Source organism: Podarcis raffonei, chromosome 6, assembly GCF_027172205.1.
Source record: "Podarcis raffonei isolate rPodRaf1 chromosome 6, rPodRaf1.pri, whole genome shotgun sequence".
Lineage (NCBI taxonomy): Eukaryota > Metazoa > Chordata > Lepidosauria > Squamata > Lacertidae > Podarcis > Podarcis raffonei.
The window spans coordinates 98813154-98954752 of NC_070607.1; the positions used below are offsets into that span (position 1 = coordinate 98813154).

The following is a 141599-nucleotide window of genomic DNA, read 5'->3' on the forward strand; positions in this document are numbered from 1 at the left end:
GACTAGTTGACCCCTGGAGGTCACTTTCAACCCTACAGATCTCTGATTCTATGGGAATGCATGCAGGAGATATGGCTTCCTCAGGACCTCTGATCACAGCTTCTCGCCATTCCAAGTGAAATGCCAGAAATGAAGAGTTTGCTTTAAAAGTAATCTGTTCCATAATTCTGCTGAAATTGCTATGAGATTTGGGGAGGGGGTGTCAGTCTGGATGATGCACAGAGTTCCCTGCAGTTCTTGTGATCCTGTATCTGTGGGGGTAGAATGTTTGAAAGCAAACTTTCCAAACCAGTCTAGGGAATGATTAGTTAAGCACCACCATCCGCATAACCAAATAAATTACTCTGTGCATTATAAAAAATTGGCGGTCCTTTCCTCCACCCCTTCACCTACCTGCACGGTAGGAGAACAATTGCCAAAGTTTTTTGGGTGTGAGCTGAGCTGGAAGTAGGCTGGAAGCTGGAGACATAGAGACCTGCTTGCTCTGTGCTGGAGCCAAAGCTGAGACTAATGGGGAAGGAAGATGCTTCCTTAGAGCCAGTGTGGTGTAGTGGTTAAGAGCGGTAGTCTCATAATCTGGGGAACCGGGTTCGCATCTCCGCTCCTCCACATGCAGCTGCTGGGTGACCTTGGGCCAGTCACACTTCTTTGAAGTCTCTCAGCCCCACTCACCTCACAGAGTGTTTGTTGTGGGGGAGGAAGGGAAAGGAGATTGTTAGCCGCTTTGAGACTCCTGAAGGGGAGTGAAAGGCGGGATATCAAATCCAAACTCTTCTTCTTCATCATCATCATCTTTTGGGCTGTTGATGTTGAGAACCAGTGGCAGAGCTTCATGCTCCAGCACCGGGGGCGGAGAGCAGGCGGGGCAGGGCTGGCATACATCCCAAGAGCGGGGTGCACTACCCAAAGGGATGGAGCACATGTCCTGGGGGCAGGGTATGCCACTGCAGGGGTGGGGCGCTCCTTCTAGGGGTGGGGCATGCCACCTTCAGGGGCGGGGTGCACTGCCTGCAGGAGCGGGGTGCCCAGCATGTGCAGGGGGCAGCCGCGATGAAACCCCACTGGAATCGCGCTGCCGGGGGCAGGGCGCTCGCCCCACCCGCCTCTTCCTCCACCAGTGCTGAGAACCCGCTCCCCTCCTATGCTCAGGTTGTGTATGTTTGTTGTTGTCGTTTAGTCATTTAGTCGTGTCCGCCTCTTCGTGACCCCCTGGACCAGAGCACGCCAGGCACTCCTGTCTTCCACTGCCTCCCGCAGTTTGGTCAGACTCATGCTGGTAGCTTCAAGAACACTGTCCAACCATCTCGGCCTCTGCCGTCCCCTTCTTCTTGTGCCCTCAATCTTTCCAGGTTGTGTATATGTGTAAATAAAACCATCTATCCCAAAGACATCATAGTCTCCACTGACCTTCTTTCCAAGGAAACAAAACCCATATAAGCACCTTGAATCTCTGGAGTCTCTCACTGCCCAGAGACTGGAGTCAATTGTAATAATATTTTCATGCTCTCAGCTCCACCTTTGCATTTTTGCCGTTTTATTTTTCTTCACTCAGGGGACAAAGAGCTGCCCATTGAGAATCACCAGCGATGCTGCCCTCCACCTGGTACGCAAGCCCCCTTCTGCCAGGCCAGGTCAGGGCTGTGGAGTTTCCCCATGTCCTGGGGTTTACTCCTGCCAGAAGCCAGCAGAACCAGGAAGCTCCAGTTTTGACTGGAAAAAGTTGCCAACAATGGCCCCAAACAGGTATGAACCAATCTCCGGAGGCAATGTCTTCATTTCCTGCCAAAACCCATTTTTTTGTGAAAAGGTCACCCAAACTGTCATCTCATCGTTGCATCACCTACTAATTTTTGGCTCTGGTTCCAAAGCCACCCTCTTCTTCAAGGAGGGCATATATATCCCTCAGGGGCTGGGTCTTGGCACTCACACCTCTCTTCCAGCTGCACCATGAAGTCTGCCCTCATGGTCCTTGTGGGGCTCCTCACCCTTTGTGCTGAGCTGACACTGGCAGGTTCTAAGACACCAGACTGCGCGTCAGAAGGTAAGCAGCACTGCCAGGAAAGGGCCCTCAAACTGCAGGTTAATCAAAGGCAGAGGCTCCCTTGGAAGGTGGTGGACTCTCCTTCACACGAGGTTTGTCAGAGATTCTTTAGCTGGGATTACTGTGTCACAGCGGGTTGGACTAGATGACCCTTGGGGGTTCAAATTCTGGAATGCTGTGATCTTGGTGTGCTGCTAAAAGACAGCTGCATCCCCCACCTGCCCAGCCCAGCCCTTTGTGTTATATTATTATATAACCACACATACAGTCCCATGTCCAGTCCTGGATACCACAGTTTAAGAAGGATATTAACGAGCTGGAAGGTGTGCAGAGGAGGGCAACAGAGGTGATCAAGGGTCTGGGAGCCAAGCCTTGTGAGGAACAGTTGAGGGAGTTGGGTATATTTTGCCTGGAGAAGAGAAGACTAAGAGGTGACATGACAGCCCTCTTCAAATGCCTGAAAGCTGTCACATGGAAGATGGAGCAAGCTTGTTTTCTGCTGCTCCGGAGAGTAGGACCCAAGCCAATGGATTACAATTACAAGAAAGAAGGTTATGACTCAACATCAGGAAGAACTTTCTGATGATAAGAGCTGTTTGACAGTAGAACAGGCTCCTTCGTGAGGTGGTGGACTCTCATTCCTTGGAGGGCTTTAGGCAGAGGTTGGATGGTCATCTGCAGGGAATCTTGAGCTGAGGCTTGGACTTGATGCCCTGGGAGATCCCTTCCAACTCTACAAATCTATAAGGGAGCCTGGAGCCCAGAGTGGGCTGACTTAAAAGACCCCCACTCCACTGCTGGGAAGTCATGTGGTGGTTCTGTTCCAGGGAAGCCAGGATACTGCCCCCCACCGGATGGTGCTGGAACGTGTGTGGAGGAATGTTCTGGAGATGATTCATGTCCTGAAGACCAGAAGTGCTGCAGCAACAACTGTGGCCACACTTGCCAAACTCCACTAAACGGTAAGAAGTCCTTTCCCTTCAGAAGCAGACTGGGGTCTTGGGGTTCACCAGTCTCGCATTCAGTAGAATGTCCCCTATATTAGAGGGAGGTGGGGTGTATGGGAAAGAGCTGGGAGCCCTAGCCTGTGAGCTCTTTACCGAGGAGCTGAGCAAGAACGGAGGGGTCAGAATCCAGCCATTCAGCAGCTGTTAAGATTCTTAGCTTCATCAATTCCCCGGGACTTCAATCTGCTTCTGGCACAAAGGCTTTCAAGTGCTCCTGAGAAGTACCCAAAGGGACAAGTGTAGCCCTCGTCTCTGAGAAAACCCCCCACTAATGATCTTTTTTAATCACCATGTTATTTACCAGTAATATTTCTATTCCACTTCTATTCCAGCAACAATGGTGAGCTCAAACAAGCTCACAGTAGTTAACAACGGCAATTAACAAATGCTACACTCATTACAATCGTATCAGAAGGTCAATTGTATCTAAAGAAAGCACAAAACAAATGCATACGTCAAACAATTGTTCAAGTGAGACAGCCCTTCAAATATCTGAAGGGCCAAGGTTTGATAGAAATATTGTTTAAATAATATGGTAAGATAAGATATACATAGTGCAATATAAATGAAGAAATGTGAAGATATGTAATAACTACGGAAAATTATCAGACATGTTGATGGAAGTCTAAAAGAAAAAAGACGTGTGATGAATTCTTAATGTTTAATTGTGTTATAAATTTGTTTTTATTGGAAAATTAATAAAAATTATATACAAAAAAAAAAATATCTGAAGGGCCGTCACATGGACAATTCGGCCCTTGTTTTCTGCTGCTCCCGAGGGGAGGACCCAAACCAATGGATTCAAATGACAAGAAAAGAGATCCTGACTAAACATTAAGAATCACTCTCTGACAGTGAGAGTTAGTTGTTCAACAGTGGAAGGGACTCCCTTGGAAAGACGTCGTTGGAGGTCTTTAAGCAGAGGCTGGATGTCCAGCTGTCAGGGATTCTTGAGCTGGAATTCCTTCATTGCAGGGGGGTTGGATTGGATGACCCTCAGGCAGTGCTTTTTTCCTTTAAAAAATGTTTAGGGGTAATCTCATTTTCCTAGGTAAAGGGACCCCTGACCATTAGGTCCAGTCGTGACCGAGGGAGCCGGTGTACAGCTTCTGGGTCATGTGGCCAGCATGACTAAGCTGCTTCTGGCGAACCAGAGCAGCACACGGAAACGCCGTTTACCTTCCCGCCAGAGCGGTACCTATTCATCTACTTGCACTTTGACGTGCTTTCGAACTGCTAGGTTGGCAGGAGCAGGAACTGAGCAACGGGGATTTGAACCACCGACCTTCTGATTGGCAAGTCCTAGGCTCTGTGATTTAACCCACAGCACCACCCGCGTCCCTCTCATTTTCCTACTCATATTGAAATACTGACCCTCAATGAAGCCAATCTTAAGATTCACAAAATGTTTAGGGGTATGCACACCCCCACGTCCCCCCAGAGAAAGCACTGCCCTCAGGTCATCTATGATTCTGAGTTATTCAAAGCCAGCCCTGTGCCAGCTGCCTGGCTCTCTCTGTGCTGGGGAAGGAGGGAGAACACTGCCTTTCAAGAGTGCCAGAGTCTGTGGGGTTAGGGTACTGACCCCAACACCAACATCAGAATAAAGGAACAGAGGCGTGACTTCCCAGACCCTCTCAAAGCCAACGCAGTGGGGAAAGCTGAAGGAGGGCACTGCAGACCACCATCTGCTTCCCAAATAACGCTATGAGGAGCGTGGGGAGGATGAAGTCAAACCCCCCCAGAAGCCCAGTGTGGATCAGAAGGGTCCTTGGTCTTGGCTCATTGTGGGAGGGAGAGATGATGAAGGCATTCCCTGCCATGAAATCCAGAGGAACTTCGCATCCTCTTCCAGGATCCCATCATGTGGGATGTGAAACACAAGAGCAGTCAAGTACAACATTCCTAGAGTGAACATGTTTACACATGGAGAAGAATGTTTGCCCAGCCCGCAGGTAAACTTCCTGTTTCCTTCTGGGCCGGGACAGACTTCCTCTGCACGTAACTAGAGGGGGCGTGGCCTCACCTGTGCAAGTAATGACAAAAGCACAGGGCAGGACAGCAGGACAGCCATCTTTCTCTCTGTGACTACTTTCGTCGAAGAAGCAACATCTGCTTAGCCAAAGATGCTCTCTTGGCCTCCAGCCGAGAGAGGAGAAAGGGACTGTCTCCTTATGAGATAGTTTCCAGGTATATGTTACTTTTCTAAACTAAGTCTGCCTTCTGGGATCCTATTGTGAACAGAATGATGTGTGAGTAAACCTTTTTATACTTTTATAGAAGACTGTGTCGTGTCTTATCTTTTATGAGGGAATAAGGGAATAACAGTTATTATAGAGGCTTTAGCGAGCCTGAGCAAACAAATCCGCGGCAAGTTTAAAAAGGGGAATGTTACTCTGCTAAATTGTGAACTTGTTAACACAAGTTGGAAAGGCTGTAATCAAACAATATATCCTCTCCTGCATTCCTGAACATTCCCACACATCACACCCACCCACCCCCAATTTGAAAATCTGCTGTTATAGCCTTTATTCCCAAGGTGGGCGACTCTCCTAAATCCCAACCTGGGGAAAGCGCCCACACTCCAGACCCAGACCATTGGACGCCTCCACCTGGGGAAAGTCCGTTCTGCAGTATGCTTGTTGTGTTGCCCATCACCTAGCCTGGATCCAGGGGAAATCGTGCAAATGCAAGTTCCACGGTTTAACCGTCTCTCTTTTGTGTGTGTTTTCCCCACAGTAAAACCCGGCGAGTGCCCCAAGTTCAAAATCCCTCCTGGGCTGCCATGCAAAACAGATTGCTGCGAGGACAACCACTGCAAAGGGACCGACAAATGCTGCCCAATGGGATGCAGCAAGGTTTGCGCCCCGGCAGGTAAGGGCAGGTGGGTGCAGCGGTTCAAGCACACGACTAGAGTCTGGCCCTCTCCTTTTTAAAATATATTATTTTTTATTGGATTTCCAAATCATTACAAATCAGTCCAAATTACTTTGATTTAATACAATTTCTTTTTAAAAATCAGGTTTTCCGCTCCTGTTGCAAACATATGTCCATCTCTTCCTCCTGTTGATACATCATCTCTTCTTTAATATCCATTTCATCCTTTACTAGTTGTTGTCCATTCTTACAGCAAGCCATTATTTCCTCCTCTTGGGCAGCACCTCTTATAAATATAAAATCCATTTCACGTCTGTAGTCCTTCATAATCTTCTTGTTGTCTCAGACCTGGTGTGCTGGGAGAGTTGATTATCATCTTCCTTTGTTCAGTCTTTGCAAGGTTTGCAAGATCACATTCCAACTTCCGCTGTTCATCACTCGCATACAGGCTGCAGCTACAAATAAGTCCCAGAGAACATAAACAAACTCCACCATTAAAACTCCGCTCCCGGATTCTTCCTCGGCACACGGTTGCAGTCTGTAACTGAGTCTGGCCCTCTCCTGACCATTGCTATTGTCAGTACGACTTTCAACCGATGTCAGTGACTGGGCTCAATAACTAGTTCTGCCCCGACAGGGCTAGGCGACTGGAGCACTTTCAGAGACCTTCCAGTCCTGGAAAGCAGGTCCCAGTACACTGGACCCACAACTGTGCATTGTCAGCACCAGACTCAGCAGAGTATAAATAACGCGGAAGCTAGCTGTGAAGCATAACTCCTTTTATTTCTAATAGCTACTACAAACTAAAGAACTACTGGCTTGCATGAGTGTTACAGCTCCCACTCAGCCATCTAGTCACTATATAAGACTCTCTCCACACACAGAGTCAGGCAGTCAGGCAGGAGTGGTAGAGTAGAAGAGGAGTTTCCGCCCCCTCCTTTCTCAAAACATCAGATCAGGAGATTCTTGCAATGGGAGGGGTGAAAATATCAACAGCTATGTCCCTCTCTTCTCCCCACAAGATGCAAGCACACCTAATTTCAGGAGGCAGTGACGGCTACCAACTTGGATGGTTTTAAAAGAGGATTAGAAAAATTAATAGAGGAGAAGTCTGTTGGTGCCTGGCGTGCTCTGGTCCACGGGGTCACGAAGAGTCGGAGATGACTAAACGACTAAACAGCAACAGCCAGAATGACTATGCACTGCCTCCGTCGTCAAAGGCACCAGTGTTTCTGAATACCACTTGCAGAATAACATGGTAGAGGAGAGCTGGCTCTTGAGCTTGGATCCTGCTAGCTGATTTCCCATACTGAGAACAGGGTGCTGGCCTGATCCAGCAGGCTCTTCTGATGTCCCTGTGTTCTGCTAGAGCCCTTGGTGCAGTGGATAAATGAGCAGGAAAAGCAACCATCTTTTTTCTTTCTTAACAGTGCCCGTTGGTGAGGAAACCAGCCTTGTTTCCAAATATTCCTCTTGTAGTCACAAAAGAGGGGGTGGGTCCATCAGGCAGAGAAGCTCCTGGCCTGAACAGATGTAACCGGCTTCCTCCAAGGTTACCCTAGATCTTGCCCAATTGCCCACAGCTTTGCATAAACCATTCCTTCATTCTACTGAAAACTGGCCCTGCCTGAGTCCATTCCTCCGATCTTTCTCTAGTTCCTGACTGTCCCTTCATTTACATTTAATTCTTTTACAAGCGTGCCTTTCATTTGTTCCCTTGTCCAAAGGCCGGGGCTTGAACAGGCATTGCTCAGTGGTGGCAAGGATGGCGTACTGGCATGCAGAAGGTCTCAGGTTGAATGCCTAGCACCCCCAGCAAACAAGACTCTGCAAATGGAGCAGCTCACCCAGGGCTTCCCTCTAACTGTTCCCTTCTGCTCTTGCCAGGTTTTGATGAGGCCTAAAGGGCAGCAGGGCCCAGAGGAGTCCGGCTGAAGGACACAGCTTCACTGCTCGCCAAAGGTGGGCTCCCAGCTCATGAGCCCAGGCGGTTCTCCAATCAACCACCTGGAATTCCTGCTTCTTCAATGCTTCTGGAACAGATGTGCCTTGAGAACAGCTGCTTCAAGTCTCACACAACTGTCTTACAGGGGAAGACTCTTGCTTTCTCTAGTAAACATGCATGGAACAAGCAACCAGAACTCTCCCCACAACTCCTATTTACACTTGCGAAGTAGAATTAGAAATAATTGTACCATGTAAGGTTTCGACTTACTGAGCCTGCTTGGAAGGAATGTGGTCGGTAACTGGAGGTGAAATCTAATCCTGCCAATAAAATTCTAGCAGACCTTCGTCTGAACGCGTATCTAGTACGCATGCTTCCCACTGTAGTAACTTTAGAGCAATCACGGGGTTAAGTGCCTTATAAGGAAATGGGGTAAGAGGAACTGAGTACTTTGATTGGATAGGAAATTTAAACTTAATGGAAGGTGTGGAATTTTTGTCAAATGTATAAAACTGTTTGGAACGCTGTAACCGGTGGCCAGTTGATTTGGGACAATGAAATCCCTGCTGGTCCTTTCTGTACAGAAATAAAAGACAACAGGACTCCTTCTCCACTCACTGACTCATGTGATTTTGGGTATATCCATGAGACAGGGCAAGGTTTGATTGCAGCTATTGCATCAATACCACCCACAAGAAATAGAACTATTTCCCAGGCCTGGCCTCCCTTGGAAACAAGGAGAAATGTTCCGGTTGGAGCCCAAATGAAGCTTTGACCCCATTCAGCTGAATCTTCTGAGTCCTAACCTTCCTTTTCTATTTTAAAGTGTCGGGGCAGCTCCACATTTACAAATGGAAAATGCCCTTTTATTACCCCACCTGCAAATATGCCGACCTCAGTGGCAGGTTGCATTGAAGGGGGTTGGACTAGATGAACCTTGGGGTCCCTTCCAACGCTACAATTCCATGATCCTATGACTATGCATTTATCATTTCGAGCATAAGTAGGTGGGCAGGTCACGTGGGAGGAGAGGCCAGGAATGAGCCCAAAGAGGCTTGTGGCATCTTCACAGCTGATGAAATGCAGCCTCTTTCTTCAGTTTCAACCTGAGTTACCCAGAGTTGCAGGCACATACATTACACATTGCAGAGAGATTGTGAAAAATGAAGTGAGAGGGAAATGATTAACAAATCTGAATTTCTTTCAGGTGCATCGTGGAATTGGGTTGTATTTAGCTATGTGTCTTGCATCACAGAGGGTTGTCTTAGACGATTTGCTGCAGTTGGTCCAGCATGAGGCTCTTAATTTCAGGGTCATGGGTTCAAGCCCCTTGTTGGGCAAAAGGATTCCTGCATTGCAGGGGGTTGGACTAGATGACCCTCGGGGTCCCTTCCAACTCTATAATGCCATGGATTCTAAGCTAGTCCTCTGAAAACCTTCAGAACTTCAGATAAGGGCAGAGAAAGGAATGGGCAGGAGACAGCCCAAACAGCCCTCCTCTTCTGCCTCCTTTCCCTGCCCCTGGGAAGCCACCTTTGAGACACAGGCAATATCTTTCTAAAAGGCAAAGTATCCCCAGTGCTTCTGTGGTGGAGGCCCACAGGGCTGTAATGAATGTGATAATGTGAACCCCTATAAATCCTTGTGTGTGCTTCTAATAGAGAAGTTATGGTAACCTGTTGCTTTATGAAACTGATGATTTTGCAAGTGGCTGCCCCCATTAGGGAAGAAGTACAGACGCGGGTGGCGCTGTGGGTTAAACCACAGAGCCTAGGACTTGCCGATGATGGGGTAAGCTCCCGTTGCTCGGTCCCTGCTCCTGCCAACCTAGCAGTTCGAAAGCACGTCAAAGTGCAAGTAGATAAATAGGTACCGCTCCAGCGGGAAGGTAAACGGCATTTCCGTGCGCTGCTCTGGTTCGCCAGAAGCTGCTTAGTCATGCTGGCCACATGACCGGAAGCTGGACACCGGCTCCCTCGACCAATACAGCGAGATGAGCGCCACAACCCCAGAGTCAGCCATGACTGGACCTAATGGTCAGGGGTCCCTTTACCTTTACCTTTACAGCTACATAATATGTGAATCACAAAGATACAGCTCATAAACTAGAACATAAGCTGATACATGGTGCAAATAGCTACATGTAACACAGGTTCCGAAGAAGCACACTAACACCATGTAACGGATCACAGTGAGAATCAAAGCTTAGTTAGCAATGCTTATTGCGCATGTGTATTAAACACGAAATGAGGTAATGATGTACATGATTGGTGTAAAATGAAATCCTTTGTTTGAAATGTTATACATACCACCGCCTGGCCTCTTGGGCGGGGTTGCAGTTTTGCGAAATAATTCGACTGCAACCTGTTGCCCAGCAATAAACAGCAATGGACTCCTAACTCCTCCTTTCTGAGTTTTATTGGCGTAAACTCAGAAGATAAGCCGTTTTTGGCTTGCAACACTTCGGCTTCTGTTCTCGTCATCTTCAAGGCACCTCCATCCAAACTGCAGCTCCCCAATTCCACCCTCCTGCCCCGCCAGGTGACAACAATCATTCGCTTTCTCTCCCTCTTCCTCCACATAGAAACTACAACTCCCATAATTCCTTGTTTTCACACACGACCGAACAGAAACCAGCCGCGGAGTGGATGCCTCCTCGTGGTCAGAATGCGCAACTGTCCGCGGACCGATCGAGTGCCTTTGCGCCTCTTGCGCACCGAATATAGGGACTGGCAGGAGTGCCAGCTTGGCACGCAACCGTGAGTGCCCGGGCCGTGGGTGCCGTGCAGAGTGCATGGCCCCGGCACCGAAATGTGTGGGTTCCTGGCCCCTTCAGGGGGAATTTTGTGGGTGCTCGGGCACCCCAGGAGTTGCCACCTACGGAAGGAAATTGGGGAGTAGAAGTTTGCAGAAGGCGAAGCTGCCACTGACGCATCCCCGCCCCGGGCAGCTTGCAGTCGGTGACACCTTTGGGGCTTCCCTCGCGGGCAAGCACATACACATGACTCGCCCCGGGTTAGCATCCCGACACTCCAACTCTCACGAGTTTGCGACATTTTGGGTTAGCCTCCCGAAGTGGGTTTCTCCGCGGTGCGCTTGGCTGCGAAGTTGGGGAAGGGAGGATCGGGGCCCAGCGGGGTGAGCACCTGCTTTGCAGGCGGCAGTTAGCAGGATCCGTCCCCTCCATCATCTCCAAGAACCGTGGGATGAGGGGTGGGGTGGAGAGTCATCGATCCGCCTCTGCCTGCTTTATTCCACCTCTCCCGGCAAAGGTGCGGAGGGCTGCAGGACCGGGCGTAGGACCCGCCCTGTGGCCGCCAGCCGAGAGCCCAGTCCCGGCCGAGCGCCAAGAAGACTGCATTGCAGGGGGTTGCGCTAGATGACCTTTGGGTGATTTCAAGCTCTACAGTTTAGGGATTCTATAGGATTCTCAAGGGGCACCTGGGAAGCAAAGGGAACCAAGACGCAGCTCCAGCCCCGCGGAGCTCCACTTGCGCCTATCAGCCCCCGCCTGCCGGTTGCAGAGAAACTTGTTGTTTAGTTGTTTAGTCGTGTCCGCCTCTTCGTGACCCCCTGGACCAGAGCACGCCAGGCACTCCTGTCTTCCACTGCCTCTCGCAGTTTGGTCAAACTCATGCTGGTAGCTTCGAGAACACTGTCCCACCATCTTGTCCTCTGTCCCCTTCTCCTTGTGCCCTCCATCTTTCCCAACATCAGGGTCTTTTCCAGGGAGCCTTCTCTTCTCATGAGGTGGCCCAAGTCTTGGAGCCTCAGCTTCAGGATCTGTCCTTCCAGTGAGCACTCAGGGCTGATTTCCTTAAGAATGGAGATGTTTGATCTTCTTGCAGTCCATGGGACTCTCAAGAGTCTCCTCCAGCACCATAATTCAACAGCATCCATTCTTTGGCGATCAGCCTTCTTTATGGTCCAGCTCTCACTTCCATACATCACTACGGGGAAAACCATGGCTTTAACTATACGGATCTTTGCTGGCAAGGTGACGTCTCTACTTCTCAAGATGCTGTCTAGGCCTGTCATTGCCCTTCTCCCAAGAAGCAGGCGTCTTTTAATTTCGTGACTGCTGTCACCATCTGCAGTGATCATGGAGCCCAAGAAAGTAAAATCTCTCACTGCCTCCATTTCTTCCCCTTCTATTTGCCAGGAGGTGATGGGACCAGTGGCCATGATCTTCGTTTTTTTGATGTTGCAGAGAAACTACAATTCCTCAAAGGGCCGTACAATTTGCAGTCACCGATGTACCCAGGAATTGGCACCAGATCGGCCTCTAGCTCCCTCATAAAGAATTACAGCTCACCTGAAGAAGAGCATAGGATCAGGCCAAATATGGCCCATTGCATGTTCTACCGACTGAGTTATCCCAGCAGTCCAGTCCAGCATCCTCTTCTCACAGTGGCCAAATGCCCCAAGCATCCCAGGAATCTAGGTAGACTGCCTCTGTGCCTGGAGGTTCCACAAGAGCGTCAGAAGAGCCCTGCTTGTCCAGCACCCTGATCTCACAGGGGGAAACCAGAAGTCCATGGGGAACCCGCAAGCAAGACCTGGGCACAAGAGCAACTCTTCTCCCCTGTGGTTTCCAGAAACTGGCATTCAACAGCATTGCTGCCTCCAGCTGTGGAGGCTTAGCCATCCTAAACAGGAACCACGGAGAACCCTCTCCTCCCATGAAATTGCCCAATCTTTTTTTTAAAAGACACCCAGATTGGTGGCCCTCAATGCCTCTTGCAGGAGCAAGTTCCAGAGTTTAACTTAGCCCCATACGCTCCAACGTAGCTCCTAATAATGTGTTTAAGGCATTAGCATAGAAACACTTGTGTGCTTCCTCTTTCTCTCCAGCTTCACTTGCGTTTTGAACTGTAATGCTTTGGCCTTTCTGAATTCCTCTCTTGTGCCCTTGCACTAACAATGCCTGCTTTTCTGCCACCCCCATTTAAATTTTATTTGATTTTTATCATCTACATCCCGGGGGGGAGATTTCTTCTAAACCAGAGCCTCCTCAGCTCCTGTTGGCTTTTGCTCCACCAACAATTAAACCTGCCCTGTAACCTTTTATATTTTAAGCGCCAACAGCCTGGTTCCATCCTGGTTCAGGTGGAGCTCTGCTTGCCCCAGAATCAGGGCCAGATTTAGAAGAAGAGAGGCTACTCCACTTGTGAGGCCCCTCCCAATCCCCCCAGCCTCACGACTAGAAAACAGAAGAGTGTTATAAACAAAACTGAATGAAGCCAAGGATGTTGATGGGTATTTAAAATTCTGCAATTCACAATTTCTCCTCTAAAGGACATCAGAAAACTTCATCAAAATTCGTTTGTCTAAGTTTGTCCCTTTCAATGTACAGAATGCTCAGTGCAGTCAACATCTCTTGAGACATCATGGCCCTTAATTCATTTTTAATTCTTTTGGCTCTTGGAAAAACTCCTCTCTCCCGAGCCGCAAAACTGCTTCCACATTAGGAAAGGCCATCTGAATTTTTCCTTGTATATAATTTGATAAAGCTCTGTATGAGACGAAGAGTGTTCTGCTGTAAGCCTATTGCTTTGTCTCACGTACAGGTGAAAGTGCAAAGTTAAATAAGTTTCAGGTCCATATCTTCTGGGTATGCTTCCATCAACAGTTCAACACCTTGCTGAATTTCTTGCTTAGGTGCTATCAGAAAAGCAAGAATGGAAAAACAATTGTGCAACATCACTGTACACAGTACTTTTTAAATTGGGTTCAGGTGCATCTAATATAGGAATAAAGGATTTTATCCTAAAATTATCTCTTGAAGAAAGTGCATCTAAGGCATCAGGTGCACTTCTGTCATTTCTTTGTCACTCCCTCATTCTTTTTCTCCTTGTTTTGTAGTTAACATTTGGCAAGGTGGCTTTTGCTTGTTTCTCAAGCTCATCAAAATCTTCTCTTTAAAAAATCCAGAAGTGGACTGTACAAACTTGCACAAGAACTCAGTAACAGGTCTGATTTCTTCAGGGCTTTGCTGACCTTGTGAAAATGACCTAGCACACAGATTTATATCTCTTAAGATTCTGCAGATTTTGGCTGTAAACTAGAGTCCCACAAAAAAAATTCAAGTTGGGCCCTAGAGTTTCAAAGTGGGCCCCACTGGCTGGCCCTGAGTCTCATAGTTGCTGGGCCATGGTTGCCCTGCCATCGCATGAAGTCTTGGGTTTGCAAGAGAGAGAGGAGACTTTGGGAGAGGGGCAGGTGGGCTGGGGAAGCCCCTTAGATTTTTTTTTTTAAAGATATTTATTAAAGTTTTAACAAACAGAACAGAAAATAATCATAACAAAAAGGAAAACATACAAAAAAGAACTACAAAAAATACAACAATAAAACACTCAAACACAAAAATACAACAATTAAACACTCAAAGTTTTTAATATGTAACGCTGTACTGTTTTTAACACTGATTGGGAGCCGCCCAGAGTGGCTGGGGAAACTCAGCCAGATGGGCGGGGTATAAATAATAAATTATTATTATTATTATTATTACTAACAACACAAAAGAAAAATAATTAAAAACCAACTCGATTTTCTCATTTTCCCAAAATTCTCATTAGCTTGTTTCTTTGACCTCCTCACGCCTCCCTTTTTTGTATTCCCAGTCATATCATTAGTTCAGCAAATCCTTACCCCTTTTTCTTCATAACATTTAGCTCAATTTTCATCAAATTTACATCTTTATACCTTAACCAATTATCATACCATTTTTACATACTCTTACTGATCTTATTACTAAGTCCACTTAGGTCCAGTCCAACATCATTTTAACATTCATTAATTTTACAGTATTTCTGTAAGTAGTCTTTAGATTTCTTCCAGTCTTCTTCCACCAACTCTTCTCCATGGTCACGAATTCTGCCAGTCATTTCCGCCAATTCCATATAGTCCATCACTTTCATCTGCCACTCTTCCAGGGTGGGTAGATCTTGCGTCTTCCAATACTTTGCAATAAGTATTCTTGCTGCTGTTGTAGTATACATAAAGAAAGTTCTATCCTTCTTTAACACCTGTTGGCCGACTATGCCCAGAAGAAAGGCCTCTGGTTTCTTCAAGAAGGTATATTTAAATACCTTTTTCATTTCATTATATATCATCTCCCAGAAAGCCTTTATCCTTGGGCACGTCCACCAAAGGTGAAAGAATGTACCTTCTGACTCTTTACATTTCCAACATTTATTATCGGGCAAATGGTAGATTTTTGCTAGCTTGACTGGTGTCATGTACCATCTGTATATCATTTTCATAATATTCTCTCTTAAGGCATTACATGCCGTAAATTTCATGCCAGTGGTCCACAACCGTTCCCAGTCAGCAAACATAATGTTATGTCCAACATCCTGTGCCCATTTAATCATAGCAGATTTTACCGTTTCATCTTGGGTATTCCATTTCAACAGCAAGTTATACATTCTCGAGAGTATCTTTGTTTTTGGCTCTAACAATTCTGTTTCCAATTTTGATTTCTCCACCTGGAAGCCGGGTTTTTGGTCCAAATTATAAGCTTCCCTTATTTGATAGTAATGAAGCCAGTCTCGCACTTTATCTTTTAATTTGTCAAAACTCTGCAATTTCAATTTATCTCCATCCTGTTCCAAAATTTCCCAATATTTTGGCCATTTGGCCTCCATATTGAGCTTTTTCTGAGCCTTTGCTTCCATTGGTGACAACCACCTTGGGGTTTTATTCTCAAGTAAGTCTTTATATCTTGTCCAGACATTAAATAATGCTTTCCTGACAATATGATTTCTAAATGCTTTATGGGCTTTAACCTTGTCATACCACAAATATGCATGCCACCCAAAAACATTGTTAAAACCTTCCAAATCCAAAATGTCTGTGTTCTCAAGAAGCAGCCATTCTTTCAACCAGCAAAATGCTGCCGATTCATAATAAAGTTTAAAGTCTGGCAGGGCAAATCCACCTCTTTCCTTTGTATCGGTTAATATCTTAAATTTTATTCTGGGCTTCTTGCCCTGCCAGACAAATCTAGAAATATCTTTCTGCCACTTCTTGAAACAGTCCATTTTGTCTAAAATCTGTAAAGATTGAAACAAAAACAAAATTCTTGGCAATACATTCATCTTTATAGCTGCAATTCGGCCTAACAAGGAAAGCTTCAAATTTGACCATATTTCTAGATCTTTTTTCACTTCTGACCAACATTTCTCATAATTATCTTTAAATAAGTTCAAGTTTTTAGCAGTCATATTAACCCCTAAATATTTTACTTTCTTTACCAATGTTAACCCTGTCTCCTTCTGAAACCTTTCTTTCTCTATCGGTGTTAGATTTTTCTCAAGGACTTTAGTTTTTGACTTGTTCAACTTAAATCCTGCCACATGACCAAATTCTTGGATCAATTCTAAAGCTCTTTTAACACTAGATTCTGGCTCCTGTACCATCAATACCAAATCATCTGCAAATGCCTTCAATTTGTATTGTTTAGCTCCGACCTGTATTCCTTTGATCAAACCGTCCCTTCTAATCATGTTTAGCAAAACCTCCAGGACTGAAATAAAAAGCAGTGGGGAAATTGGGCAGCCTTGTCGTGTCCCTTTCTCTATCTTAAATTCTTCTGTAACCACATTGTTAACTATTAACTTAGCTTTTTGTTCTGAATAAATTGCACCTATACCATTTTCGAACCCTTGACCGACCCCCATCCCCTGAAGATTTTTCTTCATAAAACTCCAAGAAATGTTATCGAAGGCTTTCTCCGCATCAACAAAGATTAAAACTGCTTTAGTGTTAATGTTCACTTGCAACTTCTCCAAAATATTAATAATATTCCTTGTATTGTCAGACAAGTGTCTACCCGGGAGAAAGCCAGCTTGGTCTTTATGTATCTCTTCCACTAATACTTTTTTTAACCTGTTGGCCAAAATATCAGCATAAATTTTGTAATCCACATTCAACAGGGATATGGGTCGGTAGTTCTCAAGTTGTGTCTTTTCAGACTCACTTTTCGGTATAAGTGTAATATAAGCTTCCTTCCACGACTCAGGCGCTTTTCCACCCTCCATAATTTCATTGCAAACCTCCTTCAATGGTTGAATTACACAGTCCTTCAAAGTTCTGTAATATTTTGCAGTTATTCCATCCGGTCCTGGAGACTTGCCCAGTTGCATATTCTGTATGGCACCTTCCACCTCTTGTTCTGTAATCTTGTAGTTCAGCATTAACTTATTTTCTTGAGAGATTTTCTGCAGTCCATTTGTTTTCAAAAATTTGTCTATATCAGACTCTTTCTGTGGCCCTTGTGTATATAACTGTTTAAAGTATCTCTGGAAGCATTTCCTAATGTCCACTGGATTCTGGATACTCTTCCCTTCTATCTCCAAATTAGTAATAGTGTTGAGCTTTTGTCTTTTCTTCATTTGCCAAGCTAACAATTTCCCACATTTATTAGCCGACTCAAATGTCCTTTGTCACATCTGTTTGATTTTCCATTCTATTTCCTGGTTCATCATTTTCATGTATTGCACTTGATGTAACTTTATTTCTCTCAGAATCTCTTGTGATTTGGGTTTCGCTCTCAATTTCTTTTCACCCTCTTTTATTTTATCTAAAATTTTGTCTTTTTTCTCAATTTGGGATCTCTTCTTAATTGCATTCTGTTGGATTAAGAACCCCCTCATGACTGCTTTACTTGTGTCCCATACCACTCTTTTTTCAGTGGTAGTGTTCAAATTTATCTCAAAATAGTCTCTCAAGGTTTTTTGGGCCTTTTTTATAACCTCTTGGTCTCTGAACAAGGTGTCATTCATCTTCCATCTGAAGGAACCGGTTGGTGTTAATTTCATCTCCATTCTCACAGCATTATGGTCGGAGCAAGTTTTAGGGCAAATTTCCACTTTTCTAGTCTTGGGTGCCAGTCCTCTAGTTATCCAAATTTGGTCAATTCTTGTCCATGTGTTTTTGGCCTCAGAGAAGAAGGTTCCCTCCCTACCCAAGGGGTTCTTCACTCTCCAGATGTCAATCAAGTCCATATTGTCAGTCATTTCAAAAAAAGTTTGTGGTAGTCTGCCATCGTTTGTAACTACCTGTCTGTGTGATTTGTCCATATTTGTAGATACCACCCCATTCATATCTCCCATCATAATAATGTTGTAATCCAAATAGTCCAGCAATGTCTCATGCAACTTCTTAAAAAATTCAGATTTCCCCTCATTTGGTGCATAAACTCCTACAATTAAATATTTTTCTCCTTGTGTTTGAATTTCAATTGCCAAAATTCTTCCTTGTTCATCTTTAAAAACAAATTTCGGTGATAGGCTCTCTTTTACATAAATTACCACTCCTCTCTTTTTAACTTTGTCCGATGAAATAAATTCTTGGCCCTGTCTTTTATTTATCAAAAGTTTCCTGTGTAGCCTTATCACATGTGTTTCCTGTAAACAGATCAAGTCCAATTGTTCCTTTTTCAGTATATGAAATATCCTTTTCCTTTTTTCCGGGGAGTTTAGACCATGAATGTTCCAACTTAAAAGTTGCAGAGACATGGTGAATTTATTTATTTTCCTCCAACTGCTCCCAGCAGTTGTTCTTCGTCTGGCGGTGGTATCACTTTCTCTATCTTGCCCAATCCCGAAGGTGGTGGTAGTACTCCTGGCTCTTTTCCGTTCCCTTTTTGCAAATCCTCTTCGTGGTCTCTCAAAAATTTCTCCTTGTCTTCCACTGTTCTTATTTTAACCTTTTCCCCTTTGAAGGTAAAGGATAGGCCTTGGGGGAATTCCCACCTGAATATAATTCCGCTTCTTCTCAACAAGGCTACCAAGTCTCCGTAATTAGCTCTCAATTCCAGAAGATATTTTGGGATATCTTTGAAAATCTCAACCCTTGCGTCTTCTATTTCCAGAGTCTTTTGAAAGTGCAAGTTCAGTATTTTATCCCTCTCCTCTTTCGATTGGAGGGAGATCAAGCAGTCTCTCACCCTGTTCTTCCTCCCTCCTCTTCCAAGTCTGAAAGCACTTACTATCTTAAAGTCTGGCTTTTCTTTGTCTAGCTCCCAAAATTCTGTAAATTCCTGCGTAAGAAAATCACTCAAGCTTCCTTTCTCAAGTTCAGGTACTGCCCTGATCCTCAGATTAGTCTGTTTATCTCTTAATTCAATCATAGACAGTGACGATTTGTAGTCATCCAGCCTTCTATGTATTGGTGGTATCTCTCCCTTTACTTCCTCTGCTAATTCCTTCGCCTCTTGAGCTGTCTTACGATTTAATGCAGCTTCCTGCAGCAATTTCTCAATAGAACTTGTATTTTTCTCAATAGAGTCTGTATTTGAGTTTACCTTCTGTCCCAAATTGTTAATACTTAAGGTGTTTTGGTCAAGTTGCTTACTTACTTTTTCCAAAGATCCAAAGATTTTTTCTAATGCTGAGGCAATTGAGCCTTCTTCCGAAGTCATTCCTTTAAATCCTTGTTGGCCTAAATCTTCCTCTGATGGGCCAGAGGGACCAGAAGCCGAAGCTCTTCTTTGTTGCTGCAGCTGCAGTTTGGCTTTAGTCGATCTTGTTGCTCTTTCTGGCGGCTCACTTGCCATAACACCTTATCTGAGGTTCAAGGTCAGTCTCACAGTCCCAGCTTGTTTAACAATGGAAATTTTCCCAGCCTGTTGAGAATGGAAAGTCCCCAGTAGCCAATTGTAACAGTCTCATCAATCCTCTAGAGGGACACAGTAACAATTAAATTTTGTAGCTAAAAAGTTCAATTTTCAAACTTCTGTAAATTCCCCCTTGGCTGAGTAGCCACAGTATCAGTCAGAAAAACCTTCAAAAGTATCTTTCTTGCAGAGTTAACTTTCTGTCAATTTGTAACAAAGTCCATAAAAAGTGCACAACACTGTAACAGTCCCATTAGCCTGGCACTCCGATTCCAGGGATTAAGTGGTGGTCTTGTTCTTTTAACACTCTTTAAAACAGCAGAAAAGTCTCATTAAATCTTCCCTCCCTCTTCTGAGGGGGGAGTTCTTGTGCAGATGTCAGATTTAAAGCCTTTTAAAACTCTTTAAGAACACAGACTTAGCGGACACAGTCTATGCCTTTGATCTCTCTACAAAAGCGGAAGGCGGACTTCCTGTTTTGCGCCTTGCCGCTTCGGTCCAAATTCTTCTTATTAATTTCTTTATAATCCAATCTTTATATATAACCTACTCACGGGTTGTTGTTTGATAGCCAAATTTTCAGAGGAAAAAGGTCGGCGCTCTCCAGTAACAGCTGCGCGGCTTCACTCAGCAGAAGTAGCGGTTGACTCACAGCACCGCGGGAAGCCCCTTAGATTTAGAGGCCATAGGCTTCAGCCTACTTAAAGGTAAAGGTAAAGGGACACCTGACCATTAGGTCCAGTCGTGGCCGACTCTGGGTTTGCGGCGCTCATCTCGCTTTACTGGCCGAGGGAGCCGGCATACAGCTTCCAGGTCATGTGGCCAGCATGACTAAGCTGCTTCTGGCGAACCAGAGCAGCGCATGGAAACGCCGTTTACCTGCCCGCCAGAGTGGTACCTATTTATCTACTTGCACTTTTGATGTGCTTTTGAACTGCTAGGTTGGCAGGAGCAGGGACCGAGCAACGGGAGCTCACCCCATCAAGGGGATTTGAACCAACGACCTTCTGATCAGCAAGTCCTAGGCTCTGTGGTTTAACCACAGCGGCACCCGCGTCCCTTAGACTTAGTCTACTTAGCCTATACATAAATCTGGTGCTGCCCAGAATGTTCCCTTCACAAATCCAACCCCCTCTTCCTGAAACCACTGCTTCTTCCATGCATTGAGACCGCAAAGCTGTGTCTGCCTTTGTGACCCTGCACATGGAACAGGCAGTATTTCAGAGCAAGCTACCTTGGAGGTCCTGTCTCTCAGCACCCTACATTTGGCTTCCAGAACCTCACGTTTCCCTATATCATTGGTGCCAGCCTGCACCATGACCACTGACTCCTCCCCATCTCTATCTACCAGGCTACCAGTAGTGATGTATGGAAGTGAGAGCTGGACCATAAAGAAGGCCGATCGCCGAAGAATGGATGCTTTTGAATTATGGTGCCGGAGGAGACTCTTGAGAGTCCCATGGACTGCAAGAAGATCCAACCTCTCCATTCTGAAGGAAATCGGCCCTGAGTGCTCACTGGAAGGACAGATCCTGAAGCTGAGACTCCAAGACTTTGGCCACCTCATGAGAAGAGAAGACTCCCTGGAAAAGACCCTGGTGTTGGGAAAGATGGAGGGCACAAGGAGAAGGGGGCGCCAGAGGACGAGATGGCTGGACAGTGTTCTCAAAGCTACCAGCATGAGTCTGACCAAACTGCGGGAGGCAGTGGAAGACAGGAGTGCCTGGGGTGCTCTGATCCAGGGGGTCACAAAGTGTCGGACATGACTAAATAACTAAGCAACAACAACACCTCAGTGATGGGGAACATCCACAGCCCTTTCGCCAGGTGGGCAATTCACCCTGTGCTCTGCATGCCCATGGCACACCCAGCCATGTTCCTCATGACTGAATCGCCCTCTGTGAGGATCCCTCCACCCAAAGCTGTCAACTCCCCCCCCCTTTTAAGGGAAATTCCCTCATTCCTAATAGGATTCCTCTCAAGAAAAGGGAAAAGTTGACAGCTATGCCTCCACCCCATGCAGGATACAGGAGGAAGAAGTTGCCCGACATTGCAGCTGCATTACTGGCTTTGTTGAGGTTGTGCAATACAGGGGGAGGGGGTGGGCATAAACTTGAGAAGCCTCTGTGACATCCACCCCCCCCCGGCCCAGACACAGCAGCAGTGTTGTATGTAAGCACCGCTCATATTTTGCTGTTTTCATATTTACACCATCCACACTCCTGAAAAGGTAACTTTGCTACAGCTGCAGAAAGATGTTGCAACAATTCTAATTTTAGCACCTCTCTAGGGAAGGTCGAGTTGATTTGTTTGGTGGCAAATCCAGGTGGAACTGACATTTGGCAAGGAAAGGTGTTCTGGGTCGCCTCCAGCCTCTTTCAGTTTGACACCCCCAGTGGAATAGTTATTTTCTACATTCACCTTCCCACTCCAAAAATTCTGGCACTGAGAACCTTTTGGCAGTCTTGCCACCTGGTTAAGTTCGTGGCTCCTGGAAAAAGAACAGTTTTGGTGCCCCGCCGCCACCCAAAAAGCAAAAAAATTTCACAAAAAAGATGGGCATAGATTTGCATCAAATTTGCATTTGCTAATTTATACATAGAGATGCAAATGTAGAAGTAATCCCATCTTTAGACAGGTGAGCTGTGCTGTCTGCTGTCCAGGTGCTGATGTGTGCAACTGTGATGGGCAGCTTCCAGGCCCCCTAACCTACTGTATACTAACGTAGACATACATCCTATTAACCAACCATTCATTTCAATGGGGAGGAAGGTACTCTTAAGTAAAGGCTAATTGAACACAACCCTTACACATGTTATCCTTCCAAGGGCCTGAGGGTGGCAGGTCGCCCACATCCTTTGATCCTCACATCAACCCTTTGAGGTAACAGGGATTGGCTTAAGGACATGGCTAAGAGAGGACTGAAGCCGCATGTGGGAAGATTCAAGACACACAAAGGAATTGCTTCTTTTTGCAGCACATGGTCAAACTTTGGAACTGAGGGCCACTTCTCCACACAATGCGCAGATAAACTACGGAACTCTCTGCCACAGGAGGCAGCGACAACCACCTACTTGGATGGCCTTAAAAGAGGACTGGACAAATGCATGGAGTAAGAGAGGGCTATCAATGCCCTCTAACCAGGAGGGCTTTGCTCTGCCTCCGAAGTTTGAGGCAGCAGTGCTTCGGAATCCCAGTTGCTGGAACCCACAGGAGGGGAGAACTGGTCCTGCACTCAGAAGCTGCTTCCAGGATTCCCAAAAGAGGCATCTGGTCATTGTGAGAGCAGGATGCTAAACTAGATGGACCGTTGGCCTGATCCGGCAGTCAGGCTCTGCTCTTGTTTTTACAATTGGAAAATGGGATTCCCTGGCCCTCATCCCTAGAACCAGAGTGGTTCAGGGTCTAGAATGTCTTACCAGGACCTGGGAGAGACCAGAGTTTGATTCCCTCCTCATCCATAAAGCTCCCTTTGGACCAGTCACTGCCTCTCAGCCTAACCGACCTCCCAGGGTTCTTGCGGGGATTAACTAAGCAAGGAGGCAGAAGCATCTTTGCTGCCTTGAGTTCCTTGTAGAGGAAAACGGTGGGATAGAAATGGAATGAATAAATAAAATAGTCCAGCACTCTGCTACAAACACCAGATGTCCTTCCCGCTTGCTTTTACATCCTGTGACTATTATCCCCTTGTTACTATTTTGTTATGTTCCTGGTGATCTTGTATTTTGTGTCAAAGCGCATGATTAAATTGTTTGCTCAGGTGAAACTGGCAATAAAAACGGGATGATTGATGGGCTGCCAAGGTGACCATGTGCTTTTTATCTTGTAATCTCTCCCCCCCCTTTTAGAGTGCACTCTCCTCCTCTGGAATTTGCTACATTTACTTTCCCCCTTCGGGATCCTTTCAGACTCTGCTTGTTCCTTAATCCCCGTCTTTGCAAAGGCACGCCCTCGTGCATCGCACACACGGAGACACGCAGCCTTGTTGACACGCTTAGGCACTATGTTTCAAGCACACACATGCTCTCAGCTCAGCCGCCTCCCCGGGGTCTCCCTGCCCGGGCGACCTCTCTGACCTTGGACAGGCCTGGAACACAATGCGTTATGTAACCTTTAAAAAGTAACCTGGACACACAACAGCAGCAGCAGCAACACAACGCCATCAGCTCACAAAGACATGCCTTGGCAGGGAGGGTACTGGGCTTAGCTGGGCATGCAGCCTTGCAAAGGTGGGTCTTGCTGTTTGGAAGCGAAACTGGGGGCGCAGGGTGCCTTCCACCTCCTCCTTTGACCAGTGGGAATCAGCCCAGCCCAGTGGTTAAAATGCCAGCTTGAAAGATGGCAGATCCAGGTTCGAATCCTGGAATGCCCAGGTGGCCCTTAGATATAATAATAATAATAATAATAATAATAATAATAATAATAATAATAATAATTTATTTATATCCCGCCTTCCCCAGCTGAAGCTGGGCTCAGAGCGGCTAACAACAGTAAAAACAACACAGTTTACATAAAATCACAATCAATTAATTGAAATACATTCTAAAATCAGTTCATTCTAAAATCAATTCAGAGTCAAATTCATGGCAACCGTTGGGCTTGAGTTCTATGAGTATTACCAAAGGAGGGGGTCAGGCTGTGCCTTGGCCAAAGGCCTGGTGGAACAGCTCTGTCTTGCAGGTCCTGCAGAAAGATGTCAAGTCCCGCAGTCCAACACCATTTACTGCCTGCAGCTTCCAGTTTATAAAAAAATGGCAATTTTGTGGGTTTGGCTGTCATAGAACTGTAGGGACATCTGGTCCAATCCTCTGTAAGGCAGGAATCACATTAAGGAGTCCCTGTCAGGTGGAGATGTGTTGTTTGTAAGCCAGCTTTTCCAATAAAGCAAGCTCCCCCCCCAATTGCTTAGAATTCAATGGCTGTGTTTTTCTCTCTCCCTCTTTAAATGAGTTTTAAATAAATATAAAGGAAGAAAAGTGACTAAAGAAAACACAGCATTGGGCTAACAGAAGCAGCAGCAAAAAAAAAGACCCACATTGAGCTGGTGCAATAAAAATAGAAGGCTGAGTATGATTTTCAACATAGAATGGAATAAAACCCATTAGTACTGGCATGGATGGGGCAAATCTTAAAGAGGAACAACATCACATATTATTGAATCAACCAAATCCACTGATAAGCAGAGGGAGGGGGCAGACCATGTCCATACTGACACCTGTCATGAAATCACACCAGAGCTCTGCAAAATCTACGCTTCTGACATTGTCCCCTGGAAATGCATCATTTGTTGTTCAGTTTTTCCAATAAAGCAAGTTCCTGGCTGCGTTCTGGGTCTGAGGAACAAGGCAGGTGACGAGGTGGCTTTGCATCGATCGCATGGCTGCACCCGCTGGGCAGTCACTCAGGCAACCCATCAAGTCTCAGGCACGTCTGGGGCCGGCTGCCAGTGCCTCGGGCAAGGAGAACCTGCCTCAAATGGAGGGGGGGACCTTGACTAGTCAACGAAGGTCACCTTGAGACGGCCCCTCCCACCCCCAATTCCACCCACACCCACACAGCATGCCAGAGGGTTTATATCTTGGCTCGGCTCCACTTGGCTCCATGACCCTTCCCGCCGGCAGCACCATGAAGCTGGTCCTCACCGTCTGCGTCCTCCTCCTGGGGCTCAGCCTAGAGCTCTTTGGGCCCAATTCTCCATCAGCTGCAGCATCTCCTCTCCCAAAAACCATTTCCCAAGGTGAGTGAAGGTCTGTCATTTCCTCTTGAAGGGCTACAGGCTCTGGGTCTCCTGGGTGCCTGTCAGAGAGGCTGGACGAGGGAGACGTGGACCTGAACGAAACCAAGGCAGAGTCCTCTGGCACCTTATAGAATCGTAGAGTCAGAAGGGACCCCAAGGTTCATCTAGTCTACCCCCCTGCGATGCAGGAATCTCAGCTAAAGCATCCAAGACAGATGGCTATCCAACTTCTGCTTTAAAACCTTCAAGGAAGGAGAGTCCACCTCCTCCTGTGGGAGACCATTGCACTGAGGAACAGCTCTTACCTTCAGAAAGTTCCTCCTGATGCTTAGTCAGAGTCTCCTTTCTCTTAACTTGAATCCTCTGGTTCAGGTCCTCCCCTCCAGAGCAGGATAAAAGCAAGCTTGCTCCATCTTCCAAGTGATATTCAAAGACGGCTGTCATATCACCTTTCAGTCTTCGTTCCTCCATCCTTTGAAACAAGTCCTTATCCGCTTGCCACATTTGAGCCGCTCCTAGGCCTTGTTTTATTGGCTGGTTGCTTTAAAAAGGGTTTCAGGCTCTCAGCCACCCTAGAAGCTTGTTATAAAAAAAGGAAGCATGTTGTAAATGTAGACAGACAAATTAAGACGAAGCCCTTGGGGTCCCTTCCAAATCCATAATTTTGTGATTCTATGTGAGTTTGTAACTGGCAGCTTGTAACTTGTGACTCAGCTGGTACTCAGCCAGCTGGCACCACCTGCCTCAGATCCCAGGTGAGTGTGCATTTCACCTGTGGGGTGCTGGGGGGAGGACCTGGCAGAGGCTGGGATGACCCTGAGGACTGAAGCAATTGTGAGGGGATTTTAAGACGGGGTTTGGAGGGAGGGGATGAGAGACAGAAGCAGAGAGAGGAGGAGAGAGAGGAGGAGAGCGTTTCTGGATTGCCAGAAAATCAATGGAGCTCCATATCCCTTGCTTTGCACTCTCTGACCCACACAGGCTCAGGAATGCAGTGGGACCAGAGCAGGGAGGTGGGCAGAGCTGGGGGGGGGGTCTTGCAAACATTAACCACTGCAGAGGCAAAAGCAGGTTGACTCCTTCACTACCAGAAGGAGGATTTCTGCCAGTTTAAAAGCAAACCTGGAGGCAGCCTGCAGAACCCAAAGTTATGTCTGCACCAAAATGTGTGCTGGGAGCCAGAGACTGGACCTGTTTCCAGCACATGTGTTAGTCTCCTGCAAGATTAGCTGCATGTGGAACACTAAAGGCAAGCACTTTTATTCTGGAAGAATCATCTGTGGACAAGCGTACCCTTCCATTGATGCCCTGAGAGACACAGTGGTCTAGTGGCTAGAGCACATGGCTCGGGTCTAAGGGACCTAGATCAGCTCCTAGAAGGGACCTTACAGCACCAGAATTTTAATTGAGATTCTTGCGTTGCAGAGGGTTAAACTAGATGACCCTGGCGGGTCCCTTCCAACTCTTCAGTTCTATGATTCTATTAACTTGTTGCACGACCTTGAGCATGTGGCTTCCCCATCTGAAGACGGGGGTGATGGCGTCCTGCAGGGTTGTTGTGGAAGCTTTGTTAATTGGTGTATTCTCCTCACTTGTATTCTAATCTTCTCATTCTTTAAAGCTGAACTGGAGCAATCCAGAATTGATGTTGGCTGCAGTTTAGCTTTAGAGAGAAGGTTTTTGAGCAAAAATAAAGAGTTCTCGGACAAAGAGCTTTAAAGCAGGGACTTTGCCTGGAAACAGCAGAGGAAAGGTAAGTGTGGGTCACCCCTAGATGGTGCTTGGGGGTCCCTTGCAAGTCTACTATTCTGTGATTCTATCATGGCTAGTACTAGTCACCAACTCAAAGACAACTCCAGGGGCCATAAAAATCTGCAGTGAAATTCACGGGCTCCTTCTCCTCTCTTAGCTCTCTTACTTTGTTTATCTTGAGCTAGGTGGCTTCTTACTTTCCTTGGGTGGCTCCAGGTTTCTTGACCTCTGAGAAAGAGCAGAGAAAACTCTCTCCCCCCATCCTCCCGCTGCACCCACGCCCCTCCCCCAGGTCATCTTCTTGCCACCAGACCCCAACTGCTCACCTGGGAACCAGCAAGTTCCTCCCAAACTTGCTGCTCTGAGCCTAGAAAGCAAACAAGGGCAGGGCTTTCTGTGGCAAGGGAGCCTTTTGTCCTCTGGAGCAGGAATGCAGACGTCATGGCGAAAGTCAATCTTTGGATACATCAAGTCCACATCTAATCTCATTAATCTGGACAGAGTCCAGACCGGACAGAGACTTGGAGGGAGAGGTATTTTGGGCCAGCCAGCTGGCCAGCCAGCCAGCCAGGTCCACCTGCCCTCCTGCCCACTCCCTTCCAGACCCTGGCCCCATCCTCAAGGTGATAAATGCAACGAATCATAGAACTGTGGAGCTGGAAGGCACCCCAAGGGCCATCTAGTCCACCCCCCGTGCAATGCAGGAATCTCTTGATTTTCTCCTATATACATGCTGCGTCTTTTCCAACATGATGACCAAAGTTCTCCCATCCAGGCACTGAGCAACCCCAGCCCTGCTTGGCTTCAGGCTCATCCAGGCCCTGCTGCCCTGGCCCTTCTGCCTTTGGTCCTTGCAGCAGACTGCTAGAGGTGGCCAAGTGCACAGTAAACTGTGACCTGTTAGGATAAGAAGGCCGTACTATCCAGAGCTTGCGATAATCCAACAGCCGTGAGTTTCCCCATGCCATGACTTCCATGAGTTTTGTGCAACGTCTTTAAGAAGCAATCTTTTATGCATGCACCACACACCCAAATGCACAAATGCATGGCTGTGGCAGAGAAAGCAGCCCAAGCATGCCAGGATGGGGACCGTATTGCCCTAAAGGCTGGGGCACAAAATAAGCAGCTGCTTGTAATTTGGCAGCAGTTAGAGAGGTTGCTGAAAGGCAGAGCAGATCCTCAGGCTGAGCAAACACAAATACATCAGGCAGCAAACAGGTCCTAGAATGCAATGGCCACCACCCCTTGCTCCCCCCCCCCCTTTGCCACTGTTGCTTTTGCCCTCCTAGTTATCATCTGCAAGGTAAGTACCAATTAATCCTTTATGTAACAGACAACAACTCAGGTTACAAACTGCTGACTGGCCCAAGGAAGCTGGCTGAAAATGTAGTTCTCTCTTTCTCTCTCTCCTCTCTCTCTCTCTCCTAAACCCCTCCCTGAATTTGACCACCTTCCAAGTCCCTGCCGCCATGGCTGCGAGAAGCATTCTGCCCAGGAGCGCATCTCTGGCACACAACATGCCCAAATGCTCTTCTCAAAATGCGGCTCAAAGGACACAGGCGGGATTGTTCTCAGGTGAAAATGGATCTGGTCTGGATTTTAGGGCAGTTTTGCACAAAACGTTGGCCAAGGGAGGGAGGGATGCTTTTGCTTGGGCCTATATAATTTCATCCAAGCTATAAAGCACCGTCCTAGACCCCTGCTCCCTACAGAACCATAGAAGAATAGAGTGGAAGGGACACAAAGGGACACCTGGCTCAGAGCCCTGCAATGCATGGCTCCTGCATGCTCTGAGCATGTGGCAGCCAAGGGTGAGCAGGAAGGTCCCTGGCCCTGGAAAGGGGGGCAAATATCCCCATTGTGACAGTTAAGGTGGGGGGGGGGCAAATGAACCCTAGTCTCCCATTATTTTATTTATCTTCATCTGTAGATCTCAGGGTGGTTTCACAGCATAAAAATCCAAGATGAAAACAAGAACTCAAACAAGACAAACTAATAATGCCCTTTGCCCACAAACCCCTATGCAACACAAGAGTGTCTTAATTCCAGAAATGTTTCCCAAACTCTCAGGCTTAGTTCTGTCCTGTGAATTCTGGAGCACACAAGGCAAACAGAATTGCCAGCATTTCATATCAGACTCTGCAGCTCAGCCAGAATGGCAGCCTGCTTTGCAGGAACATCAGCAGATGATTGTGCTGACCTCTGGCTCATCCACACTTACCCCACACTTGCTAGGTCCAAGTCCACACTTCAAAGCACAGTGTCTGAGCACTTTTTTCTTTTTGCCCCAGTGCTTTCCCCACAAAATCCACTCTTTAAAGCTCCATTGGAACAAACGGCAATTTGGGATTTCTGCTGATTGACATTCACGTTGATCCAGCAGTAAACAGCGGGTTTTCCTGGGGAAAGTGCCAGGGCCAAAATAAAAGTGCTTTAAAGCACAGACCTGTGCCTGGGAATACGGCACAAAAGCAAGCCTGGATGAGTCCCTCAGTGCTGTGCCAAGCACCAGGATGACCTGCTTCAAGGTGCTGCTAAGGGCATTTTGCCTGTTTCCCCTTCATCTAGCCAGAGCTTATTAGGGAAGCAGGAAACAGATCTCGCTGTGCTCCTGAGCATGGCAAACTTTCAGAAGGAGCCAGGGCAATACACCAGAGTCAGCTGTGCCATGAAAACATGGTTCACTGAAGAGAAGGACAAAGAGGGCAGGTGGGGATGCCTCCCTGCCATTTGCAAACAGATCATTTTCTAACCACATCTTCCTCCTTTGTCGGTTCTTTCTGCTTTGCTTCCTAAGCCAAAAGGTAAAGCTAGGAACAATTACACAGCTGATTGGTGCAAAGGGAGAGATTAGATAAGCCAGCAGGGACCAAAGCAAATGGCATAAGAAGAAAGAAAAATCTGGGAGGGCTGAGGAACATCAGAAGTCAACAAGCCAGGCCAGCAGTTCCTCTGAGCCAGTGGTTCCCAAACTTTTTTGGGGTGCCCACGCCCTTGGTTTCATAAACTCAACTCTTGTGCCCCTATAAAAAGCATCGTTCGGGATAGTGCAATGAACTCCAAAGCAAGAAGCAAGAAACAAGGGTGCTGGACCAGATGTGCCATCGGCCTGATCCAGCAGGCTCTTGCAAATATTTCTGGATATGTGGGCAAATGTGGTTGTGGGCTGCTAATGTGTCCCAAAGATTAGGAATCCCTCAACAGAAAAGGAGGTGAGCTCCTCTCCAGAGCTTGGTCACTCTCCTCTCCTGCTCACTTTGTGCTTCGATTGGAGATGTGCAAATATGGAAAGAAGGTCCGGATCTGCCCCTTGGCCCGCCAGTCACCCTTCCCTGTGTAAAGAAATCAGAGCTGATGCTGCGCCCCAGGGCTCCCTGGATCCTCTGTGCACACAGCTGCAGGGAGCCCACTCTGGACGGCTTTCCTGCTTCCAAGGACCCACCAACTGAGTGGTGAAAAGAATGGACTCGGACCGTCAACATGAGAGACTCTTATGAGGTTCTAAGAAGGTTCGTGATTCCTGGGCCGCTATGAGAAGAGGATGCTGGACTAGATGGGCCATTAGCCTGGTCCAAAAGGACCTCCTTATGTTCTTGTGTAGGAACGCTTCAGCCAGGAAGTGCTCACCTGCGATTATGACGCCCGAGCAGAAGCCAAACGCCCCTCCTTGTCAACCAGTCCCTTTTCCATCAGAGCTCAAGGCACCTTCATAGCCCATCCTCTTTGGCTATCCTCTTAGGCTTGGGCCGCAATGGTCAGCGATAGTATTGCTTGCCCTGGAAGCTGGGAGAGTTAAACCCTCATTACGTAAGAGGACATCTGTGTCCCTCGATCAGGCATGGTGCCTGCAACTGCAAACAAAGCATCAGCTCCAGCATTCCCAAAACCTTGCCTCATTGTTGACAGCGGGGATTTAACTGGCGTGAGAACACACGCAAGGAGGGAGGCTGCCAGGTGCCCTGTGACCCCAGCAGGGAGGGTGCAAAGGGACCTGGGTGGCCCCGCAGCCGGGCTAAGATGGAACCTGAGACCTGGACAGCCAGCCTGGTACCTCACATGACAGGCTTGCCCCTTCTCTCTCCTGCTCAAGGGCTGGCTGTGCAAAGCAGGGCATCACTCTGCTAGAGAAGGACTGAGAGAGCCAGTAGCTCTTGAGGACTCAAGCAAGTAAGTCAAATAACACCGAAGACTTCAGTCACTGTGAGAACAGGATGCTGTGCCAGGTGTGCCACTGACCAGATCCAGCGGGCTCTTCTTGTCATCAAACATTGCATCATCCTTTACCATCTACCACAATTCAGGTGGCAGAGGAGGCACTACAAGAAGATCTGGGTACATCCTGAAAAAGGGCAGGGTAATTGCCCTGGTCTCTGCCACTCTGCTGCCTTCTCTGCCTCATGTGCTCCTGGACCTTTGCAGTGCCAGCAGCCAGCCTCTCTTCCTCCGAACCTTTCCCTGTGGCACCACATTCGATGGCAGAAGTGGTGAGGACCCGCAAGCTCCCCCTGCCCTGACAGGTCTCCTGAGAACCCATTGCGGGCTCAGATGGGGAAATGAGATTTTGGTCAATGGCCCAATGCCCTTGGCCTTCAGGATGCTGGTCCAACTTGCGCTTCTCCTCTGGGAAGAACAGGGGCTTGCTTGAGCATCTTCAGCATCTGCATGCTGAAAGGAGACCAAGAGTTGGTGGAGAGACAGAAGGGTCCCTAGCCAGCTGAGCAAAGACTCCCAGAATCTTCTCTTATGGCTCCCTGAGCCTGCCGCTTCCTGGTTCACACCAGGGCCAGCTGCGTTACTTGATCCGATCCGATTGTGCAATGGAAGGAGGAGGGAGCTGGGCTCCACTTGTTCTCTGCCCATCGCCCAGAAGCCTCTCTTCCCCCTCCCCACCTCCCTCCCCCTCCGCCAGCCACACCTGAGAGAGCTTAAAGCTTGGCCTGCAGCAGCCAGCAACCCACAGCACCTTCTCTGCAAGGAACAGCACCATGAAGCCCAGGAATAGCAGCTGCCTCCAACTCTTCGTCCTCGTCTCCCTGGTGGGGCTTCTCACAGCCTCGATTCTGCGGATAGAGCTGCTCAAACAGAACATTACAGGTGGGTGTGAGACGAGAAGAAGAGAAAAGCCCTTGTCTCCAGCCTGGCCCAGCTGGATGAAGAGGCCCGGCCCGTCTGACTCTCCTTTGGGAAGGAAACTCTCTTGCCTCTCTTACCTGCAGTGGGTGCCTGGGAGGGAGCCCAGGGCAGTTGCTCTCCACCCTCCCAGAAAAGGCATTTGCTGCAATGCCCGCCATGGGCATGGATGCCAGCATGCCACCCCCAAGGGCAAGAGAACTCCCTGCGGCCACATCAAGGGCCCCCAAGAAGAGGCCGGGTGGCACCCCTCCAGGCAACACTGTCTTCTCTTTGCGTTTTCCAGTTGCTGCAGTCAAAGGGGGCACATGCCCAGATACAGAGATGGAGAGCGCCAGCAGTAACTGCACAGAAGAGTGCCAGTCTGATGCCAGCTGTGAGGGCGTCGAGAAGTGCTGCCGGACGGGCTGCGGGGCCTCTTGCCATCTCCCAAATGGTAACTCTGGCCCTCCTGTGCCCCCACTGCAATCCTCCTGCCCCCCCAGGAGCAAGTCTCAGCTAGGCAGCACATGGTTGAACTGTGGAACTCACTGCCACAGGAGACCCTGATGGTTACCCACTTGGAAGGCTTTAAAAAGAGGTTTGGATAACTCAGCGGAGGAGAGGGCTATCCATGGCTACTAACCAGGATACTTCCGCTCTATCTCCACAGAGGGGAGAGGGCTCTGGTGCCCAGATCCTGCGTGCAAATTTCCCATGGGTCACCGTGAGAACTGGAGGCTGGACTCCATGAGCCCATGGCCTGATCCAGCAGCTCCTCTTATAATCTTAGGCCTCAGCTTCAGCACAATGATGCCAGATGCGTGGAGGGGGGCTGCCTGTTATGGAAGCCCCTGCCCCATCTTTCCAGCAGTCAGTGGCACCATGCCCAGGCCCCTCTGAACGGATGCAGAACAGTCAGGTCATAAGTTGGGCAAACAAGGTATGCAGGTGAGGCCTGGGGTCTCCTAACGTGTGGAGCGTCCTTGCAAAGAGCAGCGTTTGGGGTTTTGCTCCTTCTGTGGCATAAAGGAGGGAGGTGGCATTTCAGCAAAGTTTTGGTGGCCATCTGTCATGGATGATTTAGCTGAGATTCCTGCATTGCAGGGGGTTGGACTAGAGGACCTTCAGGGGTCCCGACTATGGTTCTGTGATTCTAAGCTTCTTGGTAGGAGGATGAGAGAGCTGTGCAGGAGCCAGACTGAACCCTCTCTGTGACAACCAGGATCCTGCAGAAGCAGGAGACAAGCATCTTCTTTGTGGAATGATAGTATTGCAGAGCTGGGAGGACTGGAAGGGACCCCGGGGGGTCATCGGTGTGGTAATTGTACACAGTTATGCGGAAATTGCCTGGGGTCATTTGACCCTATTTAATAGTTCTCTTTTTCTCTCCCAGAAAAGACTACCAAGACACTTTGTTTGAAAATAACACTTTACGTTTACTTGGTATTCTGAAACATATTTACATGAATTCATATATGAGACTGGTGAATATTCATAGGCACACAGCAGCATGAAAACAACACCTGCTGCTCTCACAATTAAAACTCGCTCTCTGCCCTTGACCACTGACCCAACAGTGGTGTTAACATCATAGGGTTCTGTGCTACGGCATTAACCCTTGCATAGCAGTTTGGATGCGCCATTCCCACCATTTAGCTGAGGCCCCCACAGGACCGAAATGTCCTGCCACTCCAGTCTGCAAAGAGTAACCATGTTCCTTAAGTGACTGGAGCCCCATGTGCTAGTGGGGCAGGATGGGGTGCAGAGGTGCCTGCTCACCCTCTGCCCTCCTCCGGTTAGGGAGGCCTTCATGGGAATTCCTGGTGGCTTTTTGGAAGTAAGGTAAAGGTAAAGGGACCCCTGACCATTAGGTCCAGTCGTGGCCGACTCTGGGGTTGCGGCGCTCATCTCGCTTTATTGGCCGAGGGAGCCGGCGTACAGCTTCCGGGTTATGTGGCCAGCAGGACTAAGCCGCTTCTGGCGAACCAGAGCAGCGCACAGAAACGCCGTTCACCTTCCCACCTATTTATCTACTTGCACTTTGATGTGCTTTCAAACTGCTAGGCTGGCAGGAGCAGGAACCGAGCAATGGAAGCTCACCCCGTCACAGGGATTCGAACCACCAACCTTCTGATTGGCAATTCCTAGGCTCTGGGACAGCCCATTTTGCCGCCTGAGGCAAAATGTTCAGGTTCCAAGCACACCCCACCCCTTCTGAAGCCTGGCTTGCTGGGGTCATAGGGCGGTGGCAGAGGCATCTGGCTCCTGGAGGCAGCCCCCACCACACGAGAAGCGGCTGTGGCTTTTTCTTGCTTCTCTGGTGGGGGGGCAGGAGGCACACATGGTGGCATTGGAGAAGTGAGAAGCTGCAACAAAAGCTTGTGCAGGGACCTCCTGGGTAGCCCCAAAACACTTCCAGGCTTCTCTTCCCTTGGAAAGTTGCCCAAGTCTTCAGCTGAGCTTCTCCAGGCTAAGCCTGCGAACACAGTGGGCTGGGCTGGGCTGAGCTGGCCTTCAGATGGTGCCCCATCTAGGCTGACAGAGATGCAGAGAACGTTGCTTCTTAAGAGAATCTCCTTTTCGTCTCTGCGGGGCCGACATTCCCCGTTCGGAGAAGGTGCTCCTGCCGCGTTGCCCAGGCATTTCTCTTTCGCAACCAACTGCAGTTCCAGGAAATACTTAATATAGTGCTTAATATAGTGCTTCTTTCCCTGTTGAAATCCTTTAATGAGCGTCTCACACAGGCAAGAACTAAGTGTTGACTCAGGGCGTGTACAAACCGTACGATCAGGTGCACCCACTGCTGGGTGCGGGTGCCGTTTTGGGGTCCTGCACATGCAACATCATCCCCATGTTGTCCTTAGAATCAAAGAATTGTAATTTGGAAGGGACCCCAAGGGTCTATTTAACTCATTTTGGCCCAAGAAGGCCCTTCTCAAGAGCTCATTGCATCCATGGAGCTTTCTGAGGTCACCTTTGACTGCAGCAGTCTGACGAACTTTGCAGCGCTGTGCTTTCCGCTTCCCATGTTTAACATGCCTATGAATGACATGCTTTAGCCCATGATCCCGGGATTTGAGGGGGGAGGGTCCCTTCCAACTGTATAATTCCAGGATTCTATGAAATAGGCAGGATAGGAAGCAGTGAGGCAACCTTGCTATCTCTGTAGATTGATATATATCTATCACCTATCTATCTATCTTTCTATCATCTATCTATCATCTCTATCTATCATCTATCTATCTATCTCTCTATCATCTATCTATCTATCCAGTGCTCCCCCCTCCTTAATTTTTTTGTTGTTGTTTAGTCATTTAGTCATGTCCGACTCTTTGTGAGCCCATGGACCAGAGCAGGCCAGGCACTTCTGTCTTCCACTGCCTCCCGCAGTTTGGTCAAACTCATGTTCATAGCTTCGAGAACACTGTCCCACCATCTCGTCCTCTGTCGTCCCCTTCTCCTTGTGCCCTCCATCTTTCCCAACATCAGGGTCTTTTCCAGAGAGTCTTCTCTTCTCATGAGGTGGCCAAAGTCTTGGAGCCTCAACTTCAGGATCTGTCCTTCCAGTGAGCACTCAGGGCTGATTTCCTTCAGAATGGAGAGGTCTGATCTTCTTGCAGTCCATGGGACTCTCAAGAGTCTCCTCCAGCACCATAATTCAAAAGCATCAATTCTTCAGCGATCAGCCTTCTTTCCGGCTTGGGATTCATCCAGCCCAGCCTTTTGCATGATGAATTCTGCATATAAGTTAAATAAGCAGGGAGACAATATACAGCCTTGTCGTACTCCTTTCCCAATTTTGAACCAAGCAGTTGTTTCATATCCACTTCTAACTGTAGCTTCTTGTCCCACATAGAGATTTCTCAGGAGAGCATCTAAAAAATGTTTAGGTGCTCTCATTTTCCTACTCATATTAAAATACAGCCCCTCAATGAAGTGAAACTTAGATTCACAAAATGTTAAGGGGTATGCGTCCCCCCTTGCGCCCCCCCCCCAGAAAAAAGCACTGTATCTATCTATCTATCATCTATCTATCATCTATCTATCTATCATCTATCATCTATCATCTATCTATCTATGGTATCTATCTATATCTATATCATCTATCTATTGCATCTACTGTGAGGCAATGTGAGGCAAGTATCTCAGGCAGCATGATCCATGTGGCAGGAGATCTAGTCTCTGATGAATGCATCACCACCAGGCTGCTGTTGATCCTGCGGTGATAGAAACAGCTGCGTTGTACTCCTGGTGCACTTCTTGGAAGGAAGGCTGTCACCCTCCTCAGGAGCCCCCCCCCCCAGTGCTGCCTCCACAGTGGCCTTTGGGTGACTAGGTGGCACTGATGTTCTCCTCCCACCCCTAGGGAGGAAAGGGCGGGGGCTGCATTCTGGCGCCTCCTGGGGTTTGCACCGCCCAGCATCCTTCAGTGGGCCCTCCCCCCCCCTTGCAGCAGCCTTTGATTCCCAGATTGAAGGTTGATTTGACCCCCACCGACACCACACTCTTGTTTCCAACGTAGATCTTCACTCAGCCTTATTTCCCTGGCGGGGGGCACCGTTTGATGGTTCAACCTGTGTGCCCAAAGGTCTTGGGCTGGGCCCCAAGGGTTTGGGTATGTATATGCAGAACCCTTGGAACCTCCACCATTAAAAAAAATATAGAAAAAAAAGGTAACGGAAACAGGATTGAGGGGAGGGGAACAGAGAACACTGTTGCACACTAGTTTGTAAGGCTGCCCACCTGTGTGCATGGACAACACAGAGAGTAGCTAGGACTAGTAGTAGCTAGGACATGTGGCCTAGGACCCTTGTACCTACAGGACCTCCTCTCCTGGTCTGCCCCGCGGAGGGCCTTAAGGTCCACAATTAACAACATTTTTAAGGTCCCAGATCTCAAGGTGGTTAGATTGGTTTCAACTAGGGCCAGGGCCTTTTCAGTACTGGCCCCGACTTGGTGGAACACTCTGTCCCAAGAGACTAAGGCCCTGCGGGACTTGACATCTTTCCGCAGGGCCTGCAAGACAGAACTGTTCTGCCTGGCCTTTGGTTTGGACTCAGTCTGACCCTTATGTTTCCCTCCCCTTACGGTCTTGATTTATCAGCTATTTTAAAATGAGGCTGCATTTTAAATTGCATTTTAACCTGTATTTTAAATTGGGTCCCCCCCCCTCTTTTCCCCTATTATGTTTTTACTGTGATTTTATTGGTGTTAGCCGCCCTGAGCCTGGCTTTGGCCGGGGAGGGCAGGGTATGAATAAAACTATTATTATTATTATTATTATTATTATTATTATTATTATTATTATTATTAGCTGCTGCTTTAGACAATGTTATTGTGTGTCCAATTGCATACTTATTTGTACAAATGATCTATGATCTAGTTGAGAATCCAACATTAATTCTAGTGGGTGTCTAGATGTTGTTGAACTACAACTCCCATCTACAACTCCCTAGCTAGCAAGGCCAGAGCTCAGGGATGATGGGAGTTGTAGTCCAACAACATCTGGGGACCCACAGGTTGAGAACCACTGTTATAGGGGTTGGACTGGATGACCCTTGGGGGTACCTTTCAAGTCTACAACTCTATGAAAAGTGCAATGTGGAAAAGGAAGTGGTGTGAGCTTCAAAGGCTTCCTGTGTCCAACCCCAGAGGTAAGTCTCGTCCAGTGCTAGAAAGTGTACTTGGAGTGGCAGCCGTCCATCAGCAGCAGAGGCCTCTCCTTTAAGGCAACTGCTGCTGCTTCCACTTATTACTGGGTCCCCACAATAGGCATCTGGTTTTCCACTGGGAGAACAGGATCCTGGACTAGAAGGGTCACTGGCCTGATCCAGCAGCCAGGCTCTTCTGGTGTTCTTTGTGACTCTGAAGCTCCATCTCCTTCTTCCTCCCCTTCTTTTTTTTTTTTTAAATAAATGTTTATTGAGGTTTTACAAATCAAAAAATTCATCATTTCAGATAGAACATTACCATGAATAAAGCTCACATAAAAAACAAAAACAACAGAAAAACAAAGATATATAACAAAAAAAGAAAAACAGAAAAAGAGAGAAAAGAAAAATCCACTTTCTTACATTTACAAAATTCCATACCCCTCTGTCTTGACCTCCTCACATCCCCCTTTTTTGTGTTCCTCTTTATTGCAATCAAATTCAGCAAATTCAAACCCTTATTTAAACCATGCTTAAATTTATATTCTTCTAATTATTATGTCCCAATTTTTCCTTATTTTAGCCCATTCCTCATCTTATATACTATGACATAATATTATTCTGTTCATATCCCCTTCTCCTTTTTAACATTCTTCTTTTCATTTACATTTAACTAGATCCCACAAACCCTGTTACCTTCACTTCCCACATCATATTAACACTCAAACATTTTGCAGTGTTTTTGTAAATAGTCCTTAAACTTTTTCCAGTCCTGTTCCATCAGTTCTTCTCCCTGGTCACGGATTCTGCCAGTCATTTCAGCCATCTCCATGTAGTCAATCACTTGCATCTGCCATTCCTCCACGGTGGGTAGATCTTGTGTCTTCCAATACTTGGCAAGGAGTATTTATGCTGCTGTTGTTGCATACATAAAAAATGTTCTATCTTTCTTTGGCACCCGTTGGCCAACTATGCCCAAAAGGAAGGCCTCTGGTTTCTTAGGAAAGGTAAATTTAAATACCTTCTTCAGTTCATTATATATCGTTTCCCAGTAAGCCTTAACCCGTGGGCACGTCCACCAAAGGTGAAAGAATGTTCCCTCAGCTTCTTTACATTTCCAACACTTGTTGTCAGGCAGGTGATAAATTTTTGCAAGCTTGACTGGGGTCATGTACCACCTGTAAATCATTTTCATAATATTCTCCTTTAAGGCAATGCATGCCGTAAACTTCATACCGGTGGTCCACAACTGCTCCCAGTCAGCAAACATAATGTTATGACCTATGTCCTGCGCCCATTTAATCATTGCTGATTTAACCGTTTCATCCTGTGTGTTCCATTTCAACAGCAAGTTATACATCTTTGACAAAATCTTAGTTTTTGGTTCTAACAATTCTGTTTCCAATTTTGATTTCTCCACCTGGAAGCCAATTTTTTTGTCCAAATTGTAGGCCTCTCTTATTTGATACTTCCTCCCCTTCCTTCCTTCCTTCCTTCCTTCCTTCCTTCCTTCCTTCCTTCCACCCTTCCTTGGTCTTCTGCTTTGCAGGATCCTTCTGTGATTCCACTCCAAGCCTGCTCTCCCTTGCCTTCACCCGCCTGTCCACAAGCAGTGAAAAGCCTGTCCTGTCCTGGAGGAGGAGACCCACTGCCAAATGGGCTGCAGAGGCTGCCTCTTTGCTTGCCTTCCTTTTTTCCCCGTGGCTCCAGACATCTCTGCCTGCTCACTCTCTGCTCTTCTCCCTTTGCAGATAAGCCAGGCACTTGCCCCAGGCTTTCCAATGGGATCTCCATGCTGGGCGCCTGCCACAATGCGTGTGAAGTGGATTCGAACTGCCCGGGGGACAAGAAATGCTGCCAGAACGGCTGCGGCAAATTGGCCTGTTCCACTCCTGAATTCTGAGGTGACCACATTGTGAGAATGTTCAGGGATGCAGGAGAGAATATATTGTTTGATTATAGCCTTTCCAACTTGTGTAAACAAGGTCACAATTTAGCAGAGTAACATTCCCCTTTTAAACTCACAGCGGATGTGTTTGCTCAGGCTCGCTAAAGCCTCTGTAATAACTTTTCTGGTATTTCCCCCTTATTCCCTTATAAAAGATAAGACACGACACTATCTTCTATAAAAGTATAAAAAGGTTTACTCACATATCATTCTGTTCACAATCGGATCCCAGAAGGCAGACTGAGCTTAGAAAAGTAACATACACCTGAAACTATCTCATAAGAAGACAGTCCCTTTGTCCTCTCTTGGCTGGAGGCTAAGAGAGCATCTTTGGCTAAACAGATGTTGCTTCATTGATGCATGTAGTCAAAGAGAGAGAGATGGCTGCCCTGCCCTGTGCTTTTGTGGTTACCTGCACAGGTGAGGCCACGCCCACCTCTAGTCACATGCAGAGGAAGTCTGTCCCAGCCCAGAAGGAAACAGGAAGTTTACCTGCTGGCTGGACAAACATTCCTCCCCATGTGTAAACATGTTCACTCTAGGAATGTTGTACTTGACTTCTCTTGTGTTTCACATCCCACACCTGTGACGTCCTGCAGGAAGCATATTTGAGAGCCAGGGAAGGAAAGGTCTGCAGCAGAAACCCCAGGCAGAACTGGCCGTGCCTGCAGGAAAAACTCTGTCATTCCCTGGAAATCAGGGACACTCCCATAACCTGCCATGAGCCCCCACAGGGTTTACTTGGACATCACGGTATTGACTCGCTAGAAGGATTTCTGTGGGACAGTTATAACACTGGGGTGGTGTGTGTCGTGGGCTGGATTCTGCCAGCCCAATTGTCTGGAGTGCCTGCAAAACACTGGCCTTGCAACAGCGCCTTTTCAATAATAATAATAATAATAATAATAATAATAATAATAATAATAATAATTTATTATTTATACCCCACCCATCTGGCTGGGTTTCCCCAGACACTCTGTGCGGCTTCCAACAGAATATTAAAATACAATACAGTGGTACCTCTGGATGCAAATGGGATCCGTTCCGGAACCCCGTTCACATCCTGAGTAGAAGGTAACATGCATCTGTGAATGCGCGTGACATCATTTTGAGTGTCTGCGCATGTGTGAGCCGCAAAACCCGGGTCGCCATGGAGCGTAACTTGAAAACGCTCAACCTGAAGCATATTCAACCCGAGGTATGACTGAAGTCTATTAATCATTAAAAGCTTCCCTAAACAGGGCTCCCTTATGTTGTGAACTGCCCTGAGATCTTCAGCGAGGCTGGACTCACCCTCTCCCTCTCTCATCTTCCCTCTCCAGATGCAGCGTCCGGGACCTTGTGGAGCAGCAGCAGTGGGGGACCCTCCACGGACCCCGACTTGAGGGCAGTGACCACCACCGTCTCCCTGATGCTTTGCTCTCAGCACCTGGTCGCCTCCCCACCCCCGCCATGTTTGCTGGACCCTCTCAGCCTCTTTTGCAGTAAAACTCTCACTTTGCACAGCAGTCCCTGCTTCCTGTGACTTTCTTGTTCCCCTTGCTCTGCCCTTTGAGCCACCCGCCTCCCTTGCTCTGGGGGGACACCAGGAAGTGGGAGATGGAGCACCTCACCCCCCCCCTGGAGAGGCCCACCTCCCTCCTGGCTCACAGTGAAAGCCAAGCCAAGAAAACAGCCACACAGATCGTGTGCCGAAATGCAGACTGCACAGAAACACATGCCCTGTGTTTCCTGTGTTGTAAACAAAAATCTGCCCTTTTCCCCTTATGGGGTCTCCAAGAACCCATATAGAGTCCTTCTGTAGGTTCCCTATTGGTAGGAGAAAAGAACAGAGGCCAACCAGAGAATATTGAGAAGCAAAGCAGCTAGTAAGCCTGATCTTTATTGAACTGTTGCAACAGGTGCTCCCCTCACACGCAGGAAAGGAGGAGGACCCAGAACAATGGTGCACAAGCCTTTATATAGACTTTTGAAATTGCCACCCTGTAGATCAAGACCACCCCCAGAAACATCATGCATACATCACAGAAGGGGTGTAGCTCAAGACCACCACTCCAGATACATCATACCTACATCACAGAAAGGGCGGTCTACAACAGAAATCTGAGTCCTGTCTGGCAGGTTACCTGTTAATGCTTACTTGACTGGATACCCTGGGGAGCCTGGCCAGTCTTTTGTAATGATAAATACTTAGTAATGATACATACTTAGTTCCTGAGGCTCACCCTCTTCAAACACAGACATACCCTCAAGACAGGATTTGTGAAGGAAAAGACAATGGGGAGGCTTTTCCATTTTCCTTTGACCTTACAGAGAAAACATTTGGTCAATTTGGGGGTCAAAAATGGTTTCAGGTCGGTCTTCCTGTGCTGATCTATGTACGTGCTTGGTTGGTACATTTATGAACATTTAACATATATCTAAGACCTCAAAATTCCTATCACACCTGCTAGTTATGGGATTATGGAAACTCTTCAAAGCAAGAGCGGCCGGTTTAACAAAGGCGTCTTGCAAAGTGCTTTTCTTTGGTTGCTCTCAAAGAATCATAGCATTGGGAGGGACCCTGAGAATCGTCTAGTCCAATGCGCAGCTGCCCCAGATGGGGATAACCTTGGCGTCAGCACCACGCTCTAACCAAATAGCTCCGTTTTTGCAAAGCTTAAATTACTTGACAATTACTCGCTTTGTTTGACAATGCAAGACTTAACCACAACCTGTGCCTGAATATTTACTTATTTTATTTATTAAACTTGCATACTTCCTTTCATCCGTAGATGTCAGGTTGGTTCACAGCATAAAGATACAAGATAAAAACACAAAAAATATAATAAAAGAAAAGCGAAACAATAGCACCCCCTCCCACAAACACATTAAAAAAAAAAATTCAGGATAAGCAAACAGCCCATGGCTTGTATTTCCAAAGTTTGCTTTCCGTCTCTTCTTTCCTCCTGCCTTTATCTCCTGGCAAGCACCTGCTGCTAGATGGCCTGTCAAGCCACAAATAACAAACCATGGCTTCAGACGGTTGTTTGTTGTTAAGCCCCTGGCCAGGTCTAGGCCTTATCTAATAAGCCACAGTTCACTTTATGTGCAAATGAGGCAACATGAAACAAAATTGTAGGGCCAAATTTCAAAGCAGGAAGGAAGACTTTAGGGCTGAGTGCCTCCTCCTGAAATTGCATGCCTGATTTCATTCTCTCATGGGATGTTTCTCTGGGGCTCCTTCCAGAGTGCGCATGGGGACTCATTTGGAGCATGCAGGTGGGGGGATGAGCAGTTCCTTGCAAGTGTGCTGAGGTTCACTGGATCACTGGCTGAAACCCAGCAAGGAAGCACTAAGGGAGTGGATCCCGGTTAGAGAGAAGACTTTTGCTTGTGGCAACCAGCCACCACACAAACAGGGAGATGCTTGCAGGTAGGAAAATAACAAAGCCATTTATTGCTGTACCTACATACTTGGGTAGAAACGCTCCTGGTTCTAGTCTAACTAGCTAGCCTGTGGCGTTATTTTATTCAATACGCTGGCTCCTCCTGCGATCTCCTGGAGGAACGTTCCAGCCTGACTTCTTGGGGCCTGAGAGAGGAGTGTCAGAAGGCAGAGGAAGCTGAAAGCACAATGCAACCAGAGAGGTATCAGTCTAACCAACAAAGAGACAGTAAGAGAGGTAAGTCAGCATAGAAATAAAGGTAGAAGGATAGTCTGGGAATCTGGAGGTCCATATCTGTCTCAGCACTCAAACTTCCAACAGGGCGCCAACCTCCTGGGGGGCTTGCTGGACCTTTCTTCTTCCCCTGCCTTGCGCATGACTTTCTGCACATTTGTTCCCACTTGCATGGTCAGCCTGGTCACTCTCAGAGGGGAAGCTGCAGAGCAAGGAGAAGATGGTGCTCTCCCAGAAGTAGGGTTGCCATACATCTGGGAAATCCCAAACATGTCCTCTTTTGGGGGTCCAACATGCCCATCTGGGGGGATTTTTACATTTTACAGGCAATGTCCGGGTTTGGGGATTTATTTATTTAGTTAGTTAGATAGTGGTTTCTTGGGCTTGGGCGGCTCAGGCGCAGACATGGGTGGCTTGGACTTGGGCTCCTCTGCACATCACTGCTGCTGCCAACCTGAGCCAGGGAAAAGGGCATGGCAGTGGCGGCCCCGCATGCCTCTTTCCCCAGCTTGGACTGGCAGCAGCTTGGTCTGTCCTCTTTTTTGCTCTTCAAGTTATGGCAAGCCCTTTAAAGCCCTAAATGGCCTCAGTCCAGTATACCTGAAGGAGCGTCTCCACCCCCACAGTTCTGCCCGGACACTGAGGTCCAGCGCTGAGGGCCTTCTGGCAGTTCCCTCATTGCGAGAAGTGAGGTTACAGGGAACCAGGCAGAGGGCCTTCTCGGTGGTGGCGCCCGCCCTGTGGAACGCCCTCCCACCAGATATCAAAGAGAAGAACAACTACCAGACTTTTAGAAGACATCTGAAGGCAGCCCTGTTTAGGGAAGCTTTTAAAGTTTAATAGGTTATTGTATTTTAGAGTTCTGTTGGAAGTTGCCCAGAGTGGCTGGGGAAACCCAGCCAGATAGGCGGGGTATAAATAAATTATTATTATTATTATTATTATTATTATTATTATTATTATTATTATTATGGCAACCATTCCCAGCAGCAAGATCCACTTCCTACCCCCCATGGAAAGTGGGGCGTCACAGCCAGCCCCCTCCGGGCCTCTCGTGGAGGAGGCCCAGCAGCGAGTCTTATTGCAATCTGTATCATGGAACAGGACGCACCTGCAGCTCAGGAAACTTTGCAAAGCCGTTTTCACTTTGCATCTTCCTTAGGCCCGAAATTCCCAGTCCAATGCCAGTTAGGGCAAGTGCTTGCAGGACAGCAGACCCCGCCTTCCTCTGAAAGCTGAGCCACAGTTTCTGGCCAATATCACTTTGCTTGTCATTGCACTAACTGACACACCTCCAGTCGCTCTTCTGCAAAACGTGGGAATAACCAAAGTCACTACTAGCTGTGCAGATGAAGAACATTTCAGTCAATGTCTGTTTCCTGCCACTAGGTGGCTGCACCGTGGAGGCTGACCATTTCCTAAAGCGGCAGAGCTGTTCCTTTGATGCTCTTCCGGCACTAGGAAAATGAAGAAGGAAAACTTCAGAAGTGAAACTTGCATAAGTAAAAAGGGACCCAAGTTGGGGATGGAGGTCATTTGCTTGAGGATTTATAATCCCCTCTGTTTAAAAACCTCCCAATAGGGAGAGTCCACCACCTTCCAAGGTCATCCATTCCACAGCTCCTACCACCAGAAATTTCTTCCCAAGCTTTAATCGGAATCTCATTTCTTCTAACTTGAAGCCATTGGTTTGAGTCCTGCCCTCCAGAGCAGAAGAAAACAAGCTTGCTCCCTCTCACATGTGACAGCCCTTGAGATATTTGAAGAGGACCATCATATCTGCTCTCAGTCTCCTCTTATGCAGGCCAGACATACCCAACTCCTTCGACCATTCTTCATAAGGCTTGGTTTCCAGACCCTTGGTCATCCTGGCCGCCCTCCTCTGCACACCTTGCAGCTTGTTAATAGCCTCCTTAAATTGTGGCGCCCAGAACTGGACGTAATATTCCAGATGTGGTCTGACCAAGGCAGATCAGAGTGGTACTATCACTTCCCTTGATCTGGATGCTACTTTTGATCCAGAAGTATAGTGTCCAGATCAAGAGAAGGTTTAGTGCCACTGGTATACGCTATGTTCAGAGGAAGCGACAGAGCAAATCTACATCAATCTGGTAGGAATGCTGGAAGCTGCCTTGGACCGTCCATGTAGCACTATTTGTCACCAACACTGACTGGCAGCAGCAGTGGCTCTCCTAAGCTTCAGAGGTGCCGCATAGGGGTCTGTGGTCGGGGGCCGCCTGCAAATTAGCTGCAAACACAACCAAGCTACGTGACATTGAAGAGGTTAAACCTCCTCATAAAAAGGAAAGTGTGACTCACCTGTCTCAACAGACCAGGGTCACACCTCTGGAGTTTTCCAAGTGGCCACAAAGTCTTCAACTGCAGGGAAGGTTTGGCAGATCATGGAAATATAGATGCAAGGTTGGAAGGGACTCTGAGGATCATTTAGTCCAACCCCCTGCAAACAAGAATATGGGGATTGAACCTGCAGCCTTGGTGTTATCAGCACCACATTCAAACCAACTGAGCTATCCTTGGTGGTCAATGTCTGGAGATGATCCAGACCCAAAAGGGAGGAGTGCAATAGGCATCCATAGCAGAGCCACGTAGCTGGACCTCAGTAACCCAGGAAGGTCCATCTGGCTTCTCCAGGCCCAGAAGAGCTTTCCACCTAAGAACCAATAGATGGAAGCGATACGTTAGCCAACTTCAAGTCTCTGGAGGGCTGCCACATGGAAGATGGAGCAAGCTTGTTTTCTGCTGCTGCTCAAGAGGGGAAGATCTGAACCAACGGATTAAAATGCCAAGGAAGGAGATTCTGGCTCAACATTAGGAAGGACTTTCTCATGGCTGTTTGACCATGGTGGAATGGATGGTTTCAGAAGGTGATGGACTCTCCTTCATTGGAGATTTTCAGGCAGAGTTTGGGTGGCCACCTGTGAGGGACACCTGAGCTGTGATTCCTGTGCTGCAGGGGGTTGGACTGGATGACCCTTGAGGGTCCCTTCCAACTCTACAATTCTCTGATTCTATGAGGAAGTGTGCCTTGCCCTTCCTAGGAGGCCACCTAGTTTGCTTCTCTGGAATTCTGAGCTCCTTGCCCTGTTTGTGGACTCCTTCAACGTGGGCTGCTGCACCCAGCCCTGATCGTCCTGCTCAATCTCGCCTTTACTCTTAAGTAAGAGCCTCTGTCCTCATGCTCTGGGCAGGGGGTGGGACAGCAGAGAGAGAGAGAGAGAGAGAGAGAGAGAGAGAGAGAGAGAGAGAGAGAGATTGCTCTCTAACAACCACTAAGCAGGTCCAAAAATCACTCAACAACCATTTCAAATAAGCTTGAATTTGGTGCATTATTCTTCAGTCACCGCTGGCGCCCACCCTGAAACTCTGCATTTCCTCACCCCCAATAACTCAGCGGGGGGGGGGGGGAGGCTGCCTTGCAGCTTTACAGGGCTGAAGTTCTGGATATGTCCTGAAAGAGGGCAGAGGAATGTCTCTACTGGCACCTTAAAGACCACCCCATTGCCCTCTCTGTCTTGTGGGGCATTTCCTCTTCCGTAGCACCTGCAGCCACCAAGTCTAGGCTCTCTCCTTCCTAAGAACATAAGGAGATCCTGCTGGATCAGGCCAATGGCCCACCTAGTCCAGCATCCCGTTCTCCCAGGGGCCGACCAGGTGTCTGAATGGGAAACCCACAAGCAGAACCTGAGCACAAGAGGAACATTCTCCCCTCCTGCGTCTCCTGACAGCTGATATTGTTGTAAAAAAAATCTGCCCTTTTCCCTTACGGAGTATCCAAGAGCCCATATAGAGTCCTTACATAGGTTCCCTATTGGTAGGAGAAAATAACAGAGGACAACCAGAGAATATTGAGAAGCAAAGCAGCTAGTAAGCCTGATCTTTATTAAACTGTTGCAACAGGGTCCTCACTCACCACATGCAGGAGGGAGGAGGCACCCAGAACAATGGTGTGCAAGACTTTTGAAATTGCCACCCAGTAGATCAAGACCACCCCCAGAAACATCATACCTACATCACAGAAAGGGCGGTCTACAGCAGAAATCTGAGTGCTTTGTCAGGTTACCTGTTTAATGGTCACTAGATTGCCTGGGGAGCCTGGCCAGTCTTTTGTAATGATAAATACTTAGTTCCTGAGCCAGGTCAGGCTCACATCCTATTCATATCTTAAATGTGCCCTTAAGACAGGATTTGTGAAGGAAAAGACAATGGGAGGCTTTTCCATTTTCCTTTGACCTTGCAGAGAAATAAGTTTGGAAATCAAAAATGGTTTCAGGTCGGTCTTCCTGTGCTGATCTATGTACGTGCTTGGTTGGTACACTTATGAACATTTAATATATATCTAAGTCCTCAAAGGGATGCTGGTGGCACTGTGGGTTAAACCACAGAGCCTAGGACACACCAATCAGAAGGTTGGCGGTTTGAATCTCCGCGACGGGGTGAGCTCCTGTTGCTCGGTCCCTGCTCCAGTCAACCTAGCACGGCAAAGTGCAAGTAGATAAATAGGTACCGCTCCGGCGGGAAGGTAAACGGCGTTTCCGTGCGCTGCTCTGGTTCACCAGAAGTGGCTTAGTCATGCTGGCCACATGACCCGAAAGCTGTACGCCGGCTCCCTCGGCCAATAAAGTGAGATGAGCACCACAACCCCAGAGTCGGTCACAACTGGACCTAATGGTCAGGGGTCCCTTTACCTTTACCTTTAAGACCTCAAAATTCCTATCACAGTATTCAGAAGCACTGCTGTGGCTAGTAATTCTTTCCTGCTGCACCATTAGATATGTCCCACCCCAGAAGAAGCTGCATAGAAGTTGCAAGGCTCCTCAGGCTGTACCCCGAGAACCGTCACAGCTCAGATGCAAGCATAGGATTTGTGGGAAGCCCTTAACCCTTGGCCAACACGGGTAAGAGTCATTCCTTGGGCTTCCAGGTTGCTGATGGCAAACCACCTGGCCTGGGCTGTGCTTCTCAGGAAAGATTGGCCCCTGAGTCTGAGCCTGCTCTCTGAGCCTCCAGCTTCCTGGTTCACACCAGAGCCAGGGCTGTTACCTGATCCAATTGTGCAATGGAAGGAGGAGGGAGCTGGGCTCACCTTGTTCTCCAGTCATCGCCCAGGAGCCTCTCTTCACCCTCCCCACCTCCCTGCCTCCCTCCCCCTCCACCAGCCACACCTGAGAGAGCTTAAAGCTTGGCTGGCAACAGCCAGAGACCACAACATCTTCTCTGCAAGCAGCATCACCATGAAGACCAGGAATAGCAGCTGCTTCCACCACCTCCTCCTCGTCTCCCTGGTGGGGCTTCTCACAGCCTCAGCTCACCTGACAGACACACCTGGGCAGAACGTTACAGGTGGGTGTGAGCGGGTGGCAATCCCTAGGAGAGAAGGAGAGTAAAGCCCTTGTTTCCAGCCTAGCCCAGCTGGACAAAGGAGCAGAAGGTCCACAGCTCAGCGGGGGGGAGTGTCTGCCTTGCCGACAGAAAGACCCACCTTCTCAATCCCTGGTTGCATTTCCAGGTAGAACTGGGAGCTACCTTTACCTGGAATCTTGGAGGCCTGCTGCCAGTCCACCATCCAACAGCTCTCAGCCTCAGAAAGTTCTTCCTGATGTTTAGTCAGAAACCCCTTCCCTATAACTAGAAGTCGTTGGTTCAGATCTTACCCTCTGGAGCAGCAGAAAACAAGCTTGTTCCATCTCCCATATCATTTAGATATTTAAAGGTGGCTATCAGAGAACTGTAGAGTTGGAAGGGACCCCGAGGGTTATCTAATTCCAGCCCCCTGCAATGCAGGAATCTCAGCCAAAGCACCCATGACAGACGGCCATCCAACCTCTGCTTAAAAACCTCCAAGGAAGGAGAGTCCACAATCTCCTGACGCAGTTCCACAGCCAAACAGCTTTTAAAGCCCGAAAGTTCTTCATAATGTCTACTTCTCTTTGCCTTTTCCAGTTGCTGCAGAGAAAGCTGGCACGTGCCCCAATGCAACGCTGATGACGGCCCGTGGAAACTGCACAGAAGAGTGCCAGTCCGATGCCAGCTGTGCGGGGACAGAGAAATGCTGCTGGACGGGCTGCGGGGCCTCTTGCCGTCTCCCAAATGGTAACACTTGCCCTCCTTTGCCCCCTGCAATTCTCCTGCCCCCAGGACCCAGTCTCAGGTGGGCCTCAATGCCAAGTTCATAGAACTGCAGAGCTGGAAGGGGCCCAAGGGATCCTGCAATGCAGGAGTGGCACTTTAAGGTGCTGGATGCAACGCGGGGGGATGGCTGTGATGGGAGGCAAGTTGCCCATGGTGCCAGGAGCCCAGCCGTGGCACCGTCTCCAGGCAGGGGCCCCTCCACGCAGGAGAGTGTCCAGGAAAAGCATGCCCAATGCTCAGATTGTAACTTGGGCTAACAGCGTTTGCTGGCGAGGTGCCAGAGAGATGAGTAGGCTGGGTGAAGCATTCCTGCAAGTAGCACAATCCAAATTCTGCTCCTTCTGTGGGATGAGGGAGGGGGAGCTGTGCAGGAGCTGGCCTGAAACCTGTCTGGAATTCTGCAAGCACCTTCTCCGTGGATGGATGTCCTGTCCCTCTGGGCAATGCCTGCAAACTGTAGCATTGGAAGGCACCTCCAGGCTCATCCAGTCCAACCCCTGCAATGCAGGAATTTTTTTTTCCCAACGTGGGTCTCGAACCCACAACCTTGAGATTAGGAGTCTGATGCTCTCCCTCTCTCCCATGCAGATAAACCAGGGTTCTGCCCTCCAGATCCCCCTATCATATCACTGCTGGGCATCTGCAGGGATCAGTGCAGAGAGGACTCCGATTGTCCCAGCAACAGGAAGTGCTGCATGAGCGGCTGCAATAAATGGAACTGCGTCCCTCCCAGGGAGCAAGGTGAGTGAGTGGCAGAGAAGCGGCATTTGGGGGGTGAAGACATCATTTCTGTGTCGTGGGTCTTCAGGGGCAGGAGGTCTCAGTGAAGCTGTCAGTATTGATTGCTCCTGATTTCTCATTTAGCTGGTCTCATGTTCATTTCTGCAGTATTATTTTCTTAAATCCTCTTGAAAATTCGTCAACATTTGAGGGCAAGTTTCTCCTAATATGAACACCTTTGAATGTAATTTTGCTTGAGATGCACACTTTTGCAATCTGATGGAGGCTCCTTCGCAGCTTGCAGGTGAAGCAATGACAGAGAGTTCCCAGGACTCAGCTACACAGATGCAAACAAAATGTTTTAAGCGTGTTGCAAAGTGCAATATACAAATGTGACACTAGATGGTGAAAGTGAGCTATGGCAAATTTAATGTATTTTTCAAAACTTTTTTTTTAAGCATTTTCACAGCGTTATTTTTACATGCGTGTAGATTCCACCCTAATCCACTGAGTAGACCTTGCCTGACAAGCAAAGTAGAGAGCTTAAAAAATATATTCATGCTGAATAAGGCTAGGGATGGTCGTGCGAGATCTCATAGAAAATCATATGGCACCTGCAAGATCATGTCTGAGCTTCACAGATCTGGCATGCTGAGCAGACCTTGCCCCCGCCTCCCAGCAAAGCAGAGAGTTCTCTATACACCCAAGCAGACCTGGCAAAAAATGAGCCTCTCCGCTTTGCTTGGGTTTAACTTGTGCAATTTCAACCATCCTACCTTCAACCGCATACAGCTGAAATTGCTCCAGTTAAACATGCATAAGATGCTGTTGCACTGTTTATGTAACTGAAATCATACCAGGTCCTTCCCCTGTTCACTTCCCTATCTGTCCCCTTCCTGTCAAGTGTCTCTCCCTTGTAAATGGCACAACCCTTGGGACAGGCACATGTCAAACACCATCTACAGAGATGGTGCTGTGTGTCTTGCCAAATGCAAGGCGGTTCTTTTAAAATGAGATTCAGAAGTGATACAAAACACAAGTGAGTGGGAAGATTGAAGATTTAATTCTAAACAGAAAGCAATTTATAGATACCAAGCAAGCACCTCAATCTGCCACTTGGAAGCCCTCAAGAAGTTGCGAAGTGACGCCCCCAGGTAGCTTCAGTTTGTACAGCCCCACAGCCATCAGTCCGTGCATAAGCAACTATGCCCGAAACTATCGGATTTATAGATACCTAGCCTGTTAGCCTGCATGGCTTGCTTGACTGGCTATGTGCAGATAATTCATTAGCCACCTCCCCCAGTGCCTCACTTTCTCCAAACAAGGTCCGACATCAAAGAAGGTACCCAGCACTATCGCTTCCTTCCAACATTAAAGACATTAAAGGCTGTTTCTCAGCCATCAAAGAGCTTAACAAGAGATAGGGAAGGGGAAAGGAACAGGGGGCAAGAAGGGTAACCATGACGGATCACTTGTTGTTGTTGTTTAGTTGTTTAGTTGTGTCCGCCTCTTCGTGACCCCCTGGACCAGGGCACGCCAGGCACTCCTGTCTTCCACTGCCTCCCTCATGTTGGTAGCTTCGAGAACACTGTCCAACCATCTCGTCCTCTGTCGTCCCCTTCTCCTTCTGCCCTCCATCTTTCCCAACATCAGGGTCTTTTCCAGGAAGTCTTCTCTTCTCATGAGGTGGCCAAAGTCTTGGAGCCTCAGCTTCAGGATCTGTCCTTCCAGTGAGCACTCAGGGCTGATTTCCTTCAGAATGGATCGGTTTTATCTTCTTGCAGTCCATGGGACTCTCCAGAGTCTCCTCCAGCACCAGAATTCAAAAGCATCCATTCGTCGGCGATCAGCCTTCTTGATGGTCCAGCTCTCACTTCCATACATCACTACTGGGAAAACCATAGCTTTAACTATACGGACCTTTGTCGGCAAGGTGATGTCTTTGCTTTTTAAGATGCTGTCTAGGTTTGTCTAGGTTTGTCTAAGATGCTGTCTAGGTTTGATGGATCACTTAACTCCTCGAAATACAAACATATTCTAGATAGACTGCACATACACTGTGTTGCGCACCTCCAGCAAAGTTATGCTCACCAATCCCTCTCTCATCTTCCCTCTGCAGATCCAGAAGCCGAGTCCCCATGGAACACCTGAGGCAGGGGACCCTCCACAGACCCCAACCATGACAACCACTGGCCTCCCTCACCTCTTGGCACTTGGTCTCCTCTTCACCTCTGTCATGTTCGTTGGAGTCCTTCACCCACTTTCGAAGTAAAATTCTCCCTTTGCACAGCAGCCCTCAATTCATATGGTTTGGTCGCCACTGCTTGCTCCGTCCCCCAGACCACCTGTGCCCGTCGCTCTGTGCATGCACACAACACCTGACAGTATCAGGAAGCTGTAGGACCTCTCTTTTGGATTTGGATTTGGGGTCCCACCTCCCGTCCCTCCCTCCTGGCTCAGAATGAAAGCCAAGCCAAGAAAGCAGCCATTTAGTAGATCATATACCACAAGCAAAGCATTAAAGGTTCTTCTTATCATGTACAATAGAATTAAGGGTTTGTTGTTCTGCTCTGTGCATGTGCCCCCTGTGCCCTGTGCTTCCTGCTAATTATGGAGTTGAAGAAATTCTTCAAAACATTTCATGTCATGTACCTGTTCAGGGAAGTTTTTAATGTTTGAAGTTTTATTCTGTTTTTAATGCTCTATTGAAAGCCGTCCAGAGTGGCTGGGGAAACCCAGCCAGATGGGCGGGGTATAAATAATAAATGATTATGATCACCATCATCATCAATAATTATTTTTTATATATATTTTTTATTTTGACAACGTAATAATAAAAAATTGTTGTTGTTGTTTAGTCGTTTAGTCGTGTCCGACTCTTTGTGACCCCATGGACCAGAGCACGCCAGGCACTCCTGTCTTCCACAGTCTCCCGCAGTTTGGTCAAACTCATGCTGGCAGCTTCGAGAACACTGTCCCACCATCTCCTCCTCTGTCGTCCCCTTCTCCTTGGGCCCTCCATCTTTCCCAACATCAGGGTCTTTTCCAGGGAGTCTTCTCTTCTCATGAGGTGGCCAAAGTCTTGGAGCCTCAGCTTCAGGATCTGTCCTTCCAGTGAGCACTCAGGGCTGATTTCCTTCAGAATGGATTGGTTTGATCGTCTTGCAGTCCATGGGACTCTCAAGAGTCTCCTCCAGCACCATAATTCAAAAGCATCAATTCTTTGGCAATCAGCCTTCTTTATGGTCGAGCTCTCACTTCCATAATAATAATAATAAATAAATAAGAATATAAATGTGTGCCCCACCCCCGAGACCATTCCATTGTAACTATCCAACCTCCCAAAATTTCAGCACCTCTTGCAGTGGTTTGACCCCTTTCCTGTTTTCACAGTACAAATTCTACAAACTCCGTCAGGTCATAAATGGTCATAAGGAACCATGCCTACATGAGGTGAAGAGGGCAAATTCCTGCATCTGAGAAAAACAAGCTTTATCTTATGAATTACGAGGTGTCATAAAGCGAGCCAAAAAAGTGGGCATCGGCATTTCTTTGGAGTTATTCATGGCTGTGGAAATGCATCAACAGGTTTTCTCTGGTCGCCAGACAGTTTCTCAAGGTGCTCCTCCTTGCAGGCTCTGGAGCCAGGAACTCTGCTGTGGCAGCTGAATGTATTATGAGTCCCAATGGAATGATGCCTGATCCGTTAAAATGAGCCAGAGAGATTTTATTTGATAGATATGATGTTGTATAAATCCTTGGTTTTCTTTTCTTTCCTTCCCTTTTTTCTTGTTTTTTCAAACTTATTTGTTTTTTGTTTCTATACTTATCTTCGTTGTATGTTTGTATGTTTGCATTTTAAATCAATAAAGATATTTAAAATAAAATAAAATAAAATGAGCCAGAGAAAAGGCATATCCTGCTGGTCTCTTTTTATTGATGGTTGCAACATATCTGCTATGGAAAAGTCCCCTTTTTTGAAGGAGGAGGGTTTTTAAAAATCCACGAGTAAATTAAAAAGAGGAATGACTCCTGCTGCTTCTAGAGGAACAGTTCAATGCTGCAGATTAATCATATTAAAAGGAACAGGCCCTGCCTGCAAGGTGACAATCTGAGGGTCATACCAGACCTATGGCATTGAATGGGCAAGGTTTTTATTTGAAAATGCACAAATGGTATCAGCTGGTGTGGGGTGCAGAGGGCATATGCCCAAAGGTGGATTTTTCTGAATACAAATAGCCCTTCCAGAGGAATCACAGAATCATAGAATTGTAGAGTCAGGAGGGACCTCTGAGGGTCATCTAGTCCAACCCTCTGCAAGGCAGGATTCACAACTAAGGAACTCCTGGCAGTTGGCCATCCTGTGGGAATGTTCAGGGAGGCCGGAGAGGATATATTGTTTAATTATATCCTTCCCAACTTGTGTTAACAAGTTCTATGATTTAGCAGAGTAACATCCCCCTTTTTAAACTTACACAGCTGATAGGTTTGCCAGGCTTGCATAAGCCTCTAAAATAAGTTTCCTAGTAATTCTCCTTTTATTCCCTCTTAAAAGAATAGACACGACACAGTCTTGTATAAAAGTATATGAAATAGTTTACTCACATTCTGTTCACAGAAAGATCCCAGAAGGCAGACTTAGGTTACAAAATATATACACGTGGAATCTATCCCATAAGAAGATAGTCCCTTTGTCCTCTCTTGGCTGGAAGCCAAGAGAGCATCTTAGGCTAAGCAGATGTTGCTTCTTCCACGAATGGAATCAGAGAGAGAGAGAGAGAGAGAGAGAGAGAGAGAGAGAGAGAGAGAGAGATATGGCGGCCTCCACTGAGGTATTTTGTTACCTGCACAGGTGAGGTCATGCCTACCGCTGGTCACATGCAGAGGAAGTCTGTCCCAGCCCAGGAGGAAACTGGAAGTACCAACTGGCTAGTCCAGACATCCCCTTTTTATGTCCACTCTAGGGATGTTGTATTTGACTGCTCTGTGTTTCACACCCCACACAACCAACATCTGTTCAAAATCCTCCAAGGAAGGAGAATCCACCACCTTATTTTTTTATATAGTTTTCGGGGGGGAAATATACATATAAAACAGCCATTTCAAACATCAAAATGCAGAGTTTTTTTGAACCCTTAGACCTCCTTCTCTCCCTCCATGGCTTCCATCTTTAAGATTAAATTTACTGCATTTTTTACCCTTGTCTAGCTATTATATAGTAACCATAATTACCATTACAACAATTCCACATTACAAGCGTCTTTCCATCCCTGCCAAAGGTTTTAACTGTCTACGGTGGTCTTCTGAATAAATGACAATTTTACTCCAGTCTTTGGAAAATACTTGATCCGCCACCTTCCGAGGGAGTTGGTTCCGCTGCCTAACAGATCTCACTTTCAGAAAGTTCTTCCTATGTCCAGCTGGAGTCTCCTTCCTTGCGACCTTGAGGGTCCCTTCCAATTTTACAATTCTATGAGGTGTCAGAGGACTCTGCCATAGTTGCAGCTGAGTCCATCTCCTCCTCGCCCGGCCTCTCTGACTGGCACCCAAGAGACCCAGAGCCCTTCATTAGGAAATGGCAGACCTGCAGAAGATGGAGCAAGCTTGTTTTCTGCTGCTCTGGAGCAGAGGATTCCGATGACAAGAAAGGAGAATTAAGCTTCCAACTAGACCTTCTGACAGCGAGAACCACTTGATAGTAGAGCTGATCACCTCAGAAGGTGCTGGACTCTCTTAACTGGAGGTTTTCCATCAGAGGTTGGATGACCAACTGTCAGGAAGTTTCTAGCTGTGATTCCTGCATTGCAGAAGGGGGGTTGGACTAGATGACCCTTGTGGGTCCCTTTCAACTCTTCAATTCTATGAAGAAGAAGAATTTATTATTTCGGTCAGAGACCAGTTCCAGCCGACATACAATATCAAGGAAATCATAAAACATGATAGAGATACATTTGAATTTGCAATTAGGTATAACAGGGACACTACAGATATTGTTGTTGTTGTTTAGTCATTTAGTCATTTAGTCGTGTCCACCTCTTCGTGGCCCCCTGGACCAGAGCACACCAGGCACTCCTGTCTTCCACTGCCTCCCGCAGTTTGGTCAAACTCATGCTGGTAGCTTCGAGAACACTATCCAACCATCTCGTCCTCTGCTGTCCCCTTCTCCTTGTGCCCTCCATCTTTCCCAACATCAGGGTCTTTTCCAGGGAGTCTTCTCTTCTCATGAGGTGGCCAAAGTCTTGGAGCCTCAGCTTCAGGATCTGTCCTTTCAGTGAGCACTCAGGGCTGATTTCCTTCAGAATGGAGAGGTTGGATCTTCTTGCGGTCCATGGGACTCTCAAGAGTCTCCTCCAGCACCATAATTCAAAAGCATCAATTCTTTGGCAATCAGCCTTCTTTATGGTCCAGCTCTCACTTCCATACATCACTACTGGGAAAACCACAGCTTTAACTACACGGACCTTTGTCGGCAAGGTGATGTCTCTGCTTTTTAAGATGCTGTCTAGGTTTGTCATTGCTTTTCTCCCAAGAAGCAGGAGTCTTTTAATTTTGTGGCTGCTGTCACCATCTGCAGTGATCATGGAGCCCAAGAAAGTAAAATCTCTCACTGCCTCCATTTCTTCCCCTTGTAGCAACAGTTAAAAATATATAGATTAAAACATAGTCACTAACATATAACCTAAAATTATCATTTAAAGCCTTAATCATTCAATTCTATGACTGTAGGAGCAACAGCTGTGCAAACTTGGCAAGGTGCTTCTGTGGCCTCTGGCTGGAGGAGGAGAGCTGCATTGTCCTGGAATTCAATGGGCAAAGCGGAAACCTCTGTTGCTTCTGGACTCCCCCAGTCCTTGGCAACGTGACCCAACTCCGATTCCTCTTGTCCTCCCCTCACGGACTGCAGAGAACAATGGAAAAGCAACTGCTGACAAATGGACACAGCCAGGCAGCAGCGCAGCAGAAAAAAATCTCTTGCAGGGACACCTCCCAATCACTTCAGTTTTAACTGCATCCCCTTGCCACCATTTCCTGCCAACAAAGACAGCTTAACTCCAATGAAACTGTTATAAGAATTTTAAGGTCATATATATATAATAAATGTTCATAAATGTACCAACCAAGCACTGATATAGATCCGCACAGGAAGACCGACCTGAAACCATTTTGACTCCCAAACTGACCAAATGTTTTCCCTGCAAGGAGGGAGGGGGTCAGGGAGCCTTCCCATTGTCTCAGGAATTGGAAAATCACCATCTCAAAGGAACGGCAAGACTACCAGGAAAGGCAATCAGATAAGGCATTATCAGATAACCTGGCAGACAGGAAAAGCAACAACACACAAATTTCTGTTGTAGACCACCTTTTCTGTGATGTAGGTATGATGTATCTGGAGGGGTGGTCTTGGGCTACACCCCTTCTCTGATGTAGGTATGATGTTTCTGGGGGTGGTCTTGGACTCCAGGGCGGGCAATTTAAAATGTCTATATAAGGGCGGACACACCTGGGTTCTGGGTCCTCCTCCTTTCCTGCATGTGAGGGGAGACCCTGATGCAACAGTTTAATACAGATCAGGCTTACTAGCTGCTTTGCTTCTCAGTATTCTCTGGCTGGCCTCTGTTATTTTCTCCTACCAGTAGGGAACCCACTTAAGGACTCTATATGGGCTCTTGGATACCCCATAAGGGAAAAGGAGCAGGTTTTGTTTACAACAAAACAGAACTACATTTTTGCCATATTTCTAGTATTACTGTGTAGAAACATACATAGGAAGCTGCCTTATACTGAATCGGAGGATTGGTCCGTCCACCTCGGTATTGTCTGCACTGGCTGGCAGCAACATTTCAGGCTTAGGCAGGGGAGATTCCCGGTCCCACTGAGTCCAGCGTCCGGTTCTCACAGTGGCCAACCAGATCCCCATTATGGGAAACCAGCAAGCAGGATTGAGAACAAAAGCAACTCTCTTCCGTCCTGCAGTTTCCTGCAGCTGGAATTCAGAAGCACGACAGAGCCATCTCCTCCAGCACTTCTTGTGTTTCCACGGCTCAGTGCTCAGGCCTCCCTGGGCCTGTGCTCCGCTGCTCCGAGGCCTTGACCCAGCAGCTCTGCTCATGTCAAGGTGACAGCTGCAGATGAGAAATCGTGGCTTGCCAGGAACCAGGATAACCAAACCCTAGAGAAGGAGGGCAGAGGCTGCTTTCATGCTGGCAGGGACCCACCGCCGGCTCAGATGGGAAACTCCTGTGCAAGCGCCCCCTGTTCCCCTGGGAAGGCGGCGAGGGAGGGAGGTCCGCCAGGCCAATGTATATATATAGCCCAAGGCGGTGCAACCCTGGGCAAGCCAGCCGCTTCCATGCAGCGCCATGCAGCTCCCATCCCTCTGCCTTCTCGCGGGGCTGATCGTCTCAGTGGCCAAGCCAGGGCTGGGAGGTTAGTGGAGAAGGGTGTGCAAGCTGAGCCAAAGAGAAACATGTGTGTGTGTGTGTGTTTGGGTGTTTGGGTTTGCAAGAAAGAGATCTCTTTTTTTCTAATTTTGTTAAATTTGCTTAGAAACATAACATTATTATATATAATCTATAAAACAAAGAATACAAAACAACATTCATTCATACTACAATGCATAACTACATAACATTAATAGATATGGTTTCTGAAGAAAGGCTTACATAACAAAATCAATTCAAAATACCATCCGGTTTACCTTTTTATTCTTATTATTATTATTTTCCCCCCCTCCAACCCTCCCCCGTCAGGCCTTCCTTCTTCTTATCTTCTTCATATCTTTATCCATGTACACAGTCTGTTCATTCGAGCTTGTGTCTTAGGCTCCCCCCCTTTCTATCCAGTTCCTGTAAAATGCCCATTTATTTGTGATTCTTTGGCATTTATTTACCCATCTATCCTCTGCCACTATCTGTGCAAATATTTCTGACTGTACGTATTCAAAAACATAATCATTCCATTTTCCCATATTCCATTTGGCCTTTTCTTTCCATCCCAGAGCAATAACTGCCATTCCAGCTAGAATCATAATCTTGTACAACTCGCAAGAAAGAGATCTAACTCTTCTCATGCACAAGCAGGGAGTTCCTCTCATCCCGTCTCCAGAAGCTGCTATGAAGGCATTTGAAGCTCAGGGACTATTGATTTTTTATTTTACTAATGCATTTATTTCTCACCTTTTTCTCTCCAAGGAGCTCAAGGTGGCGTACGTGCTCCCCCCCCTCCTCATTTAATCCCCACTCCTGTGAGGTAGGCTAGGCTAAGAGGCACCATCTGCCCCCCCCCCCACGGTCAAACCCAGTGAGCTTCATAGCCAGGTGTGGATTTGAACCCTGGCCTCTCCCAGGTCCTACTCTGACACCCTAACCGCTACACTGTACTGGCTCCCCCTAGGAGGCTGTCTTCTCCTGAATCAGACTGTTGGTCCACCTAGTCCAGTGTTGCCTTACACTGACTGGCAGCAATGGCTCTCCAGAGCTTCAGGCAGGACTCTCTGCCAGCCCTGCCTGCAGATGTCTTTGGGGATTGGGACCTTCTGCTTGCAAGGCAGCTGCTCTGCCGCTGAGGGATCAGCAGCACCCACTGGCAGCCTTTCTGGAAGACCTTCCTCTCCAGAGAAACACCCTCTGGAGCAGAGGAATTCACAGGAAAGGCCGGCTGGCCAAGAGGAGGCAGGGCTGTGACTTTTCTCTGAGAGGCTCTGCTGCCCGAATGGTCTCTTCTTTTCCACAGCAGGCGCTGAAAAGGGAAGCCCGCTGCCCTCAACTCCTGCCTCTGCCCTGGAGAAAGCTGGACTGTGCCCACCAGGGAGGAATCAGGATGCCCAGCCCTCCGAGGTCTTCTGCCTCTCCGACGCTTCCTGTCCCGGCAGTGAGAAGTGCTGCAACATGGGGACTCTGAGGATCTGTGCGCATCCTGCAATGGGTAAGTGGGGCAGACAGAGGATGGGAGCAGCAATGGTGAGAACCATCTGCTTAGGGGAGGCCAAATGGTTTGACTTTCCACAAGCACAGAGTTAAACTATGGAACTCACTCCCACAAGAGGCAGGTGATGTCCACCAGTCTGGATGCCCTGAAAAGAGAATTAGGGAAGTTCATGGAGGAGATGAATACCAGTGGCTAGTAACCAGGATGGCTTTGCTTCTGAACACCAGCTGCTGGACGATACAGAAGGGGAGAGTCGCTCTTGCCCTCAGGTCCTGCTTGCAGGTTTCCCATAGTGGGTGTCTTGTGGGCCACTGTGAGAACAGGATGCTGGTCTCCCTCTGGAGCTTGTGGACTCTCCAGCACTGGAGGTATTTAAGCAGAGGTTGGATGGCCATCCAGGGCCTTGCAGAGCCAGGCAGAGACCCAGGCCAGGTAGATAATCTGCCCCCCCTTTTTTTTACCCTGGGGATAACTGAAGTCTTATAAATAAGTAAGTATATAAATAATTTTCACAAAAGTTATGCTGACAAATAATTTTATTTCAAGGCTTGAACTGCATCTGCATATAAAGACAAAATGGAAAATACAGATATACAATAGTGCTTTTTAAAAATACATAGGGAAAATGATTATTTTAAGTAATTACATTTAAAAATGCTTTCCTAGCTTTCTTTTCTGCAAATTCTTGAATTACGTAGGAAAAATCAAGCAACTTCGCCTTATTGTGGTTTATGTTTATCATTGCTAAACCATTTAGGCGTTCTAGAGCCATTGTTGATCGAAAGAAAGACTTAATTCGTTTTGTGAATATGCTGACCGAGGCCCCCTTTGGAATCTGAGGCTCAGGCCAAGTGGCCTATATGCCCCCCCCCCTGTCTGGGCCTGTGGCCCTCTGTCATGGATGTTTTAGCTGAGATTCCTGCATTGCAGGAGGTTGGACTAGATGACCCTCGGCTCCCCTTCCAACTCTACCATTCTATGCTTCTATGCTTCTCTGACTAGATGGGTTATTGCCCTGATTCACCAGGACTCCTCTTGTCTTCTCAAGCCTCCCCTCAGCCCTGGCCGTTGGCTCAGCCAACTTTCTGCCATGAATATTCAAAAACACTCTTATGTCTTGAGGGAGAAGAGTCAGTTCTGAAATGCTAACAAAAAGTGGCTCAGAGATAAAATGCTTATATTCCGTGAACAGGAAAGAGATATTGAAACATCCCTCCTGATTCTGCCTTTCCAGCAGCAAACCTTCATAGAATCATAGATTTGCAGAGATGGAAGGGACTCTAAGGTTCATCTAATGCAACCCTCTGCAATGCAAAAATCACATACATCAAAGCCGGCAGACAGGCACCATTATTTCTGTTGAACATAAATTTTAGAGAAAAAATGTCAGTGGGAAGGGGGCCATAATTTTCATTTAGCTTGGTTTCTTGGCAAGATGACTATCAAACCAGGGTGAAAGAATCAGCTCCAGGAATAACCTCAGCAAAGACCTGCAGTAGCAGCTGGATCAGGCCAAAGGGGCCCCATCCAGGCCAGCATCCTCTTCTCACAATAGTCTAGCAGATGTCTCTTGTGAGTCGAGGACCCGCCACTCGCATAATAAGACACACAGACACATCATTTTAGGTTAATGGGCGAAATTAGGCCACAACTTTTATTGGTTACAGCATGTGAGTAGTATTGGCTTAGGCACTGGATGAAACAGCAATACAAGACTCCACCCCACCGGGAATCATATCAGGGTTAACAACCAATGGGAGGAGCTTGTTGATGCAAATACAACTGGAAGCTCCCCCTGACGTCACCGGGGGTCGTGCCATGGCCCTAGCCACCAGCAGGGCATCAGACAGGATCCACGACCGCCAGATTCCTTTAACAGAATACCTAAAAGGGGGGGGGTAGATGATGGTGCATACCCAACCCTCCAACACAGCACACCTATTCCAATGCCTAACCACCGATACCAGAAGTTGTGATGAATTGCTACGAGGTAGGCGAAAAAACCAAGAGGCTGGTGCCAATTTGCCAAATGGATAAAAAAAGTCCTACCAGGCCCCTTGGGCAACCAACCGAAGTCCATAGCAAGGTCAATACGCAAAAAGAAGCTGACCTAAGAGGGAGGGAGGGTGGGAGATCCAAAGAAAACAGGAACAGACTGGGAGCTGAGCACGGCTGCGGCTGTTTAAATGCGGCCAGCCCCGCCCACCAGCCCAGTGGCGTAGCGTGGGTTGTCAGCACCCGGGGCAAGGCAAGTAATTTGCGCCCCCTAACGCGTGGATTTTAGCACTCGAGTGCGAGCGCCCCCCCCCCAGATGTTGCGGCCGGTGCGGCCGGCCCCCCCTGCACCCCCCACGCTACGCCACTGGGGCTGGGGGCGAGCGAAGGAGCCAAGGACCCCCCCCCCAAAGGCTCAGCAGGAATTTATTAAATTTATTATTTGCGGAGCCCCCGCAGGCCGAGGCAGCCGAAGCCCCCTCCCCTCGGGCGCCTCCCCGCCCCCTCCTCTCCTTGGGCTGTAGGTGGAGCCCGCGCTCCAAGGCGCTCCAGATCCGGGCTTGGCGAGCGCCTCTCCTCCTCCCGGCCGGGTCCGGGGGCTTCCAGCCGCGCTCCGTCCTCCCCCCCCCCCTGAGACTTGCGCTGAGAGCCGGAGCCAGCGGCGCCCCCTTCCGCCGGGAGACGCTCGGCCGCCCGCCGGCTTCCTCTCGGAGGGTTTTGGGGAGCGCAGGGCGTGTCGAGGCCCCTCGGAGCTCTCCTCCCTCCCAGTCGGCAGAAGCAGCCGCCACCTGTGGCTGGGCCGAGGGGATGGCGTCGGCGTCCGGGTGCGGAGGCTGCCGGTGCCCGGCCAGGCGTCGGTGGCGGCGTCGGCGCTGCTGCAGCGGCTGCTCCTCCTGCGAGCAGTGAGTGGAGCACAGCCGCAGCGGCGGCGGGGGGGCGCGCGCACTAGGGCGCAAGGCTGGCGGTGGCAGCGGGGAGCCCGGCGGAGGAAGGAACTTGTCCCTTCCCTCTGGACTCGCGCCCCCCCCAGATGTTGCGCCCGGTGCGGCCGGCACCCCTGGCACCCCCCACGCTACGCCACTGCACCAGCCGGCCCTATTGGTTGGCTGGGAGGCTTGGCCACGGCAGCAGAAGCAATCAGGAGCAGGGAGCCAAGCACGCCTCCCTGCCCCACAGGGAAGCTGCTCCCGATCACAAACCCTCCCCTCTGGGAGTGGAAAAAGCCACTAGCAGGATCTGAGCACAAGAACCACCCCTTTCCTGTGGTTTCCAGCAACTGAGATTCAGAAGCACTGCTGCCTCCATCTGTTGAGGCAGAGCAGAGCCATCCTGCCCAGGAGCCCTCCATAGTCCTTTCCTCCTCCATGAATCTGTCCAATTCTCTTTTAAAGCCCTGTAATCTGGTGGTCATCACTGCCTCCTGTGGCAGGGAGTTCCATAGTTTATCTATGCATTGTGGTCTTTCTTTGACCTCTTCTGAATCGTCCGATCTTCCTGAATCCAGTCCAGAACATGACTCCTGCAGGTAAATCAACCATAACTTTTTATCTATCAAGCTGGAGTTGGGAGGAGGAGGTCAGGATGAATCCTCCCTCAGCACTGAGTCACCAGCACAAGCCCTGAGGCCGCTCTGAGGGACAGGCTCCCCGGCCAAAGGGGTTTCTGCTGTGGGAACACAGCATCCCTTCTGGTCCGTCTCCTCCTGGCTGAGACAGACCCACAAGACCACCTCACTCTCTGCTGACTCAGTGCCTGACCTGCTCCCACCTGGCTTGGCCTCATCTCAAGAACATTTCTGGAGGAACCTCGCCTCACTGAAGTCTTCGTCAATGGGGTGAAATTCCGTTCAGGTCACACTTCAAGACAAACCTGCCCGATTTGCTCCTTCCAAAAATGCAGGGATCCTTCAAATTTTTCACTTCTCCAGCAGTTTCCCACGTGAGAAATCTGATGAAAGAATAAGTTAATAAGTTAGAATATTCAGGAAATGTAAAAAAAATTAATTTAAGGAACCGCAAAAAGCGGAGGAAGGAAGTCAAGTTCTGAAATGTGAGAATGATTGCAAAACTATTGAAATGTATATAACTGAAAAGCATAAATAAAAAAATAATACTTTTTTAAAAAAAAGATGAGAAATGTGTACAAGACTGTAAATAACAGGGGAGTGTGTGCATAAGTGAAACTAACATGCAAACATGCAAATTCCTTGCAAAATTTGTATATTCAGCCAAACTGCATAGACAAGCATGTATATTTTCATGGAGAAAATGGTGACAAGCCATGACGGTTATACTCTGCCTCCATGTCAGACACAGTAAATGTTTCCGGATACCAGTTTCTGGAAACCACAGAAGGGGAAAGTGCTCTGGCGCTCAGATCCTGCTTGTGGGTTTCCTGTTGAGGCATCTGGCTGTCCACTGGGAGAACTGGAGGCAGGACTAGATAGGCCACTGGTCTGATCCAGCAGAGCTCTTCATATGGTGAATTTTCATGGAGAAAATCCATGGCAATATGGGGAACTGTACTTGAGTTTGGAAATATGAGATATCACACTGGCAGATTTTGCTCCTCACCCCCTATCCTTCTTCTTCCCCAGTGAGCCCAGGCTACTGTCCAAAGCTCTGCTCTGGACTGAAGGAGGCCTGCCATGTGAGCTGTCTGGATGACACCTGGTGTGGCCCCGGGGAGAAGTGCTGCCCTGACGATTGCCACATGCGCTGTGTGGCAGCTGCCCCAGGTAAGAGGGGGTCTTTGAGCTGGTGGATCTCTGCTTGGGAGAGAGACGTTGCGTGTCAAGACCCCGTAGCCACCCCTCGCTGGGAAAATAACTAACACAAGATACGGATATTAGGTTAATGTTATTGGGCAAATTTGGCCACAACTTAATTGATTACAGAATGTGAGCAGTATTGGCTTAGGCATTGATTGGACCTGACTATATCTGACTCCTGCCCGATGCGCAGGAAGTCTGGTAAGGGTAAACCACTGGAAGGGGAGCCCTGTCGATGCAGACCAATTCAAGCTCCCCCTGGTGTTCCATTGGGGTCATGTCATGGCACTAGCCCCTGACCGGGCTTCAGACAAGATCAACACCCCCGGATTCCTTTAATGGAATACCCATAAGCTTGGAGGGGCAAGTGATGGCCACACCTCTCTTCCCCCATCACAAGGTCAAACAATGCCTAACCACAACCCTATGAGGTAGGCGAAAACCAAATGGCCAAACCCAATTTGCCAAGTGGAAAAAATCCTACCAGGCCCCTCAATGGTGACCAACCAAGGTCCACAGCAAGGCCAGTGCCTAAAACCTGCAAATTAGGGAGGGAGGGCGGGTGATTGAGGAAGCGAGCCAAAGAGGAAGCCCTCCAGCTCACGCCTCTGCCTAAACGGACCCGGCCACGCCCCTGGCCAGAGGATTGGCTGGCCGGGCTCTGACATGGCCGGGATCCCCCCAGGCAATAGGGGACTAAGTCCCCCACCCCCTGAGGGCAGTGGGTGGCCACGTGATCCACAGCAATTCATCCCCACTGGGAAGTGGAGCAGCTCTCTCGCCTTTCTTCATAACCATAGAATCACAGAACTGTTGATTCAGAAAGAATCCCCAAGTCCAACCCACTAGAAGGCAGGAATCATAGCTAAAGAAGCCCTGACAGGTGGCCTTCCAAGCTCTCCAAGGAGAGGCACACCCTTCGAGGGAAGTGCCTTCCACTGTCAAACAACTCTTACTGTCCAAATGTTCTTCCTAATGTTTAGTCATAATCTCCTTTCTTGTAATATGAATCCACTGGTTGAGTCCTACCCTCCAGAGCAGGAGAGAACAAGCCTGTTCTCTCTTCCAAGTGACAGCCCATGAGATATTTGAAGATGATTATCATATCTCCTCTCAGACTCCTCTTTTCCAGGCTTTGTTGTTTAGTCGATTAGTCGTGTCCGACTCTTCGTGACCCCCTGGACCAGAGTATGCCAGGCACTCTTGTCTTCCACTGCCTCCCTCATGTTGGTAGCTTCGAGAACACTGTCCAACCTTCTCATCCTCTGTCGTTCTCATCCTCTGTCGCCCAGAACTGGACCCAGGGTAAAATAGACCTTATGCCACATGCATAAGACGAAGCAGAAAATGGGAGATTCAGACCAGTCACTAAAGGAAGGAATCCTTCACTCTGCATGCAGCTAAACTATGGAATTTGCTCCCACCTGGTACAATGATGGCCATTCATTTAGATGGCTTTAAAAGAGGATCATTGAAGTGAGAGCTGAACCATAAAGAAGGCTGATCGCCGAAGAACTGATGCTTTTGAATTCTGGTGCTGGAGGAGACTCTTGAGAGTCACAAGGAGGGCACAAGGAGAAGGGGAAGACAGAGGACGAGATGGTGAGACAGTGTTCACGAAGAGACCAACATGAGTTTGACCAAACTGCGGGAGGCAGTGGAAGACAAGAGTGCCTGGCATGCTCTGGTCCATGGGGTCACGAAGAGGCGGACACGACTAAATGACTAAACAACAACAACAAAAGAGGATCAGACAAATTCATGAAGCAAATGAAGGCAATTGAGAGCTGCTCCTAGGAACACAAGCAGCTGCCTTATTATCCCTTGGGCCTCCTAGCTTAGCACTGCTTACACAGACTGGCAGCAGCTCTCCATGATTTCAGGCAGGCATTGTGAGGTTGCTTATACCCAGTGCTTTTTTTCAGGGGGCACTCAAGGGTATGTAGTCTGGCACCTCTTTTTGTTGTCGTTAAATAGTGTGGCATTTACTGCAACAACTTCATGGCCAGCACCTATTTTTCTAGAGGGGGGGGGGAGAGCACTGCTGATACCAGACATTATTTTTTGCACATGGCTTAATGCCCAGATGTGCTGAGTGAAGAAATCCTCCCTCTTCAAAGATCTGCCCTGGCTGCCAATTTGTTACCTGGCCAAATTCAAAGGCTTCCCTTTGAGTAGATAAAGCCCTCCAGAGCTCAGAGTCAGTTCAGTCCAAGAATTGCCTTCCCCCGCAATCTAAGTATCCTGCCAACCGCTTTGACCTCCGTAATGGGCACATAACGTTCCTTCTCCGCTTGCGAGGGGTTGAGCTTTCCAGGTGGCAACAATGACAACATTCTGGCACTCGCTGCCTGCGAAAACGGTAGGTGCCCTCTGTGTTGCCTCTTCTAAATCATGGTGTTCATGTCTAAGGAACAGACTGAAACAGGTCACTGGGACAGAAGATTAATGGCAGCGTTGATGGGCAGAGGCAGGAAGAGGCCTGGCGGTCCCGAAATCGGGGAGCAAAATAAACACTCCAAATCAATAAACTTGCATAATTAACATCAGAGGACAGGAATGTCACTTCTGAGGAGGGGGAGGTATGCGCACCCCCCGGTCTCTGAGAAATCTGCATTCTGGGTCTAACCCAAAGTGTAGATGCTGCAATACATGTCACACTGAAAGGCTCTTGGGCAGCAACCTTGGAGCAGGAGAACAAAGGCTTCGACTAAATGGCGTTGTGCTTCTTTCTGCCCCAGTTAGGCCTGGCATCTGCCCACGGAGGATGGCATGGCCAAATGGCACCCCCTGCCGGAACCAATGCGAAGATGACAGAGACTGCCCTGAGGACCAGAAGTGCTGCTTCGCTGGCTGTGGCCTTCAATGCCTGAACCTCTCTGCAGGTACCAGAGCCGTCTCATGAGCATCTCTGGGGCGCAAAGCATGGGGGTGGGGAGTTTCCGGGTGCTTCACTTTCCTGTGTCACAGGGGGTTGGACTAGATGACCCTCGCGGTCCCTTCAAACTCTACAATTCTATCCTTCTGTGATTCTAAACTCTCAGGCGCATCCAGCCAAAGGTTGCAAACGCAGGCATGGCCATCCCGTCTGGTTCTTCTCCACGACACCAAACTTGCTAGCCAGCCGGCCACTCACAGATCAAGCCAGGCCACCCAGACCTTAGCAGACAGCTGCTTACAGTGCAAATAGTTACAGGTGGCTCAAGCAAGCAAGCCCAGCCACATCGTACCATAAGAGAAAAGAGGGAAACTCACAGACTCTCCAAATTGCGCCCAGTTTGCATGCAAGGTTCAATCCCCACTGGCAGCATCTCCAGGCAGGGCTGGGAGAAATCCCTGCCTGGAATCCTGGAGAGCAGCTGCCAGTCAGTGCAGGCAATGCTAAACTAAATGGACCCACCGATACTTACAGTGATCTGTGTCACATGACAAGGCAGGGATGAAGGAGGTGCAGCGATACCTGGAAAACAGTTGTAGGAGAGAGCAGAAGGGGGAGGGAGTTTTGTGCCAGTGACCCTCCTGCTAACCTTATTTGCTCAATGAAATGCACCAGCAGGTTTTGTTTGCCGAACTCGCTGCTGGGTCTGAGAGAAGGTGGCCAGGAGCCAGTTTCCCAAGGCTCTGAGAAAATCCTCCGCAGCCAGTTAAGGCCTCTTCACACCACAAACCTCTGCCTTTCCCAACTGTCTCCCAGGAATAGGACTGAGTTCAGAGAGGCTGTGAGCCAGGGAGCCTGGAGAATGGGAGAGGTTTGTTCCTGGTCAGGGGTGTCTTTAAGCATAGGGTTAAAATATGAAGGATTTGGAAGAAATGCACCCAGGTCTTCCCGCAGTGCCAGGAGGTGATGGGACCAGTGGCCATGATCTTAGTTTCTTTGATGTTGAGCTTCAGACCATATTTTGCACTCTCCTCTTTCACCCTCATAAAGAGGTTTTTTAATTCCTCCTCACTTTCTGCCATCATGTTTACTTAGGAAATATTTATCTGCTGCCCTTGTTATCCAGGGCAGTTCGCAATGACATAAAACACAGCGAAATAAAAGCAGCAGAGAAAACAAAAACCCAAAGACATCATTGGAAAAGTTTTAAATACGTGGGCTTGTGTGACCTGAAAGAAAAACAGTCCCTGGCAGGTCATCTGTGCACGTGTGTCTCTTTAATCACACAGTAAATGTGGCACGTAGGACAAATCAAATGTATTTTTGGTACAGTGATTTATTTGTGCAATTTAAAGGGTTGCCAGACCCTTTCTCTCTTGTGCCTTATTCAAACAATTTTAATGCTTCTCTTCGTTTTTATTTAAAAGGCTAAACCAACTCCTATTATTATTTATCGTGCAGTTTCCAAGCAAAGAAACCCAGTATACAGTCATTAAAACATCAACATCCATAATTAAAATATGTTCCTTTACAACCAGGCCTTTGGCTGATTAATATTCTACAGCCTTTCAAGTGTGTTTTTTTCTGGGGGGACACATACCCCAAACATTTTGTGAATCTTTGTACTTTTGTCCATTTACAGTATTTTTCCCGATTTGAACTATAAAACTGTGGTTTTCTTGAGTCAAAATGAGAGTAACCCCTAAGCATTTTTAAGCGGAAAAAAGCACTGTCTTTTTAGGTGGGGTGCTATTGTTTCGTTGTCTTTGTTCTAACTACTTATGTGTATTTTTACTTTGTGAACTGCCCCGATACACAGATTAAAAAATAAAAAATAAAATAAACGAATGACATTAAAACTTGTGGGCATCCCAAGAAGCTGCTTTTGGGGAGGTTCTGGGCAGATAAAAGACAGGATTCTCTTCATGCAGCGCAGGGTTAACTTGTGGAACTCCTTGCTGCAGGAGGCAGTGAGCAAGATTGTGACTGTGAACAACCCTCTTCCCCCCTCCAGAAAATCCCGCTCCGTGTTCAGAGGCACCAGCCGAAACCACTCCAAAGAGCTGCATCGATTTCTGCAGGGATCACTTTGACTGCCCAGCAGGCGAGAAGTGCATCACTACGGACTGTGGCTTCAAGTGTTCAGGGCTTCTCCCAGGTACCTTGTCTTCCCCTGGTGGCACTCCTGAAAGGTCAACTTCTTTCTCAAGCCACTGCAGGAAGGCTGGAGTCTGTCAGGTGACACACACACACACACAATATAAACCTCTGCATTGCAAGGGTTGGGCTGAATGATGCTTGGGGTTCCTTGCAGCTCTACAATTCAGTGACTCTATTGTTCTAACAAAATAAAATAAATTCCTTCCAGTAGCACCTTAGATACCAACTAAGTTTGTTATTGGTATGAGCTTTCGTGTGCATGCACACTTCTTCAGATACCTGCATGCACACGAAAACTCATACCAATAACAAACTTGTTGCTGTTTAGTCATTTAGTCGTGTCCGCCTCTTGGTGACCCCCTGGACCAGAGCACGCCAGGCCCTCCTGTCTTCCACTGCCTCCCGCAGTTTGGTCAAACTCATGCTGGTAGCTTCGAGAACACTGTCCCACCATCTTGTCCTCCGTCTTCCCCTTCTCCTTGTGCCCTCCATCTTTCCCAACATCAGGGTCTTTTCCAGGGAGTCTTCTCTGCTCATGAGGTGGCCCAAGTCTTGGAACCTCAGCTTCTGGACCTGTCCTTCCAGTGAGCACTCAGGGCTGGTTTCCTTCAGAATGGAGAGGTTTGGTCTTCTTGCAGTCCATGGGACTCTCAAGAGTCTCCTCCAGCACCATAATTCAAAAGCATCAATTCTTTGGCGATCAGGCTTCTTTGTGGTCCAGCTCTCATTTCCATACATCACTACTGGGAAAACCAGAGCTTTAACTATACGGGCCTTTGTCGGCATGGTGATGTCTCTGCTTTTTAATATGCTGTCTAGCAGGAACCGGCAAGGCACTCCAGTATCCCTGCCAAGAAAACTCCATGGACAAAGACAACAGGCACATAACAAACTTAGTTGGTCTCTAAGGTGCTACTGGAAGGAATTTTTATTTTTTTATTTTTTTCGACTATGGCAGACCAACACGGCTACCTACCTGTAACTAGTTCTATTGTTCTAGTTCAGGGATGTCCAGCTCCCAAGAGACTGTGATCTACTCCCACTATGAAAACACTGCCAGTGATCTGGATTGACCAAAGCTATTGAGCTTGTTGAGTTTTTGGTTGGGAGGAACCCCCACAGTTGTTCTGCTTCTTCTCGGGAGACTTCAACAAAGTTGTTGAACTTTTTTTGGGGGGGTGGCGGCAATCGATCAGGATCACGCAATCAACCAGGAAGGCCCCACGATCGACCGGTAGATTGGGATCACCCGGTTGAACATCCCTGTTCTAGTTGGTCTTAATGGGAAGCGCTTCTCCTGCTCTTGATTCTGCCCCATTTCCCCCCAGCTGCAACCAAAAGAAACACAGCGGCGCCGACACTCGTGGGACCCACCTCAGCCACCGTTTATGCACCTGGCCAGCCGGGCAAGGGCCCCATCCTGACCCCCCCACCTGCAGGTGAGTGACTCTGGAGGGAGTTCCTCTGGGTGTACTGGGGCTACGAGGGCACAGCCCTCCCCTGAAAACTCAAGAATCTTTCCCCTCCCCCCAAAAAAACCCTCCTCAAAATCTCAGAGCCACACACCTTTCCTGCTCCCCACACCCCTTAGAGTTCCTCTGTAGGGGCTCATTCGCAATTCACTCGTGCCTTGCCTAGAAAGCATGGCCACCAGGGGGAAATTCCTGCTTGCTCCCGTTGAGCACTAAAGAGTGGTTTTCCCCAGGGGACAAGGAGTTTTCTCCAGACTGCCATGCTCTCTGGGTGAGGCACCAGTGAAGTGTGGAGGAGCCAATAGAGGGGCATCTCTGCCAGTCTCCCCTTCTCCTCCTCCTCAGTCAACTCCTTGCACTGCTCAGCCAATCCTCACCCAGGCATGCAGCTATGGCAACAAGGTCCCTCCCTCTTTCTCAGCCCTTGGAGGGGGGGGGGAGGGGGATGCGGAGCATTTTGTGCCAGTTGGGTCTTGAAATCTATGCACCGTTTCATGGTTGAAGAAACCCAGAAACAGCCCTCAAAGCGGTTCACAAAGAGAATGGAACGATAAAATGGTCATTGAAAGCCACTCTTGAAAACATTCAAAAAATAAGTTATGCAATCAACTAAATACAGATTAAATGTGCACCAGCAGCACCCAATGCGTCTGTGCTGGCTGGTCTAAACAAGAATGCTTTCTTTTTTCCTTTCTTTTTCTTTTTTTTATTATAATGAATAATAATAATATTTTTTTATTTATACCCCACCCTTCCCAGTTCAAAAACCAGGCTCAGGTCAGCTAACAACAAATTTAAAACACTTTCAAACAATTATAAAAGCAGCATAAAATACAGTATAAAAACATGAATAACAATGAAAATCAAAAATCAATTAGGTAATCCCCAGGGCTAGCTGGCTGAATTGGTCCTACTTGGGCCAGCGAGGAGGCCAGGGGAGAATTAGCTGTGGGGTCTCAGAGTGGGTGATCTTCATAAAAGGGGAGGGGGAAGGAAGAGAAGGGAAATAAAAGACCAGGCTGAATTCAAATTAAAGGCCAGGCGGAATAGCTCTGTCTTAGAGGCCCAACGGAAGGAGGTTAAATCCTGCAGGGCCCTGGTCTCATGGGTCAGAGCAGTCCACCAGTGCAGTCGGAGCCATCACTGAAAAGGCCCTGGCCCTGGGGGAGGATACTCTGACTTCCTTAGGGCCTGGGACCTCTAAACATATTCATGGACCTTAAGGTCCTCTGTGGGGCAGACCAGGAGAGGCGGCCCCATAAATACGAGGGCCCTAAGCCACAAAGGGCTTTAAAGGATCACATGATCGACCAGGAAGGCCCTGCAATCGACCAGTAGATTGTGATCGCCCGGTTGGACATCCCTGTTCTAGTTGGTCCTGCACTTGATTCTCCACCATTTCCCCCAGCTGCAACCAAAACAAACACAGTGGCGCCAACACTCGTGGGACCCACCTCAGCCGCCGTTTACGCACCTGGCCAGTCGGGCGAGGGCTCCATCCTGACCCCCCCACCTGCAGGTGAGTGACTCTGGAGGGAGTTACACTGGGTGGACTGGGGCTACAAGGGCACAGCCCTCCCCTGAAAACTCAATCATTTCCCCCAAAAACCCCAAACCCTCCTCAAAATCTCAGAGCCACTCACCCTTTCCTGTTCCCCACACCCCTTAGAGTTCCTCTGTAGGGGCTCATTCGCAATTCACTCCTGCCTTGCCTAGAAAGCGTGGCCACCAGGGGGAAATTCCTGCTTGCTCCCGTTGAGCATTAAAGAGTGGTTTTCCCCAGGGGACAAGGAGTTTTCTCCAGATCGCCATGCTCAAGTGTGGAGTGTTAACGGAGAAATCTGAGGGCTCCCTTGGACAAAAAACGAGGACACCAGCCAGGAATCCCAGAGCAAAACAGCAGCCAGTAGGCTTGGTCTTTATTGAAGACTGTCGCGACAGGACTCCCACCTGCCACAAGGTGGAAGGAGATGGAAGCCCCGAACAAAAGAGAACCCAAACTTTTATTAGCTGCGAATCCCCATGTTACATCCCACAAACTACATCACTAATACATCACGGTTACATCATGAAAGGCGAGGTCTAGTGCCAGTAATCTGAGCATCCTGGACCCTGCCCCATGGTTCCCCTTGCCCTCCACCAAACACCCATCAAGTGTAACAAAAGAGATAGTTACATTTCCCTGTTTCCCAGCCCAGTTCATCCCACCCTTTTGTCTTCATCTGGGTTTGTTATTTCTGGAATGACTACCTGTCTGGCACTCAGGTATCAGGATGCCAGGGATTATCCCTCAGGCAGAGGGGCGTCTGAGTAGCTGAGCTCAAGTGTCTATATGAATTTCTGAAGTTTTCCCAGTGAGCCAGTACAGAGATCCATTGATCAGTGAATTCTTACATTTGGTAACATGCAGCAGAGGCCCTTTGAATAGATAGGAAGAAACTGTGATGAAGTGTTTTGTGGGGACAAAGTCACAAAAGTGATTGTGCTGATTTTGGTAGTGGGCTGCATGTGCATGATATCTGCTGGAGGGGCAACCCCCCCCCAACGTATACATAAATTCCTGCAACAGGAGGAGCCCTTAGACTCAGAGAGTCATCTCTGCCACTTTCTCCTTCTCCTCCTCCTCTTCCTCAGTCAGCTCCTTACACTGCTCAGCCAATCCTCACCCAGGCATGTAGCTATGGCAACAAGGTCCCTCCCTCTTTCTGAGCCCAAAGTGCAGGTGCTGGAACATCAATGTCTTAGAAATGCAGAACGGGTTTTGTGCAGCACCACTAACAGTGCCGGTTCTGGTGTCCAAAGCGGTCGAACACTGAGAATGGCAAAGTGGGCATTTACGGGGAAACCAATGAACAAGTTTTAATCGTGGAAACAAATGGAATTCCTAAACTCTCCCCCTCTGCTTCCCTCTCCTGTCAGAGGCAGAGCGGCCTGGAGCCTGTCCTGTCGTGCCCCCAAATACCCCACGGTGGTGCTGGCAGGGGTGTAGGGCTGACAGTGAGTGCCCCGGAGCAAGGAAGTGTTGCTGGAATGGCTGTGCCCGCGTCTGTTTGGTGCCTCTCCTGGGTAAGTTGCCTCTTGGAGGGGGTTACGGGTCAGGTATAATAATATAATAATAATAATTTACTATTTGTACCCCGCCCATCTGGCTGGGTTTCCCCAGCCACTCTGGGCGGCTTCCAACAAAGATTAAAAATACATAAAAATGTCACACATTAAAAACTTCCCTGAACAGGGCTGCCTTCAGATGTTTTCTAAATGTCAGGTAGTTGTTTATCTCTTTGACATCTGGTGGGAGGGCGTTCCACAGGGCAGGCGCCACCACTGAGAAGGCCCTCTGCCTGGTTCCCTGTAACTTGGCTTCTTGCAGAAGGCCCTCGGAGCTGGACCTCAGTGTCCGGGCAGAACAATGGGGGTGGAGACGCTCCTTCAGGTATTAGGGATGCTGCAGAAACATGCTTCATTCTGCATCATGCGCATGAGGAGTGTGGCTTTCAGAGGACACATGAGAACAGAGGCGGCTGTGGTGCGCTAATGTGGTTTATAGCAGGCTTTGAAAGAAGATCAGATGAATTCATGGAGGAGGAGGAGGCTGCCAATGATTACTCCACGAATGGAGGCAGCAACGCTTCTGAATCCCAGTTGCTGGAAACTGCAGGAGGGGGAAAGGGCTATAACAGTAATAATAATATTTTATATATATCCCGCCCTCGCCAGCCAAAGCCAGGCTCAGAGCAGCTAACAACAGTAAAATGATAAAACATTATAAAATCATTTCATTATAAAATTAATTCCAATCAGATTAATGACAACCATTGGGCTAGAGTTCTGTGGGGATTACCAAAGGAGGGGGTCAGACTGTGCCCTGGTGGAACAGCTCTGTCTTGCAGGCCCTGCGGAAAGATGTCAAGTCCCGCAGGGCCCTGGTCTCTTGTGACAGAGCGTTCCACCAGATCGGGGCCACAGCTGAAAAAGCCCTGGCTCTGGCTGAGGCCAGCCTAACCTCCCTGTGGCCCAGGATCTCCAAGATGTTTTTGTTTGAAGATCCTAGGGTCCTCCGTGGGACATACCAGGAGAGGGTATACATAACCCGTAGGTACGAGGGTCCTAGGCCATATAGGGCTTTAAAGGTTAAAACCTGCACCTTAAACCCGATCCTGTACTCCACCGGTGGTATAGCACTGGGTGAATGTGATCCCGTGGGGAGGACCCCGTAAGGAGTCTCGCCGCGGCATTCTGCACCCGCTGAAGTTTCTGGGTCAGTCTCAAGGGCAGCCCCACATAGAGCGAGTTAACAATAATCAAGTCTGGAGGCTATGTGCCGAACTACTGCTTGCAAGATTTCCATTGGGGCGTCTGATTAGCCACTGTGAGAACAGGATGCTGGACTTGATGGGCCATTGGCCTCATCCAGCAGATGTTCTTCTGATGTTCTTAATGGTATTTTACATAGAAACATGGGAAGTTGCCTTATCCAATGTCAGACCATTGGTCCATTAGTTCAGGATCTTCCACAGTAGCCTGGTTCACACATAACATGAAACCATGGGTTGCTAAGCTATGGTTCAGTAAGCTGCGGCTTAGTGCTGTGTGTGAATGCAGCTCAGGAGCTTACTTGAGGTTTATTAACTATGGCTAGAGGCTTGTAGTTGGTTTACAAACCACAATTAACATTAACCATAGCTTAGTGTGGCATGCAAACCCCAACCTCCACTTTATTTAAGGAGCAGTCATTGCCCAAAAACTATCCACAAAATTCTCCACCTGTTTTTCCTGCATTGCAAGGAGGTTGACTAGTATCAATCCCCATCTGGATCTTCAGGTAGGTCTGGGAGAGACTCCCTGCCTTAACCCCAGAGAGTTGTAGCCTGTCAGTGTGGACATTATTCAGGGCCGTCTTTAGCATATGCACCTCCGGGGTACAAAGATCTGCCCAGCTCTCCCAAATTTAGTTTAGCCCCCAAATTAACTTTTATTATGATTATGTCAGACACCACGCTTACACCTTATCTCTTGTTTACGAAAGAAGGGAGGAAAAAGAAACAAACTTTTTTATTTGCCCATTTATTTACAATACACGTATACTTAAGTATACAGCACCACCACACTTAAACTTATAAGTATTGTTTGGGCACCTACTTAGGAGAAACATCAGTCGTGTCAAAGGTGCCACTGACCCCTCTGCTGCATAGCAGCTCATTACGATTCGTAACATAATATTTTGATGCAAGAGTTAATTTCGCGTGCACAGCGCAGTTGAGAATGACAAGCGCCACTGCTGGCACGGCACGTCTTTGGTAAATGAGCGCACAAAGTCAAAAGTTCTTTAGTGAAACAGTAGGTATACATTTCGGTAATACCTAGGTATATACGTATTTTGTTTTTCTAGCTTCATCAAAATTATTTATTATTTCATAACAGGTAGATAGTTAAGAGCTTAGGTGGCTTCAGCAGCAGGCGCCTGGCACTCCCCAAAATTTGGCACCCAGGTGCCCCACACCCCTTGTGGGTGAAGACGGACCTGACATTACTGAGCGAGATGAGCCAATGGTAGCTTCCTAGATTATCTCCTGGTCACCATCTCCCAACTCCTTCTCTCTGGGAATTGCACTGCCTAGCCAGATGGACGCTGGAAAGCTTTCCTGCTTCATTCATCCCCTGACCCCTCTCCAGCCTGCTCTGGTGGGATCCTCACCTGCGTTGCCTTTGTGCCTCAGAGGTCCATGGGCTTTGTGTGTTGCAGTGAAGCCCGGAGCGTGTCCTTTGCAGCTCAGGGGCTCCATGGGGCCTTGCCCGGAACCATCCCTGAAGAACTGCAGCCATGACTTTGACTGCGAGGGCACCAAGAAATGCTGCTCCGTCAGCTGCACCAATGTCTGCAAGGAGGCGGAAGAAGGTAAGGCTGCCCTGCTTCTCCCCAGGCTCTGGGGGCCACACAAACCGATCCTGTCTCTTCCCCTCCCTTCCAGTTCCTAGGCCTGGCTAGGAGAGCTCTTGGTGGCCACAGCTGAGTCTGCACACAAACATAAACTGGGAGGCCAGCAAGTTTGGAGACAGAAGTTAATCGGGAGCTGAGCGGAAAGAGACTGGGTGATCCACAGGGCTGCATCCTTCTCAAAGCTTAAACAAACTCTGCCACATTTAACCCTGGGATCTGCTTTAGTCTATATTTTGTTCCTCTCCTGACTCTTGACTCAGAAAGGTCGTTTCCATAAAGTACTGCATTCAGATTGCTATACGATTACTGTGTCACCAAGTATGATTACATTTTCACCAAAGGTTACATCCGCTGAATCTATACTGTTAATCTGCTTTTAAAAAGATATTTTCCTTGCGTGCGCAGAGGACAGGGTCAAGATGACAAAGGGCCTGGAGAGGAGAGAGAGGAGATATGAGAGCAATCTTCAAATAGGGTTGCCATATTTCAATAAGTGAAAATCTGGAGCTTTTTTTGGACAAAGTTCAAATCTCAGCAGCCAAAATAAGGGATTTTCCGGGTACAGCTATGTTCAACTTCTGAGCCCCTCTGAGCCGAAGGCAGAAAGCCCAGCCAGCAGCCAAATGAAGCCTCATCAATAAGGGACAGCAGCGGGACATGGCGCTGGGATAAGGGACTGCCCTGCCAAATAAGGGACACTTGACAGCTATGGCCCAAATTTGCACACAACTTGCATATGCTAATTTATATGTATAGATTCAAATTCTGGAAGTAAATCCACCGTTCGTGCCAAGAAAAGTAGGGGGAAGGAGAAAGAGAGTCCTGGGGCTGCCCACTGCAGCCACCCCCTCTGACCCCAGTTTCTCCCTCCTCCCTTTTGATTCCCCCCCCCTTAGTGCGCCCTGGGACCTGCCCCCTCCAAGCTGCAAAGAGCCAGGAGCCAGACTGCTCCACCTTGACCTTCTGCGTCAGAGACAACGATTGCTCCGGGCCCAGCGAGAAGTGCTGCTGGCTGAGTTGCGGGTGGGTCTGCCTGGCTGTCACAGGTGAGGCTCCCCCAGGTGAGGCTGAGGATTGGCTGGGGAGGGGAGGGGATGCTCGGGGGAGTGGCACATGAACTGGGCACATCCTGGAGTCAGGGCTGGAGACTGGAGGTTCCTTTGCCCATTTGGGGGTGGGGGGTGGCACCTCCACTAATTATTCCCCTTACGGTTTTGATTTATGGGCTACTTTTAAAATGAGGCTGCTTTTTAAATTGCATTTTAACCTGTATTTTAAATTGGTCCCCCCCCATTAAGTTTCATTGTCATTTTACCGGTGTTAGCCGCCCTGAGCCTGGCTTTGGACGGGGAGGGCAGGGTATAAATAAAAATTACTATTATTATTATTATTATTATTATTATTATTATTATTATTATTATACCCCAGGGGTTTCTCTATAACAAGAACTTGGGCTGATTAATCAATCTATGGCCTTTTAAATGGTGTATGGAGGGGTTCTTGTTTTCGTTTGCTATTATGGTACATTGGTACCTCAGGTTAAGTACTTAATTCATTCTGGAGGTCCTTTCTAACCTGAAACTGTTCTCAACCTGAAGCACCACTTTAGCTAATGGGGCCTCCCACTGCCGCCGCACCGCCGGAGCACGATTTCTGTTCTCATCCTGAAGCAAAGTTCTTAACCTGAGGTACTATTTCTGGGTTAGCAGAGTCTGTAACCTGAAGCATATGTAACCTGAGGTACCACTGTATGTATTTTTTTTTATATATATATTATGATATATATTTATTTATAATATATATATATATTATATATATAATATATATATATATAATATTATATATATATAATATATATATATATATATATATTATATATTACAAGAAAGAAGATTCCACCTAAACATTAGGAAGAACTTCCTGACAGTAAGAGCTGTTCGACAGTGGAATTTGCTGCCAAGGCGTGTGGTGGAGTCTCCTTCTTTGGAGGTCTTTAAGCAGAGGCTTGACAACCATATGTCAGGAGTGCTCTGATGGTGTTTCCTGCTTGGCAGGGGGTTGGACTCGATGGCCCTTGTGGTCTCTTCCAACTCTAGGATTCTATGATTCTATGAACCACCCTGTGAACTGCTGGTGAAGGGTGGTATAGGGAATGAATGAATGAATGAATGAATGAGGTTAAGTCCAGGAACACCCCTAGACTGTAAACTGGACTGCTGAATGGGTGTCATACCCCATCCAAAACAGGCTGGATCCATGTTATGAGGGGCACCTTTATCTGGTCTGGATTAAGCTGCCATTTGTTCGCTCTCCTCTGGCCCATCGCTGCCTCCAGGCAACATTAATGCCAAACCTTTGATAATGTTCTTCTCTTAGATAGTCCAGCTATGGAACCACCAACATTCAGCGCTGAAGCCCAGACAGAACTTGGAGCCACAGGTTGGTAGAGAGAAGGAACAGAAGGAAGAGGGGAGGGGGCTGCTCCTTTTCTCTCCCCCCCCGGTGGACTTATAAAAGGACCCCTTTGCCCCCAGGATATCAAGGGTCCCATTTTATTTTCACCTTTATTCCCCACGTTTTCCTCCAAGGTAACGTACCGTATTTTTCGCTCTATAACACGCACCTGACCATAACACGCACATAGTTTTTAGAGGAAGAAAACAAGAAAAAAAATATTCTAACGAAACAGCGGGTGTATGATTTTTGTGGTTCATGCTGTGGCCACAGACATGTGATCTGACGGTGAGTTTGGGGTAGCCCAATGCAAAAATCCTGAGGATCCATCTGAATCCATGCTTTGTAACCACGTTTTTGCACCACTGTGGCCCCAGGCAACAGTGGGTGCGTGATTTTTTTGGTGCAAGCTGTAGCCATGGACATGCTATGTGATCTGATGGTGAATTTGGGGTGACCCAGTGCAAAAATCCTGAGGATCCATGTGGATCCGTGCTTTGTAACTACGTTTTAAGTGGGGAGGGAAGGAAAAGCACTCAAGGGACAAGGGACACGCGTGGGGGTGTGTGGAGAAGGATGCTGCTAATAATGAAGAAGAGGGGTATAAGAGGAGAAGGCTCCTCTCCTCTCCCGCTTTGCTCCTTTAAAGCAAGCAGGCTCTCTGTCCCTCTCTCCTCCCCACTCAGCGGCTCTTCTCCCGCTTTGCTGTTTCAAAGCGAGCCACGGAGGAGGGAAGGAAGGGGAACCATGGATCCTCTGCTCACGACTGCAGCAGATCCTCCCGCCATCCGTAGGCATTCACTCCATAACACGCACAGACATTTCCCCTTACTTTCTTGGAGGAAAAAAGTGAGTGTTATGGTGCAAAAAATACGGTACATGCTTCCTTGCTTCCTCAGTGAAACCCCACAGCAACCTTGGGAGGTAGGCAAGGCTGAGAGACGGTCACCCAGGGAGCTTCATGGCTGAGGGGGAGATTTGAACCCTGGTCTCTCCCAGGTCCTAATTTGACTCTCTGACCATTACACCATGCCAGCTTTTATCATTTCCCTCTGAAACCCTTCCCTCTTCTGTCAGAAACTCTGCCATTGGAGACTCTTTAGAGAGAGGCAGTCTTTTTTTTTCCCTTCAAATTTTTTATTGATTTTCCAGATTTTTCACACATGACAAAAAACATGACAAAGCACACAACAAAGACAATAAACACAAAATAAAATTATTACTTCAAATACCTAAATCTCTTAACATTGGTAACTGACTTCCTCAAATCCCCTCTATCTGAATTTCATTATATCACCTGTATAACAGTTCTCCAATTTCATATTTCTAATAATATTAACTCCTTAACCTCTTCTCTTTTATTACTATTCCAATCATTAATATTTACTACCACATATTCTTATTCTACCCCGAAGCCTATTTGTTACTTCCAAGAATTTTCTATTTATCTTATATTACAATATTTTGCTAAATATTCTTTAAATTTCTTCCAATCCTCTTGTGTCTCCTCTTCTTTCTGGTCATGGATTCTTCCAGTCAGGTCAGCCAGCTCCAAAAACAACAACATCTTCATCTGCCATTCTTCTATTGTTCGTATTTCTTGCTAGCGAGAGGCAGTCTTGCACACCCAGAAAATTGCCCAAATTCCAAGAACCAATGAAATATCAAGTGTTAAGGTGTCCATCTACAGCTTCTTGTTTCTTTCATGGTGCTTTTCCCCAGGGGCTCCAACTCTGACACCTCTTCTGAGGAAAACAGAGAAGCCAACAGAGTCACCAATATCAGCAGGTAAGGAGGACGAGAGGAGAGGAGAGCCTTTGCCAACGTGGCACCTGCTAGACATGATGGACTGCAACCTTTTCTGACCAATAAGGGGCCATAGCTGGTTGCTCAGGTAGCTCACGTCTCTGGGGGGGGGGTGTTTAGAAAGGCACAACCTTGCTGAAGGACCTTCACCTGCTGCCCCCCCCAAAAAAAGTGAATAGTGAAACTTCATGCATTCTTCATATAAAGATCAGTGAAATATAAAACCATCCACTTGCAGAAAACCATTAAGCAATAGACCAACAAGGTCTCCCTACACCAGATAATCCTGGCAAGAAATGATTTGTAGGTCCAGTTTTTGGAAAATCAGGTTTTGAGAAGTGCCCCGCTCTTCAAAAATGCAGATTTTTGAGATCCTTAAAACATCAGAAGTGAGAGTGCTTCTTCCACCTATAAAGGCATTTAAGTGGAGGATGGGATTGTTTTTCTTCCCTGTATTTCTCAATTTTTGATCTCCTAATACTCATTCTAGTCCCTGCATCCTAGTTGTTTCAGTTCATGTTAATGATTAACAATCTCTTGCCTGTTATCTATGCTGCTCTAAAATGTGATTTATTTATTTATTTTAAAAAACTGTACTTGTTGTATTGGACTTCTATCTATAATATTTTTTAGGATGTTGTAAACGCTTAGGAGATTTTCCTTGAAATACGTAGCAGTTCATTCATTAGAATGATGCTTTGCAGGGTTAAAGAAAGAGAAAAATGGTGTGAAAAGTATAAAGATAGAAGTAATCTACATTAGACACAACAGCTTAGAAAGAGTAAAAATTTCAAGGTCTTAGAACAAAAGAAGGAGGTCAACATGTGTATTTGTATCTAATGACTAGATTAGAATGATGATATTGTTTTATTTGTAGATGTGTGTTTTTGTTTTTTGTGTTTTTTGGGGGGGGTTGTTCTTTTTTCTTTTGTTTTTTTCTTTTTGCTTGTTAGTACTGTTTTATTTTGGATTCAATGTTTGTAATTTTTGCTGTAATTTTGCATTGAAAATATTTTTTTAAAAAAATGCCACTTGGATCTCCTTGGAGAAACAGGTAGGATAAAAATACAAAACATTGAGCACGAACAATGAAAAGAAAGAAAGAAAGAAATACGTAGCGGTTCATAAATGACCTGAATATAAGTATATACAATTCCCAACAGCCCCAGCCCAATCAGCTGTGCTGAGGAAGGCATTGGGGCAGAACATAAAAGGTAAAGTTAAAGGGACCCCTGACCATTAGGTCCAGTCGTGACCGACTCTGGGGTTGTGGCGCTCATCTCGCTTTACTGGCCAAGGGAGCCTGCGTCCAGCTTCTGGGTCATGTGGCCAGCAGCACTAAGCCGCTTCTGGCAGTGCACGGAAATGCCGTTTACCTTCCCGCCAGAGTGGTACCTATTGATCTACTTGCACTTTGACGTGCTTTCGAACTGCTAGGTGGGCAGGAGCTGGGACCGAGCAACGGGAGCTCACCCCGTCGCGGGGATTTGAACCGCCGATCTTCTGGTCGGCCAATCCTAGGCTCTGTGGTTTAACCCACAGCGCCACCCGTTTCTGGGGGAGAAAATGGGGGGGGGTAATTTCTGCTTCTCCCACTCCAGAGGCTCCCATCCCAGCATCCGAGGCAGAGGGGAGACAGTGGAGCCCAGAGCTTTTGACCAGGGGACTCAAACCTCTCCATTCTCGGGTGTCTTTCTGTTTGCACAGCAAAACCCGGCCATTGCAGGGAGTCGGCATACAAGTGTGGGAAGACAATGCTCACCCATGAATGCAAGAGCGATAGCAGCTGCAGTGGGACCATGAAGTGCTGCCTGAGTGGCTGTTCCTGGAAGTGTGTGGAGCCAGGTAAGGGCAGTCAGACCCCCCCACCCCACCCCCACCTCCTGCCTGGCAAGAGGAAGTCACTCAGCTTTATCCCTTTGCAACAGGAACCTTTGCTCAACACCCACAATTCCAGCTGCTATAGACAAAATGCTCTTAACCGTGATCAGTTTCAAAGCACCAAAGAGATTATGGAGGCCAGAATTCACAGAATCATAGAACTGCAGATATGGAAGGGGCCCCCAGGGGTCCTCTAGTCCAACCCCCTGCAGTCCTGGCATCACAGCAAGAAAATCCCCAACAAATGGCTATTTAACATCATGCATGAAACAACTGCAATCTATAAAACACTATTAACACAGCAGCAACTAAAAAAAATAAGCCAAACATCACAATTACAGCAAAAGGCGTATCACACGATTAGCAATTGATATGGCATTTATTATTATTATTATTATTATTATTATTATTATTATTATTATTATTATTATTAATTTATTTATACCCCGCCCATCTGGCTGAGTTTCCCCAGCCACTCTATAATCTATAAAAGAGCATTAACAAAATGGGAACTAAAAAAATAAGCTGAGCATTGTTAAGTTCGTATGCACTCTCTCCATGCCCCCCGTGATTCATAATCTTTCTATTCAGTTCACTAAAATACACATAAAATACTCATAATGCTCGTTGTTAAGGCAGCTCACCTAAATGCTACACCGGCTGGGGTCCTCTGGTCCTCCATGATCATGAAACGAGTGACCCAGTTAAATCATGGGTGTTTTTTCCATTATGTCTTATTACATTATTGTTATTTAATATTTGTAAGCTGCTTTAAGATTCATTTCAATGAAAAGCGGCAAGGAAACACAATGAATCAAATCAAACGGGGGGGGGGGAGGCTATTTAACCTCTGTTTTAAAACCATCATTGAAGGAGAGTCCAGCACCTTCCAAGGTGGTCTTTTCCATCATCAAGCAGCTCTTGCCATCAAAAGGTTATTCCTAATTTTGAGTCAGAATCTCCTTTCTTGACATTCAAATCCATTGGTTCAGGTGCTCCCTTCTGGAGCATCAGAAAACAAGCTTGCTTCCTCATCCAGGTGACTTCAGATATTTGAAGATGGCTATCCTATCGCTTCTCAGTCTCCTCTTCTCCCAGCTAAACATTCCCAACTCCCTCAACGGTTCCTCCTAAGGCTTGGTTTCCAGACCCTTGATTGTCTTGGCTGCCCTCCTCTGTACCCCATCCAGCTTGTCCATATCCTTTTTTTAATACGTGAGAAGGTCTAGGAAACTTCCAAGCTGCTTAAACCCAGTGACCTGCCGTTCCTGCAGTATTGGCCCTGTATGAATCTAGAGAAGTCTCTGCAAGGGGGTGGAGTCTAGAATAGGGGGTCAGGAGATAGAGGCTTCAAAAACTTCAATCTGCGCTCATCATTTTTGGGAGCAAGTGGCTCGCTTGGAGCTATCCATGGTCCTGAAGCACCAGCTTCACCTGTGGGCTCCTGCATCAGTCTTGAACCTGAGGTCAGCAGTCTGGGTTCTTCCCATGGTGAATTGTGGCAAGACCATATTTAGCACTATGTGCTCAGCCAGCTGACAATACTGTCCTTTTCTGATTACTCACACACTCCAAAAAAAGTTACAGGTAGGTAGCCGTGTTGGTCTGCTGTAGTCGAATCAAAATAAAAAAATTAAAAAAATCCTTCCAGTAGCACCTTAGAGACCAACTAAGTTTGTTATTGGTATGAGCTTTCATGTGCATGCACTATCTGAATAAGTGTGCATGCGAAGTGTATCTGAAGAAGTGTGCATGCACACAAAAGCTCATACCAATAACAAACTTAGCTGGTCTGTAAGGTGCTACTGGAAGGATTTTTTTTTATTTTCTTCGACTCCAAAAAAGGCATTTGATGAATCAGAAGATGCTGCAGTCTTGTAGAGCCATTTCTAAATATGTGTAACCAGGACAAAATAGGTGGTCATAATTTTCAAGACGTTTTCTACTTATACAGTTATGAACTCCGTGTTAAGAAAAAGTTTGCAGTAAAGTGAAGCAGCATTGAAAAGAATGTTTTACCCATATATTTTTTTAAAAAAATATGAAATGCCATAATGGAAAGAGGGCCAAGCACTTGGCTCACAAGCTGTTTCACAGGTGTTGCAAGGGGTTGGACTAGATCACCCTTTGTGCCCCTTCCAGTTCTGCAAAAATTGGGGATGAGATTATGGAACTAAGGAGGCATTGGCCCGGAAATCCCAGCCTTAATGTGTCTGAGGCAATGATTCACTAAAAATTTCCTATTCACCTGTCACTTGTGTGCATTATCTTTTGCAGGTGTGATGTCCAAGAAGGCCTCTATCTACAGAGTTCATAAATAGCCAGTAGAACCCATAGACTGCTTAAAATGAAGTAAATATTTCACCTGGAACTTAACCCCCTTATTTTAACTGTTGACACTGTTATGCTGAAACTGAAGGGAACAAATAAAGTTCAGTATTTAATATCATGTGTGGTTGTTGTTGTTTTAACGCAATAAAGAACAGCAAAACCTGGAAATGTAGAATTAGCTGGGGTCAGAGCTAGGATTAAGCGCTGCTGCTACACCAGCTATTTAGAAAATAGCCCAGTATATATGACAAAACTGGATTGGTGCCGCGAGTAACCCAGCCCTCATTTTGCCTGCGTGAAACTTGACTGTCTTGATTCATGCAGCAGTCTGACTGTGAGGCTGGCTTGAGTGCGATTCTGAGCTCTTCTTCCCTTCGGAATAAATGAGGCCAGAATCTTATCATGGAAATGTTCCTTATTGTATAAAGTAACTTCTGCAAGGGGGAACAGAGGAGCAGAAACTCCGGTTGTGCAACGTCTTTGGGTCCAACTGCTCCAGGATCCTGGAGAGGGCTTGGAAGATGCATGTTTCTTGTTGTTTAGTCGTTTAGTCGTGTCCGACTCTTCGTGTCCCCCTGGACCAGAGCAGGCCAGGCACTCCATTCTTCCCCTGCCTCCCGCAGTTTGGTCAAACTCATGCTGGTAGCTTTGAGAACACTGTCCCACCATCTCGTCCTCCATCGTCCCCTTCTCCTTGTGCCCTCCATCTTTCCCAACATCAGGGTCTTTTCCAGGGAGTCTTCTCTTCTCATGAGGTGGCCAAAGTCTTGGAGCCTCAGCTTCAGGATCTGTCCTTCCAGTGAGCACTCAGGGCTGATTTCCTTCAGAATGGAGAGGTTGGATCTTCTCTCAAGAGTCTCCTCCAGCACCATAATTCAAAAGCATCAATTCTTCGGCGATCAGCCTTCTTTATGGTCCAGCTCTCACTTCCATACATCGCTACTGAGAAAACCATAGCTTTAACTATACAGTAGTACCTCAGGTTAATTCGTTCCAGAGGTCCGTATTTAACCTGAAACTGTTCTTAACCTGAAGCACCACTTTAGCTAATGGTGCCTCCTGCTGCCGCCGCACCGCAGGAGCATGATTTCTGTTCTCATCCTGAAGCAAAGTTCTTAACCTGAAGCACTATTTCTGGGTTAGCGTAGTCTGTAACCTGAAGCATATGTAACTTGAAGCGTATGTAACCTGAGGTACCACTGTACGGACCTTTGCCGGCAAGGTGATGTCTCTGCTTTTTAAGATGCTGTCTAGGTTTGTCGTTGCTTTTCTCCCAAGAAGCAGAAGATGCATAGCATCAGGCAAATGTCCATGTGTGGCCCAAGGAAGGTCCAGCTTGGCATGTGCTGCTGTCGGCCCATCTGAGACTGAGCCACCTCCAGGTGGTGGCTGAAAAGATGCTTCTCAAGGGGTGAGGCCACCTTCATGGGGCCCTGCAGACCAGAGTCAACCAGGCTGGCTGGCTGGCTGCTAAGAGTCGCGTGGCAAAAGACCTAAGCAGGCAGTTTTTGCAAAGCTCACAACATTTTCCTTCCTGCAAGAGTCACGCTGACATACCCCAAGCAGATTTGTTGGGCCACTAGATAAGGCTGTTGACACACCCTGGCAGAGTGACCCGCACACAGGATTCTGGGAATTGTCACCAGCTGACCAAGAGGTGGGCAGGTAGCTGTGTGTGTCACAAGCAGAACAGTCAGGTCCAGCCTGGGGGGTTTATATTCCAGCCTCACCCACCCTGCAGAGACACTGCCAGCTCCAGCCACAGCCATGAGGTCCCACCTTGCCGTTTTCCTCCTCCTGGGGCTCTTTGCCCTCCGAGTGGAGCCCAGTTCTGCCAAAATGATGAAGCACAGGGCACAGGGTGAGTGCTGATTCTGTTGTTCGGGGGGTGGGGTGAGGGACAAGGTTGGTGCTTGTAGAAATTCACCTTCCCCACATTACCATTCCAGGCAGGCAGAAATGGAATCATTCTTGCTTAGGGAATCCTCGTTGTTCAAAGAAAGAGGGCAAAAGAGGATATTTTCACAATATCCTTCTGTTCCCCCCAATAAGATACTGGCAGTGTTTCTGAAAAGCAATTGCTGGAAACCCCAGCACTGATTTGCCAAGGAAAACGCAGTCAGGAGAAGGCGCTGAGGGGCTTCTAGGTTTGATATGACAAGCAGCGGCAAAGGAGAAAGGTTTTCTCCCTCTCTCCTGACACCAGAACTTACAGACATCCTGAATCTGAATGTTGGAAGGTTCAAGACGCATGAAAGGAAACCCTTCTTCATGAAACACATAGTTAAACTGTGGGACTACCTCCCTCTGGAGGCAGTGATGGCCCACAGCCTTTGAGGTGATGGTTCTTGTTAGTTGCTCTTGATCTCAGCAGTTCCTTGGGATGGCTTGATAAGAGAGAGACTCTGGGATAAATTTAGCAGTCATGTAGTAAGAGGAGAAGGGACGCGGGTGGCGCTGGGGGTTAAACCACAGAGCCTAGGGGTTGCTGATCAGAAGGTCGGCAGTTTGAATCCCCGCGGCGGGGTGAGCTCCCATTGCCCAGTCCCAGCTCCTGCCAACCTAGCAGTTCGAAAGCACGTCAAAGTGCAAGTAGATAAATAGGTACCACCCCGGCGGGAAGGTAAACGGCGTTTCCGTGCACTGCTCTGGTTCACCAGAAGCGGCTTAGTCATGCTGGTCACATGACCCGGAAGCTGTATGCCGGCTCCCTCGGCCAATAAAGGGAGATCAGCACCGCAATCCCAGAGTCGTCCGTGACTGGACCTCATGGTCAGGGGTCCAGTTACCTTTACCTTTACCTTTACCTTTAGTAAGAGGAGAGAGGTCCCCTGATGGATCAGAACTCGGCCACATGGCAAGAAGCAGCGAGTGGGAATGAATGGGGAGTTCTCCGGACAGTCCCTTGAGCAGCAACTTTGAGATTTTTCATTTTAAACTTGTTCATAAATGGTGGGAGTTAGCAGTGAGCAGTGAAGTAGCCAAATTTGCTGCTGAGAGAGAAATGTTTGGCCTGGCTAAAACAAAAATGCAGTTCAGCGTAGGCAAGTGTAAAATGATGCCTATTGGGGGTGGAAATTCTAACTTTACATGGGGAGTAATGGGGTCTGAAGTGGCAGTGACTGTCCAGGAAATGGGCATTAAAAATAAGAACATAAGAAGATCCTGCTGGATGAGGCCAGTGGCCCATCTTGTCCAGAATCCTGTTCTCACATTGGCCAACCAGATGCCCCAGTGCAGAAGCCCACAAGCAGGATCTGTTGGTGTTTTGCAACTTTGACCTGTTGCAGGACCTTAGCAGAGCATACGCATAGTTCACGCACACATTCCAGTCAGTAGGACATAAATCATTATGCCTGTGTGAGACCTAGAGCTGTCTCCAGGCTTCTATATCTCCAGGCAGAAATTCTCCTTAACTCTTAGTTGACTCTGTGTGAAGCTGCACAGAATTGCACGTAGTCAAATTCCCAACAGGATCTGAGCCCAAGAGTGGCCCTCTCCTCTCCTGTGGCTTCCAGAAACTAGGATTCAGAAGCCCCACCTTCCAGCCCTAGGAGTCTTCACAAGGGAGCTGTTTCCAGAGGAAGAACTGTCAGGGGGGAGAGACTTTGTGCTGCTCATCAGGCAATGGCTTTTTCCAGCTGCCTTGCCCCACCATCCAGCCCTGGGAGCCTTTCCCAAACCATGACTTTAATAATAATAATAATAATAATAATAATAATAATAATAATAATAATACCTTTATTGTCAATGTGCAACCTGTGTACAATGAAATTAACCGAGTCTCCCTCCCCCCCACACAAACACTTGATCTCATTGCACTCTGTGTGCTTGTCGCAAAACACACTAACCCTGAAAGTCAGTTGCACTATATTACTTTCCGTCCAGCAGCCTAACAGCCCATGGATAGAAACGGTTATCTTGTTTTAGCTTGTTGGTATGACTGATTATGGGACACGGGTGGCGCTATGGGTTAAACCACAGAGCCTAGGACTTACCGATCAGAAGGTCAGTGGTTTGAATCCCCGCGACGGGGTGAGCTCCCGTTGCTCGGTCCCTGCTCCTGCCAACCTAGCAGTTCGAAAGCACATCAAAGTGCAAGTAGATCAATAGGTACCGCTCCAGCGGGAAGGTAAACAGCGTTTCCATGCACTGCTCTGGTTCTCCAGAAGCGGCTTCGTCATGCTGGCCACATGACCCGGAAGCTGTACGTCGGCTCCCTTGGCCAAGAAAGCGAGATGAGCGCCGCAACCCCAGAGTCGGACACCACTGGACCTAATGGTCAGGGGTCCCTTTACCTTTACCTATGACTGATTCTACTTCTATATCTCCTGCCCGAGGGTAGAAGATTAAAGAGGTGCTGGCCAGGGTGTGAGTCGTCCCTGAGAAGTTTCCTCACTTTCCTAAGACAACGATCCTTTGCGATGTCATCGAGCGGACTCAGGGGGCAGCCCATGATATCATGCGCTGTGTTCACCACCCTCTGTAAAGACTTTCTGTCTGTGGCTGTCAAGCCAATGTACCAAACTGTGATACAACATGAGAGGACACTTTCTATTGTGGACCGGTAGAAGGAGTTCATCAATTGTCGTTTAACATTGTTCTTTCGCAAGACCCTGAGAAAATGGAGTCTCTACCACCTGAGGTATATTGTTTTTCCAAGTGAGGTCTTCACTAAGGTAAACTCCCAGGAATTTAAAGGAAGAGACTCTCCACACACAACCCCCCCCCCATATAATGGGACTAGTTCCCCTCTCTTCCTCTGAAAGTCCAACACCATCTCATTTGTCTTGCTAATATTTAGGTGCAAGTTATTCTCTAAGCACCATGTAGATACTTTTTGAACCTCCTCCCTGCACGCTGATTCATCTCCGCCTGCAATTAGACCCATTATGGTAGTATCACCTGCAAACTTAATAATTGCAGTAGATGGATCAGATGAAATACAGCATATGTATACAGCGAGTACAGGTAGGGACTCATCACACATCCCTGTGGGGCGCCAGTGCTGAGCTTCAGGGAGGTAGATGTAACAGGCCCAATCCTCACTGTTTGTGTCCGATCCCTCAAAAAGTCTTTAGTCACAGATGGTAGAAGAAAAGTCTAGTTCCATCAGCTTTTTGATAAGAATGTCCGGGAGGATGGTATTAAAAGCCGAGCTATAATCAATAAACAACATTGTTAAGAACAGCAGAAGATGCTGGGAAGAGAGAAAAGGAGTTTGGGGATTTAAAGAAAAACAGATTTATAAGTTCTGTGCCTTTGTTTCTCAGTTTGATCCTCCTATGGGATCAACGATGCTCTGCATGGAGAAGTACTTTGATTTATCCATCCTGAATCTTCCAACAAACGCTGTTGAGTTTAAGCAAGTGTAAAGCGATGTGCATTGAGGCATAGAAGTGACGACTGTTCACATGTACACTCATCACAGAGTCTGAACTGGTGTTGACTGACCAGGAAGGAGATTTTGGGGTTGTGGAGTGTGGCTCAATGACAATCTCAGCCCAGGGTTTAGGGAAATTTTTAATGTTTGATGTTCTATTGTGTTTTTAATATTCTGTTGGGAAACCCAGCCACATGGGTGGGGTATAAATTAAGTTGATGTTGTTGTGCATGGCAGCTGTAAGGAGGGCAAATCCCATGCTGAGTTGCCGATGGTGAAAAGTCCACAAGCTCTGCTGAGCACCTAATCAATTATTTTTATTTCCTCCTTGTAGGTGCGAATCATCACGAGGCAGGAGAAATTCACATGGATGAGGAGACCTTCCAGACTCCAGTGCTCTCAACAAACGGTGAGAAACTATTTGCAAAGTTCAGCAGGAGTCTAACAAGCTTTTGGGACATCAGCGTTTCTCAAGCTGTGGACCAAAGACCCCACAGGTGGGCATCAGTCCACGTTCAGGTGAAACTCAGTGCAGCTTCCTTTTCTCACAGTGGCCAGCCAGGTCCCATTATGGGAGGCCCATAAGTAGAATCCGAGCATAAGAGAAACTCTCCCCATCCTGCGGTTTCCAGCAGCTGGTATTCAGAAGCAGCGCTGCCTCCAGCCGTGGAGATCGTATCTATGGGACCGCCTCTCCTGGTCTGCCCCACAGAGGACCTTAAGGTCCATGAAGAACCATAGTTTAGGGGTCCCGGGCCCCAAGGAAGTCAAACTATCCTCCAGCAGGGCCAGGGCCTTTTCAGTGATGGCTCCGGCCTGGTGGAACGCTCTGTCCCATGAGACTAGGGCCCTTCAGGATTTAACCTCCTTCCGTTGGGCCTGTAAGGCAGAGCTATTCCGCCTGGCCTTTAATTTGAATTCAGCCTGATCTTTTATTTCCCTTCCCTTCTCTTCCCTCCCCTTGTACGAAGATCACCCGCTCTGAGACCCCACAGCTAATTCTCCCCTGGCCTCTTCACTGGCCCAAGTACGACCAATTCAGCCAGCTAGCCCTGGGGGTTATCTAATGCTTATTTCCCCTAAATTGATTTCTGAATTTTATTGTTATTCATGTTTTTATACTGTATTTTATGCTGCTTTTATAATTAAGTGTTTTAAATTTGTTGTTAGCTGCCCTGAGCCCGGCTTTTGAACTGGGAAGGGCGGGGTATAAATCATCATCATCATCATCATCATCATCATCATCATCATTGCCATCATGTCTAGCAGTCAATGATAGCCCTCTCCTCCGTGGAAGTCTCTCGTCTTCTTTCACAGCCACACAGGTTGGTGGCCATCACTGCCTTTGTGCTTTGGTCAATGGTGCCCTCTCGTCTCCTTTCCTGCCCAGGGTCCCCGATGCCCGGCAAGTGCCCTGCCACTATCACCCATTACCACCTGGGAGCTGCCTACTGCAGCGAGGGGAGGCCCTGCCCAGGAGACCAGAAGTGCTGCCGTGTGGGGAATATTCTGAAGTGTGTCCTTCCAGAAGGAGGTATGTATGCTGCCCCTGCTCCCCATATCCCAGTGCCATGCATGGTGGAAAAGGACACAGTTCTTCTAAAAATTTCCTGCCTGGGACGGAGCAATGCTCAAGATTCTGGAGCCCTGTGAATTTCCCTGCTGTTTGCCAGAGTGCCCTTGAGAAAGGACTCTGCCTATGCTGCCCTCTGTGCACAGCCATGAATTCTAGAGTTGAGTTTCTTGCATCTGGAGGAGTTTCAGGGTGCAGTGGCCGAGCCTCACCCTAAGAAAAACCCCCTCCTAATCTTCTCTGCCACTGGTAAGTGGCCTTACAGTGGCCTGAGTGGATGAGGAGGTAAAGCACTTTGCACTGGCAGGAGTGAGACCTCTTCAGCATGTAACTCCTGTGCTCAGAGATCTGCCCTGGTTGCTTATCTGCAATTGGGCCAAGTATATACAGTAAAGTGGGATGCAGGTGGCGCTGTGGGTTAAACCACAGAGCCTAGGGCTTGCCGATCAGAAGGTTGGCGGTTCGAATCCCCACAACAGGGTGAGCTCCTGTTGCTCGGTCCCTGCTCCTGCCAACCTAGCAGTTCAAAAGCATGTCAAAGTGCAAGTAGATCAATAGGTACCGCTCTGGCGGGAAGGTAAACGGCGTTTCCGTGCGCTGCTCTGGTTCGCCAGAAGCGGCTTAGTCCTGCTGGCCACATGACCCGGAAGCTGTACACTGGCTTCCTCGGCCAATAAAACGAGATGAGCACCGCAACTTGGGACCAGTTTACCTACGAGATCAGCTTACCTCAGATGTTCCCACTCCACCACTTCCATCAGTGTAATGGGCACTACTGCAGGTGCCACAAAATTCCTTTTCTGCATCTCTGGGAATCTTAATCTTAATCTTGCCGATTCAGCAAAAATCCACCCAGACGCTGTTTTGCAGCCCGATTCCCAGATGTGTTCAGGAAAACCCGGATGTATGGCAGCCCTAGTTTAACTTTTCAAAAGTCTTATATGGCTGTTGTTGATTAGTGTTTCATTTTATTCTTTCTGGGGTGCTTACATTTTATGAAATAAATACAGTGGACACTCGGGTTGCGAACGTGATCCATGCTGGATGCACTTTCTCAACCCGCAGAGTCCACAACCCGCAGTGCGCGTCTGCGCTCACGCAGGTTGCGATTAAGCGCTTCTGCGCATGCGCGACCACCAAAACTCAGAAGTAATGCGTTCCAGTACTTCCAGGTTTTGGTGGTCCGCAACCCAAAAAAATGCAACCTGATGCATCTGTAACCAGAGGTATGACTGTAAATAACTTGCAGTGCTCCAGCCTTCATTTATGGCCACCTCCAGCAGCAACAAACCCAGCAGAAGAATGCTCGCCTGTGGTGCAAGAGACCCACTGACTGCCCTCTTCCCTTGCAGTGCATCGTGGCTACTGTCCCCACTCAGAAGATCGTGCTGCTTCTGCCTCCTCCTCCTCCAGCCCCTGTTCTGATGACTCCCAGTGCACCTCAGAGGAGAAGTGTTGCTTGAGGGATGGTCTCAGGAGATGCACCAAAGCTCAGCCAGGTACCGGCCGTGACAAACACCTGAGGCCCCAGCACCCCCAACCCACACTGCAGGGGCCTCCAGAAGGGCCAAAACAAGCACTGGGAGGCAGAAGAGTTGATCCTTTCTCCCAGCACCCGCTCCCAGCCCTGATTCATATTTGTTGTTGTTGTTGTTTAGTCGTTTAGTCGTGTCCGCCTCTTCGTGACCCCCTGGACCAGAGCACGCCAGGCACTTCTGTCCTCCACTGCCTCCCGCAGGTTGATCAAACTCATGCTGGTAGCTTCGAGAACACTGTCCCACCATCTCGTCCTCTGTCGTCTCCTTCTTCTTGTGCCCTCCATCTTTCCCAACATCAGGGTCTTTTCCAGGGAGTCTTCTCTTCTCATGAGGTGGCCAAAGTATTGGAGCCTCAGCTTCAGGATCTGTCCTTCCAGGGAGCACTCAGGGCTGATTTCCTTCAGGATGGAGAGGTTTGATCTTCTTGCAGTCCATGGGACTCTCAAGAGTCTCCTCCAGCACCAGAATTCAAAAGCATCCATTCTTCGGCGATCAGCCTTCTTTATGGTCCAGCTCTCACTTCCATACATCACTACTGGGAAAACAAGAGCTTTAACTATACAGACCTTGGTTGGCAAGGTGATGTCTCTGCTTTTTAAGATGCTGTCTAGGTTTGTCATCGCCTTTCTCCCAAGAAGCAGGCATCTTTTAATTTCGTGACTGCTGTCACCATCTGCAGTGAACATGGAGCCCAAGAAAGTAAAATCTCTCACTGCCTCCATTTCTTCCCCTTCTATTTGCCAGGAGGTGATGGGACCAGTGGCCATGATCTTCATTTTTTTGATGTTGAGCTTCAGACCTATATGTATATGTATAAGTATATGTATATACACCCTGCCCATCTGTTGGGCCTCCCCAGCCACTCTGGGCAGCTTCCAACAAAATATTAAAATACAATATTGCATCAAACATTAAAAGCCTCCCTAAACAGGGCTGCCTTCAGATGTCTTCTAAAAGTCAGATAGTTGTTTATTTCCTTGACATCTGATGGGAGGGCGTTCCACAGGGCGGGAGCCACCACCAAGAAGGCCCTCTGCCTGGTTCCCTGTAACCTCACTTCTCGCAGGGAGGGAACCACCAGAAGGCCCCCTAAAAAAGGACCCCAGTGTCCGGGCTGAATGATGGGGGAGGAGATGCTCCTTCAGGGATACAGGACTGAGGCCATTTAGGGCTTTAAAGGTCAGGACCAAGACTTTGAATTGTGCTTGGAAATGTCCTGGGAGCCAATGTAGGTCTTTCAGGACCAGTGTTTCACTCCCAGTCACCAGTCTAGCTGCTGCATTCTGGATTAGTTGCAGGTCACCTTTAAGTGTCCAGGCTGAATGATGGGGGTGGAGACGCTCCTTCAGACTTTGAACCCAAGAGCACCTCAGTCCTGCCCACCAACCTTTGCTGTCCTTGGCAAGGAAAAGCCCCCTGGGCAGCTGGCCAGCCATGATGCAGCCACAGGAGAAGGTTTGGTGCCAAAGGTGCTAAGGGTGTGTCAGGATGACCCTGCCTTATCAGCAGACCTAAGAGCATGGAGGGTTGTGCGTCACGGACGTGGCTCAAGCCAAGAGCCCATTGGCATCCCCTGCCTGGCCTGCTCCTCCCCTTCCAGAAGATGACTTGGCATAGCCAGGATGGCTGGGCTAAACTGGCCACTGGCCTGATCCAGCAGCCTCCTCTTAGGGCTCTGCTTTTTGCCAATTCATTTTCATTGATCTTCCAAATTTTTAACAGATTAACAGCAAATTAATTCAAATTTAACACAAATTTAAATGTCGACTTCATTTTTACTCACCTATTATCTATGCTTAATTAAGTATTCAATGTATATGTTCAAATCTACGTTTGGTTCTTGCTCCTATTTATTTAATAATTATTCACTTAGATTCATACTGTTATGCTATTTATTTGGATGTTTTGCTTATGCTGGTCTATGACTGTAATAAAGTACTTGACTTGAACGTTGACTTTTAACCCCCCCTTCAAAATGTTTCTCTTCCCTCCCTCCTTTGCTGCTCACAATAAAATACTTCCTAATTTCTATTACTTTCCCATCCATTCTCTGTTGCCATTGACTGCTCATGTTCAATTCCTGCTGAGACTTTTCTTTAACTATTTCCCCAGTTAATCAAGTAGATTTAATCTTCCTTTGTCAATCCATATATGTGAATCACTGATCATGATTTTGAATTGTAATTTCCTCCCATGCAACTTCTTCTTATGGCTCGTCTTATGTCCTTAAGTTCTTACGGCAACAGACTCAGGATGCCTTTCCCCTGCTTCACTCTTCCCTTCCTCTCCAGAGAAAAGGGGCCTTTGCCCCAAGAGCCGCCTTTTGCCCGCGTTTCGCCCGTGCGACAGCGAGTGCAAGGACGACCGAAGTTGCAGCCTTGGGCAGAAGTGCTGCTTTAAAGACTGTGGCTTGAAGTGTGTCGACCCCGAGATTCACCATCAGGGCAGCGGGCAGCGCGACAGGCAGCTCTGGGAAAGGGAGAAGGCTGACCACAGTGGGCATGGCGGGCAGGAGGAAGGTGAGTTGTGGAACCACAGACTCAGAGGACTGGAGAGTTGGCAGGGACCCATGGATCCCCCTTGCAATGCTCTAGGGCACGGGTCGGCACCCTAAGGCCCGTGGGCCACAAGCGGCCCACGAGGGTCATTTAACTGGCCCACGAGCCACCCCTGAACCGAGCCGCTCGCTCAGCGAGTCCCTGCATGCTGCACTAAACTGGCACAGCATGGCGCAGGGACTCGCTTCTGCAGCACCGGAAATCGTGTCTGCACACATGCAGATGCCTGAAATTGCGGACGTGCACACGATCCGGCCCATGGAGGGATCTCCGCTGGAGTAAACCGGCCCAGACTGCTCTAGGGGGGAAGCGAAGCTGCCTCAGAAGGAGGGGTCTGCTGTGGATCTCTCTCTGGCAAGTTGCCACTGCCGCTGGGCCAAGGGAGGGTCTTTCCTAGGCAGTCTGGAGGTTCCAGAAGCAGCAGCAGCAACAGCAGTGGGGAAGTTTGAAGGATTCTCATTTGGGCCTCATTGCAGGGGGGCCAAGAGCTCCTGATGAGTGCAGGAAGAGGGCCTAGCCCCCTCCTTCAGAGGAAGGCAGGGCGAACAGGGGTAGAAGTGGGGTGGGGGGTCTTCCACACTTGGGCAGGTGTCCCAAAGGAAGTTTGTTGTTAGGAGATTTTGTTCATGGCTTCAGTCTGAGGTTCCATAAAAAAGGGGTGAAAGGAACCAAGAGCCTTGGAGAGCTGCTACTTCCAAGTCTAGAGTTCTGCATAGCCGTTGACTGTCTTTAGGAAGTGCAAAAGCCCCCCACCCATTTCTCAGTGGTCCAAGGCAAGCAGTGAGAGGCTCCTGCAGATACTGGTTGCACCCAGAGGCGTAGAAAGGTCAGGTGGTACCCAATGCAAAAAAATTGTTCTCACCACCCCCCCCACACACACATTGCAATTTTTGGGAACGTTGCCAGGGGTGTGAGCACTGGCCCCTGGGGGTGCCAGCGCTGCCAACCGGGAGTGCAAGCACTGCCCAGCGGGGGTGCCAGCCCCCCGCCAATAATGAAAATCCAACCACTGATTGCATAAAACCACCTGCCTGGGCTGCGAGCACCACCCATCAGGCGTGGGAACACCACCCACCGGGGGGTGCCAGGCTGATCGCCAGGCGCATTTGCGTGATCAGTGGGCATATTTTCACGACGATGATTGCACCAATCGCAAAAATCTGCCTGCCGAAGGTGCGAGCTGTGGGAATGTTCAGGGATGCAGGAGAGGATATATTGTTTGATTTTAGCCTTTCCAACTTGTGTAAACAAGCTCACAATTTAGCAGAGTAACATCCCCCTTTTTTAAACTCAGCAGATGTGTTTGCTCAGGCTCGCTAAAGCCTCTATAATAACTGTTCTGGTATTTTCCCCTTTTTCCCTCATAAAAGATAAGACACAACACAGTCTTCTATAAAAGTATAAAAAGATTTACTCACACATCATTCTGTTCACAATCGGATCCCAGAAGGCAGACTTAGCTTAGAAAAGTAACATATACCTGGAAACTATCTCATAAGGAGACAGTCCCTTTGTCCTCTCTTGGCTGGAGGCCAAGAGGGCATCTTTGGCTAAGCAGATGTTGCTTCTTCGAGACATGTAGTCACACAGAGAGAGAGATGGCTGCACTGCCCTGTGCTTTTGTCGTTACCTGCACAGGTGAGGCCACGCCCACCTCTAGTCACATGCAGAGGAAGTCTGTCCCAGCCCAGAAGGAAACAGGAAGTTTACCTGCTGGCTGGACAAACATTCCTCCCCATGTGAAAACATGTTCACTCTAGGAATGTTGTACTTGACTGCTCTTGTGTTTCACATCCCACACGAGCGCCACGATGCCGATCCGCCCAGGGGGGATGTCCCCCCCTAGGCATGACACCTGGGGCAGACCGCACCCCCCTTGTGACACCCCTGGTTGCACCCCACCTCTGTAGAGCATCCCAGTGTGAGAGTCCCCTTTCTCTCTTTCAGTGCACCCCGGACAGTGCCCTGTGCCCCATGGATCCGGGACATGCGCAGAGCTCTGTCACAGTGATGCCTCTTGCCCGCTTGGGCAGAAGTGCTGCAGCAATGGCTGTGGCCATGAATGCATGAAAGTCACTGGAGGTAAGAGAAGTCAGTGGGTGCCCAAGACATCGCTCTGAGCAGCTTCATTTGCACATCTATGCAACCTTAGCCTACGATGGAGGCGCTCACAGCGTCAGCACCCCAGCAGATCTCGCTTCTCCATGAGTCACTTCTTTGGATCTGGAACTGAGCAAGCTGTGGGGTAGTTGTGGGGCGGTGGGTCTTCTACACCTGGGCGAATTGGACAGAACTTTGGCGAAGAAAGCAAAGAATGGAAACCGAATAAAAAAGAAAATGTGTAGGGAGGAGATTCTGGTGATTTTTTTTTAAGTGCCAAATGATACAGAAATGTGGATAACTGAATTTAAGATTAGGGAAAAGGAGAAACTGAGAGAAAATGGAATTGATATTTTTATGATTGATTGATTGATTGATTGATTGATCGATCGATCGATTGATTTAATTAATTAATTTGTACATAGCCCCCTCATCCAAAGATCACAGGGCGGTTCACAACATGAAAATACAGTGGTACCTCGGGTTACATACGCTTCAGGTTACAGACTCCGCTTACCCAGAAACAGTACTTCGGGTTAAGAACTTTGCTTCAGGATGAGAACAGAAATCGTGCTCCGGCGGCGCGGCAGCAGCAGGAGGCCCATTAGCTAAAGTGGTGCTTCAGGTTATGAACGGACCTCCGAAATGAATTAAGTACTTAACGCAAGGTACCACTGTACAAATAAGAAAACAGAATACCTAATAAAAGCAAAAGCAGAAGAGCTGAAATCCTCTCTCTTTTCAGCGCCAATGAAGGGCTCAATATAATCTCTCTCTCTGTTACAGTCAAGCCTGGCATCTGCCCTGCTCTGGCTCAAGGCAATGAGTCGCTGCCCCTGCAGTTCTGCTCCACGGATGTCAGCTGCCCAGGGGACCAGCTCTGCTGCAAGACCATGTGTGGGCGGCAATGCTTGCTCCCTTTCGGAGGTGAGAAACTCCCTGGCGATAGAAGAAAACACTGGGGACGCTCTCCAGCTTGGCTTGCCAGATCTTCCTCAACATTCCCTGCAGCCTTTCCAGAATTTCCTCCTTTTCAGCCTTCTCCCTTTCTTTTTTTTTACCCAGTGCCCAGCGGATACTGCCCCAGGGAGCCTCCCCAATCCAGCCAGAATGTAGCAAATTGTTCTTCTGACTTAAGTTGTGGTTCAGGCGCTGACTCCCCAAGGAAGAAGAAGTGCTGCAGTTATGGCCATCTGCAGACTTGCCTGGAGGCTGAGGAAGGTATTGTTTCTCCAGGAACGCTGGGGGTGGGGTGGGGGGGCAATGCCAGCAGGACTTGGGAAGGATGTTCATGGTGCTTTGTAGAGCCCAGAGTTTGGATCTTGCCCAAGAAAGGGGGGGTGCAGAAGCCACTTGCAGAATCTCCACTCCCTAATGCCCAGCTGTTTTGTGATCGCCTGTGGTAGTACTGTGGGACCCAGGGGCGGGTGAGAGCAATGCACTCTGCACATGCTCAGCGGCACTCTCATTTGTCACTTCCACACACATTCTAGGATTGAGCCCTGGCATTCAAAACACTATCCAGAGCCTCTGGACTCAGTTGCCACAATGCGCTCTTCAGAGATGTCCAGAGAGGGTAGTTCAGGTACATGCAGCTATGAAAGACAAGAGAGACCATTAGCATTGGCCAGGAGAAGGGAGAGAGTCCATAATAATAATAATAATAATTTATTTATATCCCACCCATCTGGCTGGGTTTCCCCAGCCACTCTGGGCAGCTAACAACAGAATTAAAAGAACAATAAAACATCAAGCATTAAAAACTTCCCTAAACAGGGGTTCCCCAAACAGGGTTCAAGACACTTACCCAGGTCCAATTTCCTTGGAGGTCAGACTGTGGTGTCTTTAGGATATGTGATTGTATTCACACATATATCCAGCCTGGGCATAGGATGGAGGGGCTCATGGCATTAATGTCAGGAGTTCAGCCTACACTTGAGTAGGACCCTGGCAGAGACACATGCCCTCCTGGTCGATCGTTCAGGAGCTTCATAAGCTTTCTTCAGCCTGAACATCACAGCGACCGATGCCAACCAACACCGGCACACTTAGGGATCCACAAAGTCTTCGCATCTTGCGTAACAGACCTCAGCAACTCAGCATTTTGGCTAATCTACTTTATTTACATATAAACAGACACGGAGCACTGCAACATGGCTCCCTCTCTCTCTAGCATCAGACAGCAAAGAGAAAAAGAACAAAGGACAATAGTCCCACTTCATGGAACACAGTAACACAAACATCCTGTCTCCGTCACTTCCCACACTGTGGAGTCCACCGTCATGTGATAGACAACAATCCCATGACTGCAATCATGGAGCAGGAATTCTAACAATTAACACCTCAACAGCCCCTGCTTCTTCATTAGCCACAGCCTTGGATCCAGCGCAGAGCAATTCAGTCTCCGTGTCTCCAGCTTCCAGCCTGCTTCCAGCTCAGCTCACACTCAAAAACTCCTGCTATGTAGCGCTTGGATGAGGGGGATCAAGGAAAGCTCCCCACACACCATTAGCCTGGAGAGCTCCATCACTTAGTTGTGGCTCATCCTTTGGGGATGCTGAAGAGGACACTTAAGGGGCCAGCCAAGGCCACTGGCTCACAAAGAGACTTGCCTGACTAGCTCAGCAACCTCCACTGTTCTGTTCTAACCCTCCCTGGGCGCAAGACCCCAAGTGTGGGAATGTTCAGGGATGCAGGAGAGAATATATTGTCTGATTGTATCCTTTTCCAACTTGTGTTAACAAGTTCACAATTTAGCAGAGTAACATGCCCCTTTTTAAACTTGCAGCGGATGCATTTGCTCAGGCTCGCTAAAGCCTCTATAATAACTGTTCTGGTATTTCCCCCTTATTCCCTCATAAAAGATAAGACACGACACAGTCTTCTATAAAAGTATAAGAAGAGTTTACTCACATATCATTCTGTTCACAATCGGATCCCAGAAGGCAAACTTAGCTTAGAAAAGTAACATACACGTGGAAACTATCTAATAAGAAGACAGTCCCTTTGTCCTCTCTTGGCTGGAAGCCAAGAGGGCATCTTTGGCTAAGCAGATGTTGCTTCATCGATGCATGTAGTCACAGAGAGAGAGAGATGGCTGCCCTGCCCTGTGCTTTTGTGGTTACCTGCATAGGTGAGGCCACGCCCACCTCTAGTCACATGCAGAGGAAGTCTGTCCCAGCCCAGAAGGAAACAGGAAGTTTACCTGCTGGCTGGACAAACATTCCTCCCCACGTGTAAGCATATTCACTCTAGGAATGTTGTACCGGTACTTGACTGCTCTTCTTTTTCACATCCCACACCAAGAACTGGAAGGGACTCGCGGTGTCATTCAGACAAGAGTGTGGCTGGAGGAGATAGAACCAGTGGCATAGCAAGGTCAGGTGGTACCCAGTGCAGAAAAATTCTTGTCACCCCCCCACCACCACCACCACCACATTGCACTTATTAAAAGAAGGGAAAATAAGCTACTTAGAACTGCTTCTGTGGTTCAGGGCACAGATGCAAACCTCTCCTCCTTCACCACTCTTTTCTCTTCCCCCAGAGCACCCTGGCATGTGTCCGAGAAAGAAAGTGGTGCATAGCTTTGCCCCCTGCAAGGACAAGTGCCGAGATGACAGAGACTGTGACGTCACCAAGAAATGTTGCTTCAGCGGCTGTGGCCGGCACTGCCTGGACCCAGGTACTGGCAGGACACCTGGGCAAAAAGGGCACAGACCTCAGGGCTCTGGGGCCCAAGAACATCCCCTCCTTGACCTCCATCCCCTCTGCCTCCCACAGTTCCCAGCGACCGATGCCTATTGCCCCCTGAGACCGGAGTTTGCAGAGCGTACGTTCAGCTTTACTTCTACTGCCCAGTGCGGAGGAGGTGCCTTCAGTTTGTTTATGGCGGCTGCGGGGGCAACAGCAACCGATTTAGCACAAAGGAGGAATGTCAGAAGTCCTGTGGGAAAATCAACGCAGGTATGGAACATCTGCCTTGTTTTTTTCAATATTTATTGACTACAAAAAAAAATTAAAAAAGAATAAAGGGTGCATCATGGACTCTGCCGCCCACTAAACTCTCAGCTCACAATTCGAATCTGGGAAAAAGAAATGGCAGGTTGACATTAGAAGAGTTCTGCAAGTAGACGAGTCTCATTCAAACTCAGCCTTGGGGAGTTATCCTGGGCTCTGGGCTACCTAGGAGAACCCAGCTGGTGGCAGCAACAGCCAGGAGTATTTCTACAACCGATGCAGCAATTGCGATACTATCTGGAGTGGTTAGACCTGACAGTTGCAAAATATTATTTGAGCAGCCAGGTGCTTGTTAAACAGGCAGCTCTTCTCCAAAATATTTTGTGCATACACATACACAAACACACACATACACACAGACTGAACATCCATGCACATTTGTGCAAGGGAGTCCATGGAAGCATAGAATGATAGAATTGTAAGGTTGGAAGGGACCCCAAGGGTCCTCTAGTCTAACCCCCCTAACTATTATTTCTCTTGACCTGGACACTATAGCTCTGCTTACGCAGCTTAGAATAGGAGCAGCTCTCTTGCTGCCGCATCCCACAGTGGACTCGTGTTCAGCTTGCAGTCTGCTAAGACCCCTAGTTGCTCTGGGGTTCCTCACTGCCACAGGCACTTAGGAGTTTGGTTTCCCAATTACAGGTAGGTAGCTGTGTTGGTCTGTAGTCGAAAGAAAATAAAAAAATTCCTTCCAGTAGCACCTTAGAGACCAGCTAAGTTGTTCTTGGTATGAGCTTTCGTGTGCATGCACACTTCTTCAGATACACTGAAAGAGAAGTCACCAGACCCTTATATATAATGAGAGTGTGGGGAGGGGTATTACTCAGAAGGGGGGTGGGAATGGGTGATTGGCTGAGAGGTGTGGTAGACCTGTTGATGACTGTTAACAACTGCAATTGGTCTTACAGGGAAAAGCAAGGGGTGAGATGGCTAAAAATAGCTTTATCATGTATAATGAGAAATTCTTTTGTAATAGTCCTATTTAATTGCTCATCTTCTAACATTGTGTATGCCATCAAGGGCCATCAAATGCCCTTCAGCTCTCTATATTGGACAGGCAGGCCAAACCCTACGCCAAAGGATAAATGGACATGAATGTGACATCAGGAATTGCAAGACAGAGAAACCAGTAAGAGAACACTTCAATCTCCCAGGACATTCTAGACAAGATCTCAAAGTAGCTGTCATATTACAAAAGAATTTCAGAAATAGACTGAACAAAAAAAATTTTTTTCCTTCCAGTAGCACCTTAAAGACCAACTAAGTTAGTTCTTGGTATGAGCTGGCAACTTCTGTTTCAGTGTATCTGAAGAAGTGTGCATGCACACGAAAGCTCATACCAAGAACTAACTTAGTTGGTCTTTAAGGTGCTACTGGAAGGGGGAAATTTTGTTTTGTTTTGACTATGGCAGACCAACACGGCTACCTTTCTGTAACTAGAAATAGACTGGAAAGAGAAGTTGCTGAATTGCAACTTATTGCCAAACTTAAAACCATGGAGAGACCTGGTCTGAAGAGAGACATTGGATTCTTATCTCATTATACATGATAAAGCTATTTTTAGCCATCTATAAAGGTCTGGTGATTTCTGTTTCAGTGTATCTGAAGAAGTGTGCATGCACACGAAAGCTCATACCAAGAGCAAACTTCGCTGGTCTCTAAGGTGCTACTGGAATGAATTTTTTTATTTGGTTTCCCAATGTCATTCTCTGGCCCAGAGGAAAGTTGCGCCAGCCATGGGCAACTGTCGCCTGCTGCCTGTGGTTAAACTGCTCCTGGCTCACCTCCCCCAGCTGCCTTATAAGAAGGTCCCACCCCCAGGGAGCCCCCACTCCGCTTCCAGAGAGCACCATGCAGCTCCACCTTGCCCTTCTCCTCCTGCTTCTGGGGCTCCTCTCCAGCTCTGCCAACTCTTCTGCTGCTGGTGGTGGTGGTGAGAGCCAGCGTCACCTGCCAAGGGGTGAGTGGGGGACATGGCGGCCATGCACCCCACCTGAGGGTGGTCTCTGTTTGCCCAGGCCAGGGGGGACTCATGAGGACAACCAGGCAAGGACTGCGCCGAGTCGTCATGCCCAGAAGCATTTAGCCCTTTCGCCCTCAGTGCTTGCAGGTTCACAGGGCTGAGATGAGGTCCAAATTCCTGGGGCCTGGCAGTCTTACTCTTGGTTTATGTAATTCTTAAACAAATCCATATTTTACGTTCAATGCACGCACAGTTCTGAGCAATGGCTTGCACACTTGTGCTGTGAACTGAGCCTTTCTGAGCATTTCCAAATCTATAGGAACATTCGCTCCTGCGCTTTGACAGCAGGACAGCACAGCCTCATTTTATGATTGTATGTTTTCGTAAGCGAACCCCGTGTGAATACAACAAAGTGCTTGTGTGATACACATTGGGTTGTGTTGCCCACGCAGGCTTAACATTTAAAGTGCATGGTTGGTTCTGCAACGATCGTGTGGATGCTTGTATTCTTGATATGAGACATTAGGATCTTAATATTCTCAACAAGCATGGATACCATCATATTTATTATTAACATGAAAATGAGACCACGCTGTTATTTTATATCCATGTAAAGATTCTTAGCCTTCGCAGAGGTGCCCCCCCAAAAAAAAAATTTCACCAGGGGCCAAACCTACTTTTGGTGGCCCTGCATGTCCAGCTGTGCATGTTTTCTGCCCTCTGGGTGTTGGGGGTGGGTCTTGGTAGTGAAGCCTTTTCTAGCCTGAGTCCTGGCAGCTGTTCTGGACTATGGCAGCTGGCTGTGCTGCAATAGGATCGAGGCATTCATGGTCCATGCAGATGTTTCTGAACTGCAACTCCCTTCCACCTCGCCAAGCATGCCCAATGGCCAGGGGTGAAGATGGGAGTTGTAGTTCAGCAAGCACCCAGGGGGCCAAAGGTTCCCCACACCTGGCATATGGAAAGGAAAAGTCCCTCTAGTTTGGCATTAAGATGCTTCTGGGGCAGGGCCCCACTGAGAAAGATGTTAGGAGTGATGCCAAGTGCCACACGGAAGCTGACACGACCCGGTTAATTTCTAGCCTTTCCCTCGTACATGGAACTTGAGGTTGGCCTCTTGAATTTCACCTGCCATTATCTCTTCATTTAGGAGCTGATGAGGAGCTTCTGACGGAGCTGGCATCCCATTCTGTTCCTGGTAAGTGTAAAGTCTGTGATGTGAAGGCACCTTCCCAAGTTTTCTCAACAGGCTGGTGATGCCTCTAGGATGGCAAACATTCCTCTGAGTGTTTTTAGCACTCTCTCTCTCTCTCTCTTCAAGTTATACAAATCGTTTGGCTGATCCAGAGGTTTTCAACCTTTGCGAGTCCACAGCTCCCTTGACCGCAAAGCCAGCAGCCCCCAACCCTTTTCAAACATCCTCCCTTGTGGAGTGTTCCCTCAGCCTCCTTGGGAATCCCTCCAGCAGCTGCTGCTGCCACTCCTGTCTTTGAGCTGCCCCCTATCTGCCCCATAGAGAGGTGCCTCCTCACCCTGCCCCTGTGGGCTTGTCTGCCCATTCCCAGTAACAAGGGCTGGTGGACTGCCTGTCTGGGCTCCCGCTTGCTTGCTTGCTTGCTTGCTTGCTTGCTTACTCCAAGGACACCTCAGTTCCTGGCCACCAGCACCCCCTGGCCAGCCCCAGAGGCACCATTTGCCTCAGTAGTGCAGCTAGCCACTCGGGCACCCAGAGCAGAACACATCCCGGGCACCCGGGGGGCAGGGCGAGCCACCCAGGGAGGCAATTGGCATGGCGATTGGTGTGGCAATCGGCACCCAGGGGGTGTGGCAGTGATCCACCCAGGGAGGCGATTGGCACGGTGATTGGCACCCAGGGGGGTGGGGCAGCGATCCGCCCAGGGCAGATTTTGTCACCCCCCCTCTAGGATGACACCCAGGGCGGACCGCCCCACTGCCCCCTTCCTACGCCCCTCCAGCTGCTCAAGCCTTTGGGAGGCAGAGATGCGAGAGGCATCAGAGGAGGGATGGAAGGAAAGAGGGGTGGAGGCCAGTCTTGCCCACAGCACCATCCTTCAAGGCAGCCCAGGGTGCCATGGCACACTGGTTGAAAACCGCTGGGCTAATCAGATGGCTTTAAAAGAGGTTTGGATTGATTTAAGCAGGAGGAGAGGGCTATGGATGGCTCCTAGGCAGAATGGCTCTGCTCTGCCTCCACAGTCAGAGGCAGTGAATGGTTCCAAAGGCCACTTGCTGGAAAGCCACAGGAGGGCAGAGTTGCTCTTGAGCTCAGATCCTGCTCCTGTGTTTCTCACAAGCCTCTGGTTGGCCGCTGTGGGCACAGGATGCTGAATGAGATGTGTTTATGTTCTTAGTTTATGTATTACTGTATTTTAATATTTGGTTGGAAGCCGCCCAGAGTGGCTGGGGAAACCCAGCCAAATGGGCGGGGTATAAATAAATTATTATTATTATTATTATTATTATTATTATTATTATTATTATTACTAATATTACTATTAGTTTAATGTTTCCCACCCACCCACCAACACTCCCCTCTCACCCCGCTTATTTCTCCTGACCTCCTTTGGCTCTTCCAATGTTCTCTCTCTCTCTCTCTCTCTCTCTCTCTCTCTCTCTCTCTCTCTCTGCAATTTAATCTTTATCGATTTTAAATATTGAATCCATTCCCCACAAAAAGACCAAAGGAAAAACAAAACATATCAACTACAAAGGAAATGTTACATATAAAATAAATTCTTCCGTCATCCTCAGCATGGGTTCTTCGTTTCCTTGTTGACTGCATATGGTGTGACCTTTAACTTATCATAAATTATCTATAATCTTTGTAGCATACAACATTGCAGAAGTTAATCAAAGCACATCAAAGATTTCATATGTGAACAATGTTCTTTTAAATATAATCTGTACGTATCCCATTCTTTGTTAAACTTTTGCTTTGTCTGCTTCCTAATTTTTCCTGTCATCTTTGCCAATTCTACATGGCCAAATAATTTCGCCTGCCATTCCATTTTAGTTGGCATTTTGTGTCCCTTCCACCATTTGGCTATCAGCATTTAAGCAGTGGTGGTTGCATGCACAAATACCTTTCTCAGTTCCTTCGGAATATCTGCCGCCATGATGCCTAAAAGGAAGGCTTCTGGTTTTTTTATGAAAGTTAGTTTAAATGTTATTGTTTTAGCTCATTATAAATAATTCCCCAAAGTTTTTTTCATCTTTTTACATTTCCACCCATGTCATCTCATTGCTGTTGTGGATTTTATTTCTGAGCGCCATACATATTGCGACCACAGTGCCATCGCCACCCAGTGTCCCCTTTCCTGGGGGTTTTTAAGCAGAGCTTGGATGGCCATCTGTCATGGATGCTTGAGCTGAGATTCCTTCCTGCTGGGGGTTGGACTAGATGACCCTCGGGGTCCCTTCCAACTCTACCATTCTATGATTCTCTGACCTCGCCACAGTCTGTAAAACGGGTCTCTCCTCCGTGCCTAGATTTCTGCAGCCTCCCCAGTGACCCCGGCCATTGCAACAACTCCACCCTTCGATTCTACCACAGCTCCCACACTGGGCAGTGTCTGAAGTTTCTCTACCGAGGCTGCGGGGGCAACAGGAACAACTTTGGGACGCAGCTGAGTTGCCTGCAGACGTGCGCGGATCCTGGTGAGCAGGCAGGGGGCAGTCCAGTGGGCTGGGGACGGGGAGGGTAAATTCAACCCTTTCTATGTTTGCTTTATGCATGCCGTGAAATACTGTATGCAAGATGAAAGAAGGGCCAAGGAATGAGAGGTCAGCAAACTTTTTGAGCAGGGGGCCGGTCCACTGTCCCTCAAACCTTGTGGGGAGCTGAACTATATTGGGGGGGGGAATGAACAAATTCCTATGCCCCCCAAATAACCCAGAGATGCATTTTAAATAAAAGGACACATTCTACTCATGTAAAAACAAGCTGATTCCCGGACATTCCGCGAACCAGATTTAGAAGGCAATTGGGCCGGATCCAGCCCCTGGGCCTTAGTTTGTCTACTCATGGGCTAAAGTTTTCTACAGTCTAAAGCTCTTTGAAACAAATGTTTTCCACCTGCTGTCTACAGTCCAGAAGGGAGCAGGCAAAACAGACTGCCTTGGGCAAGGAGTTCCACAGATGTGGAGCCACCACTGAAAAGGCCCTAGACTAGGCTGAGGAGCCCGTTACGCCTGAGGGCCATATTCCCTCATGGACAATCTTTCAGGGGCCACATGGTTGTTTACAGTATTCTCTTAAATATATTATTATTATTATTATTATTATTATTATTATTATTATTATTATTATACCCCGCCCATCTGGCTGGGTTTCTCCAGCAATTTTGGGCAGCTTACAGCATAACTAAAAACATAATAAATTTCATTTTTCCCCCATTTTCATTAAATTAAATTCATCTTTTTAAAAGTTCTCTTACATTTCTGATTAAAAAATATGCTACTTGTGCATCTGATTCTACATGGCTGTTCCCTTTGTCAGAAAATTTATATTCTGTGTGAAGTCAAACTAAGTTCAGTCCCCTAAAAACAGTCCTAAGAATAAAAGACATAAAAAAATAAAAAAATAAAAAATGAAAACATAATGAAAACACCGAGCCTTTAAAACCCTCCCTAAACAGGGCTGCCTTCAGATGTCTTCTAAAAGTCAGGTAGCTGCTTATTTCCTTGACATCTGAAGGGAGGGTGTTCCGCAGGGACAGCGCCACCACCGAGAAGGCCCTGTGCCTGCACAGAGCAAGATTTTGGCAAAGCCCTGCTGTTTCCTTCCAGGTGTCTGCCAGCTCCCACAGCATCAAGGAAACGGGGACGCTCTTCGCACTCGCTTCTACTACAGCCCCACCTCCAGGACCTGTGAGGGTTTCATCTATCGAGGGCACGGAGGCAACGGAAACAACTTTTTGATGAAAGAAGACTGCCTCCAGTTCTGCGCAGCTCGTGGTAAGGACAGGCTTGCTCCAAGGACAGCTGAGATTCCTGCATTGCTGGGGGTTGGGCTAGATATCCCTGGGGGTCCCAACTCGGCAGTTCTATGGTTCTATAACAGGAGTCAGCAACCTAAGGCCCATGGGCCGGAAGAGGCCCACGGAGGTCATTTGACCAGCCCACAAGCCTCCCCCAACCGCGGCACCGAAAATCACGTCTGCGCACGTGCAGACGCCGAAAATCAGGGGCGCGCAATCCGGCCCCCGGAAGGGATCTCCGCAGGACCAATGCAGCCCAGGCAAGATAAACCTTGCTGCCCCCCCCATTCTATGATTTGCATGCAGACATAGCTGTCAACTTTTCCCTTTTCTTGCGAGGAATCCTATTCGGAATAAGGGAATTTCCCTTTTAAAAGGGGAAACGTTGACAGCTATGCATGCAGAAGGTTCCAGCCAGTTTCAATCCCTAGTTCTGCAGCTGCAGGATCCCCTTACCCAGACAACCCTGGGGTAGTCCAGCGGCTACTCAGAACAGAAAATTGGGGGCTAGATAGTTCAGGGTGGGTGGCTTGGACTAGGCAGCGTCCTGCATGTTGGGAGATTCAGGACAGAGGAAAGAAATAATTTTCAAAAAATAGTCTAGTGGCACCTTAAGTTTGTTCTAGGTATGAGCTTTTGTGTGCATGCACACTTCTTCAGATACTGTGAGGTTGATGGACTTCCATTTCATGCCGCTCAATGTGATAACTTCCATGATTCTAGATTCAGATAGGGAGCCGTGCTGATCTGACGCAGTCAAAATAATTTAAAAATTTAAACATTTTTTTAAAAAATAAAAAATTTAGAACAAACTTACCGTAGTTGGTGTCTAAGGTGCTACGAGCCTATTTTTTATTTTTATTTTTTAAAAAAAGGATTTTTATTTTTTTTAATTATTTCGACTGTGTCAGACCAACACGGCTACCTACCTGAAGATAAAAGAGAGTCCTTCTTCATGCAGCACATAATTCAACTATGGAACTCACGGCCCCACTAGGACAAGGTGGATGACTTGAAAAGTGGGTTGTACAAATTCGTGGAAGTGGAGAGGGCTGTCAATGGCAACTGGCCTCCGCAGAGGCAGCAATGCTTCTGAATGCTAGATTCTGGAAACCGCAAGAGATCCTGCTTGCTGATTTCCCACAGGAATCTGTTTGGCCACTGTGTGCACAGGATGCTGGACTAGGTGGGTCCCTGGCCTGACCCAGCAGGCTCTTCTGGTGGGTTTATCATTGTGCTGGACCCGGGGGTTAACCCGAGTAACGTGGTCCAGGTCTGGTCCCGAATCCAAGGATTCCGCGAGGAGTCATTCCGACAGGGCCAAGGCAGGACAGAAGGCAGGAAACCAGGCAAGGACAGGTACAGGATCTCAGGCAGGATCTGGCATACAGCAATGTTGCTCCCGCAACCTGGGGCGGGGTCCAGCAGCCTTTTATCTCTGTCGGGGTAATGGCTGGTCCTGATCCCCCGGCGACTCACCTCCCTGTCTTGCCCGAAGGCAAGCACTCTTCCTGCGAGTACTCGGGTCTCTCCTTCCCTCAGACCTGAGTCTCTGCAGCTCAGGAGACGTCGGTGGGTGACTAGACCAAGAGGCCGCCTCAGCCTCCCCTGACCCAACCGGTAGTGGAGCAGCTGTAAGTGATGGCCCAGCTGGCTCAGGCCCCTGACTCGGCCCAGCTGGAGCTTGTTGCGGGGGAACCTGTGCAGACTGGGACTCTTCAGGATCAGGCCCCAGACTTCAGATGATGCCTGAGGCAAAGGATCCGATGCAGACTGAGACTCCTCTGGTTCCGAGTCAGAGCCTGAGTCCCAGGGCATCACAATCATGTTCCAAATCTCCAGCTGGTAAGACGAGCCCTCGGAGACTGATGAGGGTGCCTCTCTTCTTTTTCCAGGAAGACAGTGACACCCCCCCTCCAAGGCAAGATACAAAGCTCCTGGGACCCTCCAAGGAAGAGACCACCAACCCGAGGCTGACTCCTTCTTCCTTCGCCTCTCTTTCTCTCTCTCGCTTGCCCACACTTATATCTTAAGACCTCGATCTTTGCTTCTCCAGCCACAGCTCTCAGAAGGCTCCCTTCTCCCTCAGAGAGGCTCCTTCTCCCTTGCTGCCCCTTCTGGCAGTGCGGTGCAGTGGTTAGAGCACTCTGCCATGAAGCCCACCAGGTGACCTTGGGCAAGTCACCCATCTCCCAGCACAGTTCTGTTATTCCATGATTCTGTTGGGTGGGATAGAAAGGTCATGTGACCATTTTTGAATTGGAGGGGTTGGACTAGATGACCCCTGGATTCCCTACCGACTCTACAATTTCATGATTCTGTGTCCTCCCTCCCTTCCAGAGAATAGCCCTGTGATACCATCTCTCTCGTTCCTCAAAACTCCTTTTCTGCAAAGTCTTTGCACAATGCATTCATCCTTTGTTACCTCCCTGCCTCCCATCAGATTGTAAGCTTTGGGGGGCAGAGACCTGACTCTGCTTCTGGTACTCAGCATATGCCTTGCTGGCACGGGCGTAGCCAGGATTCTTGTTGTGGGGGGTGGGAGTTGTTAGGGAGCAGGCTTCTGCTGGGGTGTGGCAGAACCACAGTGAATTTTGTATTTTTAATGCTTTTCAGTCATTTTTGAGGATTCACCATTATAAGGCTGCTTCAGCTGCTGGTTTGCTTGGAGGGTTAAGCGGAGCCTTGTGCAGCCTGCAATAAAACCACTGCCGTATCGCCTTACTTATTGCGAATTTGACATATAAATTGTGAGATAAGGACAACTGTGACTTTAAAGAAGAATGGGAACCTTTTACAAATTATTTTTAAAAACAACAAAATAAACTGGACTCCTAGGCAGGTTTTGAACAAACATACACAAACTTATTGTTACTAATATAATAGATAGATAAGTTGAGGATCTTTACATTTTTATAGCATGCAGAGAATAATATGTGTTAAAAAATCAGAGCGAGGAGCTGAGGGAGGGAGGGGGGAAATGGGGGGAAACATAATGAAGATGATTTGTTGGAATAATTTCTTATGTGAAAACATTTAATAAAATTTAAAAAATAAAAAATCACTGCCTTATCTGCAGCCTGGAAAATCCGGTGATTGTGTTGTTACATGACACTCCAGTCACCAAATGGTGATGGCCTCCTGGAGTTGCAGGCACAGTTTTCTTGGAATAAAGGTCAGCAGAAACTGTGGTTTATTTAGACTAGAGGGTTTTATTTACACTCATGTACATCCAGAGATAAGGGACGCGGGTGGCGCTGTGGGTAAAACCTCAGCGCCTAGGGCTTGCCGATCGCATGGTCGGCGGTTCGAATCCCCACGGCGGGGTGCGCTCCCGTTGCTCGGTCCCAGCGCCTGCCAACCTAGCAGTTCGAAAGCACCCCCGGGTGCAAGTAGATAAATAGGGACCGCTTACCAGCGGGAAGGTAAACGGCGTTCCGTGTGCTGCACTGGTGCCGGTTCGCCAGAGCAGCTTCGTCACGCTGGCCACGTGACCTGGAAGTGTCTTCGGACAGCGCTGGCTCCCGGCCTCTAGAGTGAGATGAGCGCACAACCCTGGAGTCTGTCAAGACTGGCCTGTACAGGCAGGGGTACCTTTACCTTTACTTACATCCAGAGAACAGGATGGGATTGGGGACTCACAGAAGAAGAAGAAAAGTTTGGATTTGATATCCCACCTTTCACTCCCTTTAAGGAGTCTCAAAGCGGCTAACAATCTCCCTTCCCTTCCTCCCCCACAACAAACACTCTGTGAGGTGAGTGGGGCTGAGAGACTTCAGAGAAGTGTGACTGGCCCAAGGTCACCCAGCAGCTGCATGTGGAGGAGCGGGGAAGCAAACCGGGTTCCCCAGATTACGAGACTACTGCTCTTAACCACTACACCACACTGGCTCTCACAGCATAGACAGCATAGACACCCAAACACCTCTCACTTCTCTGTAAGTTGCAGCTTTGGCTCCAGCACAGAGCAAGCAGGTCTCAGTGTCTCCAGCTTCCAGCCTACTTCCATCTCAGTTGACTCCTACTGAAATATACTCAGAGTCGAGAGTGGATTTCATGCTCTTTATTCAGCTCCTAGTGGTGAGGAGGAGGAATGGAAGTTCCCCCAGAATGTCTGTGTATCTGAAGAAATGTGCATGCACACGAAAGCTCATACCAAGAACTAACTTAGTTGGTCTTTAAGGTGCTACTGGAAGGAAAAAAATTTTTTGCTTTATATACGTTATTTACACAATGGGCCCCACGTGATTGGCTAATTCTGGGATTCTCCTGTAGGCCAATCGGGTTGCGGATTCACTTCCACCTGGAGCTGGATTGGGTGGCTCTTGTGGACCAATAAGACTGCTGCATTCTGGGTCCTATTGTTCTAGGACCAATCAGACTGCTGCATTCTGAATCCTATTGTTCTAGGACCAATTAGACTGCTGCATTCTGAATCCTATTGTTCTAGGACCAATCAGACTGCTGCATTCTGGACCCTATTGTTCTAGGACCAATCAGACTGCTGCCTTTTGGATCCTATTCAACTCAGTACATAACACCTACCTAGCAGATAGGTGAGGGGGTGGAAGAAAGCCCCACCCCAACCCATTTGTTCTATGGCACAGAGAAGATACTTTGGTTCAGCTAATGGTGGTGCACAAATAATCAGCCAAGCCATTGTCTGGACAAAGAGACTCGTTTGGCCAGCTGGCTTCCTCCATTTCGCCCTCATAGGCTCCCAAGAACCGGAAGGGGCATCATCCAGACTGACCCCAAAACTCACAGCACCACAACACTGCCCTACTGCTCTGAGCCTGCCAGGCTTGGGGGGCTCGTGGTAGAATCGCTTGTCATGCTTCTGTTTCCACAAGACCTGCCCCATCGCTCGTCGTTCTCCTATTTCCACAGGGTTTTGTGAGCAGGTTCAGCACAGACTCCAGTGCCAGCCCACTCCCCTCTCAGCTTTGTCGACTGCTGGTGCCATGTGGAGGGCGGCTTTGCGGGGATTTTCCAGACCCCAAATTCTTCTGAATCAAAGGATCTGGAAAATTGCAGGGCGGTGGGGGTATTCCTGCTGAAGGTTTGAGTTTCTAGCCCCAGCTGTTGTGGGAAGCCTGAGGGCATGCAAACGGGCTCTTAAAGGGCTTTTTGAGGCAGGAGGAGGGTCATGGGGTGCCAGGGGAGGGGACCCCATCAGGTTTGCTGTATAAAAGCCAACTCTGGGTCCAGGACCAGATATTATTATTATTATTATTATTATTATTATTATTATTATTATTTAGGTTTGAGGAGGCCCTAAGCTACTGAAGGAAATGGGGCCCTTTATATGTCCAGTTGTCCTTTGTCAATGATGAATTGTCATTGTTTTTTGTGTTGAATAGATGCTATATGGACCTAAAGCCATTTGCGCATGTTGCCATGCAAGCAGTCCATGCAGAATGTAGGCACCCTATATATAGAAAGGAGCAAAGCAGTGATATTTTAGGGAGCAGGTGAGCAGGCGGGGCCCATGACTTACATCACAGGAGCCGACACAACACAAAACACTGTTGCTGTAGGTAGGTTTCATTTTATTTGTTTTTTTTATATTATATTATGGAAATGTACATCCAGGGGGTTTTTTCCTTTAATTTTTTTTTTTGCGGGGGCCAAGAGAGTGGGGCCCTAAGCTATAGTTTGTTGAGCTTATACGTAAATCCAGCACTGTCCGGGTCTCAGTGCTACAGCTTGGAAACTTCTGCCTTCAAATAAGCCAAGCAGCTGACACAGCTCTCTCTGCTGGCCAGGACCTGAACCTAAGGACCTGAACCTAAGATCTGCAAAGGGACGTGGGTGGCGCTGTGGGTTAAACCACAGAGCTTAGGACTTGCCGATCAGAAGGTCAGTGGTTTGAATCCCTGTGACTGAGTTCCCGTTGCTCGGTCCCTGCTCCTGCCAATATAGCAGTTCAAAAGCACGTCAAACTGCAAGTAGATAAATAGGTACTGCTCCAGCGGGAAGGTAAACGGTGTTTCCATGCGCTGCTCTGGTTCGCCAGAAGCGGCTTAGTCATGCTGGCCACATGACCCGGAAGCTGTACGCCGGCTCTCTCGGCCAGTAAAGAGAGATGAGCACCGCAACCCCAGAGTCGTCCCTGACTGGACCTAATGGTCAGGGGTCCCTTTACCTTTAAGGAGTACCTAAGAAGGGCTGGCATCACAAACAAGACTGGTTCCCTGCCCCCCCCTTGTCCAGCTCCCTCCCTCTCTGCCTACGCATCTGTGGCTTTGGCAAGTGCTGTCTGGAACATAGACCCACCAACAGGTGACAGTCGGTACCCATTCATTCATTCATTCATTCATTCATTCATGAGCACCAGCCAAAATCTGTTTATTTATTTCTTTATTTGAGTATTTAGAAAGCACCAGCGCATCAACAGAGAGACTAGATGACCCTTTGCATGGGCATAGCCGGGGGGCAGGGAGGGGCAGCTGCCCCCCTAAATCAATAAAAAATTAAAAAAAGACATAGCTAACTGAGGTTCTCCCCCCCCCCCAGCAAAGATCCTGGCTATGCCATGACTCTTGTGGTCCAACTCTACTGTTCTAGGATTCTAGGAACTTAACACTCAGGAGGCGGCCAACATCTGCCTTTTTCTGTATCTTGGACATAAGGTGACATCTTTTTCTCAGCGGGCACCTGCCTTGCATGGCTCAGTTATGAGCTTTGCTTGGGCAAATGCAGTTTTTGCTTATCGTTTCCTTATATCCTAGCAAAGCCCTTCTCCCTTTCCAAAGTGCAAACAAGTGCATCTCACGCCACTCAGGTCATCACAGAGGTCAGAGACAGCTGCAGGGGAGCAGGCAGTGGGGGCTGCAAGCAACAATCGGGGAGCAACGGAAACCATGAGAGGGGCCAGCCACATCAGCGGGTCATCCAGCAGCGCTCCTTGGGTAAAATGATCTCCTTCCTTGGAGGTTTATCAGCAGAGGTTTGATGGCCACCTGTCAGGGATTTTGCATTGCAGCAGGTTGGACTAGAACTCTACAATTCTATGATTTTGGTGATCCCTAAACTTCTCCACAGGATCAAGGATCTACGAAGATGTGGACCAAGAGGCCTGAAGTCTCCCCTGCCAGGACTATCACTCTGGAAACAGGAAACAGCAGAGAAGTGTCAAAGGGGGGTTAAGTATCGATTGTGACACAGGCTTTCGACACAGTATTGCAGAAACATGTTGGATGCATTGCAGAGGGTAGGGTGTTCCCAGGAACCCACGATCAAGGAGCTGGCAGGCTGGAGAGCAGGCAGAGCACCCACCCAGGATCCCTTGCTCCTCTCATTTTCCAAAACAGAGTCAAAGATGTCAGGGGTCTCTGAGCCCCTTCTCCACCAGGCCAGGAAGGAAGGTGCAGCTGCTGAGAGGAGGACGGAGTCAGGTCTCGCAGCGAGGGGACAGGTCTGCCCCGATGGCTTTCTCAGTCTAGGCCGTCCCTGGAAAAGAAAAGAGGACAATTTAGAGAAGGGCAAGTCATGTCCTCCTCTGGAGCTTGGTGGGTCCAAATATCAATCCCCTGATCAGCTGGATGACTGCACCAAGAAGCTCCAAAGAAATACTCCAGCTGCTCCATCCTCCATATCACACCCCTTCAGAGATTTGATGATGGCGATCATATGGGAATCTAGGAAACTGCCCTATACTGAATCAACCATTGTTCCACGTTGCTCAGTATTGTCTACACCAGGCTTCCTCAACCTTGGCCCTCCAGATGTTTTGAGACTACAATTCCCATCATCCCTGACTGCTGGTCCTGCTAGCTAGGGATCATGGGAGTTGTAGGCCAAAAACATCTGGAGGGCCGAGGTTGAGGAAGCCTGGTCTATGCCGACTGGCAGCAACGGCTCGGCAGGATTTCAGTCAGGAGTCTCTCTCAACTCCACCTGGAGGTGCCATTGAATCTGGGACCTTCTGCTTGCAAGATAGATGCTCTTACCACTGAGCTACATTGCCCTTCCTCATATCACCTCTCAGTCGTCTCTTCTCCAGGCTAAACACACCCAGCTCCCTCAACCGTTCCTCATAAGGCTTGGTTTCCAGGCCCTTGATCATCTTGGTCACCCTCTTCTGCACACCTTCCAGCTTGTCCATATCCTCCTTAAGAAATGGTGCCCAAAACAGGATTCCGGGTGGGATCTGACCAAGGCAGAATAGAGTGCTCTCATGGCTCCGCTTGATCTGGGCACTAGACCTCTGCTGATGCACCCTGGAATAGCCTGCGCCTTTTTTGCTGCAGCATCACACTGTCAGCTAATGCCAAGCTTAAAAGTGAATACTCACGGGACTTCCCGCAGGTTCGGATGCAGTCGTCTACCGTGTCAAAATTGTTCTTGTTCCCACCGCAGCCGCCATAGACGAACTGCTCGCATTTCTGGGTGGAGGCGTTGTAGAAGTAGCGAGCAAACATCGCCTTGCAGTTTCCGCAGACCGAGGGCAGGCGGCAAAAGTCTGTGGGGTCCAGAGAGAGGGAGAGAAGGGAGGGTGCACAGCAATGTGAGGCAGGCCTTAGGAGGAAGGAAACATCAGAAGGCCCCCACCTTCGCTGGCAGCGCTTGGTTTTCTACCCTATTGATCCGTCTTCTTGGCATGCAGGGGGAAAAGAAGGACGGAGGAGAATTCTTTGCATAACCGGACAGACCGGATCTGGAAATGCGCAGGCAAACTCAGGGAGGCTTCAGGTGTTTATGCTCAGGCATGTGCTGGCTGGTGACAAATGTCACCCTCGGGTGGAAAAACCATGGCTGAGCTCATGCCCCAAAAATGACACCTGTCCTCACCTACCTTTTCAGTTCTCCTGCTCTAAATTGTGCCTCAAGGTTTTAGAAAGAGCAAACTTCCAGAGAATTGTCGAAGGAGACAAGGTGATACTTAAACATATGGGTCATATGTCTCACATAAACCAATTTTAAAAGTGGGAAAGGCCAGGAGTCAGCGCCGGATTTACGTATCAGCTAAACAAGCTCTAGCTTAGGGCCCCATTCGATTGGGGGCCCCAAAACAATTTAAATGATAAAAAAACTGGATGTACATTTCCAAAATATAAGATAAAAAACAAATATGATAAAACCTACATACAGCAACAGTGTTTTCTGTTGTGTAGGCTCCTGATTGTTATGTGCAAACGGCTTGAAATACCTATTAGGTCCATAAATTACCATATAGCAACACAAAAAAAGCGACAATTTGTTCTTGGCAAAGGACAGCTGGACATAGAAAGGGCCCCATTACCTTCAGGAGCTGAGGGCCTTGTCAAACCTAAATCCGGCCCTGAAAAGAGTACAAACAAAGGGATGGAAACTACGGAACTCACTTCTGCAGGAGACGGTGGCAGCCACCAACTGATAGCTCAGTCAGCAGACAGCATGAGACTCTGAATCCCAGGGTTGGGGTTCAAGCCTCATTTTGGGCAAAAGATTCCACCATTGCAGGGGGTTGGACTAGACCAGGGGTACTCAACCTTTTTATACCTACCGCCCACTAATGCATCTTTCTTGATAGTCAAATTTCCTTACTGCCCACCAGCGCTCGATGGAAGGAGGATTCAGCTTGTGCCTTGGAACCCCTACTGCCCACCTAGAATCCTGAAACACCCACTAGTGGGCGGCAGGGACCAGGTAGACAACCCCTGGTCTAGATGATCCCTTGTTGACCCTTCCAACTCTTCAATTCTGCAATTCTATGAAAGAGGATTAGCCAATTTCATGGAGGATAAGTCTGTCTGCTAGCCATGATAATAATATAATAATAATTTATTATTTATACCCCGCCCATCTGGCTGGGTTTTCCCAGCCGCTCTGGGCGGCTTCCAACAGAACACTAAAATACCGGTACAATAACCTATTAAACATTAAAAGCTTCCCTAAACAGAGCAGATGTCTTCTAAAAGTCTGGTAGTTGTTTATCTCTTTGACATCTGGTGGGAGGGCATTCCACAGGGTGGGTGCCACCACCGAGAAGGCCCTCTGCCTGGTTCCCTGTAATGTTGCTTCCCACAGGGAGGGAACCGCCAGAAGGCCCTTGGAGCTGGACCTCAGTGTCTGGGCTGAACGATGGCGGTGGAGACGCTCCTTCAGGTCTACTGGACCGAGGCCTCCACAGCTGGAAGCAATAATGCTTCTGAATATGAGTTGCTGGAAAAGGCAGGAGGGGAGATCGACACTTCTTATAATAATAATAATAATAATTTATTATTTATACCCCGCCCATCTGGCTGAGTTTCCCCAGCCACTCTGGGCGGCTCCCAATCAGTGTTAAAAACAGTACAGCATTACATATTAAAAACTTCCCTGAACAGGGCTGCCTTAAGATGTCTTCTGAATGTCAGGTAATTATTTATCTCTTTGACATCTGATGGGAGGGCATTCCACAGGGCGGGTGCCACTACCGAGAAGGCCCTCTGCCTGGTTCCCTGTAACTTGGCTTCTCGCAGTGAGGGAACCGCCAGAAGGCCCTCGGCACTGGATCTCCGTGTCTGGGCTGAACGATGGGGGTGGAGACGCTCCTTCAGGTATACAGGACCGAGGCCGTTTAGGGCTTTAAAGGTCAGCACCAACACTTTGAATCGTGCTCGGAAACGTACTGGGAGCCAATGCAGATCTCTCAGAACCGGTGTTATGTGGTCCCGGCGGCCACTCCCAGTCACCAGTCTAGCTGCCGCATTCTGGATTAATTGCAGTTTCCGGGTCACCTTCAAAGGTAGCCCCACGTAGAGCGCGTTGCAGTAGTCCAAGCGTGAGATAACTAGAGCATGCACCACTCTGGCGACACAGTTCGCGGGCAGAGAGGGTCTCATCCTGAGTATCAGATGGAGCTGGTAGACAGCTGCCCTGGACACAGAGTTAACCTGCGCCTCCATGGACAGCTGTGAGTCCAAAATGACTCCCAGGCTGCGCACCTGGTCCTTCAGGGGCACAGTTACCCCATCCAAGACCAGGGAATCCCCCACACCAACCCACTCCCTGTCCCCCAAAAACAGTACTTCTGTCTTGTCAGGATTCAACCTCAGGATTCTTATGTTCTTACTTGCTTTGTTTTTTTAAAAACACACACCGTAATTTTGCTCCAAATTTGCTTTTGAATATGTGCAGAAGTTTCTTTCACTTTGTACCTTTGGGGACACAAGTAAAGGCTCAAGCCAAGCTTGTTCTCTCACACACAAAGTTGGAAGGGCTTCAAGTCACACCTGCACAGGTGGGTTCTCCTGCCTATGAACAGCCACAGGTGCATTGGCAACAGCTGGCAACAGGCAGCTGGTGATGTGTGGTGCTGAGGAAGGTGAGGACAATGGAGAAGCTCATGGCATTTGCATCATCCTGGTTCTGAGATGTTGTTTTGGTGTAATGTTGCCAGCCTGGCCCAGCCCTCCTCGTGAGGCAGTCAGAGGTGGTTCCCACCCAGCGCAAGACACAGAACCACAAAGAAACATGAGGCAAGCCGCACTGAAGGGTGTGGGGACACAGGTCAGCCTCTTTCTCCCTCCCTCCCTTCCCGAAACACAGGTACTCACACCTTCAAGGTGAACATCTCAGGTGTGAGGAGGGATTTGGCACAGGAAGCTACTGGCTGGTTTCCAGATTCCATTGCTCAGAGTGGAGAATTTCTGCAGGCACGGCTCCCTTCACCGACACAGCGCTGGGCTTGGAGAAATTGTACCTGTTGGAATTCTCCCCATTTTGGAATGTTAAGAGCAAGGAAAGTCTGCCCTGTAGGGGAGCGCAGCAAGGAAGACGGGTAAAGCACCCCTCAAACGTCAAGCAGTTTACACTTGCCACACGTCTGTGTCCTGTAGCAGGAAAACTACAATTCCCATTTCCCAATGGTGGGGTCTCCCAACACCTCAATCTCTCCGTTCCCTGAAAGTCAGGGCCACCAAAGAATGAGCGATGTTCTGAAGACTGATTTTCAAAATTGCATTTTGAAGGTCCCTTTTAAAACACACGCACACCTTGTGATGACTTGAGCTGCTGGGAATCTTCACCTGTGATTCCTGCATTACAGGATGACGCCTGTCAGTCCCTGAACTCTACAATTCTATGACTTTTCAAAGGCAGCAATTATCCAGTTGTTGCTTGAGAATCCCACACCCAATATTATTTTTCGCACTTTGAACATGACCGGATGCAGCCTTCAGGAGATGAACCAGGCCCCTAAGAAACCCACGGCTCACTCCAACCAGCCGAGGCTCCTGGTCCCTCTCCTTCTACTCCTCACCTGCCCCCATCCATCGCTTTTGTCCCACGTGGAGGATGCTGCCTGGGCACTCTGTGGGACCCTGAAACCTCCCTCCTCCCTCTGGTCAGCCTTGGGCTCCCCAGAAAAAGACAAGCCAGAACATGCAGCTGGCCTGGAAACCCCAACTTGCCAAGCCCTCGCTGAGCTGGGGTGTTTGGGCTGCTGAAAGCCAGTTCCCCCTGCTGACTAGATCAGTCGGTCCCAAAAAGGCCAGTACTGCCCCCCTGAGAGGTGCAGGGCTACCTAGGGCTGTTAGCCACAGTGGCTATGCTTTGCAGTTTAGAAATCTCATGAAATAAATAAACAAATGGGTGGGGGAACAGCACTCAGTGGCAGGGATGCTTCTTGCAATTCCCAAATAATGACTGACTTGCACCTGCACCTTTTGCGTGGACTGGAAGTTAATAATAATATTATAATTTATTATTTATACCCTGCCCATCTGGCTGGGCTTCCCCAGCAACTCTGGGTGGCTCCCAACAAAATATTAAAATACAGTAATGCATCAAACATTAAAAGCTTCCCTAAAGAGGGCTGCCTTCAGATGTCTGCTAAAAGTCTGGTAGTTGTTCATCTCTTTGACATCTGGTGGGAGGGCGTTCCACAGGGCGGGCGCCACCACCGAGAAGGCCCTCTGCCTGGTTCCCTGTAACTTCGCTTCTCGCAGGGAGGGAACCGCCAGAAGACCCCCAGAGATGGACCTGAGTGTTAGTGACCCTTGGATTTTAGTATTCTAACAGTTTTCAGCAGTTTTCTAAAACAAATTTTAAAAAAATCTAAGCAATTTAAGGGCCATATAAGGTACGATGTCTTAGTGTTCCAATCCAAAGCATTTTCACGTAAGGCCCTGAATAAAGGTTGAATATCATGTTTAAATCACATTTGTATATATGATTACAGCCATATGGGGGGGGGGAAGGACCCAATAACATGATTCAGTATAGCAAAAAAAGGGGGGGAATCTGCGCCAATCATGTACAACATCCTGTACAAATCCGATAAATTTCTGCACCCCACCACTGGACTCCTAAATTTAACGAATGTGAAAGAAAGTGAGAATTGAGGAATAGGGTCTCCCATTTTTGCCACAATAACTTAGGAGAGCTTTGGTGGGGTGAACTTTTCAGATTGCCTGCCTCCCACGCACACCCCCCAACACACAGAAAAGAAGCTGTGGGGAGAGGCAAGGGGCAGGCAGGTAGGGGCCCCACCCAGCACCCCACTCACCAATGACGGCTTCCTGGCAGACGTAGCCACAGTCCCCTGGGCAGCACTTCTGGGTGCCCGGGCACTGGGAGTCATTGTCACAGGTGGAGCAGGACTTGTTTTGCAGGCAGGCGCTACAGTTCCTCTCTTCGAAGATGTTCGCCACGGGCGGCACGTTGTAGCAGTAGCCGTCCTTGCTGTCCTTGCCTGCAAGAGCCACAGGTGAAGCTCACCAAAGGGACGGGGAAGGGCAGTCAAAACTATCAAGGGGGTGGAGCAAAGGTTGCAGTGTTTGGGACTTTTGGGTTTCGATTAAAGGTGGCCAAGTGATCATCTACACTTCCGCTTGTCCTGTGTCTACAAAGCACGAGTCCAAACAGTTTTGCTTTTCTGTCACCGCTTTCCCCTGGAAAACCTGCTCTTTAGGGATCAATCGGAACAAATGGCAGTTTGTGGAAAACCCGACTGCTGTTTGTTCCAATTCAGCGCTAAAGACTATGTTTTCCCAGGGGGAAGCAGTGGGGCAAAGAGAGACGTGCATAAGCCCTGGGAGGCAACATGTCAAAGTTTATAAAACAATGCCTGGCATGGAGAAAGGGGAAAGAGAAAAGTCTTTCTCTATCTATCTATCTATCTATCTATCTATCTATCATCTATCTATCTATCTATCTATCTATCTATCTATCTATCTATCTATCTCTCCTAATACGAGAACTCATGGGCATCCTATGAAGATGAATGTTGGAAGACTCAGGACAAGTAAAAGAAAATCCTTTTTCACACAGTGCAGAGTTAAACTGTGGAACTCCCTGCCACAGGAGGCAATGAGGGCCACCAAGCTGGACGACTTAAAAAGCGGATTAGAGAAATTCACAGAGAGGGCTCTCGCTGGCTACTAGCCAGGATGGCTCTGATCAATGCTTCTCAAAGCCACTTGCTGGGAACCTCAAGAGAGGAGAGTCTTCTCATGCTCTAATCCTGCTTATGGGTTTTCCCATAATGAACATCTGGTTGGCCACTGTAAGAACATAATGCTGGACTAGGTGAGTCACTGGCCTCATCCAGCAGGATTTGCTTATATTCTTAAGAGACCCACAAAGGGTCACTTACATAAGCCACTTTCCAGAGCACCCCTCACAAAGAAGTGCAAGAGGTAACAACATAAGATGAACCACATAATACCTCTTCCGTATTTGTAAGAACTTGGTTGTTTCGTATGGCAGCAGTTTCACTTTGGAACTCCCTGTCTATTGATGTCAAGCAGGCCCCTTAGCAGTATTCTCTTTGGCACCTGAAGACAGCAGCTGGTGCAGAAGGGGCCCTGCCCAGGCTGTGCCCCTATGCGCACACAGTCCCCCACCCCCTAAAGCACCATCAGTTCCAAGGGGAGATATCTTGGGGAGCAATGCTCAGATCGCCTGCTGCTTGATGCGCACCCCTAAAAAACAAACAGCCCCATCCCAGCCTGGACAGCCCACCTTGTGGGGCATCCATATAAACATTGTGCCAGAGGGGGACCATCATTTCCTGGCCTGCACCCACAGACCACTGGTGGAGAGAGGAGGCACGTCAGACCACAAAAGACGCAGCTGACTCAGGTGTGTGTCTTGGGGGTGGGGTGGGGCGGAAAAGGAGCTGCAGAGCCAGGAGAAAGAAGGCTGAGAGGTGACATGAGAGTCACATGAGGGCCGTCACCTGGAAGATGGAGTAAGCTTGATTTCTGCTGATCCAGAAGGGAGGACTTGAACCCACGGCTTCAAGTTACAAGAAAGGAGATTCCGACCAAACCTTGGGAAGAACGTTCTTGGGCAGTGGAACGGTCTCCCTCAGATGGTGGTGGACTCTCCTTCACGGAAGGTTTGGTGGCCATATGTCAGGGATTCTAGAGCTGTGGTTCCTGCATTGCAGGGGGTTGGACTAGAGGACCTTTGGGTCCCTTCCATCTCTACAATCCTGTGTTCCAGTGACCACCCAAGGTGTCCCCAGCCCAGCCTCAGAGGCCCCAAGCTCCCCTCTGACTAGCTGTACTCACCTTCTGCTTCCTTGGCGTCCAAAGAGGGCATGCAATGGCCCCCCAGGGCCAGCAGGGCCACGGAGAGGAGGAGGAGGAGGAGGAGACCACCTGCCTTCATGGTGCTGCCAGAGCCGTGTCTGAGCCCTGCCGGCTGAGCCAAGTGGCTTTTAAAGGGCCAGGCAGGCGGGGCCGGCTCACGGGGGACGCGCTAAGGCTTGTCACAAGCCGGCTCACTGGATTCCCTTCTAATCCGGCCCCAGAGCAACAGCCCTACCCAGGTCGGCGTATTCCCAAACACGGGGGAGGCGTCACAGGGCGACACCCGGCCGCAGGGAGACCAGTCAGACTGGAGCCTGGCAGGGGGAGGGAGCTGTCAATCTCCACTCTCCAGGTTTCCCATTTTTCCCAATCCTAATTTCAGTTGTCCACATTCATGCAGCAATTTGCAATATATATATGTATTTAATCCTCCTAAAAGCTCACTAATGTTTTAGGATGGGTTTCACCTGACAAAGGGATTTTTGGATGTGGTTTTCACTCCTTTCATTTAGATAGATAGATGATAGATAGATAGATAGATAGATAGATAGATAGATAGATGATAGATAGATAGATAGATAGATAGATAGATAGATAGATAGATGATAGATAGATAGATAGATAGATAGATAGATAGATGATGGATGATAGATGATAGATGATAGATGATAGATGATAGATGATAGATGATAGATGATAGATAGATAGATGATAGATAGATAGATAGATAGATAGATAGATAGATAGATAGATATAGATAGATGATAGATAGATGATAGATGATAGATAGATAGATATAGATGATAGATGATAGATGATACATAGATAGATAGATAGATAGATAGATAGATGATAGATAGATAGATAGATAGATAGATGATAGATAGATGATAGATGATAGATAGATAGATGATAGATAGATGATAGATGATAGATAGATGATAGATAGATAGATAGATAGATAGATAGATAGATAGATGATAGATAGATAGATAGATAGATAGATAGATAGACAGATAGATAGACAGACAGATAGACATATGGCAATGTAATTATCATTGTTTTAAAATTGTCTTTTGATGCTTTGACTCATCTTGGGACCTTCGGGTGGAGGGCAGGAAATTCTTAATAATAATATTTCTAATACTAATAATAGCATTTCATTATACTAATATAATGGATTTTGTGTGCAGTTTTTTCAGAGACATGCACCTCTGTGCACATTTCCCCCCAATCTATGCAATTTTGTACCTATTTGGGGTGTGTGGAGAATTGCATTGCAAAATTCAGAGAAATGCGAATTTCAACAGAGAGCTGTGTTTCGGTCGGGCTGGGCCGGCGACTTGAGAGGCAGCACCCGTGTGACCTTCCTCCCAGTCCTCTTGGCCCCCTCTGCCTCCCACACTTGCAGAGTTCGCCAGAAGGACAGGGCGGCTTTCGGTGGCCACCGAAAGTGCACCTCACCCCACCCTCCCTCTCCCATTGTTCAGCTATGGCTTATCATTAGCCAGGCTAAGCGCCCTGGCACCTGACTGGCAGGGCTGAGCACACCGGGATTGCTGCACCAAGCAGGGCAATCGAAGCTGCGGAGACCGGGAGCCAGGGCTGGATGGGAAGGAAAATGCAGGCACTGCAACTGGGAAAAAGAACAACACTCAAAGCCGTTTACAAAAACGATACGAGAAAAATCAACAATCATTTAAGACTTTGGCAAAGTTAAAATAGCAATAACATCTGGGTAGACTTGCCTAAACTGAAATGTTTTTAGCAGGCACTGAAAAGAAGCACCAGTGGCGATGGCTCTTGCCTGATGCCGAAAGGCAGAGGACTCAAAAGTGCAGGTGCTGCCACGCTCAATAATAATAATAATAATAATAATAATAATAATAATAATAATAATAAAATTTACTTATACCCCACCCATCTGGCAGGGTTTTCCTAGCCACTCTGGGCGGCTTCCAACAGAAAGAGTGAGCCTGGGGCTTGCCGATCAGAAGGTCAGCAGTTTGAATCCCCGCGACGGGGTGAGCTCCCATTGCTCAGTCCCTGCTCCTGCCAACCCAGCAGTTCGAAAACACGTCAAAGTGCAAGTAGATAAAAGGTACCACTCCAGCAGGAAGGTAAACGGTGTTTCCGTGCGCTGCTCTGGTTCACCAGAAGCGGCTTAGTCCTGCTGGCCACATGACCCGGAAGCTGTACGCCAGCTCCCTTGGCCAATAAAGTGAGATGAGCGCCGCAACCCCAGAGTCGGCCACGACTGGACCTAATGGTCAGGGGTCCCTTTACCTTTATACTAATAGTTGAACTTGGCCCGGCAGCAAAGCGACAACCAGTGCAGATCTCTGGGCATGGGAGTTCTATGCCAACAAGGCCTTGCTTCTCTTAGCAATCATGCTGCACCTTCCTCCTGCTCCTCTTCCTCCTCCAACCTGCACTGCCTGTTTACTTCTCCCACCATCATGCCAGCCTCCTGCCCCAAATGCACCTGGCCTGGGCTCCCCACCACCACCTGCGCATGACCTTGCCCTGGCCCCAGACATCCTCCAGGCTCCTGACCCAATGGTGCAAGGCATCTCAGGGTTCAAAGCCTCCCCCCATGCCCTGAGCTAGACCTACAGCCCCAGGCACAGGGACTGGGCATCTCAGACTCCTCTCGTGCCTCTTGCCCCCTGCTGCTCTGCCAGAGGAGGAGGGTGAACTGTGGAACTCCCTCCCACAGGAGGCAGCCAGGGCCACCAAGCTAGATGGCTTTAAAGGAGGACTGGACAAATTCATGGAAGAGGAGAGGGCTTTTGATGGATGCTAGTCACGATCGCTTTGCTCTGCCTGCACAGTTGGAAGCAGCAGTGCTTATAAATGCCAGCTGGTGGAAGCCACAGGAGGCCAGAGGGCTTCTGTGCTCGGATCCTGCATCCTGGTTTCCCACGGGCACCTGTGAGAACAGGATGCTGGGCCAGATGGTCCATTGTTCCTGATCCAGGAGGTTCTGATGTTCTTAAGGATCCCTTCCAGTCGGGATTCAGGCCTCATCACGGGACTGAAACTGCCTTGGTCGCGCTGGTCGATGATCTCCGGCACACTAGGGACAAAGGTGAGAGCTGTTTCCTAGTTCTGCTGGATCTCTCAGCGGCTTTTGACCCCATCAACCATAACATCCTTCTGGACTGTCTAGAGGGGCTGGGAGCTGGGGGCACTGTTATGCAGTGGTTCCGCTCCTTCCTCCTGGGCCATATTCAGAAAGTGGAGAGGGGGATGAGTGTTCAGACCCCTGGGCTCTCACTTGTGGGGTGCCTCAGGGTTCTGTCCTCTCCCCCATGCTTTTCAACATCTACATGCAGCCGCTGGGAGAGATCATCAGGGGGTTTGGGCTGGGTGTTCATCAATATGCAGATGATACCCAGCTCTACCTCTCTTTCAAATCAGAACCAGTGAAGGCGGTGAAGTTCCTATGTGAGTGTCTGGAGGCGGTTAGAGGATGGAGGCTAACAGATTGAGGTTGAATCCCGACAAAGCAGAAGTACTGTTTTGGGGGGACAGGAGGCAGGCAGGTGTGGAAGACTCCTTGGTCCTGAATGGACTAACTGTGCCCCTGAAGGACCAGGGGCACAGCCTAGGAGTCATTTTGGACGCACAGCTGTCCATGGAGGCGCAGGTCAACTCTGTGTCCAGGGCAGCTGTTTACCAGCTCCATCTGGTACGCAGGCTGAGACCCTCCCTGCCCGCAGACTGTCTCGCCAGAGTGGTGCATGCTTTAGTTATCTCTCACTTGGATTGCTGCAATGCGCTCTACGTGGGGCTACCTTTGAAGGTGACGCGGAAACTACAACTAATCCAGAATGTGGCAGCTAGACTGGTGACTGGGAGTGGCTGCCGAGACCACATAACACCAGTCTTGAAAGACCTACACTGGCTCCCGGTACGTTTCTGAGCACAATTCAAAGAGTTGGTGCTGACATTCAAAGCCCTAAACGGCCTCAGTCCAGTAGACCTGAAGGAGTGTCTCCACCCCCATTGTTCTGCCCGGACACTGAGGTCCAGCTCTGAGGGCCTTCTGGCGGTTCCCTCATTGCGAGAAGCAAAGCTACAGGGAACCAGGCAGAGGGCCTTCTCGGTAGTTTAACAGACCACTGTAAAGTGTTTAAAAACCATATAGTCAGAAAAGCACTGTTTGGATAAGATATGTTTGGATAAGATATAAGGACTTGCTTGAAAATAAAACCCCAAGGTGGTTGTCACCAATGGAAGCGAAGGCTCAGAAAAAGCTCAATATGGAGGCCAAATGGCCGAAATATTGGGAAATTTTGGAACGAGAGGGAAACAGATTAAAACTGCAGAGTTTCGAAAAATTAAAAAATAGAGTGCGAGATTGGCTTCATTATTACCATATAATGGAGGCATATAACTTGGACAAAAAAATTGGCTTCCAGGTGGAAAAATCAAAATTGGAAACAGAACTGCTAGATCCTAAAATTAAGAACTTGTTAAGAATGTATAACTTGCTGTTGAAATGGAATACTCAGGATGAAACGGTGAAATCTGCTATGATTAAATGGGCACAAGATGTTGGACTTAATATTATGATGGCTGACTGGGAACAGTTATGGACCACAGGTATGAAGTTCACGGCATGCAATGCCTTAAGAGAGAATATAATGAAAATGATATACAGGTGGTACATGACCCCAGTCAAGCTTGCAAAAATCTACCATTTGCCCGATAATAAATGTTGGAAATGTAAAGAGACTGAAGGTACATTCTTTCACCTTTGGTGGACATGCCCAAGGATTAAGGCTTTCTGGGAGATGATCTATAATGAAATGAAAAAGGTATTTAAATATACCTTTCTGAAGAAACCAGAGGCCTTTCTCCTGGGCATGGTCGGCCAATTGGTGCCAAAGAAGGATAGAATTTTCTTTATGTATGCCACAACAGCAGCAAGAATACTTATTGCAAAGTACTGGAAGACACAAGATCTACCCACCCGGGAAGAATGGCAGATGAAGCTGATGGACTATATGGAACTGGCGGAAATGACTGGCAGAATCCGAGACCCGGGAGAAGAGTCGGTGGAGGAAGATTGGAAGAAATTTAAAGACTATTTACAGAAACATTGTAAAATTAATGAATGTTAGAAGGATGTTGGAATGATGTTATGTGGCTTTAGCAGAAATGTTATAAAGGATTTGGGGGAAACTGACTGTTAATTGGTGAAAGGAGGGCAAGTATAGATACATTATATTAAGATAAATTACAGGACAAAAATTTGAAAAGATGGAAAGGATTTGCTGAAACAGATAATCGAACTAGAATACAAAAAAGGGAGGTGTGAGGAGGTCAAGGAAATAAGCTAATGAAAGAAAAGTTAAGGGAAGATTCGCTGTATATTTTTGTTTTTTTTAATGGATTTTATTTTTCTGGTTTTTTTCCTTTTTCTCATCCTTCCCCCCCCCCCTTATTGTGATGTGTTGTATTGTTTTTGTTTAATATGGAGTTTTTTTACTTTTTCTTTCTGTAACCTTTAAAACTTTAATAAATATTATTTAAAAAAAATAAAAAACAGACCACTGTATTTTAATACTCTGTTGGAAGCCACCCTGGCACAAATCCGCAATGTTGCATGTTACAGGTTTCCAGAGTGTGGTTTTGAATGGACAGGTGGCTGGAAGCGAAGGGCCAGGTCCTTGCATTCTGCTAGTCCTCAAGCCGCCCACGGCTGATTTGCATTTGACAAAATCCATCCAGAAGAGCAATCCTGGAATTTCCAGTTACTTTGCCCCTGAAGCTTCTGGCTTTGCCGTCTACAAAGGAAATGTTTAAGTGCACCGTCCCACTATGAAATGGAGTAATGAAGTTGCTCACTTTTCTGTTTCAGTTGCAAGAACCTCTATGTTATTCCTGCACAAACCCATTCAGAAGCGACAAGGGCGAGGCAGAGAAATGGGAAACAGAAATGTTAGTGTAATTGTTGTGGGTATCTCCACGCTGGACGGGAATTTCTTGGGCGCGTAATTTTTGTAGGAACATTATAGCCAACGTCCTGGCAGTATAAACACCTCACTTGCCTTGGTAAATTTGAGGGGGAAAGGCCTGGGACTTCCCAGAGAGAAAGTCCTGATCTGAGTTAGGGATGGAGAAGAAATTCAATCCTGTTTAGATTTAAAGCTGAATTTGTCACATCTGCACTTTTGAAAACAATAGACAACCCACCATGAAGCCATCCTTCATCATTCACACTAAAACAAGCCTACTTCAGAAAGTTGGTGCAAATTTTTATCTGTTTTTAGCCTGTGGTTTATTACTTAAATTACTGTTGTTATTTTTTCTTATTGATAATTTTGATGTTTTACCTATTTCTGTACACCGCTTGGAGGGTTTTCTTTACAATCTGGTTGTACATCAATCTTATTAAAATAAAAAAATAAAATAAATCATCCCGTTTTCCTGATGCAGCTCTCCAGCCAAACAGGGTTCACAAAAAATGCATTATATTAGGGAAATTGCTTACGAAAATATGTATTTTGGTCAAAACTCCAGACAAAAATATGTGTTTATTATGAGAAATTCACACAAAAATGTGGATGCATTTTTTTTTATTTTTTTTTTGCTGATGAAACGGAAAGTACTGAAGTTGACAGTTCCTTCCAGCCCTACCCATTAATTTAAATGGGTCTACTCTGAGTAAGACAACATTGGCTATAGCTCTGTGTTGTTCAGTCCCTCGGTTTTATCCTCACAAGGCAGGTGAGACTGAGAGAGAGAAACAGGCCCAAGGTGGGGTTCAAAACCAGGAGTCTTCCCAGACCAAGGCCATGACTCAACCCATGACTCCATGTTGGCTCCCTGGCAGGCTGCGTCTGCCTAGGATTTGGGGTGTGTAGCCTCTACTGAGCTCAAACTCCATTTAGTGCCTGTGTGGCTTAGACCATCCCTCATCCGTCTCTTTGCTAATCCTCCTTTTCATTTTCCTGTGCCTGCACTTTCATTTCCATATTTAAAGATAGATGGAGAGGAATTCAGGGCAGCACTAAGCGCATCTCCCCACCATCTCAAGCATTTCTCCTTGTGGGATGCAATCACAGAATCCTAGAACTGTAGAGTTAGACGAGCACCCAAGGGCCATCTAGTCCACCCACTTGTGGTGCAAGAATCACAGCTGAAAAATCCCTGACAGGGGCCCATCCAACCTCTGCTTGAAAACCTCCAAGGAAGGAGAGTCTACAACTTCCAGAGGGGAGTCAGTCCATTCCACTGTCAAACAGCTCCTACTGTATCAAGCAGTTGGTCCCTTACCTTTCCCGCCCCGACCTGGCCACAGTGATCCATGTGGCGGTCACCTCCAGGCTTGATTATTGTAACTCACTCTATGTGGGGCTGCCCTTGAAGCTGACCCAGAAACTCCAGCGGGTGCAGAATGCTGCAGTGAGGCTCTTTACAGGGTCCTTGCCACAGGATCACATTCATCCAGTGCTTTACCAGCTGCACTGGCTCCCGGTGGAGTCCAGGGTCAGGTTGAAGGTGCTGGTTTTGACCTTCAGAGCCCTATGCAGCCTAGGACCCACGTACCTATGGGACCGCCTCTCCTGGTCTGCCCCACGGAGGACCTTAAGGTCCACAAATGACCTTGGGGGTCCCAAGTCGCAAGGTGGTTAGATTGGTCACAGCTAGGGCCAGGGCCTTTTCAGTACTGGCCCCAACTTGGTAGAACGCTCTGTCACAAGAGACCAGGGCCCTGCGGGACTTGACATCTTTCCGCAGGGCCTGCAAGACAGAGCTGTTCCGCCTGGCCTTTGGTTTGGACTCAGTCTGACCCTTATGCTTCCCTCCCCTTATGGTTTTGATCTATGGGCTACTTTAAAATGAGGCTGCATTTTAAATTGCATTTTAAGCTGTATTTTAAATTGTGTGGGTTTTTTTCTATTATGTTTTTACTGTAATTTTACTGGTGTTAGCAGCCCTGAGCCCAGCTCTGGCAGGGGAGGGCAGGGTATAAATAAAATTTATTATTACTATTAATTATTATTATTATTATACGGCCAGAAAGTTCTTCCTAGCGTTGAGTCAGAATCTCCTTCCTTGCAATTAGGATCCTTTATACTAAGTCTTCCTCTAGTAGCAGAAACCAAGCTGGCTCCCTCTTCCAGCCCTTCAAATATTTGAAGATGGCTATCTTATCACCTCAGTCTCTGAGCTAATTTGGGGGGCAAAGCAGGGAAGAAAGACCTGCCCTACCAGTGGAAGTCTTTGTACTTTGCATTCCCACTGGTACTGTTTGCTGTTTAAATTTTGTCCATAGATGAGTTCAAAGCCCTTCTGTTCACCCACCTGGATTTCCAAATGCACTCTGCCATTTTGAAAAAATAAAATACGTTTAAAAGCCTAGTGCACAAACTAGGAGCTGGCAGTGCAAATGCCTATCAGATTTCGAAAAGCCGGCATCACTAGATCAAGTAAATCAATTTTGCCACGTTAATTAACCTAAATGGTTTTAATTGGATTTTGGACAAATGTGCAGTTAATTGTTACTGTTCTGGATCTGATTCAGATATCTTGTGCTATTTGATTGGACGAGAGAATCCTCGAGGTCCCTCCCAGCTCAGCAATTTCTGATTCTTTGATTCCTCAGTGGGGCTTGCAAACTGCTACGTATTCTGAATAATGCTTTTCATAGGGTAGGGTGGGGGGCATAGCTGTCAACGTTTTCCCTTTTTTAAAGGAAATTCCCTTATTCTGAATAGGATTCCTCGCAAGAAAAGGGAAAAGTTGACAGCTATGGTGGGGGGCACCGAGATTGAGTTTATGGAACCAGGGGAGAGGAGACCCAAACAAATTTGGGAGCTACAGGTCTGGATACTAACAGATGAGTTGAACAGGCTAAGACAGGACACCTCCGTAATGTAGAACGTAAGAAGTCCCATGTGGCTGGATGAAGCCAGTAGCCATCTAGCTCAGTGTTTTTCTCCCAGTGTCCAGCTTGACTTTAGCTTTCCTTTTTTACTGTATTCCGCACCCGTCTGTTCTTAAAAGATGGAAGAAACCCAAAGTATCCAATAAGTGGTCTGAAATAACCAGGTTGGGCTACAAAAACTGCTGGAATATGCTGAAATGGCGAAGCTGACAGAAAGACTTAGAGACAAAGACAGCAGAGAATTTAAAAAAAGACTGGGAACCATTCATGTTATATCTACAATGTAAAGAAATGGACTCACTAGCAGGGTTTGAGTAAACATTTCCCCCTCCCCCCCCAAAAAATGCTGTATTGAATTTAATTAATAGCAAAGCATTATTATGTATGGTGTGTCAAAATATAAAAATAAACACAATCAACAAAAATAAATATAGAAACTATAAAGATGATGTTAAAAGGATAAGAGAAAACAATAATTAATATAAATAACTTCCCTGTTTAGAGAAGTCAAGCTTGCAAAAATCTATCATTTGCCCGATAATAAATGTTGGAAATGTAAAGAAACTGAAGGTACATTCTTTCACCTTTGGTGGACGTGCCCAAGGATTAAGGCTTTTGGGGAAATGATCTATAATGAAATGAAAAAGGTATTTAAATATACCTTCCTGAAGAAACCAGAGGCCTTTCTTCTGGGCATTGTCGGCCAATTGGTGCCAAAGAAGGACAGAACTTTTTTTATGTATGCCACAACAGCAGCAAGAATACTCATTGCAAAGTATTGGAAGACACAAGGTCTACCCACTTTGGAAGAATGGCAGACGAAGGTGATAGACTACATGGGATTGGCAGAAATGACTGGCAGAATCCGAGACCAGGGAGAAGAGTCGGTGGAAGAAGATTGGAAGAAATTTAAAGTTTATTTACAGAAACATTGTAAAATTAATGAATGTTAGAATGATGTTGGATAGAAATTAAGTGGTTTCCAGCTGTAATGCTTTAAGAGAATATGAAAAAACGGGCTATAAAGAGGTAAAAATCTAATGGTAAGGATTTGCTGAACCAACAATTTGAAGTGGAATACAAATAAGGGAGGTATGAGGAGGTCCGGGAAACAAGCTAAAGGAAAATAAGCAATGGAAACTCTGTGTGTTTTTAACTATTTTTATTTTGTATTTTTGTTATTTTTTTTATTTTTATTGTAATACTTTAAAAAATCTTAATAAATATCTTATTAAAAAAAATAGAGAAGTTTTTAATATTTAATGCTGTATTGTTTTTAACACTCGATTGGAAGTCGCCCGGAGTGGCTGGGGAAACTCAGCCAGGTGGGCGGGGTATAAATAATAAATTGTTGTTATTGTTTTATTATTATTATTATTATTATTATTATTATTATTATTATTATTAGATATAACAAAGCAAGCAGGGGAAGTTAATATGTAAAAAAAAAACAGAAGAGGAAGTTGAGGGAAGTTGGGGGGAATTTTGGGGAATGTATTCTTTGTAATTTTATTTCAGTGATTTGATGTGTTGTCAACATGATAAAAATGTAAATTTTAATTAAAAAATACATATGAAATGACCAGGTTGGGGAGATACGACTTCCGTTGTCCTGTTCCTGCCGCTTGCTGCGTAACCTGCCACCCTCACACCCAGGAGCTGAGCCTCAAGACAGGAGATCGAGACAAAGCCCCACCCCAGATGCAGGGAGAGGAGCTCTTGGCGGCTGATCTCTCGCTCCTCGGAGACTCCCCAGCCATAGAATCATAGAATCATAGAATCATAGAGTTGGAAGAGACCACAAGGGCCATCGAGTCCAACCCCCTGCCAAGCAGGAAACACCATCAGAGCACTCCTGACATATGGTTGTCAAGCCTCTGCTTAAAGACCTCCAAAGAAGGAGACTCCACCACACTCCTGGGCAGCAAATTCCACTGTCGAACAGCTCTTACTGTCAGGAAGTTCTTCCTAATGTTTAGGTGGAATCTTCTTTCTTGTAGTTTGGATCCATTGCTCCGTGTCCGCTTCTCTGGAGCAGCAGAAAACAACCTTTCTCCCTCCTCTATGTGACATCCTTTTATATATTTGAACATGGCTATCATATCACCCCTTAACCTCCTTTTCTCCAGGCTAAACATGGCCAGCTCCCTTAGCTGTTCCTCATAAGGCATCGTTTCCAGGCCTTTGACCATTTTGGTTGCCCTCCTCTGGACACGTTCCAGTTTGTCAGTGTCCTTCTTGAACTGTGGTGCCCAGAACTGGACACAGTACTCCAGGTGAGGTCTGACCAGAGCAGAATACAGTGGCACTATTACTTCCCTTGATCTAGATGCTATACTCCTATTGATGCAGCCCAGAATTGCATTGGCTTTTTTAGCTGCCGCGTCACACTGTTGGCTCATGTCAAGTTTGTGGTCAACCAAGACTCCTAGATCCTTTTCACATGTAGTGCTCTCAAGCCAGGTGTCACCCATCTTGTATTTGTGCCTCTCATTTTTTTTGCCCAAGTGCAATACTTTACATTTCTCCCTGTTAAAATTCATCTTGTTTGTTTTGGCCCAGTTCTCTAATCTGTCAAGGTCGTTTTGAAGTGTGATCCTGTCCTCATGGAGGATCTGTCAGTCTGGCCCGCGAGACAGCCACCCCAGCAACACGCTTGACAGGTGTGGCATACATGTGCCCAAAACAAATACACCGGACTGGATTTGGGAGGCCAATGTTATGGCAGCCGACTGAAGAGGCTGATGTCATCCTGTATTATGTCAGGTGAAGGGCAGGTGAGCACGGCTGGGTCAGAGTGGCTTCACTGGCCAAAAAGGACAACGGCTGGTGTGACCCTCAGATCAGTTAGAACATACTGATGTGGCTTAGGGCCCAAGTATCTACGGGACCGCCTATGAATAACCCTAGTTTAGAGGTCCCGGGCCCTAAGGAAGTCAGAGTATCCTCCACCAGGGCCAGGGCCTTCTCAGTGATGGCTCCGACCTGGTGGAGTGCTCTGTGCCATGAGACCAGGGCCCTGCAGGATTTAACTTCCTTCCGCAGGGCCTGTAAGACAGAGCTGTTCCGCCTGGCCTTTAATTTGAATTCAGCCTGATCTTTTATTCCCCTTCCTTCCCTCCCCCTCCCCTTTTATGAAGATCACCCGCTCTGAGACCCCACAGCTAATTCTCCCCTGGTCTCCTCGCTGGCCCAAATAGGACTAATTTAGCCAGCTAGTCCTGGTGATCATCTAATGTTTATTGGATGGATTTCCCCCCTAAATTGATTTTTGAATTCTGAATTTATTGTCATTCACATTTTATACCGTATTTTATGCTGTTTTTATTGCATCAATTAAGTGTTTTAAATTTGTTGTTAGCTGCCCTGAGCCTGGTTTTCTGAACTGGGAAGGGTGGGGTATAAATAAAAATTTATTTATTATTTTATTATAAGAGGAGCCTTCTGGGTCAGGCCAATGGCCCATCCTATTCTCACAGTTGCCTATTATGGGAAACCAGCAAGGAGGCTGCAAGCACAAGAGCTGGTTTCAGAAGCACTGTTCCCTCCATGAATTTGTCTAATCCTTTTTTAAAGCCCGCCAGGTTGGTGGGATCCTGCTTGCGGCTTTCCCATAATGGGCACCAGGTTGGCCAGTGTGAGAACAGGAGTCTGGACTGGGCGGGCCATTGACTCTTCTTATGTTCTCATGTTCTTCTCCTGATGACACCCAGGCTCTTCTTGGAAAGAGCGAATCCTGGGGCCCAATACTCAGAGGCCTAATCCTGGCAAGGCAGAGCTTTGATGATCAAGTCATTCACCTGGCAAGCAAGGAGGCAGAGATCAGCCTGTTCAGCACAGAGATGCAATACACACAAAAGGTGAGGTTCACAACCTGGGTGTGTGGTTAAAGTCAATGTTGTTAATTTTCCAGCCAGCCAACCAGACATTCATTCATTCATTCTATTTATAAAAATGTTGATATAGCATCTAAAACAACCTGTCTGCTGGCAAAGCCATCAAACAGTAAAATCGCAATAATGTAAACAAAACATAGATGGCAGTGCAAAGGCGCCGTGAATTCCTTCCTGATATTAAGCAGTAGAAAAGATTCACGGCAGAGGTGTGTTTAAAGCATGCACTGAAATACCATAAATTCAATTGCTGGAGCTCCAAATTAGATTACTGCAGGGCCCTGTGCATGGGGCAGCCCTTGAACTTGACACAGAAAGGTAAGTTGTCCCAAAATGCAGCACCCAGATTACTGGCTGGGGTTCCATTTAGGGGGTTGGAGAAGATTATTATTATTATTATTATTAATACCCTGCCCATCTGGCTGGGCTTCCCCAACCACTCTGGGCGGCTTCCAACAAAATATTAAAATACAGTAATGCATCAAACATTAAAAGCTTCCCTAAACAGGGCTGCCTTCAGGTGTCTTCTAAAAGTCAGATAGTTGTTTATCTCCTTGACATCTAATGGGAGGGCGCTGCATATGGCGGGCGCCACCACCGAGAAGGCCCTCTGCCTGGTTCCCTGTAACCTCACTTCTTGCAGGGAGGGAATCGCCAGAAGGCCCTCAGAGCTGGACCTCAGGGTCCGGGCAGAACAATGGGGGTGGAGACGTTCCTTCAGATATACTGGACCGAGGCCGTTTAGGGCTTTAAAGGTCAACACCAACACTGATGACCCTCAGGACCCTTCCCAACTCTATGAAAAAATCAATTCTCATCTTCCTATTGGTCCAGAAGCTGAGACCTAACCATCTCCGCAGCTTCAGCAAAGGTCCCTCTGACCCATGACTTCTGCATGGACGAAAGTCAGAAGGAGACAGATCTTTCCACTGATGGCTGCTCTGATATTTCCTGACTCCTGTGCTTCTTTGGGCCTCTGCCTTACATTCTACCCATCCCTCCGACGTCAATCACACATTAGGAAAATTCCGTGAGTCAGCCTCCAGTGACCTCTCCTCCAGAAGGAATCCAGCCCAGGATCTTCTCGCTGCTTAGGAGCACTGAGCAATGTCTCACCTGGAGTGGGAGGCTGGAGCCAGCTAGGAGGTGCGCAGTCATGCGGGCGCAGGAGCCCCACGCCAGACGGGATCTGCTTCACGCCCTTCCCTGCAGGGATGCTGGATCAGTGGGTTAGCAAGTCATTTATGGAGGCCATGAGGTGCTCCACTTCCTGCCACACGCAGGTGTTCCATATTCATATCAGTGCCAGTCACACTGGCATCACCATACGGGCATAAAATGAGCCTGCAGGATCAGGCCAAAGGCCCATCTCGCCCAGCATCCTGTTCTCACAGTGGCCAACCCGATGCCCCAATGCAAAAGCAGGATCCCAGCACAGAAGCTCTCTCCGCTCCTGTGCTTTCTAGCAACAGGAATTCAGAAGCATATAATAATAATAATAATAATAATAATAATAATAATAATAATAATAATTTTATTATTTATACCCACCCATCATAGCTTTCAGCCCTCGAAAGCCCACTCGTCCTCTTTGTCTCATCCTCTTTTGATCCAAGTTGGCCACCATCCCCTGCCTCCTGCTTATGCCCTGTGTGAAGAAACACTTCCTTTTATCCATCCTGAATCAGGTGTGATGGCCTGGGACTCAGGCTCAGACTCAGAACCGGAGGAGTCTCAGTCCGCACCGGATCCTTTGCCTCAGGCATCATCTGAACCTAGTTTGGGGCCTCATCCTGGAGAGTCCCAGTCTGCACAGGTTCCCCCGCAACAAGCACCAGCTGGGCCGAGTCAGGGGCCTGAGCCTGCCCTGGCTCCAGATGCAGGGATGACCTCGTTGCCTCCAGCTGGGCCATCACTTACAGCTGCTCCACTACCAGTTGGGTCAGGGGAGGCTGAGGCGGCCCCTGGGTCTAGTAACCCACCGACGTCTCCTGAGCTGCAGAGTCTGAGGTCTGAGAGAATGAGAGACCTGAGTACTCGCAGGAGGAGTGCTCATCTTCGGGCGAGACACGGGGGTGAGTCGCCGGGGGATCAGGACCGGCCGTTACCCCGACAGAGATAAAAGGCTGCTGGACCCCGCCCCAGGTTGCGGGAGCAACATTGCTGTATGCCAGATCCTGCCTGAGATCCTGTGCCTGACCTTGCCTGGTTTCCTGCCTCATGTCCTGCCTTGGCCCTGTTGGACTGACTCCTAGCAGAACCTTTGGATTCTGGACCGGTCCTGGACCGCGTTTCACAGGTTACCCCCGGGCCCAGCACATCAAGAATGCCCTTGAGTTCTAGTGCTAGGAGACAGACAGAGAGAGAAGCTTTCTCACAAAACACCATTCATCATTTCACACACTCATACCATCTTTGCCCCCCTTTTAATTTAAACTAAAAAGTCCCAGATGCTGCAATTTTTTCACATGGGGAAAGTTGCACCAGGCCAGAAATGTGAACTCTGTAGTTGTGAGAGGGAACAAGGAAGAGGTACCACTCCACCTTTGTTCCCAAAGTGCCTCATTGCTAGAGAAACTCCCCTCCCTTCCTGGCTTCTTTCAGGGGTGGACTTCAGTTCTTTTATGTGACCAGAGTTAGAACGATAGAATCGTCTAGTCCAACCCCCTGGGATGCAGAAATCACAGCCAAGTTTCTCTTCCCAGTGCCCTAGCTGACCTCTCTCGCTGCACGGACGCCTGCCCTGGTGCTGGGTGTGGCAGGGAATTTCATGGCAAATGAGATGGAGAGGGATCAGCAGAGGTGTAGGCGGGAGGGAGAGGCAGCCATTCCAATGGGATTGTTGTCTCCTTAATTGCTGCAAGGTGCAGGTGCAGATTCTGGGTCAGTGTGGGAGGGAGCAGACGAAAAGGGTGCGCTCTCTCGCTCTCGCTCTCTCTGGCATGGAACGAGGGAGGTGTGTCAGGTCAAAGGGTGCTACAAATCATGTTTAGGCCCTCCTTCATAGAATCATGGAACTGAAGAGTTGGAAGGGACCCTGTGAGTCATCTAGTCCAACCCTTTGCAATGCAGGACTCTCAGCTCTAGCATCCAGGACAGATGGCCACCCAACATCTGCTTAAAAACCTCCAAGGAAGGAGAGTCTGCAACCTCCCAAGGCAGCCACTATTCAACTGGGCTATTGTTTCTCTCTTAGGAGCCCCAAGTATAGACTACTACAATGTGCTTTGTTTGGGACGACCCTTGAAGACTCTTTGGGGGCTTCAGCCAAGAGCACCGGATGTGTCTGCTGCCTCCAGGGTCACTGAGACAGTGTTGCA

The 141599-nt window shown here is 48.0% G+C and overlaps 5 protein-coding genes across 7 annotated transcripts; 4 read left to right on the forward strand and 1 right to left on the reverse strand.

The window, feature by feature from the left end:
* The first annotated feature begins 1939 nt into the window (after positions 1–1939).
* Positions 1940–8477, forward strand: LOC128416705 (WAP four-disulfide core domain protein 18-like). The gene is made up of 4 exons (XM_053394762.1): positions 1940–2041; positions 2869–3003; positions 5788–5922; positions 7813–8477. Exons 1-4 carry the CDS (start codon positions 1948–1950, stop codon positions 7827–7829), a joined length of 381 nt encoding a protein of 126 aa, XP_053250737.1. The 5' UTR covers positions 1940–1947; the 3' UTR covers positions 7830–8477.
* A 16561-nt stretch (positions 8478–25038) lies between these two features.
* On the forward strand, positions 25039–41201 carry LOC128416702 (waprin-Phi1-like). 2 transcript variants are annotated; one of them, XM_053394759.1, is made up of 4 exons: positions 31898–32076; positions 32399–32548; positions 39497–39649; positions 41016–41201. In XM_053394759.1, the coding sequence occupies exons 1-3, from the start codon at positions 31968–31970 to the stop codon at positions 39646–39648; spliced, it is 411 nt and encodes a 136-aa protein (XP_053250734.1). In that variant the 5' UTR covers positions 31898–31967; the 3' UTR covers position 39649; positions 41016–41201. The 2 variants fall into 2 exon arrangements, with proteins under 2 accessions (XP_053250735.1, XP_053250734.1); XM_053394760.1 differs by lacking the exons at positions 31898–32076; positions 32399–32548 and adding an exon at positions 25039–25230.
* Positions 41202–48519: 7318 nt separating this feature from the next.
* Positions 48520–52404, forward strand: LOC128416701 (waprin-Phi1-like). The gene is made up of 4 exons (XM_053394757.1): positions 48520–48716; positions 49317–49466; positions 50094–50246; positions 52345–52404. Exons 1-4 carry the CDS (start codon positions 48608–48610, stop codon positions 52374–52376), a joined length of 444 nt encoding a protein of 147 aa, XP_053250732.1. The 5' UTR covers positions 48520–48607; the 3' UTR covers positions 52377–52404.
* A 5996-nt stretch (positions 52405–58400) lies between these two features.
* LOC128416695 (uncharacterized) lies at positions 58401–85950 on the forward strand. Of its 2 annotated transcripts, XM_053394749.1 has the most exons (14): positions 58401–58652; positions 59958–60149; positions 64744–64884; positions 67659–67802; positions 69810–69953; positions 71284–71394; positions 72836–72946; positions 74347–74493; positions 77171–77323; positions 78262–78411; positions 79742–79804; positions 81542–81607; positions 83333–83470; positions 85784–85950. In XM_053394749.1, exons 1-14 carry the CDS (start codon positions 58586–58588, stop codon positions 85825–85827), a joined length of 1671 nt encoding a protein of 556 aa, XP_053250724.1. In that variant the 5' UTR covers positions 58401–58585; the 3' UTR covers positions 85828–85950. The 2 variants fall into 2 exon arrangements, with proteins under 2 accessions (XP_053250724.1, XP_053250725.1); XM_053394750.1 differs by lacking the exon at positions 72836–72946.
* Positions 85951–117164: 31214 nt separating this feature from the next.
* Positions 117165–125716, reverse strand: LOC128416700 (actinia tenebrosa protease inhibitors-like). The gene is made up of 4 exons (XM_053394756.1): positions 125461–125716; positions 123450–123635; positions 118272–118439; positions 117165–117427 (listed from the first exon to the last, which is right to left on the reverse strand). Exons 1-4 carry the CDS (start codon positions 125558–125560, stop codon positions 117417–117419), a joined length of 465 nt encoding a protein of 154 aa, XP_053250731.1. The 5' UTR covers positions 125561–125716; the 3' UTR covers positions 117165–117416.
* Positions 125717–141599: the final 15883 nt, after the last annotated feature.

Excerpts from the sequence above, each read along its gene's own strand:
- LOC128416705 (XM_053394762.1), top strand. The coding sequence starts at position 1,948 with ATGAAGTCTGCCCTCATGGTCCTTGTGGGGCTCCTCACCCTTTGTGCT. Across the intron at positions 2,042-2,868 it reads ACCAGACTGCGCGTCAGAAG|GGAAGCCAGGATACTGCCCC; the intron begins GTAAGCAGCACT and ends GTTCTGTTCCAG. Across the intron at positions 3,004-5,787 it reads TTGCCAAACTCCACTAAACG|TAAAACCCGGCGAGTGCCCC; the intron begins GTAAGAAGTCCT and ends TTTTCCCCACAG.
- LOC128416702 (XM_053394759.1), top strand. The coding sequence starts at position 31,968 with ATGAAGCCCAGGAATAGCAGCTGCCTCCAACTCTTCGTCCTCGTCTCC. Across the intron at positions 32,077-32,398 it reads GCTCAAACAGAACATTACAG|TTGCTGCAGTCAAAGGGGGC; the intron begins GTGGGTGTGAGA and ends TGCGTTTTCCAG. Across the intron at positions 32,549-39,496 it reads CTCTTGCCATCTCCCAAATG|ATAAGCCAGGCACTTGCCCC; the intron begins GTAACTCTGGCC and ends CTCCCTTTGCAG.
- LOC128416701 (XM_053394757.1), top strand. The coding sequence starts at position 48,608 with ATGAAGACCAGGAATAGCAGCTGCTTCCACCACCTCCTCCTCGTCTCC. Across the intron at positions 48,717-49,316 it reads ACCTGGGCAGAACGTTACAG|TTGCTGCAGAGAAAGCTGGC; the intron begins GTGGGTGTGAGC and ends TGCCTTTTCCAG. Across the intron at positions 49,467-50,093 it reads CTCTTGCCGTCTCCCAAATG|ATAAACCAGGGTTCTGCCCT; the intron begins GTAACACTTGCC and ends TCTCCCATGCAG.
- LOC128416695 (XM_053394749.1), top strand. The coding sequence starts at position 58,586 with ATGCAGCTCCCATCCCTCTGCCTTCTCGCGGGGCTGATCGTCTCAGTG. Across the intron at positions 69,954-71,283 it reads GTGTTCAGGGCTTCTCCCAG|CTGCAACCAAAAGAAACACA; the intron begins GTACCTTGTCTT and ends ATTTCCCCCCAG. Across the intron at positions 72,947-74,346 it reads CCTGACCCCCCCACCTGCAG|AGGCAGAGCGGCCTGGAGCC; the intron begins GTGAGTGACTCT and ends CTCTCCTGTCAG.
- LOC128416700 (XM_053394756.1), bottom strand. The coding sequence starts at position 125,560 with ATGAAGGCAGGTGGTCTCCTCCTCCTCCTCCTCCTCTCCGTGGCCCTG. Across the intron at positions 123,636-125,460 it reads GGACGCCAAGGAAGCAGAAG|GCAAGGACAGCAAGGACGGC; the intron begins GTGAGTACAGCT and ends TGGCTCTTGCAG. Across the intron at positions 118,440-123,449 it reads CTGCCAGGAAGCCGTCATTG|ACTTTTGCCGCCTGCCCTCG; the intron begins GTGAGTGGGGTG and ends TGGACCCCACAG.